This window comes from Saccopteryx leptura, chromosome 6 (genome assembly GCF_036850995.1).
Source record: "Saccopteryx leptura isolate mSacLep1 chromosome 6, mSacLep1_pri_phased_curated, whole genome shotgun sequence".
Lineage (NCBI taxonomy): Eukaryota > Metazoa > Chordata > Mammalia > Chiroptera > Emballonuridae > Saccopteryx > Saccopteryx leptura.
Genome location: NC_089508.1, coordinates 47,576,790 through 47,720,968, shown reverse-complemented (window position 1 = coordinate 47,720,968; position 144,179 = coordinate 47,576,790). Strand labels below are relative to the sequence as shown.

At 40.4% G+C, this 144,179-nt stretch overlaps 1 protein-coding gene across 1 annotated transcript; it reads left to right on the top strand.

Annotated features, from left to right (window-relative positions):
- The first annotated feature begins 26,045 nt into the window (after positions 1 to 26,045).
- On the top strand, positions 26,046 to 142,611 carry GNG2 (G protein subunit gamma 2). The gene is made up of 4 exons (XM_066342075.1): positions 26,046 to 26,223; positions 46,009 to 46,049; positions 123,370 to 123,485; positions 139,194 to 142,611. Exons 3-4 carry the CDS (start codon positions 123,399 to 123,401, stop codon positions 139,320 to 139,322), a joined length of 216 nt encoding a protein of 71 aa, XP_066198172.1. The 5' UTR covers positions 26,046 to 26,223; positions 46,009 to 46,049; positions 123,370 to 123,398; the 3' UTR covers positions 139,323 to 142,611.
- Positions 142,612 to 144,179: the final 1,568 nt, after the last annotated feature.

Sequence of the window (144,179 nt, the reverse complement as noted above, 5' to 3'; positions counted from 1 at the left end):
AATTTGTAGAATTATAGGCAGAGGGGATGAGAGGATGGTGTGATATTTGGGGTCATAAAAATGGCAATATTGATTTTTTTGTTGTTGTTGTTGTTTATTCATTTTAGAGAGGAGAGAGAGAAGAGGGAGGAGCAGGAAGCATCAACTCCCATACGTGCCTGGCCCAGGCAAGCCCAAGGTCCCAAACCGATGACCTCAGCATTCCAGGTTAATGCTTTATATACTGCACCACCACAGGTCAGGCAAACAATTATTGATTTTTAGAAAAACTACTTCCTAGTGACTTATTTTATAGAATATTATTCCCCTGTCACTGTACCGAGTTCATCACCCCATTCCTATGTGCCAACTGCTGGGATGATGAATGAATTACCATCACATCAGAAAGCCATCGCTTCTGCTGCCATTTTTTTTCTTTTATTTTTTCCCCCACTGGTCTTGGTAGCCCTACCGGTAATATGGGACGCACTGTGTTTTCATAGCTTACCATCACGGTCCTGAGATCCACTCAACAAGAGCATAAGAATGCCCTAAGTCACCTTCATTGTGCAATATATCTTGAATTAGAAACATCCTCTGCTCTCTGCACAATTATTGGAAGAGACAAAAAGAAGAGACAGACAAAAAGATTTGCAGAATGTTGAATTTGTTCAGAAAGTGCATTAAATAAAGAACATACTGAGGCTGGTGGAAGGCAGAGGGAGGTCATTTCGGGGCTGGCAGGAAAAAAAGACAGCAGAAATTACATCAGAAAATTCTTATTTTTCTGTTAACTAGAAGAATGTGTGTATACCTATTTTTCTCTATATTAAAAGACTCCCAAAGTGCACCAGCGCTGAGCATATGTGGAACCTACAGAGCAGTGTGCCCCACCAGTGCTGGCTGGTCTCCATTCCTGGGCGGGCAGGCTTCTGCTGGCCCTGGGCTCCCTGCTGACGTCAGAGCCACGTGGAAGCTAGGACTTCCCTGGTGAATGACAACAGAGCTTGTCAACCAGTGAGGAGAGGAGAGTCAAGCCCTGGGAAAGGTGGCGGATGAAAGGCTGACATAGTGCTAATGTTATTCCCTCCAGAGGGTAGAAAGTCAGAAGAAAGCTTTCCCTGCCCGGCGTGATAGGCTTTGTGCTCCTGAGCCCTGTGGATGCCACTGCCACTCAGTCCTACGTAAGGAGAAACACATGCCTCTGAACACTGAGGTGGTTAAAGCCACTTTACTTTCCTAGGAGTCTTCTTTCGTGAGGAGGGAGAAGAAAGCATAAGGGATGTCACCTCAGTGAATTCTGGGAACACAACTAGGGCTGTAATAAATGGGAAGTTATTGGATACATGGCCTAAAGTGCTCATTAATAGAATGCAAATGTTCTGGAAATAGATTTTCTTTTCCATTCCCTTTAGGGCATTCAATTTATTTCTGCTGCGTCCAGAGAGACCCATTTTCCTGTATGCTCTGAGTTAGAACTCTTTATTTTACACCTGGTTTAACAATACCCGAAATGCCTACCCAGTTACTGTATAAAAGAATCAGGATAATTTTTTTGGTAAAAAGAGCTAGAGACTCTGACAGTCAGAAGAACTTCACCGTAGTAGTGAAATGCAAATTAACGGCGGGTGATCTCTGCAGAATTAGGCTTTAGCCCCTGGAATTTTACCAAGGCTCATCTTTTTTTTTTTTTTGATGCTCTCTCTGAGGAACTAGCCACAGAGGAGGCACAAGAAAGCTTCCAGGCTAACCTGATGTTTATACATGGCCCCGGGCTCAGCTGAGAAGAAGCTGAAGCCGAGGTTCAGTAATTACCCTGTGAGGCAGGAAGAAACACTGACTTAATCATGTTGGATAAGAGACATAAAGCATCAAAATACGAAGTGAAGGGAAAGAGTAGGCATCCAGGTTTTTACATTGTTCCAACATCTAAACCTACCTTCTTACCCAATTTCTTTTATTCTGAGGAGAAAACATCCTTTTACCTTCAGACCTGTAGATCTTCAGCTCTCTTCACCTGTAGTGTTTCAGAGATCCAAGGCGAATAGGGTAACTGCTTTCAGATTATACTCTCTGTTCCCTCTGCCCTCCCCGCAGCTCCAGACTATCACCCACCACCAGGTTAGGATGTGCTGGTCCAGGCATACCCATGTCCCACCCACTGCTCCCCCCCAGGGGCCACGCCCCTCTGCAAACACTCACACAGATGACCCTAGAGGAGAACGTTTTAAGGCAAACTGGCAGGATCCTCCACGCCAGTACCTTACCTACAACTTCCCGATAAAGGAAAGGCTCACATTTATAAGGCTCCCAAGTTGTCTTCCTTTCAGAATTAATAGTAAATACAAACATTTAACAAAATAGAAAATCTTAGCTAACATGCTCTAGTTTTCTTTTTCCTACCACTTTGTAAATATTAGTCTTGCTGCTAATTGCCAGATCTTTTGCTGACAGGTGCTTAAAAGGAAGCATTAATGTGCAGCCTCGGAAATTTCAGGATGGGATGCTCTCAGCTCTGTCACTAATTCATTCATATGTGACCTTGCACTCTTCATACCTCTATTTCCTTTTATAAGAAATTGGAGAGGCCTGACCTGTGGTGGCACAGTGGATGGGGCGTCAACCTAGAACGCTGAGGTTGCCGGTTCAAAACCCTGGGCCTGCCTGATCAAGGCACATATGGGAGTTGATCCTTCCTGCTCCTCTCCTCTTCTCTCTCCCCCTTTCTTCTCTAAAATGAATAAATAAATAAAAATAATTTTTAAAAAGTTAAAAAAAAATAAACCGGAGAAAACATTTTATGGGGTTGGTTACTTTGAGAGTCAAATGAGATCATTTATATGAAGATGCTTTTAGAATTATAAAAAGTCATACCAATATGTGCTTTTATAGTTACCTCAACATATCACCTGTCTCCCTCCTCTCCCACAACTCTGGTAAGCACCCACTAGTCCCCTGCCTCACTTTGTGTAACCTGACCAAATTATATCAAGTCTAACTCACTTCTCCTTGTCTTAGTGCATGCTCCTCTACCACACTCTTCAATATACTGCTCACAAAAATTAGGGGATATTTTAAAATGAATATGAAGCAATAAAATATCCCCTAATTTTTGTGAGCAGTGTAGGTGCCCCTGGAAGAACATTATAAGCCAAAAGTATAGAATTTTCCATTCCTACCTCTTAAAATATAACTTCTCAATGAAGGCTCAGCGCCAACACAGAATGAAAAGTTTGTTTTTATAAAATGTAGCAAAATATTTCCAGTATTATGCTGTTAAACAATTTCACCATAACATTGATGAAATAAAACAAAATTTAATTGGAAAGCCTGTTATTAAGTATACCTCCTTTTATAGTGTTTGCCATGCTTAGATTTAGAAGAAAGGGAAAAAAGCTGGATGAGAACAAAAGCTATAAAAAGAAGGGGAAAGAGGGGGAGGGGACAAGAAAAAAAGAATAAAAGCTAAAATGTATTGAACACTTAGCTATGAGCAAAGCACTTTGCTAACTGTTGTCAGCTGTGGGGTTAAAAGCATGACTCATTCAAATATAAAGTGACCACATGTCAAAGGCTTTCTAACTAATGAGGGAACCAGCAAGGTGGTGTAAAAAGAATTCAAAAGAAGGAAGTTTGTTATAGAGGTTGAAAAACAAAGAGGAATACTTGAATTAAACTTATAATTTAGACACAAAACTGGTTCATATCCTAGAAGACAATAACAGTATATTCTTGAGGTTATCTTTTCAACCCAGAAAGTATTTTTATTTTTTCTGAACAAAATTAATTTGTATTGGTCTTTAGCAAGAATAATTTGCATTGCTAGCAATCTTCTACAAGTTAACTTTTACACTTACAGAATTGTAAAATATCCTAATCAATAATAGCAAATTCGAACTAGCAAATATTCTAATCAGTAAGTAGCAAGTCAAACAGAAGTATCTTCTACCTAGATAACTCCCAGACAGGTCTACGCACAACTCCCACTCAAGTTAACTGCTTAGTAAGTGAACTGAAAAGACTTACTAATTTCTTAACAGCACTTTTTGCAAATTATATAGAAAATTTTAATATTCATTATATGGGATTTATAGAGGTTATTATTAATCCAATTTACACAGATAAGGAAACCAAAAACCAAGGGGATAAAGAATTTTGTCCAAATTCAACATAATAAATGATTACGTAGATCTGTTTAATTATGAAATCCTAGCTTCTCTTGCTACCATACATATATTGACAAAAGAAAAATGTTTTAATTTTTTAAGTTGAGGTACAGCATACATACGGTAGAGTGTTAAATCTTAAGTATACAATTTAATGATTTGCATTTTCCTGATGGTTAATGATGTTGAGCATCTTTTCATGTGTCTATTGGGAACGAGGGACAAATTCACACACACGACAACATGCTTGGATCTCCAGTACATTATGCTGAGTAAATGAGGCCAGATGCAAGAGGCTACATAGTATATGATTCCATTTATTTGACATTCTGGGAAAGTCAACATCATTGGAATAAAAACAGATCAGTGGTTGCCAGGCACCAGAGGTCAGGGGAAGAATTAACTTCAAAGGGGAATGAAGGAATATGGGGGGTTGATGCAGCTGTTCTTTATCTTGATTGTGGTGGCACTTATATGACTGTATATATTTGTTAAAACTCACACAACTGTGCCTTGGCCAGGTGGCCCAGTTGGTTGGAGCATCATCCCAATGCACCAACGTTGCAGATTTAATCACCTATCTGGGCACATATAAGAATCAACCAATTAACCCTTTGAATAGTACGAATGTTCATGTATGTCCTCATGCCTCCTGATCATCTAGGCTTCCAGGTGTCCCCAAGCTACGGCCCACGGGCCACATGTGGCCCCCTGAGGCCATTTATCCTGCTCCCGCCGCACTTCTGGAAGGGGTACCTCTTTCATTGGTGGTCAGTGAGAGGAGCACTGTAGTGGCAGCCGTCCAACGGTCTGAGGGACAGTGAACTGGCCCCCTGTGTAAAAGGTTTGGGGACCCCTGATAGAGTATGATCATACATGTATGTCTTTAAACTTTGAGCAGGAGCAGTAAATGTATGTTCTTCTTGTTTCCATAAATTGGTTATTAAACAAACATGATTTTAAGTTAATAAAACTGTAACTGGAACTAATTTTGTTTTTTGAAAAAAATTCACTCCTGGGGGTCAGCGAGCATGAAAAAAAAAACCTCACTACTCAAAGGGTTAATGTATAAATAAGTGAAACAACAAATAAATGTTTCTCTCTCTCTCTCTCTCTCTCTCTCTCTCTCTATATATATATATATATATATATATATATATATATATATATAATATATATATATTCCTCTCGCTAAAATCAATAAAATTAATAAGAAAAGTTCAAAAAGTTATTTAAAACACTCACATAACTGTACTTTGAAAATGGTAAATTTTGCTGTATGCAAGTTATACCTTAATTTTTTAAATGCAGAGAAAAGCAAGATGTACAATAGTCTTTTACCAAGAAAACAAACAAACAAACAAAAACTTTGCTGTTAGACATTTGATTACACAGATGTGCAGAACCTAGGTCCTACTTCAGATATAAGCCAATGATTACAATTCTGGTAAATATCCAACAGTCCTGAAACTTTGGATGCTCTTCGAGAACTGGTCTTTGCTTAATTATCTTGCAGTAAACATTAGAAATGTACTGTGGTTGTTTTGCATCAATTACTTACTTTTGGCAACCAGGGAGCTTTGAAAGACTCAAGAAGGTACAGAAACACTTGTAAGAAGGGGCAAGATGCGCTTCCCAAGCCTGGTGAAATAGTTACTCCACCTGGGTGGCTTCATCAGTAGCTCTATATTACTGTCAGAGCCTGTGCCTCAGGCTGAGAGCATGCTGCCTTGTCTTCTGCTTTACCTCACTCCAGAGCTCTCTTTACCCCTTATTATTTTACCATTAAGAAACTTCAGCCTGACCTGTGGAGGCGCAGTGGATAAAGCTTCGACCTGGAAATGCTGAGGTTGCCGGTTCGAAACCCTGGGCTTGCCTGGTCAAGGCACATATGGGAGTTGATGCTTCCAGCTCCTCCCCCCTTCTCTCTCTCTGTTTCTCTCTCTCTCTCTCTCTCTCTCTCTCTCCTTTCTAAAAATGAATAAATAAAAATAACTGAACATCTACAAAAAAAAGAAAGAAATTTCATGTTTCTGTACTGTGTCTCTTGGTGTCTTTCCATCAGCTGTGTCCCCTAAGAATTCTTTGAAGTGTTCCTCACAAAACCCACCTTCACCAGAAAATCAGAAGTGGCTACTTGAGCCTGTTGGGTGCGCACTCCTCACTGGGAGTCTCGGTTCTCCGCTCTGGACAGAGCCTGCTGTTGCCCAGGTCCTGATTTCTTTTTTTTTTTTTTTTTTTTTCCATTTTTCTGAAGCTGGAAAGAGGGAGAGACAGTCAGACAGACTCCCGCATGCGCCCGACCGGGATCCACCCGGCACGCCCACCAGGGGGCGACGCTCTGCCCACCAGGGGGCGATGCTCTGCCCATCCTGGGCATCGCCATGTTGCGACCAGAGCCACTCTAGCGCCTGAGGCAGAGGCCATAGAGCCATCCCCAGCGCCCGGGCCATCTTTTTGCTCCATTGGAGCCTTGGCTGCGGGAGGGGAAGAGAGAGACAGAGAGGAAAGCGCAGCGGAGGGGTGGAGAAGCAAATGGGCGCTTCTCCTGTGTGCCCTGGCCAGGAATCGAACCCGGGTCCTCCGCACGCTAGGCCGATGCTCTACTGATGAGCCAACCAGCCAGGGCCAGGTCCTGATTTCTTGAGGAACCACCTCCCTTTGTAAATGCCCCTTCTTGGTCTTTCCTCTTCCACTGTCTCCTAATGTTCTAGAAGCTTCTGCATTTTTAGTTTTGCCCTTCAGCCTTGTGCCTGGGTTGTCATTCATTCCATCCTCTTAGAATTTTTCTTAAATAGAGCTGAAGAAGCCTCTGGACCCAGTGAGTAGATGAAGAGAAAAGAAGGCTTCCTTGCCCTTCTGCCCCCGGGTCAAACACCTGGGAAACTAGTCTGACTTCTCACACCACCATTAGTGATTGACTTTTACTCTGACTCCTATGCTTATAGCTAGAAGAAAGCCCTCCATTTTTTTTTCTATATAAATTACATTATATAAACAAATCCCGGAAAGTTCTATGTTGTGAGCCCTGAAGTTAGGGTTAGTTGCACACATGTACAATTGGCTAAAACATACTACCTCCCACCATAGCAAGCATACATTAATTGCAGCCCTCACCCCGCTGATAATTTTTCTCCCAGCCAAGCGCTCACAGACCCTGGGGAGTGAGCGCAAATGCATAATACAGAACCAGTTGAGTAAGTAAGAAGATGGGTAGCTCCACAGAGGACAAAAATCTACAAAATCTGAGAATTGCCATGGTTAGACAGCATATGATAGGGAAAGCTCATAAGAATAGGGGCCAAGATTTTAATTTTAAGTATGATTCTTAAATGCTACTATGTGAATTAGCTGCAATGGGCCCTTCTCCAGACAGGCTGAATCAGAGTCCATGGCAGTGGGCCCAGAAATCTGTTCTTTAAAATATCTCCCCAGCCTGACCAGGCGGTGGCGCACTGGATAGAGCATCAGACTGGGACGCAGAAGACCTAGGTTCAAAACCCCAAGGTGGCTGGCTTGAGCGTGGGTTCACCTGGTTCGATTGCGGGCTCACCAGCTTGAGCACGGGCTCACCAGCTTGAGAGAGGACTCACTGGCTTGAGTGTTGGATCATAGATATGACCCCATGGTCGCTAGCTTGAGCCCAAAGGTCACTGGCTTGAAGCCCAAGATTGCTGACTTGAGCCCAAGGTAGCTGGCTTGAGCAAGGGGTCACTTGCTCTGCTGTAGCTCCCCCTGACCCCCCACCCCTGTCAAGGCACATATGAGAAAGCAATCAACACAACTAAGGAGACTAAGGAGCCACAACAAAGAATTGATGCTTCTCATCTCTATCTCTTCCTATCTGTCTGTCCCTATCTGACCCCGCCCACCCCCCACCCCCCCCCACCCCCCCACCCCCCCACCCTGCTGGTCACTAAATAAATAAATAAATATAGTATCTCCCCAGGTGATTCTGCCTTTTGTCCAGGTTTGGGCATCCTGTGTTTAGAGGTTCTAGCGGGAAAAGTGCCCCTTGCTATTCTGTATTAATTCATATAATTTTCACTATGGTCCAGTAAGGGAATTACTATTATTGAGCTCATTTTAGAGATGTGAACACTAAAGCACTGAGAGGGCGCATAGCTAGTAGTAGGTGATGGAGCCTGGATTTGAAACCAGGTAATCTGGCTTCAGAGTTCAAGATAATATTTTAACAAGTCTATTATAAAGGAAATAAAATGAGTAAGAAAAATATTAGGGCACATGGAAGAAAAAGAATGGGAGGAAATGAGAGGCGAATGAGAATATCATTCTGTAGGAAGTAGGAAATTATTGTGAAAAACAGATGTGACTTCCAGCCTGCGGAGCTAGGCAGAGATTCAATGAAATACCTTCCTTCAGGGCTCTGGTATGGCCGTAATGACAGCCCCCAGACGGTGCACACTTGGTCATGAAAAAGGAATACCTTATGGTCAGTAGACTGTACATGAAATATAATCTAATGTATTTGAGAAAGATGTTTAACATAAGTTAACTCTTCACCCAGAATGTTCCATGAGGGAAACATGCCGATTTCTGGATATTCTGCTTAAGGAAGTTTTTATTCCACTGTATGTTATTTTCCTATTGTCTAAAAGGCTTCCTTTCTTGTCTAACCTAGATGGACACCATGATGTCATGCTGATTTGCCCTCTCCTGACCTACTCAGTAATGGAACTGAGGTCCTCGCAAACCCTCCTATTCAGAGCCAGAACTCTGTAACAGCTTATTCAGATGTGAGACAATTGTCCTGATAACATCTAGTCTAGACAAAGGGACTCGTGAAAGAAGGTGCAATTAGAATCATTCAGTCTGGCATTGATGTTTTGAAAGTTTTCTAAAAATCTGATTTTAATATGTGTTATTTTTGGAAGAAAAGTGAGAGAACAAACATCTCTCCCAGTTCTTCACCAGAGCGGTGCACTGTGTACCTTCTTTCCGTGTCTTTGAGAGCTGTCAACATCAATAATTGAACCTGTGATTGGCAGGCAGACATTCTTTTGCAGCAGCTACAGGGCTCTGTGCACCTAAACAAAAGTGCTGGGAAGCTGGCCACTCACTCTCCCAGAACAGGAATGGCGTTGCGGGGTCCAGCAGTAATTTAACGAGTTGGCAGTTTGACCTATGTTGTCAGAGCAGGGGTCCATGTCTGACTCTTTTTTCATAAAGCAGAGTTATTTGCCAGAAATAAAGACAGAAATAAAAACCCTCTTCCTCTGGAGAACTCTGCTGCCAATCTTCCTGCCATGAAGGAAGCAAACTGAAATGTTGCAGCAAAAGACCCTCTCCCGCAAAGCAGGAGAGACCAACCACTCAATCAAATTAGAATTACCTGTACTGTTTTAGGTGCTTATCATCAACACAATTCTCATGTTAAATTATAGGGAGGTTCTTTGGGGCAAAGAGAGAAAAGAGATATCGCTTTTATACTCATGCCAATGAATAATGGTTGAATGGATATGTGAAGGCATACCATCTACTCTGGTTGTTTCACTCTTGAGAGTAACCTTCATGTCTTCTTTCTTGCTCTTCTCCTCCCAGACATTCCCAGACACTTGACTGTTTAGTGCTATGGAATACACTCAAATATTTTGTGTATACTCTGCTCTCACCTTCTGCCCCACTCCTTTCAAAGCCTACCCACCTCATCATGAAATGGTTTCTACAAAATGCAAACCTGGTCGTATTAGCCCTCGGACTAACGTCTTCGATGATTCCTCATTTTTCCACATTGGTTGAAATGTTATGGAAAGTACTTCCCAAACTTGCCCAGGCTGCCTCTTCAATCCATGGTGTATCCCATCAACACACCCTGGGCATTTGCTCCGACTATGCCAAACCATGCATGGTTTATAGAATGAGCCACACTCTGTCCCACCCTCATGCCTCTGAACAGGCAGTGACTTCAGCCTACAAAGTTCTCTTTCTCTTTTTGGCCCTAGGCTACCATCTCAATTGCCACCTCTGTCCTAGAGACTCTCCTGGTAACCCAGGCAAAATCTATCCATCTCTCTCTGCTTCCTCTTCTCAGTGGCCCCCAGCTGTGCTCCTCCAATTGTTGACCTGGCTGACACAGGTACTTAATTAGTTTGATTACAGATACCCAATCTGTTGAGGTAAAAACATGGTCCTATTTTATCTTTCGAATGGTCAAGTTGTCTCTCCTTCTCCTCTGGTCTGCAAGCTACCTGAACAATATTTCATTCCATACCATAACTCTTCAGACACTTCTGTTTGTTAAAACAATCTGGTCCCATTAATTATTTCCTGTTTGGCTCAACCCTCTCTTCATCTCCTCTGGGCAGAGTAGACTAGGCTGGGTAGGGGCGCATCTGCTGTCTTACATGGTTCCCTGACATGGTTCTTACTTAAAGCAGCAGAGTGAGGTGGAGCAGAGGAGCTGCTTTTCCCAATGGCTTCAGCAGAGGGGAGGTTGCTGTCAACTCTGTTTTTCTCAGCTGAGTAGGAGCTTGTCATATAAAGAGAGTCAGTGTGGTCAAATTGAAGCCCCAATATCTCCACTTGAGACTTAGTCCCAAAAAGGTACTTTAAGCATTTGTGGTTCATTCCCATGAGAATGGTATGCAGCCAATCACTTTTTAAATTTTTGTAATTTTAAATCATTAGTAAAAGTCCACATATTTTTAAATTAAATCTGGCTCAGCATTTCTCAAAGTCAGCTCAGAAGAACTAAGAGCTGTTCTATCAAGACATTGTTCCGTGGTCAGAAACACGGGAAATGCCATATTCTCTCACCTTCTAGAGTCACCACAAAATCAAAAGCTCTGAGAAATTCTGCAGTAAATAAAACTGTCTCGCATTCTTAAACCCAAGATTTTGTAAAGTTATTTAAGCTCTGAATTTCCTGCCCCAACTTTTTACCCTGTGTGACATTTATTGACCCAGTTTGGAACATGCTAGCTTCTGTGATGAGGCAGTGTTGAATGCCAGAAATAATATTAAGAGGTGGCAGTTACGCTGCCTGGATCCATCTGCTTTGACCCTGAACTACCCAGGTGTAGAGTTTTATCTCTCGGGGTCATTCCTGAGCACCTGGAAAACATGGGATGCTCCACCTCTTCGCAGCTTCTACCTCCCACAAGGTAGGTGTTCAGAAATGACCTCGTGACTTAAGCTTCCGAAAATCAACAGTACACTTTATCATAAAAAATAATAGTGTGAGTTTTTCAGCAAAACTATGAAAATTCTTTCTGATTAGGTTTTTTAAACTCTTCATATAAAATATTTGTGGCCCTGGCCGGTTGGCTCAGTGGTAGAGCGTCGGCCTGGCGTGCGGGGGACCTGGGTTCGATTCCGGCCAGGGCACATAGGAGAAGCGCCCATTTGCTTCTCCACCCCCCCCCCTTCCTCTCTGTCTCTCTCTTCCCCTCCCGCAGCCAAGGCTCCATTGGAGCAAAGATGGTCCGGGCACTGGGGATGGCTCCTTGGCCTCTGCCCCAGGCGCTAGAGTGGTTCTGGTCGCAGCAGAGCAACGCCCCGGAGGGGCAGAGCATCGCCCCCTGGTGGGCAGAGCATGGCCCCTGGTGGGCCTGCTGGGTGGATCCCGGTCCGGCGCATGCGGGAGTCTGTCTGACTGTCTCTCCCCGTTTCCAGCTTCAGAAAAATACAAAAAATATATATATATATTTGTCAAAAGGTAGAAAGATTTTTGGGGGAGGAACAATACATTAATTTTAAACCATTTGATTCTAAGATTTGATGAAAAGTCTGGAAGGTGAGTTATCAATAAGCTTAGTTTTTCTATACAGAGAGGATAATACAAAATATATTTTACATTTTCCTTTACATGCCAGTGTTCTTTATAGATATTGCTAAGCATAGGTAATGACTAGGCTATCGAAACCACAGACATCTGGATTAATCAAATTTTGGCATGTGGTTTTAACAGGGTGTTACAAATCATTTTAAAAAAACAGAAAAACAACTGCATTTTGTTATCTTTTGCAAAATTGTTGGATAGAAATGATTCATCATCAAGCAAAATTGAATTAGAGCATTGGAAGCTTAACTCTAAAATTACTAAACTGTAGAAATAAAAGGAATTCTAAAAAATGTCCACGAAATCTGCTTTTTTGTTTTGTTTTCAATAGAACTTAATTCTCCCACTCCAGTTAAATATTTCAGATTTCTTCTCAGTGGGACTCTGACTGATTGCTAAAGGGTTCTAGCCACCTGAGGCCGGCATCTGTCTTCCTGTCACCATGCCAACTCCTCCTGCAGCAAATGAGGGATTTCCCCTTCTTTTCCAGTCTTCCTTCCAATGAAGGAGAGACACACTCACTCCTACCTTGGGAAGAGCACTATTTCTACTTACGATTGTTTCCTTTCCTCCACTTTTGTGTAAGAAAAAACCTTGAGATGAAATTCTTTGTCTTTTTTAAATAGGAGTTTTGTTTTCTCACCATTCTTCCTGACGTCTTTGTGTGGTGCAGTGGATGGGATCCCACTGCATTTACATGGCAACCAGGAAATCAGTCATTCAGAGTTGCCATGGTAACCAGAAGGGGGAAGGGAGGAGAAGTCCATTTTATCACAGTCAGTGGGCTATGTCCTTTCCTGGAAGCCTACAGAATTTTTAGACAGAGGTTATTATGAACACAACAACAGAAATGCCTGTGGGCATCAAGACAACTGTGTACTGGCATCACAAAGCATGCTGGAGAGGGAGGAGGGTGTGAGGGAGGGGTGACAACTGTTACAACAGGTGAAGGCCAAAGGCGTTTCCTTCTCCCCCAGAGCGCAGAGGGTGCTGCTTGGTCTCCTAGCAAGGCTGTAGCCGGAAGTGTGTAAGCAGAGGCTCCCCATTGCATTGCCTTAAAGCCTCAGGTCCGCAGAGGAAAAGCAGGTAACCGATGTTGTGTAAGGAGCATGAGTGTCTCGATTTGGGTGAGGGCACAGCTCTACTTTTACGGTAAGAAGGAGCCTGAACGGCGGAAGTGGGGCAAAGGGTGCTGTCCCAAGAAAAACGGAAGTGTCTGTTAAGTCTTGTTTCCTGCCACATCTGCTTCTGGAGCTGAAGGTTGTCATACTTCAATTTTTTTTTTTTTTTAAAAGAAAGTCATGTGAGGTTAGCCGGGGAGATTATCTTTTACAGGCATGATAATTAGAACTCTCACTTGATAAGGCAGATTATGTTTTGTAACAGACAATAGGAGCCGTGGAACCCCTGGAACAGATTTGACTCCTGGATTTATTTAGTCTGACTTTTGGGGAGCCAGAACTGATCCATAACTGATCACATTTATAAATAAAGTTGACAATACACTGCTTGATTTTAAGTCTTCTAATGACACTCTCTTCATAGGCCAGAGATAGAAATATTATTCTGTGGTATAGATCTTTTTCTTTGTAAAGTGAGAAAAATCCTCCCATTCTCCTTTAAAAAAAATAAAGCACGTTACTCTTTTTCTCTTTGAAGATGAAATAAACCAACTCTTGATTTCCACCCCCTTTTCCTCCAAACTGCCCCCCTCCATTCCCTCTTGTTCGTGTCAGTAACTGGCTCTAGCATTCACCCTTCACTCTAGGGTCTGCCTTACTCTTCCCTCATGGTCAATTTAGCAGCAATTCTTACAGGACTGGTTTCAAAATATATGCTGAATTCAGTCTCTTCTCTCTACCTTTATTACCCATCATAGTCAAGCCAGCATCATCTTTCTAAGTTCTAAAGGAGCCTCCTTACTGGTCTGCCAAGTTCCATTAGGTCTATCTGTATCCTGCTCTCACCCTGCTAGTTAGATCATGCCATGCCCTGTTCAGACCACTTGCCACCCATCTCCTGGCTGTACATGACACTCAGAATATAACCATGGCCCTCAAAACCCTATATGATATGGCTCCTGATGACCTCTCCATCCTCACCTTCCCGACACTTTCTTATTTGTGCATTCCACTCTGCCCACACCGACCACCTTGCTATTCTTTGAAGACACCAAGCATTCCTTCATCTTGAGATCTTTGCATTGGCTGGAATACTCTTCCCTGCATATTAGGAGTCCTCCTTCCCTCATTTCCTTCAAGTCTCCAAATACCCTCTCCTACAGAAGGCCTTTCGTATCAGCCTGGGTCTTGGCACAAAATAGAAGCCACACTAGTTTTAGACTACAAGGACTAGTTACAGAGGTATTTGCAGCGTTAAGGAAACCAACTGCAAGGTCTAATTGCACTTCTAGGCTTGAAAGGGCAAAGGGAAGAAATAATGACATAGAATCACAGAGAAAGCTGCAGGCCTGGAGACTTGTTGGGCTGCTGTGAGTGAGAAAGGGAACCATGGCCAGAGCAAAATAAACACACAGAGGAATAAACACACTGACCTCACTCTCTGCACATTGGCCATGCGCAGCTAGAAACCAGAGTCCAGGGCAGTCAGGGCAATGTAGTAGCGGGTACTATACAAGTTCTGTATTGTTGCGTAACAAATTACCCCAAAACACAGTGGCTTCAAACAATAAACATTTATTATCTCTTACAGTTTCTGTGAGTCAGGATTTTGGAAGCAGCTTATCTTGCTTGATGTTTTCAGTGCCGGGTCTCATAAGATGGCAGCCCAGTGGTCACTTATTTGAAGGCTTGTGTAGGGTGTAGGGTCCAATTCCAAGGTGGCTCATTTACACGCCTGGCAAGCTGTTGGTGGTTGTTGGCAGAAGACCAAAAAGCCTCCCCATCTGGGCCTCTCCACAGGGCTGCTTGAGTGTCCTTGCAATGTGGCACCTGGCTTCCCTCAGAGTGTGGATCCAAGAGGCCCACAGGGAAATGATCTTGCCTGTTATGACACAGCCTTGAAAATCACACACTGTCACCTCAGCCTCATTGTATTAGTCATACAGATTAGTTCTGAGTTCAAATCGGCGAGGAGAACACACAAGGGTGTGAACAGCGGGATCCAAGACTAATTGGGGCTCTTTTGGAGATGCCATGGGGTACAGAGCAAAGCAAAGGAAGGTGGAGAATGAATTGAAATGGGTGACGGCGGGGTGGAGATCAGAGAACAACCAGCACCCTTCCATGACCATCCTACTTAAAATATTGCATACATTCCCACCACTGTTTCTCTTTGGTCTGACTTCCCTTCACAGGACTTAATGGTACCTGAGATATCATATAATTATGCACTATTTTATTTTTTATTTTCTTACTATCATATGAACTTCATGAGATAAAAGACAGCTTATTTTGTTTCCAGCTGGCACCTACTCAGCTTCCAACAAATACTTGTATATTTGGATGTATAAATTATACCCAATTTCAGGTAAAAAGTAAATGCTTTTAAATGACCAATTCCAAAGCCCTGGCCAGTTGGCTTAGTGGTAGAGCATTGGCCTGGCGTGTGGAAGTCCCATGTTTGATTCTCAGCCAGGGCACACAGGAGAAGCACCCATCTGCTTCTCCACCCTTCTCCCTCTACTTTCTCTCTGTCTCTCTCTTCCCCTCCCACAGCCAAGGCTCCATGGGAGCAAAGTTGGCCCAGGTGCTGAGGACAGCTCCATGGCCTCCACCTCAGGCACTGGAATGGCTCCGGTTGCAAAGGGGCAATGCCCTAGATAGGCAGAGCATCGCCACCTAGTGGGCTTACCGGGTGGATCCCAGTTGGGCACATGAGGGAGTCTGATTGTCTGCCTGCCTCCCCACTTCTCACTGCAGAAAAATACAAATAATAATAATATAATAAAATTAAACAAAATAAATTAAATTAAATAAATGACCAATTCCAGTAGCATCCCCATTCTTTGTAAATTGGAAGGTTATAAAAAAATTTGCAAGCAACGCAATTTTTTTTGTCTCTTGGTCCTTTCTCTTTTTTCATCTTTTATTCCCTGTTGTCATTCCTTTGAGTTGTTGGTATTTTTTCCCCTTAATTTCAGAACTAAACTTTTCTATTCTGTCCTTGTAAAAGTAAATTAAGTCATATTTTGTTTGAGGCTCTCAGTTGAGTTCTCTTTTCAGAGGTTTTATTTTGAAAATGGCTCTCATGAGAAAAACCCCTTCCACCCAATCTGCCTCCTTATGTTCCCTTTTCTGTTCATTCTTGAAACCTGCCAAGGGCACCTGTGGAAACTTCTCCTCCTCTGTGGCACCTATGAGGCTAAATGGATTGCAACCTCTGGCCACTGATGGTTGGAGAGAGCAGATCACAGCAGAAAACATTTCTCCTGGGCATCCAGGTACTCCATGGAGCCCATGGTCATGATGTTTTATCTCATTTGACCAGAAGAAAGCAACCTCAGGAACATTGGCATCCAATCTAGAGAGGGTAGAACAATGGTTTTTCTCTTCCATCAGCCCTAGAGTGTGCATTACAAATGAACACTTTTCCAGATACAAAGCTGGAGAAATGAATCCCTTTGTGTTATGAAGCGGGTTCCGTTAGAGTGGAGGAGACAAGCTGATGATCAGTATGGGTGAAAAGATGTGACGTAATACCACACGTGCAGACGTATTGCTCCTCACAAAATCCATGCAGCAGTCTTCATTGTAACTCCTTTTGGTAATGAGGTACTCCTAGTTTCACCATGTGTACCCAGACTAGCAGCTTTTATCTCATAAATACTAAACCTCACTGTTTACACATACTATAAATGTGAATGGTGGGTTTCTGCTGTTATTATAAATAAGGTTCAGTCATTCATTTAACAAAGATTTAGTGGGTGCTTACTATGTACCAGACACTATCAAGATGCTGGCTAAACAAGGTAAGCACATGGTTCTCTTCCTAAAAATTTAGAGGTAGAAATTCTCCCATATGAGGATTGTCATAAATAGTGGGTCTTTGAAGAATTTCCTTAGACATTTACAGAATAAACTCTTACTAATAATTAAGCAAATTCATTCATCGTGAACACTTTAACTTTATCCTTGAAATATTTTTTTTTCCTAGTGGTATCTCCTCAGCTATGACATGAACACCTTTTTTACCTCTTGACTCTATTATTGTGATTATTGCTGTCACCTTCAGACATAAAGTCATTGGTGTGTGTAATCCTTAAGTAAAGATGCAGCTAATGTAGCTTTCCATTCTAATGCCAGCGTGCCAAGTGTGATTATAGTGTATTGGTGGTTTTTAAACCATTTTTGCTGTCAGTTTTCAGTTAGTATAACTACTTTATAGATGCAAATATTTGGGGTGGAGAGTTGGTTGGAATGTACATAAATATTTTAATAGCAAGCAAATGACTTGCTGTGGTCTGGGTGAATTCCAGTATTTGAGTGGGGAAGGAAGGTCTCAATGACAATAACAGATCTTAAGCAAGTAACCTACTTTTTTCATTTGAAAACACAACCATACATGACAATGTATAAATAGTGACAAACTTGCTTACTAACAGACTATATATAGGACTTAATGATTTTTTAAATTATAAATAAACCTACATATTTTTTTATTTTAATCTTTCTCCTAGAATTAGTCTCTATGCCTCACCTGAAATGCTTTTGCTTCTGTCATATATGCAACAAGTGTTTATTGCATACCTACTATGGGCTATTCACTGAGCATGGTGGGAGGTATGAGAGATATAGCCCTGAGTAATACATTATCTGTGTATTCTAGAATTCCACACGTGATGGAGGATGGAGAAAAGGAAACACACAATGATAATACAGTGTGATAAGAGCTATAACCAGGACCAGCAAGAGATGGTTTGTGGAGGAGGGGGATACCTAACTCAGCCATTTTCTTTTAGAAAATCATACAAGTAAACGTAGCAATTTGCTGGCCCTGGCCGGTTGGCTCAGCGGTAGAGCGTCGGCCTGGCGTGCGGGGGACCCAGGTTCGATTCCCAGCCAGGGCACATAGGAGAAGCGCCCATTTGCTTCTCCACCCCCAACCCCTCCTTCCTCTCTTCCCCTCCCGCAGCCAAGGCTCCATTGGAGCAAAGATGGCCCGGGCGCTGGGGATGGCTCCTTGGCCTCTGCCCCAGGCGCTAGAGTGGCTCTGGTCGCAGCAGAGCGACGCCCCGGAGGGGCAGAGCATCGCCCCCTGGTGGGCAGTGCTTCACCCCTGGTGGGCGTTCCGGGTGGACCCCGGTTGGGCGCATGCGGGAGTCTGTCTGACTGTCTCTCCTGGTTTCCAGCTTCAGAATAAAAAAAAAAAAAGTAGCAATTTGCTAAAGAATCTTATTTATTATTTTTGCCAAGACAGTAATTGGAGATTTCTTGTATACCACAAAATTCTTCTCTGTTGAAATTTTCCTGTGTAACCATACAAGTAACATTTAAAGAGTGTTGAATAATTTCTTAATACAGCGACTGAAATCATTGTTGTAACATTTTGTAGGAACTTATATCAAATGTTTTGCATTACCGAAAATTTACCTTCCAAGTTTACAGATTTGCAAGAAAAACAATCAATTGACAAAGCTTTATATAGTGGGACTTTATTATAACCTAAGTAAATAACAGATTTCCTCCTGGTTTAATAGTATTTCTTCAGAGTCTTTCCTTTTTCAACATCAATATTACATTTTCTTCCTTACCACATCCTCTTCTCATTTTCTGATTTCCAAGGACATTTTTGGTAATATTTTAAAGCGCTTTAGTGGTTTGTTTGCTCATTCTCTTAGAATTTTATAAAATGTATGTTCTTATATTTTCAGAGTGGCCAGTAGTACTCATAACTTTCTTCCCAGGGGCCTAATTGTTTAGATTCACTTCAAGTTAACAGATGTGTACTGAGCACACACATCATGCCAAGCACTGGGCAAGGTGCTGACTACACAGAAGGGAAATCTCCTTGTCCTCAGGGAGCATGCAGTCTAGTTATTAGACTCAAGGGGACTCTGGCAGAAGACACAGAGTCACCACCCAACACCATCACAATTCTCTCCTCAGCTCCTGTGGTTCTGTTTCTAAAAGTCTGTTACAGGAAAAGTCAAAATGAAAACCACAAACTTAGGAGAAAAATACAGCTGGGGTGATCATAAACAAACCTGTGAATATTCTTTACAGTATGGAAATCAGCAGAGACAGAATGCCTCCAAACACCTTTCATTCTCCAGACTTTCACCTACCTATTTATGATCAAAATAGATCACCCTGTCTGGTCGACATATTTGGCACAGAAAAATCAGGTCTTTCTGCCTTGCATACAAACTATTGGAGCTATTATTCAATAGCTTTCTTCCCAAGACACTTCAAAATGATATACTCCTGTGATATTACTCTCACTGATTTTATCCTTTAATTCTGACATTCCTTTCAAAAGATTGCTTTTCCAAAGCTTTGCATGTGCACAATGTTCCCTAACCTTTGTCATACTTTGTTGCTGACTCCGTTCTTGATCTCATTGCTCGTTTCCTGTTGTCCCTGTTTTTTTTTTTTCTGTATTAGAGGGGACATGTATTTTACAAAATTTCTTTCTGTTTTTATGGTAATAATGCATTTGATTTAAATTCTTCTATTGCCCTAGTTGACAATCCAGCTCCACCTTCTGCTGGTGCAGTGTTTGGAACACTTGCTTATGAGAAGACCGGAACTTCAGACATGTACCAGACAGTTTCTACTCAAGGAGTATCTAGCCTTTGTTTTCACGTAAGCTGGCCAAACTCCCCCTGGTCACAGCTCTTTGGAGCCACATCCATACCTCTAACAGTTCTTTCTTACCTACTTCCAGCTCTGCCTCTGCCTCCCTCCCCATTTCCTGCCTTCTTCCTTCTGTGTCCTTCCATACTCAGTGTCATTCATCATTGGAAGGGCCTACACAGTTAACCCTCCTCCTCCAGCCTTCCAGCTCCTGCCTACCCTTGGCCCCCCCAGCCTGTCCTCTTCTACTTCCCATTAACACTTGTATTGGTTTTTTCCATGAGGTGTTAGAAGAGCAAAATTTTAGAACTAATTCATCACTGACAGCCTCCCAGGACCGTATGTATGTAACATATACATATATATATACATTTGGGTTACAAACCCAAAAGAGTCCACTTTTGGTAACATTTCAGGCAATGTCAGAGAAGAATTTGGGGGCTTCACACCATTCCACTTAATCCCTAGTTAGCCCAGCCCAGGGCAAAGGGAAAGGAGAACTCTTGCATCTAACATTTTCCTCTCTCTGGAGGAAGAGTTGGCCATCATTCTGTAACCCCCTTGACCTGCTAGCTTTTATGCTGGGCTATGAGACAGAGACTGACAGTTTTCATTTATGAGGGTCAGTGCCTCTCTCTTAAGAAAGATTCATTCTGTTCACCCTACCCTTTGACTCTCTTTAGACCAAATAAGATTCAGTCTCCTTGGCTCCTAACAGCTGGGGGTTGGCTTAGATGTCTGGAGGGAGGGAATGATTCTGGGACAACACACAGATCAGATCGTGATTCTGCCTCTTTGTGAAGAAGTCTTCAGAGAGATTTCTAGTCCCTTGAATTGATCCAAGAAATGCTTGGAATTTTGTTTTTTATTTTTCTGTGATAAAATAATAACTCAATGATTCATTATTTATTCTTAATTACTATTTGGTTCAACTAAGCAAGCCATTAAATGTATCATCAATGTATATAAGTGGACAAGATTTATTTATGAATTCAACCTTATTCCCATTTCACTCTTACCTCTTCATCACAGCCCACGCATACACTCAAGGAGTGGCCCTGCTGCTGCAGTCTGTGGCTCCTTTCTGATAAATAAACTAAGAAAGGACAGAGAGAGACTGCGACTGACACGTGCAAGGAGAGTAGAGAGGTCTTGGCCAGAAAAGGCAAGTCAATCAAAATAGTAAAGAAGTAGCTGGGCATTGCAAGGGGGACGAGGGGGAGAGAAATAATAGTGTAAAGAGATTAGAGGGAGAGTTGGAGGATTTGACATATGAGAGGCTCTAGGACGGCTGTGAGGTGGCAAAACTGGAGAGTGCAGGAGGGAATGTGAAAAGTGTTTCTGGATTATAAATTCATCTTTTTAAAGTTCATCCAGAAATGCAAGTGAAGAATCACTTTTTTTCCTTTTTTTTTTCTATTTCTTTTTAAATTTTCTTTTTAAAAAATTACTTTTTATTGCCAGAGTGTCCTTTCTAAGCATTTTGCTGCAGAATGGAATCAGAATTTGCCCCAGGATTCTTTAGCATTACCTATGTAACAAATATACTGCTCACAAAAATTAGGGGATATTTCAAAGTGAATATGAAGCAATAAATTATCTCCTAATTTGGCCCTGGCTGGTTGGCTCAGCAGTGGAGCGTCAGCCTGGTGTGCAGGGGACCCGGGTTTGATTCCCGGCCAGGGCGCATAGGAGAGGCGCCTATTTGCTTCTCCACCACCCCCCCTCCTTCCTCTCTGTCTCTCTCTTCCCCTCCCGCAGCCGAGGTTCCGTTGGAGCGGGGATGGCCCAGGTGCTGGGGATGGCTCCTTGGCTCCTGCCCCAGGCGCTAGAGTGGCTCTGGTCGCGGCAGGGCGAAGCCCTGGAGGGGCAGAGCATCGCCCTCTGGTGGGCAGAGCATCGCCCCTGGTGGGCGTGCCAGGTGGATCCCGGTCGGGCGCATGCGGGAGTCTGACTGTCTCTCCCCGTTTCCAGCTTCAGAAAGAAAAAAAAAATTATCCCCTAATTTTTGTGAGCAGTGTAATTAGAATCTGGTATGCATGTACCATGTTTTTTTGCAAACAATTTGCAAAAAAAAAAAAAAAAATAGAGAGAAACTAATTGTTTCTTATCTCGTGACCAACTTCTCAAATCAGAAACTTCCTTTTTGCTTCCTCCTTAGGCACCAAAAGGAATAAAAAAGCAGTTTTGGAAGTTCTGCCAGTGATGTCTTTCCATTATACAAACATCTGTTAACTACCTCATATGTGACGAGCAGGGATGAATTGAATATGGCCCTAGCCTTACGGGGCTCAAATACGAATAGCGAGGTGGACATATAACAGCTCATTGAAACTGTGCAGTTACTGCAGAAATGGAGGTAGAGGTAAGAGACCATGCACTTCCAGAGCAAGACGCCCCTGGCTCTGCTTGTGTGGTCAGGGAAGGCTTCTGAGAGAAGCTGAACCTGCTGGGATAAGGAGGGGTTGCCAGCAGGAAGGAATAAGGGCTTTGTTGCCAAAAGCAAGAGTGGGTAGCAGGATAGAGAGGAGAAAAGAGCATGGCTCCATGAGAAACCTGCAGAGGTGGAGGTGGGATGGGTAGATGTGGGGTTGCAACGGGTTAGATAATGGGGTTAGAGTATAGTGGGGTAACATTTCCGAATGCCTTGTATGCATAACGTGCAAAAGAATTTGTATCCTGAAAGCGATGGGGAGGGTGGGTACTGAAAAATTTTAGCCAGGCAGAGTGACAGGCTCAACTCTTCATTTCAGATATGTACTTCTAGTGGTTCTGGTTAAGTAGAGAGACTGGAGGTAGGAAGCAGAATTGGAGTCACATAGGGAAAGTTGAGGAATTTATATAATAAGATGCTAGCAGGGTAATGGGGGGGGAGTTGCTCAAAGAAATAGCTTGGTGGTAGGAATGAAAGGGTGAGGAACTTTAAATCACATGTGAAGCAACAAAGATAAATGGTTCTGATATTATTTTTATATTCTGCTGTTGGCAGCTGGTTTGTATTCCTCATTAAATGGAATAGCAATATAGAAAGGGGAACAAGCTTTGAATGAAGCAATATATGTAATTTGGGGAATGTTCATATTAAGGAACTCCAAGAAACATCTAGCTAGAATGCTCAATAATGCAAGAGAAATACCAGGCCAAAATGCGGTTCTCTTTATTACCACCTACCTCTTCTACCAGATAGATGTAAGAAATACAAGCCATCAATGCCTACAAATAGGGCATTAATGAATGGTTTTTGTTTCATGCATTGATAAAACGTATCCAGGATAGCTTCATATTTAGTTACTGATGGCGTGGACTGTTAATGGTGAGATGTAATTCTATCTCCTAAGAAGTGAACACTCTACAGACTTAGTATGCATACTTAACCACACTTGTGTTAAGAGCTCTGAACTGGATTAATCTTCCCTCTTAGCCAACCTACACCCCCACATTTTTCTTTTCTCTCCAGAAAAAAAGAGGCTATTGGGACCTTTTGAAAGCAATGAGGTTAATGACAGGAAGAAAATGATCTTAAAAGTCTAGTTTTTACTTCCCAGCAATGGCCAGACTCATCTACTGAGAGTTTTATAAGGGCCAAAGATGAAGAGCCCAGCTGAAGGCAGCTGGATTGCTGGAGATGTTATTGTCTGAGAGGATTTTTTCGATATAGACAAGAAGATAAGTACCAGCCACTCTCTGATGGTTGAGAGGGGTGTGAGAAGGGAAGAGAAAGAGAAAGGATTAAAACAAAATGAAAAAGATCTATTTGAATCCAGACTTAGATTAGTGGAATCCAGAATCCACTATTCTGAAATTAACCAAAGATTTGTTGCTCTAATCTTTACAACCATTAATAATTGTGCTTCTCATTTTTCTTAGACTCGGTATCATATACAGTGTGTTTGTAAAGTCATGGTGCACTTTTGACCCGTCACAGGAAAGCAACAAAAGATGATAGAAATGTGAAATCTGCACCAAAAAAAGGAAAACTCTCCCAGTTTCATACCTATTCAGTGCAGTTCGATGTGGGCTCACGCACAGATTTTTTAGGGCTCCTTAAGTAGCTATCCCCGTATAGCCTCTACAGATTCATCACCGACTGATGGCCTACCAGAACGGGGTTTCTCTACCAAACTGCCGGTTTCCTTCAACTGCTTATCCCACTGAGTAATGTTATTCCTATGTGGTGGCACTTCGTTATAAATGCGCCAATATTCACATTGCACTTTGGTCACGGATTCGAATTTAGTGAGCCACAGAACACACTGAACTTTCCTCTGTACCGTTCACATCTCGACTGGCATGGCCGTGGGCTGCTCCACTGTATACACAGTGTTACATCATCTTCTGCGCATGCGCACATGCTGCCACATCATCCTACAGAAACTGGGAGGGTTTTCCTTTTATTTGGTGCAGATTTCACATTTCTATCATCTTTTGTTGCTTTCCTGTGACCGGTCAAAAGTGCCACATGACTTTACGGACACACTGTATATTTAAATTTTTGTAAAAGCTTCTGATAACCCTTGGCACCAAGATTCCTGATCTGTAAGTAATTCATGTCTGATTTTCACTGAGTTGCAGGAGGCTGTGGGAATCTATATCCAATTTTCTCCCACTACAACAATTCTGTTTGCTGGTGGTTCAAAAAAGTAGTTTCTCATTTTTTATCTTAAAACAGTCTATTTGTAATTTTCTAATGTTAGTGAGTTGACATCAGGGTCCTTTTTGATAAAAAAGATTTCTAGGGAGAAATAACTCTGCTCATGAGATATCAAATGAAAACAAAGAGCGTTCTAGGACTATCTCAGAATATTTCATAAAAATTGAATTCTGGACTAATGTGAGGTTGTCCCTAAGGTGGTCTAGGAAGACTTACCTGGTAACTTACCCAGTCATCCAGGTATCCTGCATCAGCCCTAGTTTTCCAACATGTGTTAATTGGCTTGCTGGAATAGTTAAGGCAAGAGTGGATTTAACAGAGGGTTAAGGTGAACTTTCCAGGCACTGATTCCGGAGCAGAGGTTTCTTACAGCACTGGAAGGATTCCCCTGCCCCCAGCCTGTGTTTAATCTGTAGCTTCTGCAAAGCACTTTGTCTTGGTACTGGGGGAGAATGACTTGCAAGCTGAATAAATTCCCACCAGGAGCTTCAGCAATTTGTCATGAACATACTAACTGTGGGCAATTCCGAAACAAGTTCTGGTCCAGGTTTGGCTGCCGACTGCCGAAGTCACTTCTCTTCTGAGCCTCACCTTCCTCTAATAATAATAACAGCTCATAATGTGTATTGAACGCTTCCTATATTTCAGGAATTAGTACATCCTTATTGTGTACCATCTCATTTAACCCTCAGGTTTCTGCTGTGGGGTGTGACTATAATCATTTCCGTTTTGCAGGTGAGGAAATTGAGGGTAGAAACGAAATAATTTTCCCAAGTTTATACAGTCAGTCATGGCAGTTTGGATTCAAATCCCGGTGGATGAGCAGACTTCCTGCAGTCTCTGCTCTTATCCGTAATGCTGCACCACCTCCTAAAATGACAGGCGAGGACCAGGTGGGTCCTTTCAGTTCTACCAGTATGGGGAGTGTGTGTGGAAGAGGGTTCTATTTCGGGGTTCTATAGCATTTAGGGTCACCTCCTTTCCTTGCCACCATCAAGAATCTTGGGAATATGTCTTCATTGTTAGAGGCTACAGGTAGCATTGCAGGACTTGGTTTAGTTCCTGTGCCCCACAAGAATACTTATCGGGGCCATTCTTTTCTGAGTATTTGGGTTAAGCAAGATTTCACTGGTATTGGGACCTTGGAGAAATGAGCCATCCGGAATATTGGCCACAGAGAAAGATGCTGCAGCAAGATGCTGCTAGCTTCCAGCTAACTCGTTTGAAAGGGACTAGAGTGAATCAGAAGAAGCCATTGAGGCTGGTGCTGGATCTCAGGACCAGAACCTGGGCAGGGGTATTGACTCCCCCAACCCCCAAAGAACAGCCTCAGCAACAGCAACCCCAACAATGAAAACGAGCCAAGTTCAAGATGAGAGCGGACTGTCTGCGGCAAGGGGGACGCTGGTGAAGCAGGTGCTGAAGGTGGTTGTGGAGGTGAGGGTGAGGGAAATGGGCAGGGGGAGGAAGGCACAGACGGCACCAAAGGGACTTGGAACAAATAAGTAAAGAAGATTCTTCTAGTCAAATAGTGTCAGTAACCCAGGAAAAGGCGATAGGGCTAGTGAGCCCTGAAATGGAATGAGAGGGAAAAAGGAAAGCAGCTCACAGCTACGAAGAAGAGGAGGAAGTGGGAGATGTGCTGCTTCCTGTAGAAAGAACGATGACTGAAGACAAAGCTGGGTGGGGACTAGTCCCTGGACTGCAGGCGCCGCTGCTACACACACACACAACGGCCGCCGCTCCGTGGGCAGCTCCTACTACTGCTGGGCTGGGCTGGGCTGGGCGGGCTGCGCCGGAGCTCGCCTGCACAGATCAGCTCGCAGAGGAGAGAAAAGCCTCTCTTCTCTGGCCAGCCTCACAGCCAAGGTAAAAGAAACGCTTTTCATGTCGCTTTTTTTTTTTTTAAATGACCATTGCCTGTGGTTTTAAGCGCAGATTATAAGGGAAGATAGGGACATTGTTTCAGGATTGGGGGAAATGATTAGGATGGGTTCTTTTAGAAGGGCTTTCCTGAATGACCACATTTGCTTTAAACAAAACAAAACAAAACAAAAAGATCTTTATTTCTTAGCTTTGGTGACTGGTCAAGAAAACACACTAAATGTAAGACACTGTTTGCATAGTTCTCTTGGAAGAAAAGCAGGGGTGAGTTGAAATCAACTGGGGCTGGGAGCTGTGTGCTGGTCCTCTGAGCGTTGCAGTCCTGTTTAAGGGATGTAAGTGGTGTGAAACGTTAATTGCATTATCTTTCCTACACATGGCACTAGGTAGCAGCACAATGACTGTGATTTGGCTTTTTGGGGGGAGGACTAAATCCTTTTGTACTTAGAATTTGCCAACAAAGGCTGTGGAATTGCATATGTGAGGGGCAGTGTTTACCATTAAAACAACAGTGTCTTCTTCCTTCTGCTCTGTGCAGCTGCGTTCAGGATAACCTCAGAAACAGCTAGCGATTGCCAGTGGGTCTTATCCTAAAGTTGCATCCTCTCTCAGAGGAGTGTGGCAGGTTTAACTTGTCCAGGACGAGATACCAGTGTATACATGGATTTTGCGTTTATATAGATTTTATTCATTTCTTGGTCGAGACGCATATTAACCTCAGCAAGGGACAAAATGTAAAAGTGTTGCTGGGTTGTTTCCGTACCTGTGCACACCACAGAGAGACTGGAACAGTAAAACCAGAATGCAATTTTTTTGTTCTTTGATTTTCTTGAGCAGTGAATGTTCTTAGTGAGAGTCTGTGAACATGACTTGTTCATATTTATGAATGATATGTAAAAGTGCACCAACTAGGTCTAATGGATAAGAAATGAGATTGTGGATTCTTTTGGCATGATGTGTAGGAGAAAGAGTTTAAATCCCTAGTGTAGCTGGTTTTAAAAATTAAGCAATAAATGGTCACTAATAAAAGGTTTTTTTCTTCAGTTATTAGAATAAAAGGAGATAGGGTTTCAAAAGAGAGAAAGAACTGCTTATAGTGGAGTAAAAATAATAAAAAGGTCATATTTAGACAGTAATAAATTCTTAAAATATGGGTTTTTAAACGCTAAACAAGCCGTTGAGCATGTATATGCCTCTGATTATTACCATTCTCAACTGTGAAGAGCTATAGGGTTTTTAAAATGCCGTTTTATGAAATTGATTTGGCTTCTCACAATTTATGGTGTAGCAGCACATTTTGAGAGATAAGAGCATTTTGGTACCAAAGGATAAAATGTCTACTTTTCTGAGGTTACTTATTAAATTAAACCTGTGCTATGTCTAAGAGGCAAAATATTGCTGGTGTTGAAACCATGAAACTCCCTGATTTACTGCATTTAATCAAATCTGTGGGCAAAACAAGTCATGCCATGTATTCTCCAGTTCCACTTCCCTTTTGCCTCCTATAGTAACATATGTAAAGATATCTACCCAGCGAGGGAATCTAGGCTAGATCTGGGATCCAGAATGCCCCTAACTGGAGTTCTCTGATCAAGCGCCTATCATCAAATGAAGTTGAAAGTTGGGAATCTGGGCTGTATGAATGAATATGGGGCTCACCCTCTGGTACTTACTCATCTGCAGGCTGTATTCACTAGATAATGCCAATACTCGGCTTTGTTTGGAGTGTGTAGACAATCTGTCTTCCTCTTCTCTGTGTGTTTCACACAAGAGTAAGAAAATAAAACCTTGGCTCATAGGCACTGGAGAGTCAAGAGAGCCCCCTGCTCTCTTTCAGAAAACAACTAAGGTGCCTATTTCCTGCACAGCACAGAACATTTTCTTAATTGTTAAATTTCAGCCTGAAGCACATTAGTGGGTTACTGCAGATCAGTAACTATAGTGGTAGAAGGTTTAGAAAAAAGGTGAACATGCTCCTATGCTGTAAAGTGAGACTTTTTCCACTTATTCTGGCCATATGGAATATTGAAAGACATGATGCTTTTGCCCAGGGTACTCAGTGGCTTTTGAGGGAGTCGACCAACACTGAAATTTTAATTGAATGTTTTTTTTCTGCCATATGGCCAATGGCTGAGAGGAAACTCGACTCCATTATCCCATAGCCAGCCCTGGGCCTCATATGGTAGGCATGTAGGAAATGTATTTGGTTGACTGACTTTTTAACCTATTCCTGAAGGCAGGCCCAACTCTTTAAGTATAAAAGCTCTCTAGTCAAAGCAGAAAGACAATTGTGGGTGGAAGAAAATAACATCAGGTACTGAAAGGAATGCAGGTAGAGAGTCAGGCATGTCTGCCTGTCCACTGGTTCTTACTACTTGACCTGGTCTGTTAATTTGGGAGACTTAGTTTCTTCATTGTCAAGAGGGGTTGATAGTTGATAATACTTAATCAGGGGGGTGTTTTTCTTTTTTGTTTGGTTTCATTGATTTGGATTTTGTTTTTGCTTTTGTTGTGGATATGTCAGTAGCTGGAACATAGTAGTTACTCAGATGTCATTTCTTCTTCCTGGGTGATAAGGAAAAATTTGTATTTACTTGATTGATCTTTGCTACTACCACTAAGGTTCTAGGAGACTTCTTATTGTAGTCAATATCTATATTATAAAATTTCCTATTTTAACTATTTTTAAGTATACCATTCTATGGCATTAAGAATATTAATATTGTTGGACAATCATCACCATCTATCTCTAGATGTTTTATCTTCTCAAACTAAAATTGCTCTCATTAAAACATAACTCCCCATTTCTTTCTTCCGCCAGCCCCTGGCAACCACTGTTCTGCTTTCTGTCTATTAATTTGATATTCTAGATACCTCATATAAGTATTTGTCTTTTTGTGACTGGCTTAATTCACTTAGCACTGGTCTTCAAGGTCCATCCATGTTGTAGCATGTGTCAGAATTTCCATTTTTTTTAGGTCAGATAATGTTCCATTGTACGTATGTACTACATTTTGTTTATTCATTCAGTGGACACAGGATTTCTTCCATGTTTTAGCTATTGTGAATAATGCTGCTAAGAACAAAATGAGTGGGGTGGAATATCTGTTTGAGTCCCTGCTTTCACTTCTTTTTGGGTACCCAGAGGTGGAATCAATGGATCACGTGTTAATTTTGTGTTTAACTTTTTTGATGAACTACAATACAGTTTTCCACAGTGTCTGCCTGCACCATTTTACATTCCCACTACAGGGTTCTCTTTTCTCTACATCATTGCCAACATTTGTTATTTTCTGGAGGGTTTGTTTGTTGTTTGCTTTTGATAATAGCCATCCTAATGTGTGTGAATTTATATCTCTTTGTGGGGTTTTTTTTTTTGTTGTGTTTGTTTGTTTTGCATTTTTCTGAAGCTGGAAACAGGGAGAGACAGTCAGGCAGACTCCCACATGCGCCCGACCGGGATCCACCCGACACGCCCACCAGGGGGCAATGCTCTGCCCATCCTGGGCGTCGCCATGTTGCAACCAGAGCCACTCTAGCGCCTGAGGCAGAGGCCACAGAGCCATCCCCAGCGCCCAGGCCATCTTTGCTCCAATGGAGCCTTGGCTGCGGGAGGGGAAGAGAGAGACAGAGAGGAAGGTGCGGCGGAAGGGTGGAGAAGCAAATGGGCGCTTCTCCTGTGTGCCCTGGCCGGGAATCGAACCCTGGTCCTCCGCACGCTAGGCCGATGCTCTACCGCTGAGCCAACCGGCCAGGGCTCTTTGTGGTTTTTGTCGGCATTTCCTCAAGAATTAGTAATTTTGAGTTTCTTTTTATGTGCTTATTGGCAATTTGTATATATTCTTTGAAGAAATGTTTATTCAAGTCCTTTGCCTGTATTTTTTTGTTTGTTTGTTTGTTTTTTAACTTGGGTTGTTTTGGAAGAGACATTTTTAAATGGTGGGATCTCTCAACATAGTATGTCATAAAATTCATGATTATAACATTTGTATTTAATCTTCTACATATATTAGTATTATTCCTGCCCAAGTAAATACTTCTCTCAGAAGTAACTTTTGAAATAGAAAAGAGACCATATGACAATCTGCACAGCTCCTGGTAATTGGTGGTATCAAGAACCTGACAGTGAAATTTAAACCCTTATGTAGGCACTCACACCAGAGACCCTGCTGGTCAAGTGTGGACCAGGCTACTATTTAAGTGTCTTTCCAGTTTCCCCTCAGCTGGATGAGAAAAAAGTACCCAGTAGGCAGCAGTGTCATAAAAAGGGAGGAGATACTAAAGCACTAAATACTCCCAAACCCTTTATAATGAGGATCATTATAGTAGGGATATAGTAGTTAAACAACAATAATAGATTTCTAGGACAGCAGGTTTCTGCTAATGAAATGTGATTCTAATCTAAATTTCACATTCAAATATAATCTTTTTATATTTCATTTTCCACTTTATATTTTACTCCCAATTCCCAAACTGGTGAAGTGGGGTATAAATGGGGCTGAAGAGACTTCAGCAAGGTTAGGGAAGCCTCTATTGAACAGGGACAGTATCTGAGCTTTATGCTGTGGTCACATTCATTTGACCTTGAATGGTTTGAAGAGTTCCTGAATGATTTCATGTTAACTTTTTGTAATGCCCTGTGGATGTGTGTTGGGGAGGGGGGATGGGGGCAGGCTGATCATGGCCCCTGACTTTGTTTACTTTCCAAATCTGTTTGTTTCACAAGTTTGGGTAGGACTCATGCCTGGTTCTATGGCTACACAAGGAAGAGGGTAATTACAGAGCTGTATTAGGGCTTAGTCCCTGGCCTAAGACATCAGGAACGGTAGAGCTGAAGATGGCTTGGGAACCAAGCTAGCCTGTATCAACCCCTCTATGACTGATAATGAAATAGACCCAGAATTTAAGTTATATATTCAAAGTTGCACTGTTGATTAATACCTCCCCTCTCAATTGAATCACCACTTCACGCCTGACATGTGATGCAGTGGATAGAGTGTTGACCTGGACTACTGAAGTCTCCAGTTTGAAACCTGGGGCTTGCCCAGTCAGGCTCATACAAGAATCAACTATGAGTTGATGCTTCCACTGCCTCCCTTCTCTCTCTCTCTTTCTCTCTCTCCTCTTTCTAAAATCGATAAATAAAATCTTTAAAAATAAATCACCATTTCATTTTCTTCCATGATAAGGGAAAATGAGTAGAGAAAGTCTTTATACTTTGTCACTTTTTAAATTGTTTACAAAAAGACTAAATTATTTTGTTTAAAGAGAAGAGGGTAATGTTTACATATAACACATTATGTAAACATGGAGTTTCTTTGTTCAAATTTGTTCAGATGTAAAGATGCCATTATAGAAATGAGATTCAGATTTCCAGGCAAGAGTATTAGAGATATAAATAGTTCTCCAAAGTTTTATGTTAAATTAAACAAGTTATATATAATGGGAGTCAATGTTCAGACAATGTCTAGAAGACTTAATTAAACATTAAAAAGTGGGAGGTCTCAATTATCAAACTTTAGTGACAACATGTTTCTTTGAAGTGGTCCCGCTGTATACCAAGGTTCAAGATAAGACAGAATCAACCCTTTTTATCTCTTGGCAAATATGTGTGAACAGTCAAGCTCTTAATGGAAAACCAGTGACTTGACCCCTGTTCTTTTGGCTGTCCCTTGCTGCCCTGCCAGCCTGATTGTCAGGGTCAGCCACAGTCCTTGCTCCCATGTCAGTGGTGGGATTCAAATAATTTAACAACCAGATCTCTGCTCTAATGATTGTTTTAACTATATAAAAAAAGATATACTAAAAGGTAGTTCATTATTTCATGCATTTAATACTTAAATAAGAACAATAAAAGAGGTGCACAAAACTAGATTGTTATAAGAGTTTTAAATAGTAATGAAAAAATATTAAATAATTCCTGACAAGAACAATAAAACTGTTATTTAAGATATTTTCATATTGCTTCTTTTTTTTTTTTTTTTTTTAACAGAGAGAGAGAGAGAGAGTCAGAAAAAGGGATAGATAGGACAGACAGACAGGAACAAAGAGAGATGAGAAGCATCAATCATTAGTTTTTTTGTTGCGACACCTTAGCTGTTCAGTGATTGCTTTCTCATATGTGCCTTGACCACAGGCCTTCAGCAGACCGAGTAACCCCTTGATCGAGCCAGGGACCTTGGGTCCAAGCTGGTGAGCTTTGCTCAAACCAGATAAGCTTGTGCTCAAGCTGGCGACCTCGGGGGTCTCGAACCTGGGTCCTCTGTATCCCAGTCCGACACTCTATCCACTGCGCCACTGCCTGGTCAGGCCTGTATTGCTTCTTAATTGGCGTCCTCACTTGCAATTTTTTCACCTATGAACAGAATGAACATTACTTCGGATGCTTAGAATATGCTGTTGTGCAGATGAATGTTAAAAAAAAAAACAGTAAGAAATGTAAATTTGTGATTTCCACATTGGGCAGCTGCCCAGGTGCCCATCTTAAAGAGAACCCTGATTACAAGTGCCATTCAACAACCGGTTTGGTTTGCTGAACTTAACAAAAAGTTAAGTATTGGTTCTGCTAAACTGGTGCGAACCAGCTGAATCCCACCACTGTCCCAGATGGCTGGCACTAGAGCTAATGGATCAGGTCTGGTAACTGGGATGATGGGTCCTACTCTAGATTTATTTCAACATCAGTGGTGCCATTGCTTTTATTTGAAAATCCTTTTCTTCTTTTTATATTTCACTTTTTACTATCCTCTGTGCATTTTCAATAAAAACCATTAAACCCAAGTCCCCACTCCCTTTATTCATTACAGATGACTCACCTTCTGTTTTTCTGAGAAGGCATATATTACAGTTTCCCTTAACCTTATGTCTTACCACCTCAAGATTTCTATGTCTTCGTTCTCTTCTTCCTCTGCAGGCAAATTAACATAGCCTTTTCTTTCAGGTCATTAGTAATCTACTTGGACTCTCCATTCTATTTCCTTTTATTTTCTAGGGGTCTAGGTTCTGACAATGATTCTATCTCCTTCCTCCATATTTGTTTTTTTTTTCTCTTTATTGGCCTTTTACTCTTTGCCTGCAAACATGCTTAGTTTACACACAGAAATTAATTAAAAATTAAACAACCCTGCTGCCAACAAAGCTTCCCCTGGACTTTTTAAATCTTTACTAATCTTGTTCTCCTCCTACCTGTAGGGAAGAAAAATAGTTTTCCTTCGACCCTTCTCAGTTCTCAGCTGGAAACCCTGTAACAAAAGACAGATAAGTAAGAGAAAAGCAGATGCTTATTAACATGCACAACTTATAAATACAAGGGAGATACCCAGGGGAAAACAGAGTAACTCTCAGAGTTGGTAAAGAATTCAGGTTTAAATACCATCTTCAGCTAAATGACAAAAGCAAGAAGGAGAAGTGGAAGAGGCCAGTTCTGGGGAAATAATTAGAAAAAGCATGGTAAATAAGAGTGAGATTGTTGTGCAGATTGAAGTTGGTGTCTCTCCATAGACAAGAATGTCCAGTTATTTAGTTATCCTTCTCTTCCTGGTACAGAGAGGGAGGCACCTTTACAAAGGGAAATTTCCTTCATAAATGTAAAAGAAGTTACTTCTAGTCCATTTTCAGAATTTCTCCTGTGTATGCTGTTTCCCAAAATAATCTGTTCAAAATAATCCTTATGCCAAAGAGGCAAATTTTGAGGTGGCATATTCTTAAAATGACCAATCATACTCCTTTAGGGAGGACAGTCCTTCTTTTGTAAGTTCTGTCCTTCCTCGAAAAGTGTCCTCCTACATGTCCTCCTTTTTGATATTGGAAGACTAATCTGTAAATGTCCATATTCGATTGATACAAAGTCGATCCATTGCATGTGATATGGCATATTTGCATCTAAATGAGTACTTTTTTCTTACAATTATTATTAAAAATTAATAGGCATGTAAGCATGATTACAATATAAAATATATACTCTTGTTTCTCTTCATATCGTATAAATCTTTCGCCTTTTACAATATAAAATATTACAAATGTTTTTATTATGCATTTATCATATTATAGTGTATTATTGTTGCAATGAATAAAATGTTTCTTTTAATTATGATATTGTTTTGTTCAATTTATTTTTGTCCTCCTTTTAATTGTAAAAAAGTTGGTCACCTTAATATTTTGTCACCATTCCTCCCAACTTCTCTACTAACTCTGTTTCCTCTAAATATGAGTGTTCTCAAGATTGAATTTCTTTTACCATTTAATTTCTCTCACCCTTAATCAAATCCTTTCCTATGATTTCAGTCATTGTTGCTGTGTGGGTCAGTCCTCAAAACTGATTCTCCATCCTGATCTCTCTCCTACTCTCTAAATTTATATGTCAAGCTCCTGGCAAACTTCCCAGGTCATCCAACCCACTGACACTGAAACTCACATGTTTAAAACAGCTCTAGTCATCACCTTCCTCCATTCCTCAAAACTAGCTCCTTTCCCGATTCCATGACTATTAATGACACCCGTTCCCTCAGTCTTTTGATAATAAAAGCTCAATTTCACCATTTTCCTCACCAGCAGAGGTCCCCAAACTTTTTACACAGGGGGCCAGTTCACTGTCCCTCAGACCGTTGGAGGGCCACCACATACAGTGTTCCTCTCACTAACCACCAATGAAAGAGGTGCCCCTTCCCGAAGTGCGGCAGGGGGCCGGATAAATGGCCTCAGGGGGCTGCATGCGGCCCGCGGGGCCGTAGTTTGGGGACGCCTGCACCAGCAACCCAAGTTGTAGTCAGTTTGCATAGCCCTTTGCACTGTCATTAAAAAGCTATCTTGACACTGTCTACTCTTTTCCATGTAGATAGCCATGTTTTGGTTCAAGGCCCTCCTAACCCCCAGCTGGGTTGGTTTGCTGTTTGTGTTCTTGCCTCTCCCTACAATAACTTTCCTGCTCTCTCTCCCACATGTCACCCCCAGAGTCTTTCTTCTCTGAGTAGCCAAATTCTACCTGCCCTGTAAGGTTCAGTTCAAATGCTACCTCTCCCATGAAGCCTTCCCTGGTTTCTTCCTTGCCCTCCCCCACAAAAAGCAGTCATTACCTCCCCAGAAATCTTTTGTTCTTTCAACACAGCAATGAGCACATTCTAGTGTGATTAACAGCAATCAGAATTTTTTTTTTCTTTCGCAAGATCTCTCAGGAGAGTGGCCACACCCAGTTTCATTTCTATCTTCCTTATAGCACACAAAAACAGTTTAGGTTTTCTTTTGTTTGTTTTTAACTTCAGCTTTATTGAGGTACAGTTGACAAAATTATAACATGTTTAAAGTGTACATCATGGTGATTTGATGTACATATGCACTGTTGAAAGATTACTCCTATCTAGTTAATTAACACATCCATCATCCATTACCTTATGTGTTTATTTTTATTTGGTGAGAACATTTAAATCCACAAATACATTCTGTTTATCATTCATTTATTTAATGAACTTTCTGGTTGGTTTTTTTTTTGTATTTTTCTGAAGCTGGAAACGGGGAGAGACAGTCAGACAGACTCCTGCATGCGCCCGACGGGATCCACCCAGCACGCCCACCAGGGGGCGACACTCTGCCCACCAGGGGGCGATGCTCTGCCCCTCCAGGGCGTTGCTCTGCCGACCAGAGCCACTCTAGCACCTGGGGCAGAGGCCAAGGAGCCATCCCCAGCGCCAGGGCCATCTTTGCTCCAATGGAGCCTCGCTGCGGGAGGGGAAGAGAGAGACAGAGAGGAAGGAGAGGGGGAGGGGTGGAGAAGCAGATGGGCGCCTCTCCTGTGTGCCCTGGCCAGGAATTGAACCCGGGACCTCTGCACACCAGGCCGACGCTCTACCACTGAGCCAACCGGCCAGGGCCATGAACTTTCTTAAGTCACTTATTTTTTGATGCAGAATGGCCTGGATACTCTAGGAACCCATTTATAAACTACTGGGGAAACAGACAACTACTGATGTAATTACAATACAGGTAGCCAGGCTGTCCACACATCTTAACTGAATGTCTGCAATGTGCCATGTGTCCTTTAATGCAGTGGTCCCCAACCTTTTTTGGGCCACGGACCGGTTTAATGTCAGAAAATATTTTCACAGACCGGCCTTTAGGGTGGGACGGATAAATGTATCACATGACCGAGACAAGCGTCAAGAGTGAGTCTTAGACTGATGTAACAGAGGGAATCTGGTCATTTTAAAAAAATAAAACATTGTTCAGACTTAAATATAAATAAAATGGAAATAATGTAAGTTATTTATTCTTTCTCTATGGAGCGGTACCAAATGGCCCACGGACCGGCACCGGTCGCAGCCCGGGGGTTGGGGACCACTGCTTTAATGAAAGAGGGAAAGTTGGATGAACAAAACAGGCTAGTTCTTTGTTTTCTTGGAATTTATATTCTAATGTTGGGGGAGACCCAGTGAACACATAAACCAGTGGTTTTTAGATCTGGCTGCACATTGGAAATCAGTGAGGGGTACTTTAAAAAAAAATACCTATGTTCCAGCCTTAACCCAGACTCATTAGATCAGAATCAACCAGATTGGGCCCCAGTGACAGGAATAAATTATAATACAAGAAAATATCAGGTAGTGATGAGTGTTGAGATGGATTAAAGTAAAAACTGGCTGAATGATAGAAATTGTGTGTATGATGATAATAATATTGAGGATATTGAGGACTTGACTTTTGTTGGGTAATCCCTGAAGGCCTCTCTGAGGAGGTGGCATTTTAATTGAGACCTGTATTATTGTCAGGAGTCAGCCATATGAAGAGTTGGGGTGAGAGGGTTCCCAAGTAGAAGGTGCTGGATTCTGAAATAAAGGTGAGGTGAAATTCCAGAGGAAATGTGGCCTTTCATATATATGTACGAGAATCTATAAAATACGTCTTTTTATCTACAAAATATTTTCAATTAAACTAGGTCAATTCCATTTGCAGAAGAACATTTGGCTGTTCTGTTGAATACTTGGTCTGGGTTGAATTTATTTAGATCCACTGAGTTACACAATCAGGAAGATAACTCTATTGAATTATGTTTTTCTACACTGAACTACAGGGCTTTCTGTCTGGATGAAACGTCAATCTCATTGTTTAAAATAAACTTACATACTTGGTATTATCTCTTAAATGACCAAATAGAAAAGGCAGTGACTTGTATCTTTAATGCTGTTTAGGGGAAGCAGGGAAAACTCAGAGAAGAGTCATTCAAACCAGTTCTCACTCATGTTTGAATGAGTGAAGATCAATGCCTTTCAAGAATCAAATTGAAAACTAGCATTTGTCATGCATTTCCTTTGTGCTGCTGTGTGCTGGATACCTTATATACATTAGTGTTTTCCACTAGTTTTCAAAATAAACCTATGAGATGAGAACAGTGGTTTTCTATCAGGATACTTTTGGCTCTTGTAAAAGAACACCCAGCCGAAATGGCTACAATGGAACACTTATCTCAAAACCCCGTGAAAGGAGGAAGGTCCAGAGTTAGCTGTTCATAGATGAACAATGCTCTTTGCAGCCTCAGTTCTTTCCTTCCTGCCACTCTTACGTCCTCAGCAGGCTGGTTTAGCCCGTGAGGCCCGCCCTGTCACTGTGCTGAGGTGGCTACTACAAGTTCAGAATTACAGGCAGGTTAAAATGTCCAGAGGCACAGTGAAGTGGCTTGTTTCTTCACATATACCATTTTTTTAAGGTTATGGGTAAAGCGATCTCTAGCAGAATTCCCTTCACAGCTCACATGCTTATCTCTTAGTGGTCCTGAGGCCTTGGAGCCGCCTGCCTCTCTGAAGAACAGAGTCACCAAACCCCAGAAACAAGAATTGGTTCTATTATCAAGGAAGAAGGGGTTAATGGTTATCAGGTACACAATCAACAGAGTCTGCCACTATTATTCCCGTTTTATAAGTGAAGGTCTCAAGGCTCAACAAAGTTAAATCACTTCTCAAGATTATACAATTTTGAGTGGGATAGTATTTTCATGCATTTCTCTTACACACACACACACACACACACACACACACACACACACACACACACACACCAAAAGCTAGCTTGTTTGGTTGATGGAGATGATCAAGGTAGATTGGAAAAAGAAGAATCCTGGAAGAAAATACAAAATGGCTGATGCAGGACTAAGTAAAGAAGGACCTTCTGAACAAATTACTCCAGAAGGAAATACATCTGGTTCTATAAAGCAATAAAAACGTCATTTAATCTAGACAACCAGCCTTGCATGTCTGCATTGTAAAAATACATGATTCAATTGGTCTCCCTGACTGGTCATTTAAATCAATGCGATGGAAATAAAATTCACCCTGAGCCAAGAAATGAGCTAGAGAGGCCAAGGTTCTGTGCATGGTGGTCTGTCTGACTTAAATGAAAACCCTGCTTTTCTGTTTGTTTTTGTTTTTAGAGAGGGATGTATTTTGTTGGTTACAGCACCTGTAAGAAGAAAATGAGTAATCTCTAGAATGTTTGATTATGAGTTATTTTGAAAATAGGTTTTCACTTTCCAACGCCGGAGGCAACATGCAGTTTCATTATTGTTGTATTTTCTCCACGGTTCCTACCTTCCACTTGGGTGTTGTATTTCAGAGGCTACGTTCGTGAGGCAGCAATAGTGAAAGGGGGAATTTCAGTGGAATTGTCATCATTACAGTGTTTTGACTCTTCATCTCTGGGTGTCTTTCTGTGCGTTCTCATCATAACAGACTCAGTATTAATGCTAGGAGTACCTTTTCTGTAATAAATGATTGAGTGCTTCCCACTCATATTTGCGTTTTTAAACAGGGAAGTCAAGTTAATTTTTAGGCTTTGCCAACAGAGCTCTGTTTAAGAAGGGTATTTATCTGATCTGTGCAGAACCATATAAAAATTATGAAAAATTTAAACAGGAAAAATTATTTTTCATTTTAGAAACTTTCCTTGGAAAACAATTCCTTCTTTGCTATTTTTTTTAAACCTCATGAATGATGGTTGTACTTAGGGATCTTTGCTGTGTATAGGCACTAAAGACATTTTACTAAGAGTTTTATTTTCTTTTCCCTTTTGGGGGAAAAAACTTGATATACAACAGGTTTCTTTTTTTTTAATTTTCTTTTAATTAAAATAATAAAAAAAATTAACTATGCAAAGGTGAAAAGTCCTAGGCAAAAAAATTGGGCCTTGTATTTTATTATGTCTTAAAATAATTCTCAAATACTATGGTGTAGAAAAATTATATCCTAAGGCTTCCTACACAAGAGAACATGGTAGTTAAAGAACAGTCAAATCAGTATTTCTGAGCAAGTTCCTGAAACTTTGTATGCCTGTTTCCTCCTTTATAAAATGGGAAATTATAATGACAATACCCACTCCATAATATTATCAGGAAAAAAAATACATAATATATATAGACTATTTATTTAGCATAGTGCCTGACATATAGTAATTATTCAGAAGTATAGCTGTTATTAGGACAATTGTTATTGTTACCACAAGCTGGAATAGGGTATCTTTTATTCTATTCATGGGATTCTTATCAAATCCTAGCAGAAATGATGATGGCCCAACATCAGTCATAGGTGCTCAGAAGTTGAGGTAAAGAATCACCTAAGGAAGCCCATTTGCATGGGATAGTCAGTCACATGTGGCTGTTCTGATTTAGTTAAGTGTCAGTCTCAGGCATGTGCTATTATTTGTTCAGTAATCCATGTGCTTAGTCATAAATATTTCCAGTTTTCCTTCTCAAGTCACGGTAGGATTATGCTTCTCTGTATACTTAGGTATAGCCATGTAGCTTAATTAGGCCAGTGAAATATGAACAAAAATGACATTTATTCCTTCCAGGAAGAAGTTTTTAAGAACCAGCGTATAAGCACGTTCCTTGGTAACTGGCAGTGGTAGAAGCCCAGAAAGGGTGGCTGCTTTCCTAAGCCTGAGCCTAAGACTGTAACACAGAGCTGGTCTCTCTACTGACCCGTCCTTGGGAAAGAAGCTTCAGGGTCTTGAGCCACTGCGATTTGGGGGGTTATTTGTTACCGCAGTATAACCTAGCCTCGCCTGATGGATACACTCAGGAGATCCCTTTAAACTCTAGAGAAAAAAAAAATATATTATTGGTAACAGTACATAAAATGTGTAGCTGTTTGAAGATAGTAATTTTTAATGACTGCTTTTTCTGTGTGCGTGCATGCATATTGTATATGTGTTACACGTAAATATCAGGAGACTTAGACTCCTACATTAAACAGATTGATATAAAAATTTCTAGTTCAATTTTTTTGTAAAATAAGATTTATTTCCACTTTATGCAGAAGAAATCAACAGACCAAAGTTACCAGCATATTTTTTTTGGAGAGAGTCAACCTCAATGCCAGAGTCAGGACTCAGATCCGTAGGTCTGATATGACCATAAGGTCATGGTCTCTCTCAGGGAGAGCTTGTTCCGGATGGTGTCTAGTGCAGCAAAGGGTCTTTCTGAGAGGAGACGGTGCACCGAGTTATCCCATGGCTTCTGTCTCTGGTAATAAAATAGTCTTCCCTAAACCCACTGTAACATTCCAGCTATAAACAATAGTGCTTAATATATAGAAGGTTTAAAAAAATTTTTTAATTGATTTTTGATAGAAAGGAAAGGAGAGAGAGAGAGACAAAAATATTGATCTGTTCCTGTCTGTGCTCTAACCGCAGATTGAACCCACAATCTTTGCCTATCAGGACAATGCTCTATCCAGTCGAGCTATCTGGGCAGGGCTTTTTTATTTTTATTTATTAAATTTATTGATTGATTGTAGAGAAGGGAGAGAAAGAGAGAAAGAGAGAGAGAGAGAGAGAGAGAGAGAGAAAGAGACAGACAGAAACATTGATCTGTTTCTATATGTGCCCTGACTGGGGATTGAACCAGCAACCTTTGCAACATCAGGATGACGCTCTAACCAAATGAGCTATCTGGCTAGGGCATAGGTCTTAAATAATATGCGTTGAATAAATAAGTGTAAGTAGTCCACAGTTCTTCCAAATGTCTAGATCCTTTCATGTCTGCATTTTAAAAAGAAATGTCTTGATTTTGGACATTCGTTTAAAAACATCTTTGTATAAGACATTTATTCTTTTGTAACACTTTACATGCGATTGACCATGTACCCACAGGTTTAGGCTATTTTGATCATTTTTACTCCTGGTTTTATTTCATCTGATTATTTCATTTGGGTCTCTAAAACTACATTATGAAATACCTTAATTATTTAAATTAGGAATAGATTAATTATCTCCAGTGTACAAACTCAAATTAATTTCATTATTAACTTGAGTTTTAAATTGATTAATCTTGGAGTGTTTAAGGAACCAAGTGAATTTTTTTTTTCATCCTTAAGGAGAAGGGCATATTTGATTTGATGAATCTCTATCACATCAAATTATGTTAATAGGAATAAGAAATTTGGAAGAAAACTTTGGACGGATTTTATAAACCAGCCAGAAACCTGTGTGTCTGGGGCTTCTGGGGGAACAATCTGTGAGTCATTTTAAAAAACAAACACACTCATCATCAGAGTGCATGTTGTTGCCATGGTAATTAGGCCTGTCGGGTTGGCTTGCTTATTATGTTCCTGTAAAGGAAAGAAGGGGAGAGAAACTGAGAATTCAGAGCTTTGACTATCAGCTTCAGTTATTGCAAGAGAGAATGTAGGGAGTTCTTGAGAACATATTGGCACAGTCATCCTCAGAGGGAAGTAAAAAAGCTCTGGCATCCTGCCTTTGTTATTGAATATAAGTTAGCCATATTAGTGTTGGGTGTGTGATTCACAGGTGAGAAAAGCACCATTTGGCATTCTCTCGGGAAGGAGGAGGAAAGCTAGGGTTTTTATTTGATACATAATTATGTATAAATCTCTAAGGACTATCTGGTGAACTGTCTTGTATGCAGGTGCACACAGGGCTTTAATGATCCTCTAAAAGGCACAAAATGCCACTAGCATAACATTATTGCAGTTCATTATTCTAATAAGGTTGGCGTGAGGCTGTTGTTTCAAATCTGATTCCCAAGTAGACTAGGTATCTTTCCTTTATTTTGTGGAGTAAATGTGACCCCTTTATTGTGAACAGTCATCTTATAATGCAGGCCCCTAGGTCACAGAGGAGACCAGGAAGCTTATATGAGCTCTGCCAAATCTGTCACCCCTCCAGGAATAAGTAAAATCAGAAATTCTATTGATGGACAGACAGTCATCAGAGTTACTGAGCCAGTGGAATTGCTGTAAGAATAACTCATTATGATTCTATATGGAGAACAAACAAAAACCCTTAAAGTGAGGGTATAAGTAAGTGCACATACAAAACTGTTTTTAAGAATGTTTCTAAGTTCACTTTAAGAAGTCTATGTATCCTCGTAAATGGATAAATATATAGTACTTCCCCATATCTGTGTGAGATACATTTTAAGACCCCCAGTGGATGCCTGAACCACGGATAAGATGTATTATATTTTTTTCCTATATTTACATGCCTTTTCACTTAAAGGAAGCATTTTATATGTTCTCTTTGGCATATCCAAATTGCTAGCATTGCTATTCTTGGCGCTTTGGGGCCATTATTAAGTAAAATAAGAGTTACTTGAATACAAGCACTGGGATACCATGGCATTCAAACTGATAACTGAGAAGGCTTTTAAGCAAATAATGGGTAGGTAGCATATACAGAGATGATTTTCAAGCCAGGCAGGATGGAATGAGATGATGGGAGAGTTTATCAGGCTACTTGGAATGGTATATAATTTAAAACTTATGAGATGTTTGCTTCTGGAATTTTCCATTTAATATTGTTGAACCATGGTTTAGCATGAAAAGTGAAATCATGGATAAGGGGGAGCTACTATAATACATACATTGACTAGAGTTTTATATTTTTGAACACTCCTCAATCCACTTTTAAAGCAAATTTTATTTAGAATTAAACAACTTTCTCTGTTAAGACTATTTTTCAAAAGATTTCAAATAAAGTGCCACGGGGCATGACTGAGGGTCACACGACCTTAGGAAGCTTGTGTTTAATGCGCGCACTGGCACATGATGGAATCACCACTTCTCAGAACTATATACAGTTGATTTTTTTCTCATATGTGGGAAGAGGCACATTTTACCCAAACCTCATTCTGTGCTATCTTAATTTTCTTAACATTATTAAACAAAACTTAACTGTTTTCTCTGATGATCAAAGTAATTCATGGTAGTTATTGAGAATTTGGAAAATGCTTAAATTGTAAAGAAAAAATTAGAATGACCCTTTCCAATAATTAGGTTGTTGGTTGAATTGCATGTTAGAGACCTTTTTTCACAGTAGCTGACAAATGCTAGGGGTTCTTTCTCTTTCATATGACAACCCAGAGGTGGGTAGTCCAGGGCTGGTAGGATAGCTTTGCTGTACAAGATCATCAAGGAACCCAGGATCATCAAGGATGCCACATTGTTCTATCATTCATAGTATGTTTCTCTTGCTTTTTGGTCTAACATGGCTTGCTATAACCAGCAAGAAGAGAGAAAGTTGGAAGGGGAAAGCATGACCCAGAAGGTGCATGTATCACTTTTGCAGCTATCCCTTTGAACTTTGACTCAGGGCCACACACCTAGTAGCAAGGGAGACTGAGAAAAGGAGTTATTTTTTATATGTACGTGGTATATGATAGCTTAGAATTTAATTATAAGCATGGAATAAGAAAGGAGCAGATATTGGGGCAAATCTAGCAATTTCTGCTACTGCCAGTATTCTATACAAAAAGAGTTAATACACTGTTTACATTTTGATGTATGTCTTTCTAATCTTTTTTTCCATAAAACTATATATCAGAAATATTGTATGTAATATTTACTAGAAAATATTATATGTAATATATTAAAAGAATATTACATATGAAAAATATAGATAATGTATTAGAAAATATAAGGCATTTATAAATATGTATATTAGAAAATTAGTTGAGATCATACCATATATAAAATTTTATATTCTTTTCACTTAACTTCATATCATGTGCATTTTTCATCATTTCAATATTTTGTATGCATTGTTTGAAAGTTCCATCATGTGGAGTTTCTCTGCTTCTTGGGGTTTTTTTTTGTATTTTTCTGAAGTTGGAAACAGGAGGCAGTCAGACAGACTCCCGCATGCGCCCGACTGGGATCCACCCGGCACGCCCACTGGGGGGCGATGCTCTGCCTATCTGGGGCATCGCTCTGTTGCAACCAGAGCCATTCCAGCACCTGAGGCAGAGGCCATGGAGCCATCCTCAGTGCCCGGGCCCACTTTGCTCCAATAGAGCCTTGGCTGTGGGAGGGGAAGAGAGAGACAGAGAGGAAGGAGAGGGAGAGGGGTGGAGAAGCAGATGGGTGCTTCTCCTGTGTGCCCTGGCCGGGAATCGAACCCGGGACACCTGCACGCCAGGCTGACGCTCTACCACTGAGCCAACTGGCCAGGGCTGAGTTTCTCTGTTTTTTAATACGTTGTGTTTGATAGTTAGGCTATTTTTAACACATGGTAATAATTCTTTGTCTCCATTTTGGATTTTATTTATTTGTTTTTGAATAAAGTCAAGGAGTGGCATCACTAAGACAATGATTGAGAATATATTTGAGGATCTTGATGAATGTGCCAAACTGCTTTCCAGAGAGGCTGTGCTGATTTATGCCATTGCCAAGCGTGTATGAGGGTGACGGAGCAGCCTTGAACAGGCTTATTTTGCAAGTCCTACTAATCATGGTTATCCCTAGGGTTCATTCTCTGTAAACAGGTTGTTTTTGCCCTTGGCTTTTTTGCTTTTTGTTTTTCCTTTGCTGTCATTAATCATGATAATAGTTTTCTGATAACTTTGGCTCATTTGAAAACATATGATCTCTTAAAGTTGTTCGGAAATATAATTGGTTGGGTTGAGATTGTAGCACATGTGCCAGCCTTAGGGAATGTAAGATCTATAGAGACACTGATGTTCATTTGGTCCTAGGACCCAATGGGAATTGGATTTTCACCCTTAGTACTTTCGATGTGAGGAATCTCTTTGTTCTGAGACACAACAAAATAGGAACGGCAAAGCACTCCCTGAGGCAGAGGCAATTCCCTTGGAGCTGGTGCTGGATAGCTTTTAGGGAGTAGAGAAACATCTGAACATAGGAACGTTCTTAGATACAAACCATACTTGGGCAGTAGGCAGAATTAAGCCAACTCTGCTCAACATCCTTAGAGGTCATTAGTGCCTTAAGGTGCAGGTGTCTCTACTTTTAAACAGCCTGCAGAAGCTTTGGATACTAAAGATGCTTTTGTAACCACTAACTTGTTCATGTAACTCTCTTAAAGTTCTAGATACAAATGAAATGCCAACTCTGCCCCTAACACCCAGAGAAAGAGCGTGCTCTGTCTCTGCCACTTTGGTCTTGCTGGGAGCAAACCGGGTTAGGTCAGGAGGAAAGCTTGTTTTTCTTCATCTCACTGGTATACAGCCCTGTCACTAAGAACTCTGCTTCCCCTGGGATCCCAAAACAACTCAGTTTTCATGTTTTCTTGAAGGCTAGGGATGTTCACAAGGAAAGGAACTCCTGTTTTCACAAATATATTTCTTAAAAGAAAAAAAGCGAACAAAATGTCTGCTTCTTGGTTCAGAAATATAAACTTGTTAGATATTCCTGCTCTTAGAGAGATTTGGCCATTACCACCAAATGCTATCCACAGAAGCATTTATTTGCTTGGTCTGCTCTTATGGATTATGTTATTGTTCCTTATTCTAATTTTCCTCTTTTTTATTGACAGCCCGAACTGCCAGGGAGCCACAGGCTTCAGGGACTAAAAAGGTAAGTGTTCTAAAATATTTTCTTCTAGGATCTTCTTGAATCTAACCAGAACTTCAAGAGGAAAATAAGTATCTTAAGTAATGCTATACATAAAAGCATTTAACATGTGATATTTATGAAACATTCATAAAGTCCTTAGCAATATGGACGTGATTTTAGGAATTAAAGGAAAAAAATTACTCTCCTTCATAGTTAAAATCAGATTTCTCCTCCAGACTTTCCCGTTTTCTTCTAAACATTCAGGTTGAAGAGCCTTTGAAGTTGCTACCTTAACAAACTGTATTCCTATGGCACTAAACATGACTCACTGGTTGTAGCCATTGAGGTAAACATTAGGTAAATCAGAGATTTACCAGAGAAGGGCAAACCCTATTTTAACAGATTGGCTGTAGACATTATAAGGGCTCTTCCAGCAGCAACAACAATAACTGCAAGAAAGGTCAATTTAATGCTGATGGGGGTTCGTGTTGAAGAAACTGACTTGGCTTTTGAAACTAGCCAAAGCCTTTTAATATGGTTGTAGCTTTGAAAGGTTACCATATTGCTGAGACAGTTGATAATGTGTGGACTCTCCCCAATCAGGATACACAGTGGCTGGGACTGTCATCCTCTCTTTTATAAATTAACTTTATTAAGAAAAAATGGCAAGCATATACCAAAATAGAATAATATAATGAACTTTCATGTCCTTATTCATTTAATTTTAATAATTATCAACTTATGGCCAGGATAGTTTTACTTATACCCCCTCCCACTTCTCCTCTTTCCCCACTGGATTATATGACAGGGCTTGACTTTGGCTGTTGAATCTTTAATTATTTATTTCCATATTACTTAATGGCTACAGCAAAATACTAATAAGAAAGAATACCTACTTACAACCTGACTTAGTTTACTGGAGCTAGTCATTCATCCATTTTGGCTTGCAGTAAATATTTAGGGTTTACTAGTGTCAGAACCTTCTTAGAATAAGAGGGCCAATTTCCCCACTTCACATTTATGAAGTCCTCAAATTTGATCTTCTGATATCGCCAAGTGAGGTTATCTGTCAGAGATGCACTTACAAAATGAAAAGATAACATAACATTCATTACCATATTTTTCGCTCCATAAGATGCACTTTCTCCCCCCAAAAGTGGAGGGGAAAATGCCCATGCATCTTTTTTTTTTTTAAGGACTTTATTTATTCAATTTTTAGAGAGAGGAGGTGGGGGGGAGGAGCAGAAAGCAACAACTCCCATATGTGCCATGACCAGGCAAGCCCAGGGTTTCGAACTGGCGACCTCAGTGTTCCAGGTCAATGCTTTATCCCACTGTGCCACCACAGGTCAGTGACCTATGCGTCTTATGGAGCAAAAAATATGGTATTTTATTAAATATTTTAACATCCCATTTGGTTCAGAATATTTTTTTTCTTACTTTCCTCCTTAAAACCCTAGGTGCGTCTTATGGAACGAGAAATACCATACTTAACTTTTGTTGTTAAATGTCAACATTTAAAATGTACCACAATTTTTAAAACCTGTTTTGACATTTTTTTTTTTTACTTCTTAGTATACTTATAAACACAAAACATTTTCCCCAACCCTCTCATGTATCTTCTTATATTATCATAAATGTTTGTCTGGTTATCTGTCTCCCTTTCAAAATTATAAGCTCCTAGAAAGCATTTTGCCTCTACTCTCTAGCAAGGTGTCTGGCACTTGTTATATATTTCTAGTTTGGGTGGAAAGACAGAGAAAGGCACATAATTCTTTTTAAGGATAATTCCTTAGGCTGAAGAGTAAAGTATAAAGATGAGAAGAGAGACTAATGGAAGGGAGACCAGTAGAGGCCTTGGGTTTAGAAATGACGGGCCTGATATGGGAGAACTGCTGGAATTGCTGATTAAGAATGAGAGGTAAAGGAAACTAAAGACATCTGGAATAGGTGCCAGCTTTCTCTTATGGGAGATGATATGGGTCATGATAACTGGGCTACCAACACCGGAAGAGAGTATTCAACTGTGTGGAGTGGCCACGCCCAGGGAGATATGTATAGTAGGCTGCTCATAAATGGGTCCTGAGCTGTGGTTCTCAGTCCAGACTGCACATCACAGTCTCCAAGGAAGAGTTTAAAAACACTCATATGCAGGCGCTACCCAGACCAGTTGAACTGGAACCCCTGGCAAGGGGCTTGGATGTCTGCAGTTTTTAAAAGCTTCCCAGATATTTTAATGTGCAGCCATGGTTGAGAATCTCTGGTCTAGAGTTTATTCAATGAAAGGCCTATGCGTGTGTCTACTTTTAAGACCATGTATAGCTTTTACTACTCCATAGTGAGGTTCTTTTGGAGTTCAGTACTTATTATCTTACAGGTGAGGGTTGAGCCACCCCTATATTCCACCGAATAGTGCTAATAATGAAGGCTGCTTTATAAGTGTTTGATATTCTTTGTCAGATATTTGGGGTAATCTCTTTCATGCTAATAAATGTTCTTAAATAGTTTAAATCAATCCAAGCAGAGTTTCTCAATGTGGCTGCAGACATGTTGAATGGGACCGTTCTTCACTGTGCTCTTTGTTACCCTGTCCTCAGCTCACATAAGGCCTGGAGCATCTTCCAGTCGTTATGACATTTAGAGACATTGGGAACTACTGTGTCCTAGCATACAACTTTAAAGAGGTTATTTGGCATTTTCTACTCTCACCTGAAAACATTTTTGCTTTAAACAAAATTATTGGTTTCAGTTATGCTTAGTGGTTCTTTATCCCTTTGAGTAGTGAGTTTTTTTCATGCTCACTGACCCCCAGGAGGGAAGTGTTTTTTTAAAATGAAATTAGTTCCAGTTACAATTTTATTAACTTAAAATCATGTTTGTTTGATAACCAATTTATGGAAACAAGAAGAACATACATTTTCCTTTTTTTAATGTTGCCTTACACATTTTTAAAATAAATTGATCGTACTCTGGATGGTCAGGAGGCACAAGGACGTATATGAACGTTTGTACTACACAAAGGGTTAACTAAGTGGTGTCTGTGATAGCAAACTAAAGAAAGAAACTAAATAAAGTAGACATGTAAAAGTAAGTATTGTTTTGTACTGTTGTAGGGATTTGAGGCATATTTGCTCTAGTGTTAAATCTTGTTAAAGTCTATACAAAGGAACAAATTAAACACTAGTCAAGCAGTAGTCAAATATGGACGTTAAAGCAAAATACCACTAAGGCATGCAAATTGAACAGCATAATGATGAAGAATGTATATATTTATTTCCTATTGATGTTGTAACAAATTTTCATAAAGAGTGATATAAAATAAGACAAATTTATTATCTTACAGTTCTACAGGTTAGGTTCTGTAGGGATGTCACTGGGCTAAAAGCAAGTATCAACAGAGGCATTTCTTTCTGGAGGCTCTAGGGGACAATTCATTTCTTTGACTTCCATGGCTTCTAGAGTCTGCTTTCTGGCATCTCTGTGTCTTTCTACCATAATTACATCTAATTCTGAACTCATCCAGAAAAGGTTCTTTGATTTTAAGAACAAGATTTGGAACACCTGGATCATCTAGGCTAATCTCACCTTCTCAAGATTCTGAATTTAATCACATCTTCAAAGTCCCTTTATCCATGTAAGGTTACATATATTTATATATATATTAACAGGCTTTAGGGATTAAAACATGGACCTATTTGGGGGCTATTATCCTGCCTATTTCAAAGTAATTCATTGTTTTAATCTCTTTGAAAGGTAGAAATGCCTAGGTCGCAGAGATAGGATTATCTAACTTTTTATTGTTTGGGTTGAGAAGCTTTAGGCTTCCTAAATTGATGAAGCAAGTTCTTTTTTTTTTTTTTTTTTTTTGTATTTTTCTGAAGCTGGAAACGGGGAGAGACAGTCAGACAGACTCCCGCATGCGCCCGACCGGGATCCACCCGGCACGCCCACCAGGGGCTATGCTCTGCCCACCAGGGGGCGATGCTCTGCCCCTCCAGGGCGTTGCTCTGTTGCGACCAGAGCCATTCTAGCGCCTGGGGCAGAGGCCAAGGAGCCATACCCAGCGCCGGGCCATCTTTGCTCCAATGGAGCCTTGGCTGCGGGAGGGGAAGGGAGAGACAGAGAGGAAGGAGGGGGGGGTGGAGAAGCAAATGGGCACTTCTCCTATGTGCCCTGGCTGGGAATCGAATCCGGGTCCCCCGCATGCCAGGCCGACGCTCTACCGCTGAGCCAACCGGCCAGGGCCGCAAGTTCTTGTCTTTATTGCAAATCCTGTTTTCTAGATACAAGCACTGAAGGCTTTTGGTTTTCTTAGAGTATTTGGAGTTGGGTCAAGTGGACAGGTTGAAGTCCACGGGCTCCTTCCTTGGCCGGACTTTCTGGTACTGTGGGTGTGGCCCCTGGACAGTGTGCTGCTTTGGCACTTTTCCAACTCTGAAAAGTTTACCTACAGTGTGCAGGCTCCAAGGTGTTTGAATAGCATCTAAGAAATGTGAGATTTTTATTTTATGCTGTTATGTCTGCCTGTCATATTATACTTTATTTATTAGGCTCTAAAATGTGGAAATTGAAGGGAAAAATAAACTAATATTTTAGAACCTCACTGTAGTAGTATTTACTATCCTTAATTTCTAGCTATGGTTTGAGTTCTCCATACAGTAGGTAGGCCATCCCCCACAAAGTAAAAAAGCATTTCTCGCCTACGGAATAAAATGGATCACTGGGTTAATTTTTGAAATTCATCTCTGGTATAGAATGTAGTCAGAGTTTTTGATGAACATTTAAAAATTTTTAGTTATTTTTCAAGCAAGTCCCCTTTTTATCCACTCTAGTTACTTCAGCAATGCAGACCTGAAGCTCAAACCTAGGACTAGCAGTTGAGTAACAAATCATCTGTATTTGTCCAACACTAAGGTGTCCCCTGAACACAGGACCTTTAATGCTGAAACTAAGAGTTGCAGGACAAATTGGGACAGTTGGTCAACCCCAGATGTCTAACAAATGGATCTACTGGAAAGTGATTGTCATGTTGATGAATTAAAATACAAATTTTGATTGAATTAAACAATGATAAACAACAATTCTCATGGTTTGGGTTGAAGGTAGGGGTGAATCTAACTTGGAAAGTCTGTATCCACATATGCATGTTTATCCAAATCAAGTTTTAAAAATAAAACAAAGATTCAGAACTACCCTGTTTCCCCGAAAATAAGACATCCCCCCAAAATAAGACCTACTGCAACTTTTTTCAAGCTTAGAAATATAAGGCCTCCCCTGAAAATAAGACGTAGCGCATCTTTAGGAGCCAAAATTAATATAAGACACTGTCTTATTTTCGGGGAAACAGGGTAGAATGTTTTACATGGAAATAGAGTCACAAGAAATTCTTGATGGAATTCAGTTTGGCTGGTTATGCTCTTTGTGATGACATGACTACAGTATATTAATAAATGTTGATTTTTTGTTCAACAATAAATGTGAATTCTTGTTCATGGAAAAATAAGACATCCCCTGAAAATAAGACCTAGCACATCTTTAGGAGCAAAAATTAATATAAGACACTGTCTTATTTTGGGGGAAACATAGTAGGACCCAGCAACATTTATGCAATAATGTATTTCATAGCCTGCCCTTGCAGTTCTCCAGTGCTTCCAGCACGCTCCTGCATGATGCTTCTGATGATCATATCTTTTTTTTTTCCTTTTTTTTTTTTTTGTGGCAGAGACAGAGAGAGTCAGAGAGAGGGACAGAGGGACAGATAGGGACAGACAGGAAGGGAGAGAGGGACAGATAGGGACAGACAGGAAGGGAGAGAGATGAGAAACATCAATTCTTTGTTGCGGCTCCTTAGTTGTTCATTGATTGATTTCTCATATGTGCCTTGACCAGGGGGTCTATAGCAGACCGACTAACCCCTTGCTCGAGCAAGCGACCTTGGGTCCAAGCTGGTGAGCCTTGCTCAAACCAAATGAGCCCGTGCTCAAGCTGGCGACCTCGAGGTCTCGAACCTGGGTCCTCCACATCCCAAGTCTGACACTCTGTCCACTGTGCCACCGCCTGGTCAGACTGATGATCACATCTTTAATGACTTTATTACTGAGGTGACTGACCACAGGACCTCATTGAATCTTGGTCAGCATGTCAGCACGTGTGGAAGTTATAAAACCCAAATTTGCCAAAGTAGCAGGAAGCTCTCTTAGCTTGAACCCTGCCTTTTGTAGAACAGAATTGAACTCCACCACCACCACCACCCTCCAACAGATAGCATAGATAATTCATTCAGGAATAGTTAAGTATTAGGAAGTCTTAGGGCCTAAGGGAAGTGATTGGAGTGGATAATGTCTTGAGTCTTATCCAGCTCTAAGAACTTGGTGCTTCCTGATCTCCCAGTCGCAGAACATGAACTGCTTAACGTTGTAAGTGGCTACATGTGGATAAAGACTTGCTTTCCTTCCTGCTTCCCCAGGACTCTAACTGTTTATCCACAGCAAAGCCAGGCTGAGAAAACAGCAATACTGAAAGTCCTAGGCCCGCATCCCTTACATTTCTGTGGCCTTCATTTGGGGATTTTTGCTCTCTAAGCCACTGGGACTAAGCAAAGGACTATCGGTGTGCTTGGAAGAGCAATGAAATTAGCTTTCCCCAGAATAGATGGTTGATTTTTAGGAGCTGCTTGCTATTTACTTATTTATTTATTTATTTAAATGCATTTAAGTTTTTCCTATCTCCAAACTGTCCTAGTTAATAGGTACAAAGATTTTTTTCTTTGAATTTTCTCTCTCTCTCTCTTTTTTCCACAAAGAGATTGAACACTACTAGCCATAGAGGTAAGAACTGGGTTTCTGATGAGGGTAGGCCTTGGATAGGATTGTGAATTATTTTGATGTTCTCCTCAATCCCTTTTTTGGGTTGCTTTCCTGGACGAAATAGGGGCTAAGTGCTGAATCTGACAAGCTCAGGGGAGACTTGTATGTTGTCTTTGCAAAAACTCAGACCTAAAGTAACCACATAGGATGGTCTGATATTAAAACTTTCTTAACTAAAAGCAGCTCATGGTAGATAGTCATGTCCTAGGGCAGTATTTTTCTCTAACAAGGGTCAGTGCTTACCTTAATGAGCCTGTCTGTTGTCTTTTGCATCTACAAAACAGACCTAATAACTAGAGGTGGAGTAAGATTGGTTGAGGCCCTAGGCGCGGAAGAAAATATTGGGCCTGTTACGTTAGAAAAAAGTATAAAGTTGGGGTTTTGCTGGGCCCTTCAGAAGTCGGGGCCCAGGGTGCGCGCCTGGTTCTCTCACTGTTAAATCAGCCTCTGCTAATAACATAGCTTTGAAATGTAAGAGTAATCTTTCCCTGACCCCTTAGGGTACCCGCCACCCAACCAGAGCAGAAAGCTACAAACCCCCTCATTGTTGTTATTATCGTGTTAATTGTAACTGCTAACTATCTTATGCCTACCTATGTAAAAGAAGTTTGAATCTACACATTTTTACTTTTTGTCCAATCCCAAAGACTTCCCTGCTCTGCTTTCTCTGCCTCCCAAATCTGTCACCAATGGATTTCACGTAAACCCCCTTACGTCTTCCCCTTTGATTCTAATGCATAAAATAAGTGGTAAAATGGCCATTTTCTGGGGCATTTTCTCAATCCATTGAGATTTTGCTTCCCAGCAATTGTTGACAGTTTAGCTCAAATAAACTCATAAAAATTCTCACAGGTTTGGACATTTCTTATGTTGACACTTTCTTGTAGGACTCCCAATCTTGGTTTCATTTTAAGATCAGTATCATTTCAGCTTTGAACCTCCGCTGTTGTTTTTGTGAATCAAAGAATTTCCAGAAGAAATGAAAGCAGGTCAAATCAAAATGCTGTCATTTAAACCAATTCTTTTATTCTTTTCCAAAGAGAAATTAGAGAGTAAAATAAATAAGAGATCCAAATGGCTACTCTGGGTACAGGATTTCTTTGGGGACAATAGAAAGGTCTGGGAACTAGATGGAGGTGATGATTGCACAACATCGTGAATGTATGAAATGCCTTTGAATTGTACACGATAGAATAGCAATTAGTTAATTTTATATTATGTGAACTTTTTCTCAAAAAAAATTATATCAATTGAACTTCAAGAGATTTTTTTTTAAAAGACTGCTTCTCTTTATCTTAAACTCTAGAAGAAGTCTGCATCCATTTTAACACCCTCATCCTCATGTTAAATTTCTAGACCAAAATTGTTGTTCTAGCCTGTCCTGTTACTGGGTATTTGGACTTAAAAGTGTCCGCAAGGCAGAGCTGATGAGAAACATCTCTAGGAGTTAAGACATCTCTCAGAGTTAAGACTCTCATTGTTTATTATTAAGATGGATAGTTTTTGCTACTGGAATATAGATTGGGCAATACTTTGCAAAGCTTATCACATTAAAAGTTTGTTTTCTAAATGTAACAATTTAAAACAGAGGACTTCCTCCCACCTCTCATGAGATGGAAGTTGTGTCCATGAAGCTGGAGAGTTTTTAATATCCTATTGTAGCAGAACGCAGTTGGATGTGATAAAATGGAAAGATGTGGTAACTTTAATGAAATGTGAGCATGGGAACAAATTTCACATGTAGAAAGGTCTTTTATTAAAAAATCTCCTTAGACAGCCTCAAGGGCTGTCACCTGATCAAAGCTGGATGGCAACACCTTTAAGGGATAACTCCATAGGGCAGGGATCCCCAAACTACAGCCTGCAGGCCACATGCGGCCCCCTGAGGCCATTTATCCGGCCCCCCGCTGCACTTCCGGAAGGGGCACCTCTTTCATTGGTGGTCAGTGAGAGGAGCATAGTTCCCATTGAAATACTGGTCAGTTTGTTGATTTCAATTTACTTGTTCTTTATTTTAAATATTGTATTCGTTCCCTTTTTGTTTTTTTACTTTAAAATAAGATATGTGCAGTGTGCATAGGGATTTGTTCATAGTTTTTTTTATAGTCTGGCCCTCCAATGGTCTGAAGGACAGTGAACTGGCCCCCTGTCTAAAAAGTTTGGGGACCCCTGCCATAGGGTTTCTATACACAATGTTTGATTCAATGATGAGACTTTACTGTTTTTAATCCCTTCTAGATGTACAGATAAGTATTTTGACCTTTCTACAGAGATGTAACTAGGCAACCAGTATAGCATGAAGCCAGTGCATAGCATTCAAACTTCATAGCTATTGCATCATTTTAAAAAGTGCTATTTAAATCTTCCTTTTAGCTTTGGCATATGCTGCCATGTACCCTTTAATTTCTTAGAAAATATCATGCCAACCCCCAGCTATGGTTCCTAGAAGCCCAGCATCCTCTGATATTTGTAAGAAAGTGTGCTTACAAGAACTGTGATAATAGAGTTGAGAGGCAGCTGCATGCACTGTACTTAAAATTGGGAATTAAGGAAGTAGGTTTCATTTTTGGTGTGTGAAGGTGTAAGAGCTTAAAACCATTTCCTCAGCAGGTGGTAATAAGCATGCCTTACAAAAAGATTAATGGAAATCATACGTTCACAGAGATAAAAGCTGGCTCTTACTCTAGTAAAGTTGATTTTGCTTTGCTGGATAGGTTGTAACTAGAAATACCCTAATATGATAAAAAAAAAAAACAAGAATGTATTGAAAGCTTTTTAATATGTCAAACACTAAACTGGGTATATACTGTATTTCTTTTCTGTGATACTCATGCTTTTAATTTATTAAATTGTTTTTTATTATGAAGAGAACTTATGTGTAAGATTTAAAAATTCTAAGTAGGAAATATGGGAATAAATAAGAACTAGAGGTTCCTTTCCAAATACCAACTTCTAGCCCCACTTCCTAGAGGTAACCAACATTAATACAGTTTCTTATGCATTCCCAGAATTTTTTTTTATCTCCTGATTAATTTGTATTAGAAAAGTGACTCTGGTAAGTGCCATTAAACCATCTGTTCAAAGCTTATCTTCTGGGCTATGTCTTTTAATTTTGAGACACTACTGGGCACTTCTTTTTAACATGTCCCTTTTTAAACTGAAAAAGTAAAAATGCCGGACCAAAGTGATGTTATTAGAGGGATGGTGATAGAGAGAACTATAAATGAAAAATGTCAATGTGTAATTTTAGCGTCCGAAGAATTTTCATATGAAACTTAAAGAATAAAACTCACTTCATTTTTAAAGTCATCTGGAGTATATTATCTCCCTTTAGCCTTTTGATGACCCCATGACGCAGGAATTGTTTACTCTGTTTTACAAAGGAGGAAGCTGTGGTTCACAGGGGTTAAGTAACTTGCCCACGAACACAGCTGAAGACTGACAGGATCACGACTAGAACACAAGCCTTTTCCAGTCTTTACTCTTGAACGAGACCACACTTGTAACTCTGGGGAAGAGTGAGGCACAGGAACACCTTTGTGGCTCAGCAGTGACAAGCTACAAAGTAACAGGGAAGGGTACAATGAAGATGGGGTATGATGTTGTTCTGATTCTGTCCCTGTGACTGATTCTTTAATGAAGTATGCACAAATTAGGGTGGTGGCTCTCTGCTCACAGTTTCCTCACCGGCTATGACTATTGCTGTTGTGTTTGTTTGGGTAAATCTAACCACAGGAGTGGGAACTTGACCCAAGCAGGAGAAGCCATAGTATCTCAAACCAGGAAGGACCACAGGAGTTGGTTCAAAGGATGGACGTGCAATGCATCAGGGCCAATAGGTTCTTCTGCTGGAATTTTCCATCTCAAGTTGAGGGAAGAGAGGTCCCAAGGCAATAAGAATCATGTAGGGCCATGTTTCAGTCTGTTGAGAGAATGAAGTTCAATGCACAGGAGAGAAGCAAAACAGAGAGAGACAGAGACAGATAGATAAAGGCAAAGGAGAGAGCATAGTAACAATTGGAGTCCAATGTTTCCTTTTTTTTTTTTTTTTGCTTAAGCTAATATAAATTGCTGCCAAGAGCCCTGACTGATATGTCCAGGCCTTTGTTTCCTCATCTATAAAATGGGGTCGAAATATTTGCCCTGACTATATTTGAACTATCATAGTCCCCACTATCCATCGGGGTTATGTTCCAAGACCCCCAGTGGATGCCTAAAACCTCAGATAGTACCAAACCTTATTATACAGTTTTTTTTTTCTGTACAGGTGATAAAATGTAATTTATAAATTAGGTACAATAAGAGATGAACAATAACAATTAAAATAAAATAGAACAATTATAAAACAATAATAAGTTATGCGCATGTGGTCTCCCACTCTCTCTCAAAGTATCTTTATGTGATGCACTCATCTCTCTTCTTGCAATGATACCAGATGATAATATGCCTGTGTGATGAGATGGAGTGAGGTGACTGATACAGGCACTGGGACATAGTGCTAGGCTACTCTAAGGGTTCCTTGAACACAAATATTGTGAGGCTATGATAGTCTGATCTAATCCACGAGACAGCTCCTCAGTGACTAAGGGGAGGGGTAGTGTATACAGAGAGGATACTCTGGACAACGGGATGATTCATGTCCCGGGTGGGATGGAGCTGGATGGCATGAGATTTCATCGTGTTACTCAGAACAGTATGCAATTTAAAATTTATGAATTGTTTATTTCTGCAATTTTCAATTTAATATTTTCAGACTGCATTTGACTGAGGGGAACTAAAACTGGGGAAAGCAAAACCATGGCTAAGGGGGAGCTGTACTATAAAGATCAGTTGAGATAATGAATAGGAAAACACTTTGTAAATTGTAAAATGCTATATAAATACAAGATGGCATTATTCATTGATACGGTGCATTGAGTTAGGAAAACTCAGAAGAATGAAATTAACACTCATTTGGAAAATAAAGAGAGCTTTGTAAGAGCCATCTGGTGTTATGCAAATTAAGTAGAAGCTGCCAGAATTCCCCAGATTTTTTTTTTTATTTCAAATACTCTTAAGTACTTACTAATAACTTATAATGAATACAAGGATAGCTCTCACCTTGCTGACACTCAGGTTAAGTCAATGAATTTCTCTTTTCTATCTGTGGCCCTAATCTATGGCATACACACACATATACGAACAAAAATAAAGCATCATATTCATATTTCAATATTATAGCTTTTTCACTTAAAAGAGCTTTACAGACAGATTCATGCTGACATTTTGGCTTCCTCAAATCATCAAAGAAAATCAACCTTAAAGTAGCTATTCTGGTTATACTTCCTTTGGGAATGGTATAGTTGGGGTGATTCTGGGAGTGGGAGGTTAGTTGTTTTGGGCTTAGATGGGATCAAGATCCAGTTTTTTTCCTTAAGGGAATACATCTTTGCTGTAAACTCTAAGTAATCAGAATCTACTGGAGGTTTTAGTACAGGGGTCGGGAATCTATGGCTCACGGGCCAGATGTGGCTCTTTTGATGGCTGCATCTGGCTCGCAGACAAATCTTTAATATAAAAAAAATAATAACGTTAAAAATATAAAACATTTTCATGTATTACAATCCATTCATTTCCTACCACTCATGTTCATGGTTGCAGGTGGCTGGAGCCAATCACAGCTGTCCTCCGGGACAACACCAAATTTTTATTGGATAATGCATAACGTACACGGGTCGTTGTATGGCTCTCACGAAATTACATTTTAAAATATGTGGCGTTCATGGCTCTCTCAGCCAAAAAAGTTCCCGACCCCGTTCTAGTGTGTGTGACACAGGAGGTATCACCTCACTTTCATGGCATTTTTGACTACATATGAAATACGTTTCAGTGAGGGAAAACAGATGGTGCCTCTGAAGTCTGTTCTCTCTCTTAGATTTGCCATTTAGGCAGTTTTGGTTGTAGCCATTCATATTTGATAATTAGAACCCCCAAAGTGGTTTAAAGTCCTAATCTAAATAGACCAGCATATGTAAACAGCTCGAACATACCATGGAAATAAGATGTGTCGATGTGAAGAAGCATAATACAGCAACCTGAAAATGTTTTACTTTTCTTACATTTTAAAATCTGAGAGATGTATTTACTATGTTTACTGTTCCTGTCCATCTGTGTGCTCACGTGTTTGCCTTGCACAGCGACCAGCGCGGGAAGGTTGAGTCAGTGCTGTCTGACCACACTCCACCTGACCCATACTTTGCCTGGGTGTGACATCAAACCCGTGAGTGTCAGTGTTCTCATATCAGCTGAGGACTTGAAATTAGTTCATTTTCCAAATAGACCTCCGAAAATGTCAGCTGTGTCGGAAACAACTGACAACCTCAAATTGATTGATGTTTGCAGAGCTTAATAAAGAGAACGTTTACAAGCCCATGGGGAGGGTGTAGGGAAAGTGCAAGGGAGAGTGCTGATCTTCTGGCTTTTTTACCCGCTGTTGCCTGAAGGGGTGAGGACTGGGAGGACCTCTGGAGGGGAGATGTGGCCTCCAGGAAAGGGGGACAGCCAGGTCATGATGACACTGCAGGCAGGGATCCCAGGAAACAGATGCCCAGAAATGATTTCTCCTCTCTCTCTCTGATCTGCTTGCGTTCCCCACTGACCAAACCCAACGGGAAGACAAAGAACAAGATGGCCAGCCACTGAGGTCATCCAGTTCCGTCTTCTAGGGCGTAGAGCTGGGTAGAGCAGAATGGAGGATGAATCGGGAAGGGCAGGTGAAACATACACTATCCAGCACAGTTAAGCTTCATTATGAAAGTCTTTTGTGAAAAATAAAAATGCCACCCTTTCCTTCCCCAAACCTAGCTATCTTTTAAGAAGAAATTATTTTAACCAACTTCTACTTTTTAATTAATTTTACTTAATCCAAGTCATAGCTCACATTCAGATGGGCCTCGTCCAATGGCAGCATTCGGGTGGCGTTCAGTTCTTTGTGCACTGAAAGATGATCTGGAGGGAAACCACTCTCGTGTTTGTCCTATTCAGAGATGAGCTGACAGTCTCAAAGTTCAAGTTTGGTGAAAGGGACAGCAAAAAGTAGGTAGCAATTCTGAAGAACCCACATTCTTGGATCTCCCGTAATCAAAGGAGTGGCCATTGTCCCAAAGGTCTGGTGGGTGGAATGACCAGTTTTTTGTTTTGTCCAGTTTGCTTTTCATGTCAGATGAACTATTTTCAGTCCTTTAACCCAAGGACAGTGTTACTTGCTTTGATCTAATCCAGATTAACACTCTGATCCACTGAGAATGAATAAATCAACAGACTCAAATAAATCCCCATAATTAGAGAGATATTTGTGGCAGCATCTGATGCTAGGCGAAAGAAAACAACTTTGTAATACCACACCCTAAAGTATAAACCTCCTCCTTCTATGGACCAAAAAATGTCCTGACTGGCAATTCTGAGACCCAGGAATTTCAGAAAAAAAGAGTTGGGTCTGTAATAGGAACAGTGAAAGGTTGTGTGGTATAGTGAAAAGAACGTGGATTTTGGTTGCTAAGAATAAGAAATCTGAGCTTAACACTGACTGCAGCCACCTTGGCAAATTACTGAACTCTCTCCATCTCAGGTTTCCTCCTGTGCAAACTGACAATAATTTGACTTATTTTAAACTTAATTGAAACCTTATATGCAAAACAAAGGCTGTTTTTCCACATATCAGTCATTCAAATACTTTTTCAGGTGTATGCTCACTTTTTAAATCATACTATTTCTTAACTTGACTGAGGTATAATCATTTACATGAGGTAAGTAGCACATATTTTTTTAAGTTGATGTATTTTTGACTGCATAAACCCATAAAACTATTGCCACAATCAAGATAATGAACGTACCCTTCAAAGTTTCCTCCTGGCCATTGGTGGAATTCAGCCGGTTTGCACTGGTTTGGCAGAACCGATACCTAATTTTTTGTTGAGCTTGGTTGTTAAAATGGCACTTGTAATCAGGGTTCTCTCTAAGGTCAGCACCTAGGCAGCCACCCATTGTGGAAATCACAAATTTACATTCCTTACTCTTTTTTAATATTCATTTGCGCAACAGCATATTCTAAGCACCTGTAGTAATGTTCATTCCGTCCATAGGTGAAAAAAGTTGCAAGTAAGGATGCCAATCAAGAAGCAATATGGAAATATCTTAAATAACCATTTTATTGTGGGGGGTTTTTTGGCCAGGTACTATTTAATATCTTTTCATTACTATTTTAAAACTTTTCTTATAATCTAGTTTTGTGTACCTCTTTTGTTGTTCTTATTTAAGTATCAAATACATGAAATAATAAACGACCTTTCAGTATATCTTTTTTAAAAATTTTATTTTTCTGAAGTGAGAAGCCGGGGGTGGGGAGGCAGACAGACAGACTCCCTCCCGCATGCACCCGACTGGAATCCACCCGGCATGCCCACCAGGGGGTGATGCTCAGCCCATCTGGGGCGTTGCTGTGCTTCAACTGGAGACATTCTAGTGCCTGAGGCCGAGGCCACAGAGCCATCCTCAGTTCCTGGGCCAATTTTGCTCCAATGGAGCCTTGGCTGCGGGAGGGGAAGCGAGGAGACAGAGAGAAAGGAGGTGGAGGGGTAGAGAAGCAGATGGGCGCTTCTCCTATGTGCCCTGGCCGGGAATCGAACCCTGGACTTCCACAGACTGGGCTGATGCTCCACTGCTGAGCTAACCAGCCAGGGATTAGTATATCTTTTTTATACTTAAAACAGTCATTAGGGCAGAGAACCAGTTGTTAGATTATTTGAATCCCACCACTGTTCCTGCCCAATGACAGTATCTCCTCCCCAACCTCATCTTCAAGCAAATGCTGATCTGCTTTGTCACTCTAAAATGGTTTGCATTTTCTAGAATTTTGTATAAATGCAGTCATATATTGTGTTATAAATTTTTGGAAGAAAATGGATTCCTTAATGCTCAGCATAATTGCATGGAGCTATGTCCATATTGTACGTATTAATAGTTTATTTCTTTTGTTACTGAGTAGTGGTCTACTGGATTGTTATATCACAATTTATTTGCTCACCTATTAGAGGAAACTACTCAAATATGTTTTAATTCTTTTCCCTTTCTTCTTTTCTCATTAATAGTATGAGAAAAAATTTTCAGATATTTCATGTTACCACAACTGACATTTACGTTAACACCCCCAGGAGTAGCACAATTTACAAGAACTGGGTATAAATGCAGATGTAACAATAATTGTGTTTATTAATCTCTGGTTTAGGTTGAGTTCTGAACTGAAGTTCTGCTTCCTAGGCTTTCTTTCGTTCTTTACCATGAACAAGCAAGCTGGAGGAAACCACTCAAATGCCCATCAACTGATGAACAAATGAAATGATGGTAGATCTCTACAATAAAATATTATTTGACATAAACAGGGGTGAAATACTGCTTTATGCTTGCAACATGAACAAACCTTGAAAAGATTATACTGAATGAAAGAAACCTCATGCAACAGGGCACATGCTTTCTGGTTTGATTTCTTGAAATGTTCAAAGTATGGGCAAATCTATAGAGACAGAAAGTGGATTAGTGGTTGCAGAGGCTGGAGGAGGGGGTGGGGTGAAGTGACTGCTAACTGCTCATGGGTAGGAGCCTACTCTTTGGGGTGAGGAAAATGTTCTGGAATTTGATAGTGGTGATAGATACACAATGCTAAATATTCTGAAAATTACTAAATTGTATACTTTAAAAGTGAATTTTATAGTATATGTAGAGTATATTTCAATAAGGCATTTACTTTTAAAAAGCAATCTGTGAAACTGTGCTTGGATAAAAAACATTCAAGAGCAGCAATTAATTTAATTTCTCTTTTTTTGTTGGCTAAAGGGAAAACTCATAGCTGTTTATCTCACTCACTGATCTGCCCCCGCCTTCCATGTCTTGACACAAAGTGGAACTTGCTAGCATTGGGAAGTAAAAATACCACATCTGCAATAAGTCATATTTGGGGAGGTAGTTCAGTATCATGTTGTTTTGGTTTGCCTGAGATGATAAAGGGTCTGTAGCTACCTGGCCTTTTTTTGTTTCTTCCTTTCCTTTTAAAAAGAACACATTCAGATCCTCTCATCACTCCTTCCTCTCACCTTAGTTAGTTAAACTAGATACAGGATATCCTGTCAGTCAAGACTCAGCTAAATCAGATTATTTACCAAACTGCTAGCAGCCATAGATAGAATAAAGTAAGATAGAAGTCCAAATACTCAAAATAATCCTTGGAAAGGAAAAGAAGCCAGTAGCTCAGAGTTAGTAGTGGTTTCAAGCGGGTCTGGGGGATGGAAATGTGGACAAACTTCCTCCCTCTCTATCTTTCTTCACCTGCTGAAACATCGCCTTATTCAGAAGGCTTCAAGTTGCTCAACTTCTGTGAATCAGGACCAACACTGTCATGTGCGGAAAAAGAGCTCCACCTGGCCTGTTCCCAAGAAATCGTGTTTCCCGGGACTCACGTTTTGTCATTGAGAAAAGGCTTTTTCCCCCCTGCTTTTGAAAATATTACTAGCCAAAGTTTGAGTTTCGGTGACATTTAGTTTGAATCATAAAGTGAGTGAAAGGTATTAATCAAGGATGAAAGCAAAACCCATGTAATGCTACTCAGAAATGTTACCTTTGATTTTTGGTGTAACTTAGCAAATAAAGCTTTCCCAAAGTGACTTGAAAGATGTTATGTTGGTATTGTGTTTACCTTGGGTTTTCTGTTATATTCTCTCCAGCTCCTGGTACACTACAAAAAAATAAATAAATAAAATAAAATAAAATAAAGCATAAGAGAACTATCTGTTTCATCCTGGCTCTGGAAGAGCATGACTCCCAGGGATGCTCCTTTGAGTATTACTCAAGAAATAGATCTATTCATTTATGTGTTAAGCATCTACAATGCAAAGCATACCTAAAAGATGGTTAAGTAGCTTCTCCAGAAATAGAATGGGCTTTGTAGGCACAAGCCGACATGACCTAGAACTTTCTGTGTGTGTGCCTGTGATTATGTAAAACGTACTATACATTAAAAGCATACATGCATGTATACACATACACGCACACTTAAAGACTATTAATTAAACACACATATATTCCTGTCTTTGGCCCCCAGCTTTATTGATTAGTATCACTGTTTTTAATAAATTTTTCTTCTTTAAGTATAGTTGTATACAATCTTATATTGGTTATATTAGTTTCAGGTGTATAATACTATAGTGATTTGACATTTTTATACCTTACAATGTGATTGCCCCACTGACTCTAGTAATCATGTCACCATGTAAACTTATTACAATATTATTGACTATATCTCTCTTCCTTTTTCACCCATCAATTCATGAATGGATAAAAAAGAAATGTGTGTATATACACAATGGAATGTTATACAGCAATACAAAAGCGAAATCTTGGCATTTGTGACAACATGGACAGATCTGGAGGGTATCATGCTTAGTGAAATAAGTCAGACAGCGAAAGGTAAATACTGTATGGTTTCACTTATATGTGGAATCTAAAAACAAAGCAAGCAGACACAACAAAAACAGACTCATAGAAACAATGAGCAGTATCACTTTTAAAGACTCCTGTTTGCCTCCCCCTTCTTCCTTTCTTCCCCTTCTGAGAAAGGGGGCCTTTTATTTGTCATCATCCTGCTTTTTCTGATGTTGTTTATAATGACCTGTTTTTGAAATAGAATGATGATTTTTCTCTGATTTTGACTTTTTACCCAACATTATGTTTTGAGATGTCATACAGGTGGGTGTGTGTAGTTATAGGTCCGTCGTTCTCACCGTTACCTAGTGTTTAATCACTACATCAGTATTGTTCTTCCGCTGTCTGAAATACACCACCCTTGACCCATTCTATCCACTCGTGGTAGTCAGGTTGCTTTCAGCTTTTCGATCTCATGAAATTGCTGCTCAGATAGTGGTGTACATGCCTCTTATTCCTCATCCAGGAGTTTTTCTGAGACATATACTTTGGTGTTCAGTTGGAAGTTCCTTGAAAATGCATTGTTCAACTTTATTTAGTAACTCTCAATTATTTTAAAGTGGTTACATCAATTGCCTCTTCATTAGCTGTGTAAAAGTGTTCCTATTATTCCACTGGTCAATAATGTTCTTTGAATTCTTATTTTTACTTGTCAGTAATGTACTCTGAATTTCAGTGTTGTTGCAGCTGTGTTATGAAATTACTTTTATAAATAACAAAAATTGGTTTGATTTTTATTTTGAACTCTCTTGATAAAAAAGACTAGGAAAAAATTTGATTTTTGTTTATTACATTTGATAAAGTTAAATGGAGTTTCTGTCCCTAGATATATGGGGGGTTTTTTGGTGGGTTTTTTTTTGTTTGTTTTTTGTTGTTGTTTTTTTCTTGTGTGTGGAATAATAAAAGGCTTTATTGAGTACAGAGCGTGCATCCTACCCAAGGAAGTTCCCTGGCCCCGAGGAAATATGGAGACCAAGGAAGTCGCCCCTAGATATGTTTTTAATAATAACCACACTGAAAGTCTAATTTCTATTCTGAAAATTTTTAATTTACTAAATATTTTTAATTTGCAAATTTTTAAACAAGTAAAACAGTACAAAGGTATAAAGAAATTTATTTCCCCATTTCTTCCTTATCTCTCCTCTCCCTTAGGTAACCAATATTAATGCCCTGGGGTATATCATTCAACATTTTTTCATGCTCATAAATGTGTAATAAACTTATATTAGGTTGAGACTTATGAGATTTTATTAGCTCCAAAGCAGTTGAATATTAGCAATTTTGTATAGTTCAGGCACAGACAGATTAGCAGTTTTATATAGTTCAATGACAAATGTATGCATATCAAGTCTGAAGATTTTTTCAAATATAAACATTACTATGCAGATATGTTTTTATATGCAAATATCACACACATTTATCCAGCTCATACTTTTCGTTCTAACTCACTCATGTTCATGATTGCATGGTGTTCACTCCACTGACCCCTGTGGAGAGAAATTAATGTGGTTTTCCTTGGTTGTGGCTGTGTTTCATCTAATTAACATGTCCTCCTATGTGCTTCAGTCTGGTTGAATCCCAAAAGGTGTGTGTGGTGGGGTGTTGAATCAAAGGCACATGTGTCTTAAGTTTTAAAATATGTTGACATTTCTTTCCAAAAAATGTTGTACCAGTTCAGGCTTTCATTAGCAAGTATAAGACTATTTGTTTTCTATATTCTAGTCATTCTAGTATTACTGCTCTGCTGGGTGAAGAATAATGTGCTATTTTAAATTACATTCCCTTGAATTTTAGTGAGATGGAGTATATTTTAGTATTGCTCTTTTATATTTCTTTTTCGGTGAATTGTCATTTTTTATCCTTTGCTTGTTTTTCTAATAGTGTTATTTGGCTCTTTACTCAATTTGTAGGGAGCTCTTAGTTTATTAGTGATAGTAATGTTTTCTCTGACCTTCATGATGCAGTTATTAATTCCTAGTCTATCATTTGTCTTTGATTTTGTTTACACTATCTTTTTCCATACAAAAAAATTTCTATTTAGTCAGATGTAGCTATCTTTTCCTTTATGGCTTCTTATTTTGCTTAGGAAGGTTTTCTCATCCAAGGTAATATAAACATCCTCCTGACTCTTCTTCTAATCTTTTTTCTTGATTTAATTTTATATGCATGCATTAAATCTATCTTGAATATATTTGTACATGATGTAAGATATGAATATAACTTTAAGTTCTTTCAAATGTAGAGACACTACTTGCTTTAAAAACCATCATTTAGCTACTAGATTAAAGTGTGACCTTAGTCATATATGATTTCACATTACTTTTATCAGTTTCTGAACTTTGTGTTACATTTCCTTGATTTATTTTCTCTTCCTGTGTCAATATGATACCATCTTGGTTATAATAGTTTTATTTTAGTTTTTAATGTACAAGGTGGGCAAAAGTAGGTTTACAGTTGTTTGTATGAAAAATAATACAATAATTAATAAATAAGAATATAAGAATAATCTCTGTGTTTCATGTACTCTAACATATATATATATATTTATATATATTCTTTTGCTTAATCCCTTCTCCTTTTTTAAATTCATTTTGTTATAGTCTATAAAGGGGGAAACAACCATTGGAGATACTGATTAAATTGAAAAATTTATTAAATGGCTGGTCATAAGATAAATATAAAAATAAATAGCTTTTCTTCTCTTAGTGATAAAACCTGTTCTCAGACTAAACTACGGAGTCCCCAGTTCAGGTCCTGAGGGATGGATGTGTTAGGCTGGACTTTAATGGTAAGGATGAGCTTTGTGCTACTTGATCTCAGTTCAGCTTTGGTACTGTGGAGCAGTGTTATTCTAGACCAGGGATAGTCAACCTTTTTATACCTACTGCCCACTTTTGTATCTCTGTTAGTAGTAAAGTTTTCTAATCACTCACCGGTTCCACAGTAATGGTGATTTATAAAGTAGGGAAGTAACTTTACTTTATAAAATTTATAAAGCAGAGTGACAGCAAGTTAAAGCATATAATAATAATTACTTACCAAGTACTTTGTGTCAGATTTTCGCTAAGTTTGGCAGAATAAATCTTTATAAAACAACTCACTATAGTTAAATCTATCTTTCTATTTATACTTTGGTTGCTCCGCTACTGCCCACCATGAAAGCTGGAACGCCCACTAGTGGGCAGTAGGGACCAGGTTGACTACCACTGTTCTAGATAAAGTCAACACTCTGAGCTTTGTGTGACTAGGCATGCCATTTCTTCTTTCAATTCTTGATTAGCCAAGACTTTGATAAGAGTGGCATCTTATTAAAGGAAGATAATTTTTAGATTTACATTTCAGTTTCCTTTGAAGCATAATTTTATATGTTGAACAGAGGCTTATTTGAATATAAACCTCAAGATATAAGATAGATGAGGAATATCATTGATTGGAAAAATTTTATTATCAGTTGGAAAAAATATAGTACTCCTGTGTGTACTTTTAAAGACTAGAATGTACAAATAGAAACATTTTCATCTTTGGAAATTAATGGTCTAAGTAGTATAGATAGCCTTCTTCATATTAAAACTCATTAAATTGCAAATGAAAATGCCTCAAGCAAAAATCTTTACTAACAAAACCTCAATATCTCCCCCCCCCAAAAATTCAAAGAATAATTATTAAAATAGCCCAAATAATTTTTAAATGTTTATAAAAGAATAATAAACTTTGAAATTGTCTGATGTGGAACAACCAAAAAGTCTCAAGCAGAATTTTAAGATGACTTAAATATACTCTAAATGATAAGAAACAAGATACAAGGCCACAGAACAAAGTCCATGCAGTGAAAATTGCAATTTCATAATTAAGGACATTTCTAGGAGTAGTAAAGAGTTTACAAGGACAACTGCTAAATAATTTATTCAGGATGCATACTTATTAACTAAAGAATCAAAGCCAAAATTAGATGGCTTAAGTAGAAAGTGTGTAAATAATGGTAGGCCTAAATGACTCATTTCTAGAATTGAGCACAGTGTTTTAAGTGAGAAATGATATGAGTATGTGATCTGATATAAATTTTACAGAATCAGCAGTTTAAGGTATAAAGTGTTTCCAGCATTGACTAAAGTCTTAGCCTATAAGTGGAAACTAACATCTAGAGAAAGCTATCAACACATTACTTATAACATTTTCAAATTTCAGTAAGGAAGAAATCTTAAAACATCTGGATTGAAAAGCCAGATAACATTTAAAATACTGATTTCAGATGTAGCCACAAATGAGACCATAAACTCCCAAAGGAAATGAAACATCTGCAGTTCTTTTTATGGAAAAAATTTTCTAGGCAAGATGTCATTCATTTGGGAAAGCTAAAGAAAGATTTTCACATATCCCACCCACCCTAAAGAGTCACTGACCTTACACTTTGGGTACAAAACAGGAATTTCTTTATATTGTGGCTGACTTATCAACTCTGAAGATTAAAGAACTAGAATAAAATTAAATTCTTTTATTCTAGAATAAAAACATTAAGTTTAAAAATGTTTTTAAATTAAAAACACTATATAATTGTTATAAATTGTTTAGATAATAGTTCTAGGAAAAGATTAGTAGGAAGGATCAATACTTCTGATCACAGTCCTATGGCAGAACCAATTTGTGATCTAAAACTTGAAAGGAAGAGAGGAAGGGGACCAATATGTAGGGAGCATCTACTATGTATTTTTTTATAAAACCTTATTTTAGTTAACCTTCAAACACCCTGCTGGTGTGATCCCCTTGTTTCAGATGGGAAAACAGTCTCAGAGAGGTTAAGTAACTTGGGTTGTGAAATGGTAGAGTCAGAATGGGTTTCTGACATGCAAGAAAAGTAGACATTTCAGAATAGCAGTCCAAACACTGACCATGAGATACGAAGGAGAAGGGCTGGAGGCCATACCTCATGTCCTCTTTTACTCATGGAAAGAAGCCTTAGAATTTTGGCTTATTATGACTATAAGTAGAAATCAACAGAAAAATATATTTTGCTGATAGTCACAATTGTGTATATGTGTGTGTGTTGGTATGTAGATTTTGTTAAAGTAGAAATAGGTTTACTAAAAGTTTTTTTCCAAACATACCTCAAAAGAAAGAAGAAGGGAGTGTATATACAATGTTTAGTTAATACCAATGGTATGTAGTAAGGAAAAGTAAGAAATAGAAAAAAAATAGGGGGAAATAAAGAATGATAGGTGATGATTCAAATGTAATAATCCTAAGAGATATAAACTTAATTATGCCACAAAACAGATGCACCTAAAACAAAAGGTTGTATATTATAATACAAGGCAGGACTATGATATATTAATTAGACCTCATAAGGGAACTTAGAACAATAATATCTGAGAATTAACAGCACAACACAATGGGTAAGGTGTGAAATTTAGAAACAAAAGGAACAGGCAAATAATGTTAAAATACGTAAGTGGTGATATTAAAGGTGGAGTCTGTGCTTGGGGCATCGTTCTAAGAGTGAAGGTTGAATTATTGTGTGGTATATTCCAAGAGCCCTCAAGGCCAGGGAAGAGCTTTGATCTTTTAAATTTAAAAGTACATGTTGTAGGCTCCTGGCTTACTAACCCCGAGTAGAGTTGGACAGTCAGGTTTTATCTGGACTGAGATGTAGTAGAATCAAACTATTCGTTCTCTTATAGTTAAGAAGTGTATGAGGTTTTTTTTGGCTTGATCATCTTGCGGAGGAAAGAGGCTTCTGAAGGCCAGGCAGATATAAAAGTGATGGCTCCTATAGCTAATGAGAATGGAAATAAATGTAGGAGGCAGGGTTACTTCATTGCACAATTTTAGAGGGAGTTGTGGGAATAAACCTGTGGTGTAAAAAGGGTGTTAGAATTAAGCTGTTAGATGAGCAGTTTATAAAAATGGAACCAAAGATCCAGTTGAATCAGAACCCTAGTGATAACTTCAAGGAGATATAAACCTAGGAAACTCCTTTGGTGAAAGGCCAGATGGGGCTGAAAGTGACCAAGTAGACAGAGAATGCTATTGGCCTTGCCATGGTTGAGGCCATGGTCCCATAAGGTTATAACAGCTGCATGTCCCACAATGTGTAAATTGTCTTAAAGGAAGGCCGTGGAAACAGCTGCATGATAGTCCCATTCTTTTCAAGCCCTGCCTTGAAATGAGGTTGTTGGAAGGTAGGCCAGTGTAAACATAGAGAGACCTTTGGACTATGCATTTAATATACTCTGGCTTTTTTCTAGAAGATTCTTGCTCTCTGGGTATTGTTTTTAATTTATATATTTTCCATGTATGGCCTGGGCTTCTCAGGTGAATTGTCTCTGGCCTATGGTTACATATGTTAGAGACCACAGATTCCAGTTTACAGATCTCATAATCTGAAAATTTTGGAGTGTTTTTATTCCAACCACTTCCCCAAGATGTCTGGTATGCTGACAGTATTGCTTAGAAATGACTATGAAATATTTAAATTATGCAGGAAAGAACATCAACTTTCTTTTTTTTCTTAGTGGTTCTTTTGAATGATTTTGTTGATGAATTATTTTTTGTTTAAGTTTTTATTTATTGATTTTAATATATATATATATATATATATATATATATATATATATATATATATATATATATATATATATAGAGAGAGAGAGAGAGAGAGAGAGAGAGAGAGAAATATCAGCCTGTTTCTGTAGGTGCCCTGACCTGGGATAGAACCTGCAACCTCTATGCTTCAGCACAATGCTCTAACCAACTAAGCCATCTGGCCAGGGCTGCTTGATGAATTCTAAGGATAGGAATAGCCCCTGCATTTAGATTTTTCTGGGTCCAACATAGATATGTGCTGAATAGGAGGTAGTGAGGAACATCACAGACCTGGCCAGGAGAACAGATTGCTCTCCTAGTTCTTTGTCTCCTCATCCCTGTTTAATAAAAATAAAAAATACATGAAAAGTAACATGAAAGAAAGCTAAAAAGATCACTCATTAAAAAAAGAAAGAGAAAATTGTTAAAATAATAGCTCCAGCAAAAGACCAGTGGAACAAACAAAACAGCCACAAAGGACTGGGGAAGGCTCTTTGTCTGAATTAAAAATAACTAAAACCAGTAGGATGTGCGTTGACTACAAATGTGTGTTTCATTGCAGAGCCCTCTGGCTCTGTTACTTTGCAGCTTCTGAGATAGGGGTGCCTCTGCCACCATAGGAAAGAGCTTCCCTCGCAACCACTGCTAGGATCAAGTCACTGTCCTCTGACTTCTTTGACAGTCCACTACAGCACCTGGACATACAGGTTCCTGCCGCAATACCAGGAGGGCTTGGTGCAAATAAAATAAGTAGAGTGACCCAGACCACTCATTAATAAAGCCCGTAAATTCTGACATACCTCCCCTTCCACAGCAGTGAGGAGAGATGGGAAAGAAGAGGGAGGAAGGTTAGCTGTGATAACAATCCCCATCCCCAATATGCCTTGTCAGCTTTCTGGAAACCTGCCTCTACTCTGGATTGACCTTCAAGGATTTATGACCCTGCCTGTTGATGAGAACTTTCCCTATCTCTGTAGCATGGGTCCTGACACCTTGCTGACAATTAAGAGTTTGCTTCTGGGCTCTTTGGGGGAGCCCAGTGTTTTTCCCTGTCCCGGCCTGTTTGCCCATCAGTTCTTGCTTGGCCTCGATCTGCCAAAGTCCAGCCATTCCCTGCCAGCCCCCGGACTCTGACCCAGCCCCTTCTCTCTGGCTGGGGCCCTCGCTAGCCCAGGCCTTAGCTGGAACTGAAGCAAGAATGGTACCAACAGTAAGGCGGAATTATGATTTATATCACAATTAAGGGTAGGAAAAAGAGAAACATCTTTTTTGTTGTTGGTGGTGGGTTTTTTTTAGGTTTCTTGTTTTGAAATTGTGGTAAAATACACATAACAAAATTTACCATTCTCACCATTTTTAAGTATACAGCTCAGTAGTATTAATCAGCAAAGTGTCACTATTATGCAACCATCCCCACCATCCATCTCCAGAACTCTTCATCTTGCACACCAACTCTGTACCCATTAAACAATAATGCCTCATTTCTCACAGCCCCCACCCAACCCCTGAAAACCATTCTACTTTCTATTTGTATGAATTTGACTACTCTAGGTGCCTCATATAAACATTTATATAGAGTATATTTATTATATAAATTATTTGTCATTTTGTGTCTGGCTTATTTCTCTTAGCATAATGTCTTCAAAGTCCATCCATGTTGTGGCATGTGTCAGAATTTCCTTTCTGTTGAGTTATTTTGAATAATATTCCATTATATGTATATACCATATTTTATTTACCCATTCATCTATTGATAGACATAGGTTTTCTTTGACCTCATGGCTATTGTAAATAAACTGCTATGAACATGGATGTACAAAGATTCTGCTTTCAATTCTTTTGATTCCAAAAGTGGAATTGCTGAATCATAGGGTAGTTCAATTTTTTGAGGAACTACCGTACTGTTTTCCATAGTGGCTGTACCAATTTACATTTCTATCAACAGAGCACAAAGTTTCCCTTTTCTCCACATCCTAAGCAACACTTTTCTCTTTTTGGTAATAGTCATTCTTACAGGTGCAGAGGGGTATTTTGTGGTTTTGATTTGCATTTCCCTGATGTTACTGACATTGAGCATCTTACTGACCATTTTGTATACCTTCTCTGGAGAAAAGGATATTCAAGACCTTTGCCCATTTCTTAATCAGATTGTTTGATTTTTATTATTGAGTTGTTTTATTATTGAATTGTTTTATTATTGAGTTCTTTGTATATTCTGGATATTAACCCCTTATGTGATTTGCAAATATTCTCTCCCATTCCATGGGTTGTCTTTTTTGTTTATTGTGTCCTTTTAAGCAGAAAAGGTTTTTATTTTGATGTAGTCTAATTTAGGTATTTTTTTCTTTGTTGCCTGTGGAAAATATCTTTCTCTCAGAGACATAAGAAGTTATAAAAATGTATTCTGTACTTGAACACATGGAAGTTTTTTTATTGATTGATTGATTTTAGTGAGAGAGGAATGGAGAGAGAGAGATAGACAGGAACATCAATCTGCTCCTGTATGTGCCCCGACTGGGGATTGAACCAGCAACCTCTGCGCTTTGGGATGACACTCTAACCAACCAAACTATCCAGCCAGGGCCATATGAAAGTTTTCAGTAAGAACTAAGAAATCAGAAATTATATCACCATGCCACATTTTTTTACCATAGTACAACTTGCCCAAAAATAGCTATAATAAAAATAACTGTATGTAAAATATTTGGTTATAGACAAGCAGTATAAAGGAAGACGTGTATATCTTTCAATATGGCTCTTTCTTCATTTCCTTCTTCCCAGGAACAGAGAAAACTGTTAATTGGGTAGAGAAGAGAAGGGATCTGCAACGTTTGAGAATAAAGAAGGAAACAGGCAGTAATATTTTGGAGTGCCTGCCAACTGACAAGTGATTTGCATATGTTATTTATTAATTTCTTGGCAGGCCTGCTATGGGCACATTATTGCTGCCAGGCCACAAGCTGAGACTCAGTATCTTGCCCAAAGCCACAGCCTTTCTCAGCAGCAGAGATAGGATGAGAACCCAAAGCCTGTTTTTGTCTTACCCATCACCAAGTGAGCTAACAGTTAATCAATAATGAACACTTTCAATAGACATATTGACAGGATACTTTATGGACTACAACAAAATTATTCTAAAACTAATTGGTAAGGATTAACTGTAAAGCTCTCAAAGAGAAATAAATAATAAAGGATGATTAAAATGCATTATGTCTCACAATGCAAAATGGCATGATAGAGAATTAAGAAGGGAAACAAATTATTGTGACAGAATAAAGACTTCAGGAATAGCCTTCATACACTTAGGATTTAATATATAATATTCTGAGCTTACACAATTGTAAGGGAAAAGCAATTCATTATTTTATCAAGGCTGAGATTACTATTAATTCATATTTAGAAAGAGTCATAGACCAAAGGGTCTCATACTAGCCAGAGACGTGTTGGACCAGAGGCGGTGTGCGCGCACGCGCATGTGTGTATTTGAATGTTTCTGTGTGGGACATACAGGATACAATTTGCCAGGGAATCTACCCTACCTTATAATCCTCATCTTGTCAAAACTGCATCTCTATACCGAGCCCCTTTGCCATTTAAGCGTGTGACTTCTGAGGTATACTCGTTTTACGTGAGTGATTCTCAGAGAATTGAGTGGCATCAGAAGCACCTGGGGGTCTTATTAAACACAGACTATTGGACCCCGCCCTCCAAGTTTCTGATTCAGTAGCTCGGGGTCTGATTCAGTGCCCAAGAATCTGCATGTGTAACAAGTTCCCAGATAAAATGTAGTCCTCCCTCAGACCTGACATAAGTACATAAATTGAGAGTAAGCATTGAGAGACAATTATACTTTTAAAAGAAACTTCTAGATTACAGAGTACTTTGGATATTTGAATTCCATTGAATCTAATTATAAAAAGGGGTTTGCATTATTTAATTACCTTTTAAAAATTTCATTTTTCTAGTAATATATTTTTATTAAATTTTACAAAGTATCGGTCCACAGGGATTTGAAATAAAAAACAAACAAATGAGGAGGGGGCGGGAACAAAACATGTCCACAACCACAGGTTGTTTGAGGAGCACTGTCACCAAAGTGCTGACCAGCTGGCATTTCTCTTGGTGGAATCCCGTGACCTGAGGCAGGCCACGGCCTTGGGGGCCTAGGAACTTGATCTGGTAGAAGAACCAGAGTCACTGTGCCAGACACGCTGTCAGGCTCCACAAAGAACTGAAATGTAAAACCACATGCCAGTAACAATTTATTTAGTTGGCAAGGTGAAATGAAACTGCCACTGGGTGGATTACTCTTGTTGGCCTGACCAGCGAATCACGTCTCTGCCTGGGAACCCAACTTATAAGGTTGCTCAGTGAACATAGACATGGAAAGAAGGAAGCTAGATATTTGTTTTGTATGCTGGTGACAACAGGCTTATAACCCATAAAGACAGGAATACACCTGCCGTGTAGACCCCATATCACCCTGGTGAGTGCTTAGATGGGTGGACAGCTACTAATGAAGAGGCCATTGCTGACCCACCAATCTCCCCTTCCTAACTGACAGGTGATGAAATTAATTCAGTCAGATCACTGCCATCAATTTTAGTCAGCCCTGTCTGGTAGTAAATCTGTCTTTCATGATGTCTTGGCAAATCTCCACTGTAAACCATTAAGTTATGATTTTAAAGTCAATTTTGAAAAATTTAAGGACATGAATCTCATACAAATACATGGCAAGCACATCAAAGAATTAACTCAAAGGAAACAGTGAATGAAAAACCTACTTTAAAGAACACAAGAAATATATATATAGTCAATGAAAGAAAGGATGCTGAATATTTCCAAGTTACACACAAAACTGGTTAATGCCCCATAGGGCAATAAAGGCATAACCTTTCGGGTTAGTTTTTCAATCAAATAATTTGCATTGCAACCAGAAAAAAAATCAGCTGTAATTGATCAATCTTCTACAAGTGAACATCTAGCTTTGCAGAGTCCACGCTCTCTAATCAATAGTAAATCAAGAACTCTGACTCTACAGTGGCCGAGGAAGCTGGTCAGGCTGGGTGGACAGTGCTCCTAGTATGACACCAGAAGGGCACACTCACCCCTCTGCCTTATTTCTGAGTTTTGGAGGATTTTTCTTAACAAAATGTATAGTTTTACTCTGAGAGCAGTCCTGCTTCCTTGTTCCGATGTTCTGGGGAGATGGGTCTGGGGAAGAGCAGGGAGAGACTACTCAGTCACTTCACTCTCACCTTTCTAATCTCTTCCCGGCCAGAGGCACTTGGCCTTAAAGGTATTTGGAGCTATTGGTTGTCTCTGCCAGAAAGCATAGCTCAGTATTCACAATTGAATAAAAGCAATGGTGTAAATGTGCCTAACAGCCTTTAAATGCTCTTATTAGTTGACCTTGGGTTTTGTTTATGTAGTTTAGATATTCAGCCAGTGTGCGAAGTTCAACTGTGGAGCATTTAAGGGTGATTCCAATGTGTTCTCGCATCCTGCCGAGTTGACCATCTAAAATATCTGGTAATGTATAGGATCTGTTGTCTAAGCGGTATCAAATCTGCAGGAATTATATTTCTGAATAGTTATTTCATATAAAGCATTTATTATGTATTAAAATACTAAAATGCTTTCATATCAGTTGGTAAAAAAAATTCCTATCATTAGGATTATAAGCTATTTAATGATGTCACCCATCAGTGGCCAGAGAAGTGGACCTGGGAGGAGGGCCAGCACTGATGCTGGTGGCTGCAGCAGTCACGGAGTGGTTGGCAGGCCACAGCAGAGGTGTGTGCAGCCCTCACTCTGCCCTCGGGCTGTCTGGCGTTGGCAGGGCAGCAAAGCAGGTGCAGGCCCCTGGGAAGCCCTGGGAGTCTGACATCTACCTGTTGTGAAAGCCTGCAGTATGCCCGGCGGCCCTAAGGACACTGGAGATTCGATGACTGTCAATATATGGGGAAGTTATTGGTGTGATTCTTAGGGGGCATCACTTAGCTAAGTAACGGACGGCTACATCAACTAAGATCACAACACTTTGTAAAAATCTACAGATGATTTGGAAACTTCTAGAATATTTTGATGGATCATTTTCTCCATAATATATCACTTATGAGTATATTAGGATATAGTTAATTCAGAAAATAAAAGGAATATTAAATATATTTATATTTTGGTTTATTGCACTACATATTAATATTTTAGCTTGTCAATTGTTAAATATTTTGAATAGGCTTCATTTCTGACTATATAAAAATCAAAATTATTCAATTAAACCATTAAAATTAAGAAAAAAATAAACTGGCAATATAATGGGTAAAGATTTATTGTTTAAATATACATAAATAAAGTGTTTACTCAAAGCTAAAAAGGACCTGTTTGAGAATCCCTGGCAGGGACTTGCTGACTTTCTTACTAAGCCCCCCCCCCCCCCGGAGGCACAGGCATGACATCTCCCAGACTCGAAGCAGGCTGGCAGCCACTGCCAAGCCTCCTCGGACCAAGGTGGCAGGTCAGGGACGGTGCCGCAGGAGAGATGGTTCCCCGGGGGCGTGCAGGCCTTGCTTCCCTGACCTCTCGGTGATTTTTCAGGTGATGGTTCCTATACACATTTTGCTCAGTTATACAAAATGTGCAGTACAGGTGCAAGCCATTTAAAAACAGAACATAAAAGCCATTCCTAGAACTATTTGAACAGATGCTTATGGCTGGATGAAAAACCATTGAAAATAGGCATCCCAGGAGGAAGGAAACCAGCAATAACAGCAGGAAAGATGTACGACCATGGAAGCTCATTTCCCTCTCCCGGCATTAAGCAAAATTAAACCTGCATACGAGAGGAGTCCATTTCTTCTTCCATCAAAGACCCCTCTTAGCAATACTGGATGGCTTTTTCAACCGTTCTGTCCTTTTGCCTTTGATATGGGTGTTCTCTTGTGACATTGAATAGGAACCACTGCCTGAATCAATAATGATTTGATTGGGTCAGATTAAAAAAAAAATAGCTGAGATCTTTGTAAAAGCACAGAATTTTAATTTGAAAGTTTGAGGCTCAATCAGTTCCAGGACCTCAATTCAGTCCCTATCTCCTCCTCATTAACAGTGCCCTCCTGAGGACAGAACACGAGGCCCTGTAGTTGGTTTAGGTGCTGGTCTTTGCCAGTTTGAGGTGGGTGCACAGCAGGAACCAACATGAGGCTGAGTTTAGAGCAGAAAGAAGGTAACTTTAAAAGGTTACATGTGCAGATTGGGAAAGAGGCATTAAAAATGATTCAGTGGATCTTAGTCCTATATGAGTTATCTACAGCTACATCAAAAATTAACCCTAACAGTGTCATCTCACAACAGACATTTCTCATCTAACAGGTTCTGTGGGTCAGGAATCCAGCAGTGGCTTCGCTGAGTGGCTCTGGCTCAGGTGTTCAGGAAAGCGGCAGTGCGGGTACCCACCCACACGGAGCCCCGGTCATCTGAGGCTTGATTGGTCTGAAGTGTCTGCTTTCAGGCTCATTCACGTAAGCTGCTGGCAGGAGGCCTCAGTCCCTCACCACAGGGGCCTCGGTACAACCGCTGGGGACATGGCTTCCCCCAGAGCAAATGATGTAGGAGCAAGAGAGCTCAAGATAGAAGCTGTAGACTTTTACAGCCTAATTTTAGAAGTAACAAACCATCGTTTCTACAACGTTCTATTATTGGTCACACATGGTTGTGGATACTAGGGGGAAGGAGTTGTTGTAGGTCATCTTGGAGTCTGGCTACTGCAGATCCAACTGGCCAGCTTTTCTAGAGACCATGAAAATGGGCTGTGTTCTCTGCAAGTCTGGTGCTAGTATATCTGATGACAGCCTGTTGCTCAAGTGAATACGAATGACTCACATTTTAAAAACAAATTTTATGTTTTGGCTTAAAAACATACACTTGAATATTATCATATTTAAATAAAATTTAGTTACAAAGCCTATAAATAATAGATAATAGTATACAGTATGGAAATTTAAATTTTCATCTAAACTTATAACCATAGTTAATACATATCTAGATATTACTGTAAAATATATTTAATGAACATTATGCACTATTCAGAATCTTTTTCCTTAACTGTATATTGTTGATATCTTTCAATGTCAGTATCTAAATTTATTTTTTTCCTTAGCTGCATAATCTCCTATTGAATGACAGTAGCAAATATCAATAGAATAACTGTCCAGAATTTTCTAGCCAGTTCCTACTCTTGGACAGTTTTTTCCTCCCATTTTTTAGACAAAACGAAAATCATGTTTGTACCTATATCTGCTCTGTGAGAGTTCTTCAGGGTAAATGTTCAAAGTGAATTACTGAGTGAAGAGTATGGGCATTAAATATTTACAAGATACTGCTGAGTTGTCTCCAAAAAATATTGTACTTACACTCTTTCTAGTGGTGACAAAAGTGCCCCAAACACCTGGCTTCTAATGATACATCTTGCTGCAATTTTGAGGAAGGCATTGTCTCTGGCAAAGAAACCCAAGACAAAAAGAAGAGGAAAAGGCTTGCGATGAAGTCAGAACAACCAACAGGGAGAGTGCTAAGGACCCTGTGAGTGGTTGATTCTAGGTAGCTGCACCCCACCCTGCCCACAGAGTTCTGCACATAGCTCCAGAGCCCAAATGTGGCTTCTGTACCTTGAGAATGAGCATTGAGATGTCCATCTAGCTCACCTCTTAATGAAATAACTGATGTCTTCAATTGTTGGTACATCAGTGAAGGCAGGAATAGCCTAGATGTGAAGCTAAGTGGATTGCAGCAAGTCAGCTTTGCCAGTTCTTTCTAACAGCCTGCATTATTCCTTCCTGAAGATCTCACAGTTGTTAGCTTGACACCTTGAATTCAAGATTGTGTGGGGGATTTTTTGTTTTTGTTTTATTATTATTTTGTGTGTGTGTGTGTATGTGTGTGTGTGTGTGTGTGAGAGAGAGAGAGAGAGAGAGAGAGAGAGAGAGGAGAGAGAGACAGGAAGGGAAAGAGATGAGAAGCATCAACTCATAGTTGCGGCACTTTAATGTTCATTGATTGCTTTCTCACACATGCCTTGACAGAGGGGCTAAAGCTAAGCCAGGTACCCCTTGCTGAAGCCAGCAATCTTGGGCTTCAAGGCAGCGACCATGGGATCATGTCGATGATCCCACACTCAAGCCAGCGACCCTGGACTCAAGCAGGGAAGCCTGCGCTCAAACCAGATGAGCTCAGGCTCAAGCCACTGATCTCAGGGTTTCAAACCTGGAAACTTAGCATCCCAGGTTGATGCTCTATCCACTGTACCATCACTAGTTAGGCATCAAGATTGTTTAAATAGCACACATATTGTCTGAGAAAAGTAGTGCATTTATATCAGCCACTAGTGTGTAAACAAAGTTATTATTTCACATTATTTGAAGAGATCATTCATTCATTCATTCATTCATGGATTCATTCAACATATAATAACTATTGAGTACCCACTGTAGCTAGAAGCTGTCACAGGCCCTGTGTATATAGTCATGAGCCCAAACAGGCACCAATATGGAGCTGCCAGTCTTTTGGAGGAGACAGACAATAATCAAATAATCACAGAGGTACATTTATAAACTACCGTATTTTTCGCTCCATAAGACGCACCTGACCATAAGACACACCTAGGGTTTTAAGGAGGAAAATAAGAAAAAAAAATATTTTGAACCAAATGGTGTGTTAAAATATTTAATAAAATATCATATTTTTTGCTCTATAAGATGCACGGGCATTTTCTTATGGAGCAAAAAATACGGTAATTATGTCTACAAATGAGCAGTATTATAGGGAACCAGGAAAATGGAAAGCTAAAAAATGAGTTGGGGTCACTAGGAGAGATGCTGGGAGACTCAGGCCAGGCAGAAAAGAAAGTAACAAATGGCATGCTTGCAAAGGTTTGAGGCAGGAGGAGCTGGGCTGTTGGAAACATTGAAAAAAGCCAGTGTGACCAGAGGAGGTCATAGCGCGAGATGAGGCTGGAAAAGGGGCTGGGAGCCAGACCATGCAGGGCCTACGTATTTTGCTGAAGCAGTTTGTAAAAAAGGAATTCCGGCTATCGAAATAGTCACAAAAGCAGGTTTGAAGGGTAGGGGCAAGGTGATGGACGTTGGGCTGGAAGGATGAGATGTCAACTTCATTAGCCAAGTACCCCTTTCCCCTCGTTACCCACCTGGACCTCGCAGACAGAATGGTCTTGCGCTGGGACCCACTGTTGCCCTGGCCCATGCTCCGGGAGCTGAGCAGCCTTGCCAAGGCCTACCTTCCTACCCTCATGGACTTAATAGTCTGTGCCGCACTTTGCCTTTCAGCCACCTGGGAGAGTTCTAACAAAAGTCCGGGGCGATCCTATTAATTGAATTACAGAGGAAAGGCCCTAGTGCATTCAGCAAACCTTAACCCATCTCCACATTACCTAACAATGTTGAATGTTTTCAAAAGCTCACAGCGGCATGCCTCTGTAGCGGCACTTAATTGACATAATATGGGTCACCTGTCTACACGGAATTAGCTGGTAGAGCTTCCAGAACAACCTATTTTCCCTCCCTTTTGCCTTTAGTTTTTGAACTTCTGAAATGCATCGCTGCTGCTCAAGTCAGTTGTGAGCCATTATTTAACAAAGAGCTGTACAGTTGAGAGCTGTGCTCCTAGCTTCAGAATCTGCTAGCTGTAGCACCGGAGAAGTAAGCAGAGAATGTGGTCAGAGCCCTGGGAACTGGGTCAGGGACTGGTCAGTGATGCAAAGCAAGATAGTCAGCTTCAGATTTTGCAGTCATGTAAAATAAAATATATAGCATAGCTTGGTGTCATGCTTTAATGTTGTCATGCTTCTAAGGTCAGGCTTTATAAAAATTGTGTGTGTGTGTGTATGTGTGTGCATGTGTGTTTGGGATGGGGAGATGCATGAGTAAATCTGTTATGGAGCAAAGAAAGGAATGTTCATCTATCCCTGTGTGAAAGAAATAGCCCCTAACCATGAAGTTGGTGTTCCTGTATCCCCACTTGGGAAGCCATAGAGCCGAGTGGCCATGTATGTGGCCTTGGAGACAGACCTACTACCTGTGCTCAAAACCTGGTAACACCACTTACTACTACCTGGGAAATCTTAGAGATTTAATGAACTTAATTGAACTTTGTTTTCTTCACTGTGAAATGGGAATAAAGATAGCCTTCTCTCATGGTTTTTTGTTTTTGTCTTGTTTTGTTTTGTTTCTTTTTGTCAGGATTAAAAGAATTGAGGCAGGTAAAGGCCTTTGTATAACATAATTATTTAGTAGATTTAAAGTACAGCTAATGGGGCCAGACACTATTCTAAGTGCCTTAAACATATTAACTTATTTAATCTTCACAGGATCCCAGTAGGTACTGCATATGTGATTATTCTTATCATCCCCATTTTCCAGATGAGGACAGGGAGGCGCAGAACTTAAGTAACTTGCTGACCATCATCTAGTTGGTGGCTGCCAGAACTCAGACTCCAACTTGGACAGTTGGGCTCATAGTTCAAGCTTTTAACCACTTTGTTACACTGCCTCTCAGCCACATATAAGTGTTAGCTTTTCTTATTAAATGGGAGTGGGAGGGAGGGTGGAGAATGGGGGACATATGGTAGGAATAGCCAGAAAAGAAAGAAGAAAGCAGCAAGATTCCCTTGTATCTTGGGCAAGACTGGGATTCTCTCTGACCTCCACTCTCCACCCTAACCCCCTTGCTGCCTCTATCCCCCCAAACTCCTTAATTCCAGCCAGTCAGTCTACATATTGAGCGTGTCCTGAGTGTTATACCCTTACTGAAGTATCCTGACCTCAGTGAGGGAGACACTGGCACTTCCTGCTGTTTCTATGGCTATGCTGATTAATCAAGGCTGCCAGGGGTCTTTGCAGGGGTACCTGCCACCATTGCAAGGCAGAATCCCTCTGGTGGGTTGAGTCCTGTCCACTTCCATTACTACTGGCTTCTTCAGACATGCCAGAAGTCCTCAGGGGTGAAATTCTCATAACAGAATTACGTGATTGACCATATCTGTCATTCTAGAGGAGAGTTATTCCCTGCAGGGTTATCAGCCTAGATTCTTCTAATATGTCAATGATTCTATTGTAATATGAGGCCAAAATCACTATGCAGGGAAGGACATCATGTGAGCAGTCTTTTACAAAAGCCTTACCCCAGGCATTATGCTGCAGTGTGTGTCTCTGATACCTGGCTTGGTTTTGTTTTGTTTCATTGAGGTGGGAGATCGCCTAGGAAAAGCTAAAATAAGTATTTAGGTAAAACCGCCAACTATCTGGAAATTTCTTTAAGCTGTAATGTTAGCATTCTGCTTTTAAAAGAATGCTACTACTAAAATGTTCAGAATGGAGTCAAATGATATCAATAGCTGCTACCTAGTTTCAGGTGGTCGGGAGAGACTGAGGGGCAGAGAGAGCAGAAGTGACAACTGTTATATCTACTTGGATGGTATGGATATCCGTGTTTATTGTTTGAGTCTTTCAACTTCTCTGAATGTTTTTTAAAAATAATAAGTTGGGGAAAATAAAAGCATTAAAAAAATAAGATTAAGGGGAAGAATTAAAAAAAAAAAAATACAGGCCCTGGCCGGTTGGCTCAGCGGTAGAGCGTCGGCCTGGCGTGCGGGGGACCCGGGTTCGATTCCCGGCCAGGGCACATAGGAGAAGCGCCCATTTGCTTCTCCACCGCCCCTCCTTCCTCTCTGTCTCTCTCTTCCCCTCCCGCAGCCAAGGTTCCATGGGCCCGGGCACTGGGGATGGCTCCTTGGCCTCTGCCCCAGGCGCTAGAGTGGCTCTGGTCGTGGCAGAGCTACGGCCCGGGAGGGGCAGAGCGTCGCCCCCGGTGGGCGTGCCGGGTGGATCCTGGTCGGGCGCATGCGGGAGTCTGTCAGATTGTCTCTCCCCGTTTCCAGCTTCAGAAAAATACAAAAAAAAAAAAAAAAAAAAAAATACAGCTGGGACCTGTACAACGGGAGGGCAGTACAGGATTAGCGGTCCTTTTCTCCAGGTCATAGGCCCTAGCGGTGGGAGGAGCAGCAAAGACCCGGAGAGGAGAGGTTGTGGGAGGGGCAACATAAAAGAAGGTGGGAATAGGGCGCTGTAGATAAAGCAATAAGCAGCACAGCTGCAGAAATTGGAGGTAAAGGTTACAACCTTTAAGTTACATGTATAAATCTAATATTAGTATTGAGGTGCTCCCTATATTCCTTTGAAACTGATCCAACAGTAACAACAAAAATGTTGCATAGTTATGTGAAATATTTTTTCACGTTTCATTTCATCTGTATATAAAAAAAATAATGGCAAGAACATTTCTAACATTTTCTGTAAATAGATTACAAATGACTTTTATGTTTTTCATATTACCTCTCTGGGTTTTCCAGATTCTTTTCAAATGACATATTTTAAAATCAGGAAAGAGGCAGTATTTTATGAAATAAGTGTTATGTGCATAGTATCTCTACATAACTTATTTTCTATATTTACTTCACTAACAATTGCATCAAATGGAATTTACTCCCTTTATCCAGAAATTAACATTAGACATTTCCAGGGAGTATGTCTTCACAGGAGTTAATGAATAACCTTCAATGGCTTTATTCATACTTCTGAGTTTATGAATTTTGACCACCATAATAATTTGCCTAATTCTGAAGTTTTTCACGTGTACTGATTTTAAAAGTGCTCTGGCCAATAGCTTCACAATTTTAGTCTTACTTTCTTTAAAACTCAAGTAGAACTAGCCCAGTCTGGTAACTCATCTGGGTGCCATTAGTCCATTGAAGAATGTGGTGTACATTTACCATGCCTCAATGTATTTGACCAGACATTTCTCTTTCCCAAGATTATTTTCAGATGGGAGTCTTTCCAATGGCTTCCTGAATAAAGACCAATGCCACGAATTCATTTTGTTTCTTGACAAACATGTTTTCATCCCAAGGCCCATATCATGGCCACAAGTAACCAAATGATTTTATTTTTTTTAATTTGCATGAATGAGTTCTATAAAGGGCACACAAAACTCTTTCTGCTCTAATTTTAAATTTTTATTCAATTTGCCATATTTATTAGGCCTATTTGGGTAGAAATTTTCATATATAAGGTTAATGCTTAATACTGGGAGTCACTGTATTAAGTTTAAAATTCAAGTTTTCTTTTTGTTTGTTGGCTTTTTAATATACTTTTGCAGAAGGTACTTAAGTTGCAAGGATCTTCTGTTTCTTGGGAATGTAGTGGTTCCATTTTTGCTCTCGTGTATGTCTTTCACCACTTTTATTCCAGCTAGAGGCTTCCAGACACAGCAGGGCCATTGCATAAGGCTCATCAGGCCACATAAAACAGACACCGGGTCCAGGTACGTGGAGGAAGACTGCCATCTTGGGCAGCTTTGCTAGGAAGACCGCCATCTTGGGCAGCTTTGCTAGGCCTAAAGGAATGCTGATGAAGAAACACTGACCTCAGTAACCCTGGCTTCTGCTTTAACCCTTTCTTCCTGCATCTTCTTGAAGGACCCTACCTGCTAAGGGCTTCCTGAGTGCAGGAAGGATTAGAATAAATGCAAACTGTTCTGGCAAGAGGTTTGGTAAATCATCTTGGGTGCTAAGCCCCGTGTAATGTTTTCTGATAGTAATGTCAGCAGATTTTTTACCTATTTAAGGCTTTAAATAGATAACATGAGTAATGTGCTTCATCACTAATTAATTAATTAGTGCTTATCACTAATTAATTAATTCATAATGTAAGTGAAATACTAATTAAAGCAGTCTAAGGAAGCTCCTTTGCAGCCCTGATCTGATAGGTTCAGTAACAGAGAGAGATCTTGGCTGATGAAACTTGTTGGACATATCCCCATGGAGCTAGTTAGCTTGATCAGATTTTATTTGAAGAGCATTTTTTTTAGAAAGTGTAATACAGGTTTAAACTGGTACTTATTATTGACCGGAATCACTTCCATAGTCATAGCTTTGGAAGAAACCTGAAGATTATATGATTGGGATATCTCTCAATAAAACAGGAAATGGACAGCAGATACGCGTGATTGGTGTCATGCCATACGGCCGTGCTCACAGCCGTCAGGAAGGGCCAGACAGCCTGTTGCTTCAAGAATTCTCCTTTGGGTTTAACTTCAGGGGTGTTTTTTTCTACTTATGAAAAAAAATTGAATTTACCTTCTCAGAAAATGATATAACCCTAAGTAGTCACTGTTTTTGCCTCAGCTATTAAGAAATTTTGGCTCAAATATATTAATCAGTTCAGTGACCTGTTCCCTATTCTCTTTCATCTTTTTTCTTCCTAGAATAAGGACATCATCTTTAAAGAAAAAAAAAGAGTCTTATAAAGGCAGTTACTTGGCTTGTGGATTAAAATGGCAATTTCTGGTTGAGAAATTTGTATTTTATGATATTGAGCCTCTGCTGTGTTTGAGGGAAAAGGGTGCATTCGAGCGTAAGAATTATGACTGACTCATAATGTGTTTTGTTCTTGTAAATTATTACAGCATCAAATAAAATAAATAGAAAAAAGAATATAATTGTATTCACCAAAGATACCTAATCTGCTGTAAGATAGAGGAGGGATTTAGAAAGGCAGCAAATAACTTGAACTTGGAATAAATGGAAAATTAGGGGGAAAACGGGTCAACATAATACATTAGAAGCCACCAGTTGTCTCCTGTAGATATATCAGTATGAGATCAGGCTCTCATACCACTTTTAGTTTCTTTTTAATCTTTTAAAAGACATTATTCATTTTAGAGAAAGAGAGAGAAGGGGGAGGAGCAGAAAGCATCCACCCCCATATGATGAGGTAATCCCAGGGTTTCAAACCAGCAACCTCAGAGTTCCAGGTCCATGCTTTATCCACTGTGCCACCACAGGCCAGGCCTACACCACTTTTTAAACGAACCCTAGTCCTTGCTGATACTGCCTTCCCCCAAAGTTAATGTATTGTATATTTTTATTTAAAAACAACCTTCCTTGATAAATTGTAAGCCCTTGAAAGAATTTCCCCACAAAAGAAAATTAATATTCTTCTAAAATGTTTTATAAGAAAATGCAATTTTGAAAAAAAAAAAAGTGGTATTGCTCTAAATTAGTTCTTTGTAAGGAGTGTGGCAGTAGGTGACAGGTGACAATATTTATGGTAAGGTAAACATGTAATTACTGTCATTTTCAAAGACAGAGGCATTAGGAATACAAAGGATACAGTGGAGCTATAAAATATATATTATAAAAGTCAACTTCAGAGATAAATTTTCTTTAGAACAGGATCTCTTCCTGTTTATTTCTTTGTCCCCAATTATACAGCATAATACACAGAGTAGGCACCAAATGAATAAAGAATGATTGATTCAATTAGTGAAATTATGCATCATTCTATCTACATAATCTACATAATCATTTTATTTCTATATGAAATTTTCTTGTGTTGACTGGTAGCTGATGGTGTCTAATGACGGACTAATTTTAGGTGGCAAGCTATATTTTAGATCTATGATTATTTTAGCCAGAAGAAAACACAAATTCAGTAGGTGCTGGAACATATCCATTATTTGCCCCCTGGAGATAAATGGAGTAGCTGAGAATTGTGCACCGTTGGCAGAACATGGTGGGAAAATTTACACATTGGCTTCCCACGAGGACCTATTTTGTGCTGTTATTTCATATTTCAGTCTCTTGGATGCCAATATTATAACATTTTAAAGTGCTAAAGTTTCACCGCCGAAATAATTCTGAAAAAGAAAATGGAAATTAATCAAATTACGCCCACTCTCCTGAGAGATGAGGATTTGTAGCTGGTGCATCTTCAGCTAGGGCCCATGAGAAGGCAGGAAGGCCGGAGCAGAAGAGGGGCACAGGCAGACCTCGCCGCTTCAGTGTGGTGGGCGTAGTACAGGGAGCCCTGGACCACACCCAGTTAGTGTAGGTATCCCTGGGCGCAGCGCAATGGACAGGGGGTGGCTGACAGCGAACAGTGTTAGGGCCCCAGGGCCATCTGTGAGTTTTGAGGCTGCCTCCTATCTGATAGCATTTAAGATTCAGAGAGGAAGGCCTGGCCACGGAAGGTTAAGGCCTGGCAGAAGGCCCAGCCAGATGGACAGAATGCAGGGGACATGACCTGGGTGCCAGGTGTTCCAGCTTTGTGCCTATATGGCTTAAGAAGCAAAATCTTTCATAACGCACTCATTGCTGGAGATCTGATTTTAAATACACTGCCAGGCTTGTTCGGGGATGGCTTGGGTACGAGCTGGACAAAGCCTGCTAAAAAGTAAGGCTGTTGCTGGGGAGAGCGATGTGGTGACTAGGAAAGGCAGGGCCTAATAGCCCTTCGGTAGCGCTCAGACATGTGAATGCATCTCTAGCCGATCCCTCGCCTTTTCAAAATAATAGCTCATTTCTGAAATTTCTTCCATCAAAGTGAAGACAGTCCCCAAATGCTCTGGAATCAAAATACCCAGTCCCCACACTTCCCAGTGAAACCCAGCCACTGCTGGGAAGATGAGTAAAGAAGGAGCAGTTTTTCCATAAGGGCAAGAAGAAAGCATAAGAAAACTGCATCCCATTCATTTGTCAGATGGCCACGACAGGACCAGTTTCCTTCCTCCTGAATCTCCTAAAATCTTCCCGTGAGATCCTCTCGGGATTAGCGCCAGAACCGTAGCCGGGTGCCAAGTTTATTATAACTATGTCTTTTTTATTACTTAACATCTAGCAAATGCTATATTTTTAAATCAGAATTTCCTCTGAGAAAAGGTATTCAGAATTAATGAAAGGAGGTTTTTTTGTTCCCTGAAATGAAAAAATCAGACATATATATATATATATATATATATATGGCATACCATTAAGCTATTTAGCCATGATTATTTTAATTATAAAAACAAATCAGAATTTTTAATCATTTTCTTATCAACCATCAGACACAATATATAATTTTAAATAGTACCAAGCAATGCCCACCTGTTTTCTTCAAAAAAAGGAAGAAGACTAAAGGTCCAGGGTAATATGCCAGAGTGGGATTCAGTAGGATAGATGTGCTCCCCAAAGCATTTCTGACAGCGTCAAAGAGACCTGCTGAGGTTGGGATCTAATAAGATTGGGCTGTGGCTCCAAGATGTAGGCAAGCCTATGAGGGAAGAGCTACCCTGTCCCGCACTGCAAAGAGCAGCTTCGGGCTAATCCTGCTTCTTAGTTGCCCTTATGTAAACATAAGTCCCAGCAGAGAGCATTTTTTTCAAATATAAAGTTGACTTGTATCTCTTTCATTTGGAAAAGGACAGATTTGTGGTTTGGTTTTTATACTGTGAGTGTAAGTGTTGATTCCAAATTTCAAAAAATATCTATCCAGTCCAACTTACGTAAAGGTATTTTCTACAAATAAAAAGTAGTTGTTTAGGTGGTGGGTGGGGTTGGGTGAGAGAGGTGGAAGGATTCAGCCCCCCCAAAAAAAGACAGAAAAACAACTTATGAACAGGAACAACAGTGTGGTGATTACAGGAGGAGGGAGTGGGCGAGTGGGGGAGGTGGGAGGGAGGGATAAATGGTGATGGACAAAGATGTGGCTTGGGGGGGGTGAGCACACAGTGCCGTGTGCAGGGATGTGTTGTGGAGTTGGTTAACCTGTATGATTAACTAGCGTCACCCTAATACGTTCAATGAAAAGGAAAAAAAGCTGTTGTTCATCTCTGGTGTGGTCCCCATGAGTGCGTGCTTTCCCTGTGTTTTGCAGGCTCTTTTTAATCATTCATGCTTCTCAAAATAAGTAAATGACTAACACAAAAATAGGACAGATTTTACTTGGATCCAGCTATAAAATAGAAACTAAAGCAGATGGGTCACTTAGGCAGGAAGTTAATGTGATTGACTTGAATCTGTTTTCTTCATTGAGAATTAAAAAGTGTTCTTGGTGGTGGGTTGTTGTTTTTTTGTAGGAATTCTTATACATAACCATCAAGGAAATAGAATTTAGAAAACTGTTTACAATTCAGCTAGTGCAAAAACTTTGTTAATTTAAATTCCATTAATTCATATTGTTTTGTTTCAGGTAGTGACTATATTGACATTCATTTTACACAACAGATTTCTTTTTGCTCTGTGGATAACAATGCAGGTGATTATAATACACTAATGTATAAACAAGATTGTGAGAGTAGTGTTTAAAATGTTAAAAGAATAATTTCTTTTGAACATCCTGAAGGTCTTTTGAAATAGCTTTTTACATATAAATATGCATGCCGAATATGAACGTGCCAAACACAAGTGATCTTTTCTAACCTTTCAAGCAGGTCCCCTTACAACAAACAAACTCTGTTGACCTACTTTGAGTTACCTTCAACTTAAAACTAATACATTCCCTCCTAATATATTCCATAATTTAGATGTTTTCGACTGGTCTTCTACTTTTGGTTTAACATTATAACCAGTCCCATCCTGGCTTTTCTGACCCTGAATGAAAGGTAGATTTATAAGCCCACTAGACTTCTGTCGATGGAGACTTGATCTGTTTGAGCATGTTCTGCTCTAGTAATGGATGTGGTCCATGTAATGAGCACTGAAAAACAGACGTTTATTAGGCCTAGATCATCTTTTAACACTGTGCTTGCTGAGTCTTTGGTGTAAGTTCATTGAGCACCTACTGTATACCAGGCTGTAGGCAAATAGAACAGATTTAGCTCCTGTCCTCATGGGGCTTACAGTCTAGCTGTATCACACATACATATATACACACACCTACCTGCATATACAATTACAAATTGTGATATAGAAGTACTCTGAAGGATAGAAACAGGTACCATGAGGTACAATAGGGAAGATTTACTTGGGATAGAGCTTGCAAGTGGAAAGGTCCAGGAGAGCATCAGGGATTTTGAACTCCTGGAATCGGTGTTCCTTCAGTGCTTGTTAGTCCCTCCTTACCTTTCATCCTTTATAACCAACCAGCATGCCCCAATCAGGAATTTTGCCTTTGTTACTGCCAATATTGATCTTCCTTCGCCAAAAACTCATAAATTTACATAGGCCTGACAAATTGCAATTGTTGGGGCCATGATAATGTGGGAGGAAATGTTGCCTAATGAAAAGGATACTGGGCTCCTTAGGAGCACTTGACTTCTGACTTCTGGGGGGAGGGGACGAGAGAAGAGGACAGTACTGATACATTTCATTAGCGTTCCAGTGATCTTGGTTCTGCTCTCAACTTTTAAGAACTAGCTCTATGTTTCAAGAAGTCACCTAATTTCCATTGACGCTCATTCTTTTTCCTATAAAATAAGATGATGATATAATTTCTGAGGTCCTTTTAGATCCAAAGTCCTGAAAGGCTATATGGTATAGTGACAAAAAGTACAGACTCTGGAACCAGATTGTGAGGGTTTAAATGCCAGCTCTGCCACATATCAACTGTGTGACCTTGCGTAAGTTCTTAACCTGTCTGGGCATCCATTTCCAAAAATGTGAAACGGAGGATAGTATTAGTACCCACCACATAGTGTTGTGAGAATTCAATGAATTAATTTAAGTAAAGTACTTAGAACAATGCTTGCCTCATGGTAAGTACTTAGGAAGTGTTACTATTATTAACAGCCTCTGAAAGGAGGTCACCTCCTTGAAGGAAGGGACTCCAATAGACGCAGAATGCTCAAGGCATTGGAGCAAACATACAAACAAACTAGTGTGATGGGAAACAAGATTTATAATTTCACATTTCCTACCAAACTCCTTCCCTTTTTTTTTTAACAGGGCAGCTTTTTATTGCTGGTAGAAGGGCCATAGCCCAATTTCTTATTTGATGCCCACGGGCACTCTCTTCTTCCTTGGGACACAGGCAAATAAGAAAGTCCCTGGATAGGGGTGTGTACAGGATATTAACGTAGCGCTTACTTCAGAATGCTGTTTGCCTGAGACCAGGGCAACACCGTGGTGGAGATCAGTGCCATCACCAGAGGCAACGAGATGCAAGGTTCTCTTAGGCACTGAGTTTTTGTCCTTTTTCAGCAACAAACACAGTGAGACCTTTCAAATTAAACTTGGAGGGGATTTTTCAAATCATGAAAAGTTCTTTGAAAATTAAAAGAATGAATTGCAGCTGACTCCTGCCTACTGTAGAGAATTTGTTTAATAAAGCTCATACAGAACTGGGATAAGCAGCAGCATTTTTCTCTTCATTGTTTAATGAATCCAACTGCCTGAAACCCTGTCATTTTTAATTTGCACTGTTTTCCTTGGCGTTTTCTTCAGGAGTGGTAGCCATTGTGTGGGTTCAGCGAGATTATGATAAATTTGTATTAACTGTTTAATGAATGATAGATAAATTGAGACTACTATATGTCTTTTTTTTTTTTCAGTGTGTCTGTGTGTGTGCATGCACATGTGTGTTTAATGTTATAGCCAAATATGTCAAATTCTAGCCATTTCCTTTATACTCATTCAGATTCTGGGATATCTAAAATAGTTTAGGAGGTTTTGCTTCTTTAGGAAAAGAGAAACAAACTAGAATAGCATGATGAGAAGAAAAATTGTTTGTTAATCCTGTAAAATATAAAATGTAGCTTTTTAGAAAGAAAAAAAAGGAGAAGAAAAATACCAGAAAGTTTGGAGAATACTTAGTTCCCTGACGTTTTTCTAGGGACTAAGCACTACAATTTCTCCTCATTATTTTTACGTAATGGATCCCTTTCTGGGGGGAAAGACCCCAAGTAGTTGACAAGCCAATTTTTTTTGACAGAGACAGAGGGACAGATAGGGACAGACAGACAGGAAGTGAGAGAGTTGAGAAGCATCAATTCTTTGTTACGCTCCTTAGTTGTTCATTGACTGCTTTCTCATATGTGCCTTGTCCTGGGGGGCTACAGCAGAGCGAGTGACCCCTTGCTCAAGCCAGCAACCTTGGGCTCAAACTAGCAACCTTAGGCTTCAAGCCAGCGACCTGTGGGCTCAAGCCAGCAGCCACGGAGTCATGTCTATGATCCCACGCTCAAGCCAGAGACCCCGTGCTCAAGCTGGTACGCCCCATGCTCAAGCCAGATGAGCCCTCACTCCCTCACTCAAGCTGGTGACCTCAGGGTCTGGAACCTGCGTACTCCATGTCCTAGTATAATGATCTATCCACTGTGCCACTGCCTGGTCAAGCTAGCCAGCCACTCTTAACCTTGACAACACCTTGCTCCAGTCCCTATCAGCCACCAAACACTGGAGCTTTGACCTCAAAAAGTCTCTCTCACACTCTGCACTGCCCCTCCTTTGTCCCGAGCTGAGCAGTGTCCCCCAGTGAGCCTCTTTACCATCTTCAGTTTTCTACTCCCTCTGCAAAGACTGTTCAGAAGGAGCTCAGTTTTTCCTAAAGAGTATGAAACAAAAAAGTCTTTATGTGGGAGTCTGTTTAAGAAATAACCGACTCCTGTTTATAAAGGCTTCTTTCACTCTGTTTGCTGGTATGTGCTTCCTGAGCAGCCGCGGGTGGGATGCTCAATGGAGCCCAGTCAAGATTGCAACTGCTCGTTCCCAAGGCCAGTGGGGGTGGGGCAGGGGCGTGTGCATGCGCCTTGGGCTTACCCCAGTGACTCAGAGCAGCCCCAGGAGCTCGCCTTACACAGGCCAACATGCATTTTGTTAGCAGTGCAGTTCTTTATGCCAAGTAACTTTCTTTGTGGCTTTCCACACAGGAGATTTTATTTTTCACAAAAATAACCCATATTTAAATTTAACAACTGAACAGAGAAAATAATAGGCATTAGGTCGGAAATGATTAGAACCTATCTAAGGTTATTTTCTGTGGCAGCCACAGGGAGCCAGAGAGTGGGTCGCATTTCCTGTTGAAGCCATCAAGGGGGTGCCCAGAGCGAGGCAGAGCTATTTGCAGAGTTCCCTCTTGGTCTTGGGCCTTAAGGTAGAATTACATGAAAGTCACCAGGCTTCCAGAGTATTTGAATTCTAGAAGTAAAGAGAGGGTTGATTTAGCAAGTAACAACTTTTTTTGAAGCTTTGAAAGCAAGTGGTTAGTTTCATTCCCCCCCCCCCCATATACACGCTATATTATATAGATGATACGTTTTATATGCACGCAATTTAGATTTAAATGAACCGACATTTATTTTGAGGATTTTTTTTTTTTTTTTGTATTTTTCTGAAGCTAGAAACGGGGAGAGACAGTCAGACAGACTCCCGCATGCACCTGACCGGGATCCACCCGGCACGCCCACCAGGGGGCAATGCTCTGCCCATCAGGGGGCGATGCTCTGCCCCTCCGGGGCATCGCTCTGTTGCGACCAGAGCCACTCTAGCGCCTGGGGCAAAGGCCAAGGAGCCATCCCCAGCACCCGAGCCATCTTTGCTCCAATGGAGCCTCGGCTGCGGGAGGAGAAGAGAGAGACAGAGAGGAAGGAGAGGGGGAGGGGTGGAGAAGCAGATGGCCGCTTCTCCTGTGTGCCCTGGCCGGGAATCGAACCCGGGGCTTCTGCACGCCAGGCCGATGCTCTACCACTGAGCCAACCGGCCAGGGCCTATTTTTAGGATTTTTAATGGACTTCACAGCACCTTCTCTTAAACTGGGATAATGCTTCCATATATCAGGATTAATATGATAAAAAGTTTCACTGTATTTTGTTTTTTAAAAATAGAATGCAAAATGTACATGAATTTAAGATAAAAATGGAACAGAACCCTTGCTTGTGACAGGAAAAGTCCACAGGGTCCCTAGGGGCATAGGTTTACTCTCCTCTTAGCCTTGGCGGACACCTGGGACTCCTCAGCTTAGGGCTGGCCATGCAGGTCAGCAGGTTTGGGCAGCCAAAGTCAAAAAGTTTCTCTAGCCCTGGCCAGTTGGCTCAGCGGTAGAGCGTCAGCCTGGTGTGCGGGGGACCCGGGTTCGATTCCCGGCCAGGGCACATAGGAGAAGCGCCCATTTGCTTCTCCACCCCCGCCCCCCCCCTTCCTCTCTGTCTCTCTCTTCCCCTCCCGCAGCGAGGCTCCATTGGAGCAAAGATGGCTCGGGCGCTGGGGATGGCTCCTTGGCCTCTGCCCCAGGCGCTAGAGTGGCTCTGGTCGCAACAGAGCGACGCCCCGGAGGGGCAGAGCATCGCCCCCTGGTGGGCAGAGCGTCGCCCCTGGTGGGCGTGCTGGGTGGATCCCGGTCGGGCGCATGCGGGAGTCTGTCTGACTGTTTCTCCCCGTTTCCAGCTTCAGAAAAATACAAAAAAAAAAAAAAAAAAAAAAAAGATTCTCTGCTCAAATATACCTACAGCCCCAATCCCCACCTTTATTCTGTAGCTATAAATTCATTAGCCTTTTCAGGCTTCTCTTCTTTAAAGCATATATCTCTTGGTAGATTTGAGCAGTTGGTCATCCACATCTTAGTATAAATTACTTTAAACAACCAGCTTTCTGTTCCAGTTGGCTTTACAGACCAAATCAGAAGCTGTGAGTTCCAAATGTGAAGTCAGTTCTAAGTTTTGTGGACTAGAACTAGAAAAACCATTCATCTGAGGCTCAGTCTCCTAATCTGAAAATAGGAATGATAGCACCTGTTTTTGCTATCATAGAGCAGTTCTGAAGTCAACAGGACATACACTGTGCATGAAAGACCTCTATGACATTATGGAGAACTATTTAAATATCAGTTATCACTATTCATGATTTTAGTTGAGACTATTTAATAGATGAGGAAGAACGACCTGAGAAGAGGTCATGTTGGAATATAAAACACTTAGGAATATCAGACCTACATCATTACCTCAGCAAGGGACTTTGGTATTTAAAAGTATTAAATCAGGGGAAAGGAGAAAGAAAAAAGGAGAAACAAGTGAGTAAATACCAGAACAAAATAAATCCCTAATCCCTTTATTGCCCAAGTTGCTATAAAGGAAAAAAAAGTCCACAAGTGAGATTTATCTTAAAGTATAAGACAACCCCCGGGACACAGACTATGGAGTTCTGAATAAAATATTTCTCAAAGCAAAAGTATAAATAATTGAAGGTAAACACTGGCTCCACTTACCTTTCAAAATATGCAGTGCTCTTTCCTATTTCTCATGCTGCTGCCTGTCATCTCTTCCCTGGTGGTCATCATCCTAGTGATAGCAGCAGTTGTCAAGCAAGTGCTATGTACAGGGTGCTATTCTCACACTGTACAGCAACCCTAAGAACCAGCTACTTAATACTCCCATTTCTGAGTATTTAAGTAACTTGATCAGTTAGTATACTGCAAAAGGTTCAATTGAAACCAGGTATCGTGACTATAGAACTGAATAGAGTCTGTGTCACCTGTTGTATTCCTTCCCAGCCCACGGCATAGCCATTGTAGGTACAAATAATTGCAACGTGCAGAAGACAGGAAGCACTCAGAGTCTATTCCTCTGACAATCAGAGGACACTTTATTCTTTGGGGCCAGCACTCAAATTCTCTTATGCAGGACTTGACATTGAAGCCTCCAATGTACTTGGAGAGGTGAGGCTTGAGCAGGATCAAAAAGGAAAAGACCCTGAGGAAATGATAGTTGGGTGTTTGTTTTGTTTTTTAACTGAGTAAGGGTTTGAGAAGAGCAGAGGTGTAGGGACATTGAGAACATAAAGTGTCCATTTTTAAAAAGTGATCTGTAGTATTTAGTGAGCTCTCAGATCTGTTGTTGGCCATGATGAGATACATTGAGTTGTTTTGCTGTCTTCCAAATCTCCCTGAAATCAACAGTTTGACATTGTGTTTGCTCCTAACACCAGGCTTTACCAAGTTGCATTTAAGTTTATATAAAGAACGTCATGAAGAGTAAAGCCAAATAGATTTTAGATCTTAACTTTTTAAAATGTCCTATCTTTTCCCTTCTAAATAAGACATAAAAAAATTATAGGCAAAACTAGATTCATATGTAAGAGAAAAGGCAGAAAGTTTATATCTATCTGATGCTTGAATGAGCTTTGGACTAATTTTTCAGGATGTTGGGGGGGGTGCAGTGGGTAGACCGAGGGTTAATGTTCCCACATGCTCTGACCCACCCCAAACCACCATGGACTCAGGGGAATGGAGGCTCCAGCACTGTTCCCTGTCTGAGATTTCTAATACAGTGAATGATTAGTTTTGCTAATTTTTACCAACTCTTATTTTTAAAAAGTCAATAAAACAAACTAATATTTATAATTGTCTAGGTATTAAAATCACCATCAGACAATCCTTTTAAAAAATACTTGGCTATAGGTATCAGATATCTGCATTTCTCTATTTTCAGGCTCATTCACGTACAATGATTTTTGCTGTGTCCTGATCAATAATAACTCCACGTCTAGGCACCTTTCTTAAGCTCTCAGTGTTCAGACAGAGGAGGCCCTTGGAAGCAAATGCAGCTGACTTGAGGCAAGTTGCCAAACACTCTTTTCTTGGGCTATTAATTAGAAGTAGAGTCTTCCCTCCTTCCTGGGCTGCGCTGACATCCTCATTTTCTGTCCTTGACCATGAGCAGCCCCATTTGGTCAGATAATTCCTTTTGAGTGCATAGTCAATCCAGCAACATGGTAAATAACTTTGTCTGGGATCAAATGTCTATTGCTTATCTGGAGCTGATATCATTTTGAATTACAGTCACCATACGTCTTTTCTCTGATCCCTATTCCCGATGTAATAGCGTTAAAATTCTCGAAATTCAGGTTTTCTATTGTAAATCAGGGTCTCTTCAGAACCACCTACCACTGTATGAGTAACAGTAAATAATGTTAAACTTCCAAAATCAGTCATGTCTGATTCTTTATGTCACTGGCTCAAATTATGATTCCGCATCATTTAAGTCTTCTTGAACATGTAACCAGGGATCAAGTAGGAATTCATGTCCAAAGCTGGGAAAAACTGTTGGTATCTTTGTTTTCAGCTGTTGTTGTCATCTTTTGTCACTTATTTCATTTCTTTGCCTTTTTCACTATCACTTAAAACATATTGTTTACCTTTAAGTCTGTGCCTTGAACAAATCATATATTGTGTATTGAACACTCAGTGTTTTGCATTTATAAGCTAGAGGTAAATTGTTATTTTTATACTTCACTGGCTTTTTTTGTATTCAGGACTATGCCACAATGTCCCTTACACAGGTATTACAAAGCAAGTTTATAGTTGTGCTTATTTTGTTTCTTAGAGGACTCTTTTTTTTCTTTCTTCTTCTTTTTTTTTTTTTTTGTATTTTTCTGAAGCTGGAAACGGGGAGGCAGTCAGACAGGCTCCCGCATGCGCCCAACCGGTATCCACCCGGCATGCCCACCAGGGGCCGATGCTCTGCCCCTCCGGGGCATCGCTCTGTCACGACCAGAGCCACTCTAGCGCCTGGGGCAGAGGCCAAGGAGCCATCCTCAGCGCCTGGGGCATCTTTTGCTCCAATGGAGCCTTGGCTGCGGGAGGGGAAGGGAGAGACAGAGAGGAAGGAGAGAGGGAGGGGTGGAGAAGCAGATGGGCGCCTCTCCTGTGTGCCCTGGCCGGGAATCAAACCCGGGACTTCCGCACGCCAGGCCGACGCTCTACCACTGAGCCAACCGGCCAGGGCCTCTTAGAGGACTCTTTATGCACTACATTCTTCTTTTTTTCTTTAGCTTTGTTAAAATATAATTAGCATATAACACTGTAAGTTTAAGGTATACAATGTATTTAAAACATATCACAAAACAATTACTGTAATAAAATTAGTAAACACATCTATCACCTCCCATAATTACCATTGACTCGTGTGTGTGTGTGTGTGTGTGTGCGTGTGTGTGTTGAAAATGTTTAAGATCTACCCTCTTAGCAATTTCCAAGTATATAGTACAGTGTTGCTAACTGTAGTCACCGTGCTGTACATTCTCAGGACTTTTTCATCTTATAACTGGATGTTTGTACCCTTTGACTGATACCTCCCTATTTCCCTTACCCCCAGCCTCTGGCAGACACGGTTCTACTTGGAAATTCTTATTTAACCTAACAGATCACTATATTTTATATTAGTACTATAAACTCTTTTTTTATTTCTTCCTCTCTCTGAAAAAAGAAATGGGTTAGATGTCCCTCTTAGGCGCTTCCAATTCTACCTAGGTTTTCTCTTATTTTAGAACACAAGACACCATATTGAAATTGCCTATTTATGGGTCCGTCTTTACCTTTAGAATGTAAGTTCCTTGAAGACTGGGTTGTGTCCAGTTCCCTGTTCCATCCTGGGCTCCCAGCACCACCTGGCACATTGAGTAGGCAAGCCCCAAATCTCTTGATTACACTGACATTTGAAAGGAAAGTAGCCACAGAGGGTGGCGAGATTTCTGTTTAATTGCCAAGATTATGTAAAGCCAGCCAGGTGTTTAGGAAGAATGATCTGTTATATAAGAAAGACTGAAAGCTTTTAAAACTAAGTCTTTGGGGGTTCTTTGAAAACAATGGAAAGAAGAGAGGATTGATCTTCTGTGTAATTAAAATTTGTTGTGACACCAAAACACTGCATGAAGATACCTAGTGAAGTGCCTCTTGGGTGTCTGCCTTTTGCCAGTCTCTGAACCATCACAGTACCTGGTGTGAACTGAGCCCTTCTCTCAAATAAACGATGGACTCTCTTTGTTTGCACTCAACCATAACTTTAGTAATTTAAAAAAGATTTTCACTAAAGATTTTGTTCTGTCATTTGTGTTTATGTGGAACACTTAGGAATAAAAAAAAAATATTTCACAAGCAAGTGGGACTACTGACATGAGGGTTTTAAGACTAAATTCTAGGAATTTCCAATGACTTTGCAATGTCAGGGTATTAATTAGACCTGTGTAAAAAATGAATTGGACTCATATGCTTAATCAGGAGTCACCTGGATGACTGTCCCAGTGAGTAGATAGCTTCCATGTTGGGGCCACTGGCTGTTTTAACTTACCTGGTCCAATCTACCCCGCATGATGGATGCGGTTCATAACTGCACAACCCAGCTAACATTTGTGAAAGAAGGGAAAAGGTATGTGGGGTCTGAAAACTCAGAGTCACTAAGCCATCTTTCAAACAACAGTTGCTTAATTTCTTTTTTTTTTAGTATATATGTACTGATTTCAGAGCGGGGGAGAGAGAGAAACAACACACAATACAATATACAGATGATGTATGATAGGATTGTGCACCTGAAACCCATATAATTTTATCAATCAACATCACCCCAATATAGTCAGTTAAAAATATATATAAAATGGTCAGATTCTTTTTATTTATTCATTTTTTTAGAGAGGAGAGAGAGAGGGAGAGAGAGAGACAGTGAGAGAGAAGGGGGGAGGAGCTGGAAGCATCAACTCCCATATGTGCCTTGACCAGGCAAGCCTAGGGTTTCGAACCGGCAACCTCAGCATTTCCAGGTTGATGCTTTATCCACTGCACCACCACAGGTCAGGTCTGGTCAGATTTTTTTTTAAAGTACCCACACACACAAGGTTTCTGAAAATGAGTATCTATAAGCCACAGAATTCTCTAGCAACTTCAGCAGAATTTGCTTCTCCAAGCAAAACAAAAGGTAAAGAAAGAATCCCAGGCGTTAGTCATAACTATAAGCCTTCTGTGCCTGGAGCCAAAAGTAATTGAGTGTGGGCGAGGTAAACGAGTATCTTAAGTGTTGAAACTAAACGTATGTCTACCTCTCTTACTCAGTTTTGGTTTGATTTTCGTGGAAATGTTCTTTAGGATGAAAGAAGACTGAGCCCACTCGCTGCAGGGACTCGCTGGATCCTTGTATGCTTGGCTGGGTGCAAAATGCAAGAGGATGTGAGGCTGGCATTGAGAGGACCGGTTGGCAGTTTGACAAATAAATGAATATTTTTATAGAAGATTCAGTGCCTCTGGAAAACTATTTGCTAGGATGATAATCCCTGTTCCCACCCGCCAGAAGAAAATGTATCATCCTAATTTTAAACTCACCAGTAATGAAAGCATCTATCTCTAGGGCATCCAGAATATGTTTCAATACAGACTATTCATCACCACCCCTGTCTGAGAAGTGGCCGATTCATCTTAGCCTCAACCTGTATGACACGGTAAATTACCCAGAGCCAAAGCGAATAATGCTCTAACCAGGCGTGAATAGCTCTTCTGACTCTTTCATGTGTACTTCCTTTGGTGTATTTGATTAGCACACCATACAAATATGGTTTTCAACATTCTAATTCCTCTTCATCAGAGTCAGCTTTGCTTTATTCCAGGGCCACAAAATACTCATTCAGCCCTGTCCTGCCATGTTTCTTGGTGATGGGGACCAACTAACCTATCACCACCATAAAAAAATGTTTCCGAATGTGAGCTTCAGAAACGTGGCCCTACTTAATGGAGGACATTAATCATTTTCACAGAAAAGACCTAGTAAGAAAAAAGATTTTATTTTCTAGGGTTTTCTAGTGAAAGTACTAGTTCTCAGAGATGTAAGAATTGGCTTGTATTCACCATCTGTGACCTTGGTCAGATCATCACCTGCTCTCTCCATTGTTTCTTCATCTGAAAATCTGTTTCTGGTTTGCCTCTGAGATGTTTCCCCCAAACAGTGGAAAATACAGTATGAGTTCCTAACTGTAACCTTCCAGATTTATACTTACCATTCTATACTGATGACCTAAAATGAAACGGGACAAACAAGCGTCAGGAGTATCACTTAGAATTTAGCATCAAATCCGGTAACCTATATAGGTAAGAACAATTTTCAGAGGGTCCAACAGAAAACCTATTTTGATTCTTCCTGTAAGTTCTTTTTGAAAGTTCCAAAGTGCCAAAGCTCTCAAGACCCATATACAAATAATCAACAGAAGCAAACCCCATTCTGGGAAATGACTCTTGACAAAAGCATTATAGGTACCTCATTCATTCATTCATTCATTCATTCATTCATTCATTCTGCAAACAGTTATAGAAAGGCAGGCACTGCTATGGGAACCAGTGATTCAACAATGATCAAAACAGACTAATTTTGGCACTGACCAGTAGGCTCAGTGGTAGAGCATCAGCCCGGCATGTAGATGTCCCGGATTCGATTCCTGGACAGGGCACACAAGAGAAGTGCCCATCTGTTCCACTCTTCCCCTCTCTTTTCTCTCCATCTCTCTCCTCCCCTCCAGCAGCCAAGGCTCCATTGGAGCAAAAGTTGGCCCAGGTGCTGAGGATGGCTCCATGGCCTCCAACTCAGGTGCTAGAATGGCTCTGGTTGCAACAGAACAACATCCCAGATGGGCAGAGCATCGCCCCCTAGTGGGCATGCCGGGTGAATCCCAGTTGGGGTGCATGAGGGAGTCTGTCTGTCTGCCTTCCCACTTCTCACTTCAGAAAAATACAGAAAAAAAAACCAGACTAATATTCTGTGCTCGTGAAGCTTATTTTTTAGTAGACAATGTAGATAGTGCAGAAAGAAAGAAAGAAAGAAAGAAAGAAAGAAAGAAAGAAAGAAAGAAAGAAAGAAAGAAAGAAAGAAAAGAAAGAATGAAAGAAAGAAAGAAAGAAAGCTAAAATATGTCAGATCATGTTAAGTGCCAAGAAAGAACATAAAGCAGGGGAAGGGGTTGCGAAGTACACAAAGAAGGAGTGCTTTTTTAGACAAGAAAGCCAGGGCCCTGCCTGGTGGCTCAGTGGATAGTGTCAGCCTGGCCTTTGGATGTCTGAGTGTGATTCCTGTCTGGGTACATGGGAGAAGCAAACATCTGCTTCTCTACCCCACTCTCTCCCTTTCCTCTCCCTATTCCCCTTCTGCAGCCAGTGGCTGAGTTGGTTCAAGCTTCAGCCCCAGGTGCAGAGGATAGCTTGATTGGTCTGAGCACATCAGCCTCAGGTGTTAAAAAATAGTTCAGTATTCAACCGTCGGCCCCAGATGTGGATGCTGGGTGGATCCTGGTCCAGGTGAATGTGGGAGTCTGTCACTATCTCCCCTCCTCTCACTTAAAAAAAATCTAGGGAAAGCCTCTGATAAGTTGCTCTTTAAGCAGATACTGGAATAAAATGAGGAGGTGAACTACGAGAATAGCATTCCAAACAATGGGATCAGTAAGTACAAAGACCCTGGGACAGGAGTATGCTTTCCACATTCAAGAAACAGCAAGGAGACACTATAGCTGTATTAGGGTGAAGAAGAAGAGACTGATGGAAGATGAAATCAGAGAGATGCCCATGAGCTTATTATTCAGCTCCTATAGACCATGTACAGGACTGAGCTTTTACTTGGAGTGAGGGTGGAGCCAGTGGAGTTATGAGCAGAGGGCTGACATCATTATGACATATATTTTATTAATGAACACTCTGGTTGCTATTTGAAAAGTGGACTAAAAGGGATAAGAGTACAATTGGAGAAGATAGGATGATCTTGAAGTGTTCAAGAGATAAAGGTGGGGAGGTTAGTATGGTAGTAGTAGAAGAGAAGGATGAGGTTGGGTTCCAGAGATATTTTAAAGGAAGAGTCCAGGAATTTGCTAGTAGATTATACGATAGGTGAGATGTGAAACGAAGAACAAGAAGCAAGACTCTCTTCAATGTTTTTAATCTGCGCAACCAGAGGAATGGAGCTGCCATTGATCTTCATGAAGAAGACTGTGGGAGGAACAGGTTTGGGGGAGATAATCAAGAACTTGGTTTGGGACATGTGAAGCCTGGGGTTCCCATTCATGTGGAGAGGCTGAGTAGGTAGTTGGATATATGGGTCTAGAGTTCAGGGAAAGACTAGTAATTGAGATATAAATTTGAGAGACATAAGCAAATAGATGGTATTTACAGTCCTGGATCTGAATGAGATTGTAGAAGGCAGGGTAAGGGGTGAGCATAAACATAGAAGATAGAAGTGTGAACACAGTGAGACCTGGGGATCAAGGAGATTAATGAAAGCAAGAAGGGAGAATGAGAGGGAACTGACAATAAAGTAAGACAAGAATCAAGAAATGCAGAAAATAAGAAGAGTTGGCAGGGAGATGGAGAAATTGAAACCCTTGTGCAATGCACTGTTGGTGGGAATGTCAAATGGTACATCTGCTGTGGAAACCAGTATGGAGGTTCCTTGGAAAATTTAAAAATAGAACTACCATATGATCCAGCAATCCAACTTCTGGGTATATATTCAAAAGAATTGAAAGAAGGATCTTAAAGAGATATTTGTACATTCATGTTCATAGCAGCATTATTCACAATAGCCAAGAGGTGGATGCAATCCAAATGTCCACTGATGAATGAATGAATAAACAATATGTAATTTTATACACACGCGCGCACATGCACACAAACACACAGTGGAATATTAGCCTTAAAAAAAGAAGGAAATCCTGTCAGATGCTACAATGTGGATAAACCTTGAGGACACTATGCTAAATGAAATAAATTGGTCAGAAGGACAACAAATACTGTATGATTCTGTTTACATGAGGTATCTAAAGTAGTCAAACTCATAGAAACAGAAAGTAGAAATGTGGTAACCAGGGACTGGGGAGAAGGGGAAATGTTGTTCAATGGGCATAGTTTCAGGTTTGAAAGATGAAAACGTTCTAGAGATTTATTACCCAACAATGTGAACATAGTTAATACCACTGAACTATATTCTGAAAGATGGTTAAGATGGTAAATTTGATGTTGCATCTTTTACCACAATTACAGATGAGTGAATGGATCAATCAATCGATTAAGAACGAGCAGCATCCCTGAAGCCAAGTGAAGAAAGTGTTTTAAGGAGAAGGGAGTAACCTTCTGTATCACATGCTACAAGAAGGTTATAAATTGGAATCTGTAAATGTTACTTTATAAGGGTATAACATCTTTGCACATGTGATTAAGTTAATGTTCTTGACATGGAATCATTATCTTAGATTATCCTGGTAGGCCCTAAATCCAATAATTAGGATCCTTATAAGAGAGAGGCAGAGGGAAATGACACATAGAAGGAGCAGTGTGACCACAGAGGCAGAGTGGAGTGATGTGGCCCCAAGTCAAGGAAAGCTGGTAGCCACCCAAAGCTGAAAGAGCAAGTAATGGATTCTTCCCTAAAGAGTTTAGGGGAAGGATAGCCCTGATGACAACCTGATTTCCACTCAGTGGGACTAATTTTGAACTTCTGGCTTCCAGAATTGTGAGAGAATAAATTTCTGTTGTTATAAGCCCTCAAGTGTGTGATAATTCGTTACAGCAGCCGTAGAAAACTAAGACATAGGTCAAGTAAAATGAGGATTGAGACGCAACCATCATGTTTGGCAAACTAGCAGTTGGACCAGCTGGTGATCGAGACATATGTAGTTTCTGCACAGCAGTGGGGAGAAACTATTTGGAGTGAGTACAAGAAAGACTTGGAGGAAGAGAAGTGGATACAGTGAGGCTAGCCAAGTCTTCTCTGTCATCTGTAAGAGAAAGCAGAAAAATGGGATTCTTGCAGAGGAGGACATGCAGAGTCAAGGGACAGGTTTTGTTGTTGTTGTTTTTATTTAGATGGGAGATGTTTTAGCATGTTTATATGCTGATGAGATTGTTCGAATGAAGAGAGAAAAATTGAGAGAAAACTAGAAATAAAAAGGACAAAAGTCAAGTCCTTTAGTAGTAGATATGAGAAGATGGGGCAGTGCTGAGCAAGGGGGCTCTTCACCAAGATAAAACAAAAACAGGGTATGAACAGTTTATCAGCACAAGAAAAGAGAAGGCAGAGTTTATGAACGTGCAGCGCTGGTAGATTGGTGGGGTTGATCATGGGAGAACATGGGCGTTCTCTTTGGGCGGCTGAGACTTTTTCAGTGAAATAAGAACCGACTAAAGATGAGAATGTGGAGAGAGGAGGTATTAGAGGTTGGCAGAGAGAGAAGAAGCTATGGCGAAGTCATTGGAAATTGACTAAGGAAATGTGGAAGAAATGCTGGGCAGCACTAAGGACTCACTTGAAGTTGATATCTGTGAAATTGTGGTTGTGTGTCTATTCAATACTCTTTAGTTGCCCAAAGACAGATTGGGGATTGGAGTCAACCAAGGTTGGGGATTTTACCAGTTCATATGATTGAGGGAGAAAGAGACAGAATTGATGTGAGTTGAAAGCAAGGGACCACATGATAGACCGTGGAATCTCTACACCTGGTAAAGTGGCACATGAGGACATGAGGGTTTTGAGGGACAGTGAAGAAGCAGCAGGCTCAATAGATTGCTGTCCTGAATTCTTAGAACTGGGGTACAGTGGGAGTGATCTGAACACAGGAAATGGACACGAGGGAATGCAAAGCTTCAAATTATCCTTTCAACCAGCTGGGGTTCTCTGGGTCTTAGAATTTTTCTTCATATTTACCCACTTTCCTTGGACATTTGATCTTGGAATTTTGGGTAAAAATTAACTATGTTGGGAGAGCCCCAAAGCTGTGGGATTTCATGATACAGTAGCAGGAATGTAACTATGTGAATATCTCTCATTTTTCAGAAGGGAGATTAAGGCCAACGGGGGTGAAATGACTCGTTTATGATTATACAGCAAAGTTGAAACTCAAATTCAGACCTCCAGCCTTGGAATTCAGCACTTGGTATTACCCCATGCTGATTCTGACATTTTCTTCCTGAACAGTGATTGGTTCAGTACCTTGGGATGCTGTGACTGTGAGCTCATTCAGCATCCCCATGGCTCTGCTACTTTCATACCCCTCTTTCCCTTCACATTTCCATCCAGAGACACATTTATTAAAAAAAAAAAAAAAAAAAAAAAAGATGTCCTCTAAAAAATTCCTCGGGGATCTACATAATTATCTGTCTCTTCCATACAACATTGAAACTATTTTATTAAATTGCAGGGATCTGCTTTAGCAAATACTGTTCACTTACTAATCAGGTAAACTTTGTAGTCAAATTTGCTGGCTATTTACATTCTTTGAAAAAAATAGTACCAAAAAAAATAACTAAGGTGGGAAAATCAAGCCCAGTTCCTCTCAGCTAAATATATCGGAATGTCTCATTGTTGAGTAGTGATCACCATACAGTGGTGAAGGTCAGCAGAGAGAGTAGGCTATTATTTTGACTTTATTGGCTCCCTTCTCTTCTCCCCCATTTTCCTAATAGGTTTTTCCTAGTAGTGACTGCACACGTGGAGCAGGGGAGGGGAAGTCAACTGAGCAAGAAACCTGAACCTTAAATTATGCTTCCAGTCTGAGTATGAACATGTTAAAAATACTCAAATAACAATGAGAAGTGCCTCTGACTTTTTAAACAGGGTTTAAGTCCTTGATTCTGACACTGGGTTAGAGCTGTTTATTTAAGGCAATGCATTCATCACTCTGGTCCTTATGTCTTTTTAATCTGTAAAATAAGGGTCTTGATTCAGTTGATTCCCACTGTCTTATATTTGGCCTCTCTTTAAGCGTTAGTGACATAAATATTTAGAGGAGACATTTGCTAACTTATTCCTAGAAAATTCCTGGACTCTTAGCCTGGAGAGGCCTCCCTTCATGAACTCCTATGGGGCAGCCCAAACTGGACCAAATGTTAAATAAAACACAGTGCCACTCTGGGCTCCATACATGGAAAACTATTTTCTAAACCTGTGTCACAAGTGATTAAAGGATATTAAATCAGCCATTATAGAAAAAGATTTCTGTTTTGGATAGATAGTTCTGCAAGATAACTTCTGGGTCCTGCTAAACTCTGAGATTTAATAACTCCTTGAATTGCAGAGTATATTAGTTAAGGCGAGTCCAGTTCACAGCCTTTGCTTTCTCAGTACTGCTCTAGGCACCTGGGAACTGGTCTCAGTGGTGCTCAGAGGGCAGGCTAGAACAGGGAGGACAAGAGCAGCCAAGCGGTTAAACAGCTCCTGAAAATCGTACCTGCAATGGAGCTGCTTTCGGGACTATGTATGCACAATGATCAAACCCTTTCATCGGCACACCAAACTAGTGAAGTTTACTGTGTGTATACAAGTTATACCTTGATGAAACTGACTTTACAAGTAGTATCTGTAAGATAACTCCTGGTTCCCTGGTGAACATTTTAGATAAGTTCCTTTCACCTTTGGAGATGGCAAATGAACAGTTGTCCTGTGTCCTGATTCTCCTGTCCTGCAGTCCAGGGTGCTTCTGACTCAGGGTGGGCAATAGTCATCTCTGTACTTACTTAGTGACAAAGTGTAAAAAAAAAAAAAAAAAAAAAAAGGTTATTTGTCTCTTCATCTTTAATTTCTTACATGTTTCCTGTATTTACTCCTTATTATCAGAGGGATATTGGCATGGCACCTAGAGCAGTTGTTTTAAAAACAATATTGTTTAAAAGAATAAAAACAATATGTATGTTTTTATCCTCTCTATGACATATCAGAGATACATAATAGCCTTTAAAAATGTGATGTAAAATTTGACACTTGAGTAATAGGAAAACATTGAAATGACTTCTCATGGATATCAGACAGAGGAGGAACAGATCTTGCAGTGTGGGTGATGAGAAAACATCCCGGAAGGTCAACATTTATGCAGGGTTCAGAAAACGATTATGTCTATTAGCTTATATTATCTTCCCAGCATGATATTACACAGCAAAAAACCCCACAAAACAACATGTACTCCAAGTCGGGAAAAGGCCCTTGAAAAGTGACTGTGAAGGTTAACTTGGTTTTCTAGTGGTAGAATTATAGAAGATTTTTGTTTTCTGAACCTCCATGTGTTTTAGTTTTCCAATAATGGTTCTGTATTTGTTTTATACAAAAAAATAGTCTAGCCTGACCAGCCAGTGGCACAGTGATAGAGCAACGGACTGGGATGTGGAGAACCCAGGTTCAAAACCCCAAGGTTGCCAGCTTAAGCACGGGCTCATCCACTTGAGCATAGGCTCACCAGCTTGAGCGTGGGATCGCTGGCTTGAGCATGGGATCAGAGACATGACCCCATGGTCACTGGCTTGAGCCCAAAGGTTGCTGGCTAGAACAAGGGGTCACTCGCTGTGCTATAGCTCCCCCCCCCCCGTTAAGGCACATATGAGAAAGCAATGAACAACTAACATACTGTAACAAAGAATCAATGCTTCTCCTCTCTCTCCCTTCCTGTCTGTCTGTCCCTATCTGTCCCTCTCTCTGTCTCTGTCTCTCTGTCACACACACACAAAAAAATTCTAAAAAGTATATTGGGGAAACTGGGCCTCCTGCTTTCCCTGACATTAAACTAATAAAAAGGAGAGGAGGCCTTCTACACCATGTTTCAAGGCTGTAGCCACACACTGGGAGTCTGTCTGAGATGAGTGGTCATAGACTGGTGGAGGGGGCAGTGAGGCCAATGTTACAGAGGAGCTTTCAGCATCAGACTAATGTTTACGCTCTCAAACAGAGCGTTTGTGTAACTTTGCAACTGGGAAAAGTTATTGATGCTCTTTATGTTGCCAGAAACAACCCAGAATGCATCTGGCTACTTGAGGATCTGTCCCTTTTTTTGGCAGAAGCCAGGAAATGGTGAGAAGGACAAAGGTACTAGTCACAAGCTTATCTTTCATCACTAGAACGTGGGGATACTTGAAGATCAGATGAGATATAGACTCTGGCAGGTGCCCTTCTGGGGAATATGCTTCATAAGCCCATTTGCTACCAAACAAATGCCATTGTTAGCAACCTGTATCCAGAAGCACCTGTTTGGTGGGGCTGCAGAGAGGGTCGTGGCTGATGCTGTATGCCGGGTATCCTCAGAAGTAGCAAGCACTTACTGATGCATCTATGTGTGTATGTAAGACTGGCTGCTGGGGGTGCTCTGGAAGACTTCTATTCATTTAATAAATATTTATTGTGTGCACTTTCTATAAATACAACAGACAGGGTCTTTGCTCTTAGTTTACATTTGGAGGATAAAAGAGACCAATGATATATAAATTAAGTTAATAACTTCAGAGTATTGTAGTGCATTGAAGAAAATAGATAGGGTGATAATGTATTGAAGAGTGGCAGGGGCCGGATGGGACACTTCAAAGACTGTGATCAGGCGGAGGCTTGGCAATTGAACACAGGTCCAAAGGAGACAGCTGCTGCTGTGGGTGGCCCCACCCAGGGGCGGTGCAGCATCCAGGAAACAGCAGGTGCAAGAGCCCTCAGGCAAAACCTGGCTTGACCTGGTTCACCAGTGAAGACAAACAAACTTAGGGCAATTTGGGGGATAGAAGGACAAATTTAATAAATGTTTAGGAGAGGGAGGCTGGACAAAATACTAATAATTGATAATACCACTCAGCATGCAATTTTTAAAATAAGCAAAAAAAAAAAAAAAATGGCTTTGTTTATACCAGCACTGGCTCCTGGGCTGGGATGGGCTTGAGGGACTAAGAAGGTTGCTGTAGTCACTGAGGAAGGTTGCTCAGAGGAGGAGGCTTGAGCTGGGCTGTTGGATACAGATGTGCATGAGGGATGAGAGAGACGGCAAAATCACAGCCACCACAGGCATGAGCTGTGTCAGAATGTCAGAACAGAGAACAAGGCAGGTTTGGTGGAAGACAGGGCTGGTGATGTGGGGCAGAAGCAGGCAGTGGCGATTTCTATGGAAATGCTTGCTGTATGTGCACAGATCTCTGCTGGCCTTTACCTACAGGAGATAGACCTAAGGAGGGGCGGGAGCCAATTAGCCTCAAGTGCTAGGCTTGCAAGTTTATTCTGCAGCCACTAAAAACCTTGACAAACTCTGTACGTGGATGTGAGCCTTTCCCTCCAGAAGATACCAATGAAAGAAAGTACCTTCCTAGAATTACCGAGGTGGTACATCTGCTTGGTGGTTGGTTTCCTCAGAAACACCGCGTGTAACCTGGACATGTGCTTCTAACTCAAACACATGACGCACTCAATAAACCCATGTTTACTAATTCTAAATCACAACAGATTTTCAAATAATTTCCATCTCTTCCATAGGTTGTCAATGCAAATTAGAAAGTTCAAAATTGAATGTAAAGGTTTACTCATCCTCCTCTCAATAAAATATTTCCTTCTCCTTGGATTGTTTGTTGAGTTCTTGTTTATTACTAAATCACTTAACAGAGTCATAGTTGGTCATCATCATAGATTTGTCTTTTTGCCTCTCTTAGTCCCTGATGTCTTTTCCATATTTCTTGTTTTGAGGATTGGAGATTATGTATGTAACGTTCTTAGGTCACAGTGCTTAGTAGTTGCTCAATAAATAATGGTAGTCATTCTCTATCCATGCCTGCTTCTTGTATAGCACTCCATAAATTATAACATGCTGTCACAAACATTAAGCACACTTGTGCAAGCCTGTCTACAGCTGAGCCCCAGAAAACTTGAATGATTTTTCCCCACTGTGAAACAGCTGGGAGTGTCAGAATACACTAGAAGTCAGGCCTTCTGTCTCCTAGAGCCTGTTTTCCCACTCTTGACCACCTATCAGTTGCATCACAGGGAACATCCCCAGACAACACTGTGATAAAAAAAAAAAAAAAAACCTGAATGGAGGACGTCCAGTTCTCATTGGGAGTGGGGGGGTGCTGTATTGAGGAGCTCAGTCACAGGACTTCTGGTGTTTCCATTTGTAAGACTGAGGGGCCTTTGGAACATTGGCAAGGGAGCTGGGATAGACAAGGCTCCCTGAATTCCAGCGGTCGCCTAAGGCTTGAGATCCACTGAAAATTTAGAATTGAAGCAGTGGTGTTAATTTTATTTATTTATTTTTTAAAGACTTTATTCAATTTTTAGAGAGGAGAGAGAGAGAGAGAGAGAGAGAGAGAGAGAGGAGGAGGAGCAGGAAGCATCAACTCCCATATGTGCCTTGACCAGACAAGCCCAGGTTTTTGAACCAGCGACCTCAGCGTTCCAGGTCAATGCTTTATCCCACTGCGCCACCACAAGTCAAGCTATTTTTTAAGAAATTAATTAACTAATAGATAATTTTCTATAAGGAAGTAGAAGGCCGCTACCTGTCAGCTCACCCTTGCCTGCTGTTGTGGAGTATTAAACATTTGTGGGTTAACAGAACCATTTCTTTGGATACAAGCTTATTTTTCTTTTGTTGGAATCTTACTGGTTCCTGGTTTGGGCTCCCATATTAGAATGAAAGAATGAAAGAAGGAAAGGAGGAAAGAAAAAAGGAAAGAAGGAAGGAAGGAAGGAAGGAAGGAAGGAAGGAAGGAAGGAAGGAAGGAAGGAAGGAAGGAAGGAAGGAAGGAAGGGAGGGAGGGAGGGAGGGAGGGAGGGAGGGAAGAAGGAAAAGAAAGAAAATCCAGCATAGACCATAGAAAATACTAATCTTTTTTCCTTAGAGTGAACAAAGCCCATTCAACATCTAAGAATGCCAGCCCCATTAGTGAATAACAAGCTGTTTCCTTATCCAAGGCTCAGATAAAAACTAAAAGCTTATGTGTCATTTTTAAGTTGCAACATGACCTATTCATTCTTGTTTTGTTTTTATAAAAATCTGTGAAATCCATGACTTTGAGTCAACATTTTTAAGGGCCGTGTTTTTGTCAAGGTCGTCAAAAGCAGCTAATCAATGATGCTCTTTCCAAGAGGAAGGCTGCATCTTGCCGAGATGTTGTTTCAAAAGCAACAGTTTACTGGAAAGCAGAGAACTGTCATTTCAAATAATGGTTTCTGGCACCCCAGTGCGACAGAGAAGCTGTGTTGTGTCTTACTCTCCACCTACACAGCATAGATGGCTCCCACGCCGGTTTGAGGGAAATCAGACTGGATCTTGTCTTTCTCCCTTCGGGTAAGCGGCAGCATCTTCGCAAACCCGCATGGAAATAGTACAAAGGGGATTTTAAATTGATGCCGCTCCCTTGGTTCCTTTTCTTCCCTAGGGACCCCCTAGCTTTTGCTTGATAAAGCTTCCACACTAGCCCTCCTCTGCATTTGCTCTCCCTGGAGCTACAAAGACTGTAAAAATTGCTATTATATGTGTGAAATGGCCAATCTTATACCATAATCCCCAGATTAGATCAGTCTGCTGCCTCTAAGGATGTGAATTGAGCGGGGCCGGGGGGGGGGGGGTATCTGCTGCTGGGGAGCCTGCTTTGCAACACCCTTCTCCTTCACGTTCTGACTTCATCTGGACTGCAGTTTCCTCCAACTAGGGAAGCAGTGGTTACTTACTTCCCTGGAATTGTTGTGAGGATTAAATAAAATAATGCTTTGAGGCCCTTGGCACACTTCCTGGCACATGGCAAGCCCTTGGTTTATGAGCTAATATTTGTTTTTAGTATGAATTCCTGGCCCTCTTGTGAAAGAACGGTGCTTTGGGCCTACAAAATCGAATTCCCGGAAATGAGAAGCATTAAAAGATGGGGGGGGGGGGGAGGAGGAAGAGGCGCTTAGAAGGCCTCTGTTTTGTTTACAGATTCATCTTTCACCTTAGCCAGCACTGTGTCTCGGCTCCCTGCCTTCCCTCTCCCTGTAGCTCCTGGAGGCTCCCAGGGAAGATACCGTCCTCTGCCTCCTTGTCTCCCTGAATCCTATCCCCTCCCCTCCCCTCCCCTCCCCTCCCTTCCCCTCCCCTCTACTCCCCTCCTCTCCCCTCCCCTCCCCTCCGTGGTTCCCCTCTCCTCTTCAGATCAACCAGTGCCCAGTGGAGTTCAGTATTATTTCATACCCTTTATCCCAAGCTCTTCCATGCCCAAGTCTGTGTGGGTGTGCCCTACCCTGCACCCGCACTGTCTCCCTCCCCACTTGCCCTCCTCTCATCTCTGTTTTCATTCTCTGCTTCCAGCCTCCTCACTGCTGCTCAAATGAGCAAAGGCAGGTGAGGAAAGCAGAACATTGTGACACCCAAACGGTAGCTTGGTGACATCTCCAACTGCTGAAACATGATTGGGAACGAGTGAGTGTCCAAGATGGATTCCAGCCCTGATACTCTGGGACTTGCAAGTGTTGAGGGAAAAGCAACGATCTTCACAAATAAAATCCCTTATTGATTTAAAGTATCCCTAGTGGCCAGAGAACCAAACAGAAATTAGTGTGTGTTGATTAGTACAGGAAATCTATACTATTCTGGTTAAAGTCAAAGTGGCTAACTGGTAACAGAAAGAGATGCCCGACAAAAAGCTATGCTGACGCTTGGCTGGCAGTTGTACAGTTATTATTTAATTCACACCGCAGCTGCTGATGCATAAATTTACTAGTGTTCTGACTGTTAAAACCCTTCACAGGAATGGATATTAACTGTACTCTCTGTGTGTTATAATCTAATCAAGTTCATGGTGGTGTACTTATTAGCTACAGAATAAATTGGAGTAGGGATAAAAAACAAACAAACAAAAAAAAAAAACGAGTGGCAAAATGACCAAGCTAAACTTGGGTTGTGGTATGAACAGTTAACAGAGATATTTCTCTAGGTGACTAACAGTAGAAACTCTGAAATATTTTAAATTGGAATAGTTTGAAATTAGTGCAAGTAACAACCACTCACCAGTAACTGATATGGCTAACTGACAGACAAAAATAATAAAAGTATCAGGTGACTGGGAGCCTATAAACCTCTAATTTGATTTCTAGACCTAAAATTGTTGTCTTGTTGCCAATGTAATCCGAACCTGTAAATGTACAAAACAAATAAATCAAACCCCCTTAGCACCTACTGCAAATATCATAACACAGTTCTGAGAAACAGCCAGTTGTAATTAAAGTGAAAGGCCATAGGGAAGCCTGGGGATGCCAGGCTTAAAAAACAAACAAAAAAACCCCACAACAACACAGCATTATTAGAGTATAAAAGGAATGGAATTCTACACAATTAACCTACACTCTCTAAGGCAAAGATCCCATTATCAAAACATTTATTTATCTTTAAGCCACAAAAATAAGAGGTTGTCTGTTTACTTCTAAGCCTAAATTGATAAGAAAATGTGTGGTTTCTTAACAGAAAAGTTCCTCTTGAAAGAAATTAAAATGCCGGATGTATTTTTGAAAAAGAATACCCATCGAATGGTTATTATTCCATGACAGGCCTGTCTCTCATATAGCTGCCGTGGGGGTGGGAGAATGTGCCTCCCGTCAGCTAAAAAGAGTAAAATGCCTTCTGTATTATTCTCGGATTTGGAATTCAGGTGGGATAATGAGGACATTCTTGCAGAGTCCTGCCAATCCGTCGTACACAAGCTTTATCGTTGTTCTCGGGGTTTCTGTTGTTTGTGCTCCCTTGGCTCACTGGCAGATAAAACCCATCCTCATGTCATTCCACCGGCACATTGCAAGAAAGAGACTGTGTTCTCTTTTAAATAAGCAGGAATCAAATAGCCATCAAGCACAATGTTAGTGAGAATTATGAGCAGTTAACGCTTACTCATCGCTGGAAAGGTAATAGGGAATCAGAAGACACTGGTATAAAAGCCCAGTTCGCTGAAACTTTCCTCGTGGAATACTTTCTTTGAGCAGATTTTTCATGCGTGGCTCTCTGACTACTTGTCAGTGTCCTTTCCCATTGAGAGTACTGTGGGCCTTTTGAGCAGCACAAGTCATTGTTGCATGGCACTGTGCAGGGGACAAGAGTGTCTGCCTCTGCTCACTAAATGCTAGGAGCACCCTGAGTTATTTTCATAACCCAGTCCACCCTGCACACTTCCAAATGCCCCCTAAGGGTTTGTACCTCCCCCTAACTTGGAACCACGGCAGTGAATTTAGTGTGGGGCTTGGAGAATAGATTGAATCCCATTAGGAATTTTCAGAGGGTAAATTATTAGAATTTTAAAAAAGAGTTTCTGGTTATAGAATTCTGAAAGAATTCGTGTACAGTATTATTGTCCTCTAATTTAAATGTACAGATGTGTAACCACCCATATTTTATGCCATAATTTGGTTGCCAGACAACCCAGCACTTGACAGAGGCTACCAACTGCTGGGTTAAGAACAGCTTGCTAGACCAAAGTGTGTCCCTCTAGCACTACCCAATCTTTGATCGTCTCCCCAGCTGACTCCCAGAGACGATCTGAGATTCCACACATGACCTCAGGAATCCAGAGTTTCCCCAAGAGAACCAGACTCAGACTCAGTTTGCCTCTGTGCCACCAATGTTTGGAAGAGATAGAGTCCACAGCTGGGAGGACTTCAGAGTGGCCCTCTGAGGGCTCCAGGGCCAGACCGGGACCCTGCAGAGGTGAGCTCCGGGGCATCACAAGGCAGTCCAACACCTGGGCTGATGGGGTGAGGGAGGAGCAGTTCCCAGAGATGAATTACCCTCTATCTTTAACTCAAAGGTTTTACTTGTTTTTAAAAGGTGTAATGTTTTTAAAGCTTTATTTGCATGACCTTTTCAGCAGAATTTTACTTTTCTTTTAGCTATTTCAGTTAGTGTATTCAAACAATTTCCTTCCCTCTTATAGAAAAAATCATTTCTGCCCAATTTGGGTCACATGTAAAATGAAACAGGAACACTAGCCAAGACTCTCTGATGTGCGTGTGTGCTTCCCTGTTGAAACTGCCTAAGCATCTAACTGGACTGTCAACACCTTTTCTTTGCCTCATTATGTTCACACGGCGCAAGAGCCTTCCCTCGACAGCACTGCTCACAGCACGCAGTTCCTCTCAGCTCAGGTAGGGCTGGAAGGCCAAAGACTTCCTCTTCCCCATAAAGAATCAGTAATATAACATTTCTTTCTTTCTTTCTTTCTTTCTTTCTTTCTTTCTTTCTTTCTTTCTTTCTTTCTTTCTTTCTTTCTTTCTTTCTTTCTTTTTTTAGGTGAGAGGAAGAGAAATAGTGAGGCAGACTCCCATATGCACCTTGACCAGGATCCACCAGGCAACCCCCATCTGGGGCTAATGCTCCAGTACCGAGCTAATGTAGAATTTCTATACACTAACAATGAGCAATCTGAAAAGGGTCTTATTAATTTAAAATTTCCACTTACAATAGTGTCAAGAAGAATAAAATACTTAGAAATTAACTTAGAATAGAATTAATTTAGGAATAGAATAGGGAACCCAGAAATAAAACCTCACATATAAGGTCAGATTATTTTTAACAAGGATGACAAGCCCATTTAATAGGAAAAGACAATTTTTTCAACAGATGGTGCTGGGAAAACTAAATAGCCACATGCAAAAGAATGGCTTTGGACTCTTGTGTAACCCCATATATAAAAATTAACTCAAAATGTATCAAAGACCTAAATGTAAGAGCTAAAACTATAAAACACTAAAAAAAGAAAGAAAGAAAGAAAAAAAAGCAATCTCTAACAATGGATTTGGCAATGATTTATTGGATATGACAACAAAGGTACAAGCAACAGAAGAAAAAATAAATAAATAGATAAATTGGACTTAATAAAATTAAAAACTCGTGTACTAAAGCACACTATTAGCAAAGTGAAAAGACAATTCATGGAATGGCAAAATATATTTACAAATCATATATCTGTTAAGACAGTAATATCCAGAATATATAGAAAACTCTTATAACTCAACAGTAAAAGCACTGATTTAAAAATGGGCAAAGGGCCTGACCAGGTGGTGGCGCAGAGGGTAGAGCATCGGACTGGGACATGGAGGACCCAGGTTTAAATCCCTGAGGTCGCTAGCTTGAACGTGTGCTCATCCAGCTTGAGCAGGGGCTCACCAGCTTGAGCACGGGGTCGCTGGCTTGAGCATGGGGTTGTTGACATGACACCATGGTTGCTGGCTTGAGCCTAAGGTCACTGGCTTTAGCCTAAGGTTACTGGCTTGAAGCCCAAGGTTGCTAGCTAGAGCCCAAAGTTGCTGGCTTGAGCAAGGGATCGATCACTTGCTCTGCTCTAATCCCTCAGTCAAGGAATATATGAGAAAGCAGTCAATGAACAACTAAGGTGTCACAACAAAGAATTGATGTTTTTAATCTTTCTCCCTTCCTGCCTGTCTGTCCCTATCTCTCTCTCTGTCTCTGCCACGCAAAATAAATAAATAAATAAATAAAATAAAAATGGGCAAAGGATTTGAATAGACATTTCTCCAAAGAAGATATACAAATGGCTAATAAGTACAGGAAAAGATGTTCAGTATCACTAATCATTAGGGAATGAAAATCAAAATCACAGTGAGAAATCACCTCTCAATTATTAGGATGACTGCTATGTAAAAAAAATGTTGTGAGGAGAAGAAAAAATCAGAACTCTTGTGTACTTTTGATGAGATTATGTAAAATGGTGCAGCTGCCATAGGAAACTATGGCATTGTGTATGGCCATTCTGGAAAAGATTAAAAATAGATTTACAATATGATCCAGCAATTACATTTCTAGGAATATATATAAAAAAAAACCCAGAAAGTAGGGTCTTGTTCATAGAAATGTTATTCACAATAGCTAAAACATGGAAGTGACCCAAGTGCCCATCAACAAATGAATGGATAAGCAAAATGTGGTATAGACATAAAATGAAATATTATTCAACCTTAAAAATGGAAATTCTGATACATGTTACAACATGGATGAAACATTCTACTAAGTGAATTAAGTAAGTCATAAAAAGACAAATACTGTATGGCCTTACCTCTATGCAATACATAGAGTAGCCAAAATCATAGAAACAGAAAGTAGAATGGTTGTTTCCAGAGCTGAGAAGAGAAAAGAATGGGAGTTATTGTTTATTGGATATAGAGTTTCAGTTTCATATGATGAGGAGAGAGAGAGAGAAGAAAGTGTAAAATGCTTTGTCCAAGTGACTTAAGCGTAGAAGATAGACCAACTTTTCTTATTTACCACAGTCACTTTCTAGAAAACATATACGTCTTTGGAACACTGGTCTAGGACTGCACAGTTTTCAGTCTTCAGGAGGAGGATTTTCTCACTGATTTTATGGGAAAGCAGCTGGATGTAAAAAAGAGGAAAAGGCACAAAGTGATTCTAAAAGTGGTACTAGGCTCTCCTGGGTCATATGGTAAAACAAGAACATATAGGATGTATATCTTCCTAAAACTAGAAGCACAAATCAAAACCTATGTTTACTTTTTCTCTATTTATTTATTTTTGACAGAGACAGAGAGAGGGACAGATAGGGACAGACTGAAAGAGAAAGAGATAAAAACCATCAATTCTTCATTGTGGCATCTTAGTTTTTCATTAATTGCTTTCTCATATGTGCCTTGATGGGGGGGGGGGAGCTATAGCAGAATGAGTGACCCCTTGCTTAAGCCAGTGACCTTGGGCTCAAGCCAGCCACCTTGGGCTTCAAGCCAGTGACCTTTGGGCTTCAGGCCAGTGATCTTTGGGCTCAAGCTAGCGACCATTGGATCATGTCTATGATCCCACACTCAAACCAGCAACCCCGCACTCAAGCTGGTGAGCCTATGCTCAAGCTGGATGAGCCTGCACTCAAGCTGACAACCTTGGGGTTTTGAACCTGGACCCTCCATGTCCCAGTCCAACACTCTATTCACAGCGCCACCACCTGGTCAGGCTACTTTTTCTCTTAAGTCCACTTAGACTTCAAATGCGTTCTCTTCCCAGCATTTGCATCCTGCCCCATTCCTCTTCTTTTCCCATCTTAATCCCTACCTTCCCACTTTCCCTCTCTACCTGCACAGAGGTCTCCTTCTATGGTAGGAAGGATAAATGCCCCAAAGATGTCCATGCCCACATTCCTGGAACCTGTAACTATGTTGTTACATGGAAAAGAGAAATTAAGGTTGTAGATAGAAATAAGATTGTTAATCAGCTGATCTAAAAATAGGGAGATTGGCCCTGGCCGGTTGGCTCAGCGGTAGAGCGTCGGCCTGGCATGCGGGGGACCCGGGTTCGATTCCCAGCCAGGGCACATAGCAGAAGCGCCCATTTGCTTCTCCACTCCCCCTCCTTCCTCTCTGTCTCTCTCTTCCCCTCCCACAGCCAAGGCTCCATTGGAGCAAGGATGGCCCGGGTGCTGGGGATGGCTCCTTGGCCTCTGCCCCAGGCGCTAGAGTGGCTCTGGTCGCAGCAGAGCAACGCCCCGGATGGGCAGAGCATCGCCCCCTAGTGGGCATGCCAAATGGATCCCGGTCGGGCGCATGCGGGAGTCTGTCTGACTGTCTCTCCCCGTTTCCAGCTTCAGAAAAATACAAAAAAATAAAAATTAAAAATAAAAATAAAAATAGGGAGATTATTCTGGATTGTCAGGATGGTCCCAATGTACTTACAAGGGTCTTTATAAGTGAAAGGAGGGAGATGAAAATCAAAGGGAAATGTGACTAAAGAGATATGGACTCAATTCACATTTGCTGGCTTAGAAGATGAGGGAAGAGCCCCAGAGCCAAGGAATGCTGGCAGACCCTTGAAGGTAGAAAAAGGAAAAGAGACAGATGTTCCCTTAGAGGCTCCAGAAGGAAGGCAGCCCTATCAACAACTAGAATTTAGCCCAGTGAAACCTATTTCAGACTTCTGACCTCCAAAACTATAGGATAATAAATTTCTATTATTTAATCTCCGGAGTTTATAGTAATGTCTTACAACAGCAATAAACAATTCATATACTTTCTAGCTCGGTCTCCTCAGGACATCCACAGCTTTCCCAGGAACATGAACAGGCAGTAGGACAGACTTTCCTAGATACTCAAATGATAATAATGAGTTATTTATTCAGTTAATGGTAGATCTGTCAGCCAATAGCAGAGAAACAATAATGATGATAGAACAAAATAAATGCTTATTTTTCTTCACATAGATGGTGACCAGTTCATATCTGGCCTGGCAGCTCTATAGTGTCAATAAGGACCCAGATCCTTTCTGCTCACCCTGGAGTGTAGCCTAGAGGTTCAAGATGGAGCTCTATGGTCAACTCTATGACTACCCTCCAGGCCAGTAGCAGGAGGAAGGGGAGGCAGAGGGCCCACCCCTGCCTTTAAGGACATATCTGCTCATATCTCATTGGCCAAAACTTAGTCACTTTTTAACTAGACTGAACTTTAAGGGAATCTGGAAACTATATCTTTCAGCTAAATATGCTCAGCTAAAATCCAGGGATTTGGAGGTCTCTGTTAAAAAGAAAAATAAAATTATTATTAATGAAAAAGAGAAGGGGTATTTGGAGGCAAGCTGTGGTCTCTATGATCTGGTTTGTATTCAATAACAGAAGAATAGCTGGCCAGAAGCCCAAAGCTCCCTCAGGCCCAGTGAGGATTTGGTAATTCTATGGTAGTCTGTATTCTAGCATGATAAATTTTAGTTTGTAAGAAACATTAGCTTCACAGGACAGTGTCTAGGGGCTCGTAGATCACAGCTGCTTCCAACTTTGGATGAATGGAAGTTAGGCTACTCTAATGGATAAATCAATATTACATCTTGGTCCTATGAGGGTTTGCAAGGTGGTTAGATGTTTGTTTGATTTGGAGGCATTTAATTAGTTTCCCTGTGCTACGATGACCAGGTCCCTAACCACGCTGACGAAATCATAGTTGTCACAGCTTCTTTTTATTTGTATTTTTTTGTTTTGATGTGTTCCTTGATCTTCAAGTATATGAAACAGAGTCAGAGATCTTTGTGACTTTCAAATCCCTTGCTTCTTCCTTGCCATTTTGTTGTCTCCAAACCCTTTGAAAATAAATTGAGGCAACAGTTAATTCATCTTCCAGTTTATATTGTAAATGTCGTCAAGGTGGCTTATTTTGCAATGTTCTTTATAAAATAAAATTCTCTATGAAGGGACTTCTTTGTTTATAGAGAGTTATACATTTTTTTTTTAAGTCTGGGAGAACTAGATATGAAGAAATAAGCACCAAAGGAAATAATTTATAGTCTTTTGCTTTTTTGGTAATTAAAATTGTTTTTTGATCTTAGTAAAAAATCTATGTATTGAATTTATTATAGGTTATTCTTCCTTCCCTGGGTTTTCTATTTGTCCTCTTTCCTTTTTTAGATGGTAGCCTGATTCTACTTCACCCCTAGATCAAAATATTCCCCAAAGCTAACAGAAGTCACGGTTTTTAATATAATGTCTTCAGAACAAGATTCAACTAGCGTTGACTGAAGCCGTGTTTTCATGCTGCTCATTTCTTGAGCCATGCACTCTAGTTAAACTGCAGCTCTTAGATGTCACTTCATTGCTGGGTATCAGTGACCTCCAGGGGCACATTTACAGACAGCCCAGAAATAGCATGTGGCAGGCACTTTGGCATGAAGCGAGACCTGAGCAGAATCTGGGAGAAACGGGCACTGAAAACAAAATAGCACGCACTCCGAGATGAACAACAAGAATAGAGTGAGATAGTGGGTCAGAAAGAACTGGAAGAGACATGGAACGGGGATAGGAAGTGGAAAGGGGCGGGGCAACGATGGGAAGATTGTCTGGCAGAGCCAGTGACAAAGAAACCCTCTCACAATCTGTGTACGTACAGCGCTCCGCTCTTTGAACACTTACATTCCATCTCCACATTTCAAAAAGTAGTAAGTCTTTTGTGCATAATTTAGAATGCCACTCACGAACTCAGTGACAAAATTAGCAATTTAGACATGGCAATCCATCCCCCTGGACATTATAAATGTGTTTCTGAAGAATCGCGAGTAAAGTGACTAGTTGTGAATGAAGCCGTATTTCAGACAGAGGGAAGAGAAATGACTATTTAAAACAATGCTGGGGACCCTGGCCGGTTTGCTCACTGGTAGAGCATCGGCCTGGCGTGCAGAAGTCCGGAGTTCGATTCCCGACCAGGGCACACAGGAGAAGCGCCCATCTGCTTCTCCACCCCTCCCCCTCTCCTTCCTCTCTGTCTCTCTCTTCCCCTCCCGCAGCCGAGGCTCCATTGGAGCAAAGATGGCCCGGGCGCTGGGGATGGCTCCTTGGCCTCTCCCCCAGGTGCTGGAGTGGCTCTGGTTGCAACAGAGCAACGCCCAGGATGGGCAGAGCATCGCCCCCTGGTAGGCAGAGCGTCGCCCCCTGGTGGGCGTGCCGGGTGGATCCCGGTCGGGCGCATGCGGGAGTCTGTCTGTCTCTCCCCGTTTCCAGCTTCAGAAAAATACAAAAAAAAACAAAACAAAAAAAAACAACGCTGGGTAAGTGACACTGCGAAGCCATGCCTCCTATTGCAGTGTCTCTGCGGTTTAATAGGCATAGGTGGTTATAGTTACAGAAAGGTGGGTGTGAGCCTGTCAAGAGAACGTGGTAAACGCCACATCTCTCGTCCTGAAGGATTATACAATTTACCATTCCTCTCTCTGCCTGCCTTTCACTCTTCCTCCCAGGGCACTTACCACAGTCTCTGACAATAGTACTACCCAATAAATAACTAGAGTAATGATGTATATGGCCACCCTTATTATTTTTAATTTACTTCATAAACTATGATCATTTTAATAACTTGCTTTATTAATGTGGCAGCACATCGTTTCGTAACTGACTTGGTAACGTTCTTCAGTTTTTTCTCCCCACCGTCTGGTCTGCCTGACAACCCGAGGCAGTGCTGGACTGAAGGTGCAGAGGGCTGGATTAGCCAGGCCGAACTACAGCCACTCTTCTGAGACTCCTTGGTTCCGAGGTACCTGCACATTTGGCAATTCCTGAATTCTCTGATGCATTCTCCATCCTTGTTTTCTGTGTTAGTGCGTCTGAATAACTCACCGAGCACTCCAATGGCCAGCAACAACACTGCCAGCATAGCACAAGCCAGGAAGCTGGTGGAACAGCTGAAGATGGAAGCCAACATCGACAGGATAAAGGTGAGGACAACATAACCCGCACAGCTCATCTTGCCTTGATTATAAGGAGCATCATTTATAACTCTTTCAATAGAAAGTGATGAAACCAGTCTTGATGGAAGGGAAACTTAATGGTTAGGCAAAAGTTCATTATTTTTCTTCTTTTTTTTTCTTTCTCTAGCATAATATGATAGTATAAATTAAAACTGAATATTCATGTGGGACTAAAAATAACAACAAAATAAAACAGGAAAGAAAATACATAGGTTTATGACTGAATTCTACCCAAGGAAATTGGAGAACACATAAAATAGAGTCTACCAGTTGGCCTTCCATACCTTATAGGGCCCTCTTCTTATTTGGGTTTTAATTTTTTTCCTTCCTAATTTAAGTTCTAAGCTTAAGTGTCCATATTTTATGTCTAATCCTTCTAATTTACCACTGTAGGTTATTATTTTTTTTCTGTATATCTTATTGGATTTTTTTTTTAATCAAAACACAGGCCCTGGCCGGTTGGCTCAGCGGTAGAGCGTCGGCCTGGCGTGCCGGGGACCCGGGTTCGATTCCCGGCCAGGGCACATAGGAGAAGCGCCCATTTGCTTCTCCACCCCCACCCCCTCCTTCCTCTCTGTCTCTCTCTTCCCCTCCCACAGCCAAGGTTCCATTGGAGCAAAGATGGCCCGGGCGCTGGGGATGGCTCCTTGGCCTCTGCCCCAGGCACTAGAGTGGCTCTGGTCTCGGCAGAGCAACGCCCCGGAGGGGCAGAGCATCGCCCCCTGGTGGGCAGAGCTTCACCCCTGGTGGGCGTGCCGGGTGGATCCCGGTCGGGTGCATGCGGGAGTCTGTCTGACTGTCTCTCCCCGTTTCCAGCTTCAGAAAGAAAAAGAAAAAGAAAAAAAAAAAATTAAAACACAAAAATCACACAGGGTCTCCCTAAGAAGCCGACCAGCATAGAGGTTTAATAAAAGTTAATAGTCTATTTTTTCCCTTCTTTTTTTCACTCCCCAAATCTAACCTGACAGCTGTGCCTTAATTGGGCCTAACTCATATCAAACCAAGAGTTTAAATCTAAACTCTTTGTTGTCAGATTTTAAATGTAAAGTTGACCTACACAGTATCATTAACAGAGAGAGCTGCTGCAGGGTTGGTAAAGTGAATTTTTTCAACTACCGAAACTTCACTTCCTCAGAAGGCCCAAGCATTTTATGAAATGGAACTCAGAAATGTATGTTATTTTAATAAAATAAAACTAGAACATTCTTCCAAATGCCTTTTAATAAACTAGAATATTTTTCCCTATCTTCTCCATATCTGACTTAGCAACCTGGACAATTTAGCCCCCTTTGGAGTGTGCTTTCAGAGGAAGCGTTGATAAATTATGGCTCATGAGCCAGATTCAACCTACTGCCTGTTTTTATAAATAAAATTTTCTAAGAACACAGCTGCACCGATTCATTTACATATTGTCTATGGTTACTTTCACACTACAACAGCAGAGTTGAGAAGTTGCAACAGAGACCACATGGCCCACAAAGCATAATATATATACTCTCCAACCTTTTGCAGAAAACTTTGCTGACCGCTGGTCTAGAGCATTGGTTCTGAACCCATCTGTGCATTCAGATCACTGGAGGAATTCTATAAGAGGACCAATTCCAAGACCATATCTTAGACCAATTAAAATTAAATTAGAATCTCTTTGGGTATGATTCAAGCATAAGTATTTGTTTTTAGTTATTAATGTCAATATATAAGTGAGGTTGAGAAACTTGTGCCTAGGGGAAGGAGTTAGCTCCTTTTAAATCCCATCAGATATGTGCCAGAGAGTGAAGGGAGAGCTGGTCTTCCCTCATAATTAAGCTGAGCAAATATCCATGGTCATTATTTTATCTATCCTGTTTCTTTTTTGTAAAATCTGATCCCTGCTAATGGGCCATAAGATGTAAACAGCTTCTACTCTTCCTGTAACAACTGTCATTCATCTTCTTTATTCACAAATGAGATAAATAAAGTGTCTTCACCTCTGCCTTGCTCCTTTGCCACCTTCTTCTTCTCTTTTCCCTTCTTCTCTTTGTTTATACTTCCTTGCTGAAAAAGTAAAATGTGACAGGTGGGCACAGTAATTACTGAGAGAAGTGAGATGGCCCAAGGATCGTGGCATCAGAAAGAGTTTTTCAGCCCTTGTCTGCCTCTTCCTCCTCCTCCTTCTCTTCTTCTTCTTCTGCAAGTGGGTAGGGGTTTCTGCTCATAGACCTTCTGGAAAAATCCACTTTGCCTTTTGGGGTGGCCCACCTAAGTGGAAGTGTTTGTAAAGACTGTTATGTTCAGCATTTTCTGTTAGTACTCAGCATCCCAGACCTGGCTCCTGAAGGAGGCTTTGGCACTGTTGTTGGTGATGATAATCTGGCAGTGGGAGGAAGAAGATGGATACGGACCTTTTCAGCCATAGGTCAGACCATTATCATTCCTGCATGGGGCTGTTAGAAGATCTCTGAAATTCCATTTCAATTACCCTCCATGTTGCTACCAAAGAATAATTTCTATAAGGAATTTCATTATGTTCCTGTCCTTCAGAAAATATTTTTGTGATTGTTATCATTTGTAAAATAAAATTAAAACTCTTTAAAAAATTTTTTTAATTACAGTTGACATACAATATTATATTAGTTTCAGGTGTTCAACATGATGATTAGACATTTATACCCCTAAAATTCCACCTGGTATCATAGATAGTTATTACAGTAGTATTGACTCTATTCCCTATGTTGTACTTTACATCCCAATGACTATTTTTGAATCTTTTGATTTGTGCTTCTTAATAATCCCTTTCACCTTTTTTAATGTCTTGTAGTTTTTGAAGTATAGGTCTTTTACCTCATTGGTTAAATTTATTCCTAAGTATTTTATTCCTTTTGATGAAATTCTAAATAGAATTGTTTTCTTAATTTCTCTTTTCTGATTATTTGTTATTAGTATATAAAATGCAATCAATTTCTGAATATTAATTTTATATCTTGATACTTTACCAAAGTGATTTATTAGATCTAATAGTTCTGGGGTGGCATCTATAAGATTCTCTCTATATAGTGTCATGTTATCTGCCAAATAATGACAGTTTTATTTCTTCCTTCCCAATTCTGATGCTTTCTTTTTCTTGTCTGATTGCTATGATCAGGATTTCTGTTACTATGTTGAATAAAAGTGGTGAAAGTGGACACCCTTGTCTTATTCCTGATCTTAAAGAAAAAACTTTCCGTTTTTCACTGCTAAGTATGATATTAGCTGTGGGTTTGCTATATATGACCTTTGTTATGTTGAGGTATGTTCCCTCATCCCCACTTTGCTGAGAGATTTTATCATAAATAGATGTTGGGTTATATCAAATGTGCTTTCTGCATCTATAGATATGATCATATAAATTTTATTCTTCATTTGTTTATGTGGTGTATCACATTATAAAATTCTTTAGGCCCTGGCCAGTTGGCTCAGTGGTAGAGCATCAGCCTGGCGTGCAGGAGTCCTGGGTTCAATTTCCGGCCAGGGCACAGAGGAGAAGCACCCATCTGCTTCTCCACCTCTCCCCCTCTCCTTCCTCTCTGTCTCTCTCTTCCCCTCCTGCAGCCAAGGCTCTATTGGAGCAAAGTTGGCCCAGGCACTGAGGATGATTCTATGGCCTCTGCTTCAGGCGCTAGAATGACTCTGGTTGCAACAGAGCAACACCCCAGATGGGCAGAGCATCGCCCCCTGGTGGGCATGCTGGGTGGATCCCGGTTGGGCGCATGCAGGAGTCTGTCTGACTGCCTCCCCATTTCCAACTTCAGAAAAATACAAAAAAAAAAATCTTTAGCAGAGTATGCAAAGTCCTTCTGGACCCTGCTCATCTTTCAGCTTTATCTCCTTCTTTTTGCCCACATGTTAAACTGAACCACTTAATTCCCTTAATGAGAATTTCAAATGCGTGTAACATTCCATCTCCTCCTCTCTACTTCTCTGTTTCACCAGTAAACTCCATTGAAGTTACAGTTCCTTGAAGACTCAGACCAACCATTACATCCTTAAAGAAGCTTCCCCAGGCTCTTCTCTTAAAGTTGGATTTTTGCTCTTTCTTCACTTGTTCATTTATTCATTTATCTAATAAATACTTTACTGAGAGATTTTTAAATTGCCAGGCCTCATTCAGTACTAGAGATACAGATATGGGTAAAGATGGAGACATGATTCTTGTCCTCAAAAATCTTCTTGTCTAGTACGGGTTACACAAAGTATGAACAAGACCTATCAATAATGCCAATAAGATATCCAAGGATCATAATTACCAAATATCATCAAAAGAAGCCAACAGCACACCCTAATTCCCTTTGCATACTACTTCTAAAGAGACCAAATACATTACTATTAAAAGACAGACAAAACATCAACCTAATCAACTGAGCACCAATGAATTGCCTTCCTAGGTGATCTTCTCATCCGAATATCTGAATCCCTCTTGACGTCAACAGACCTTAAATTGTTGGAAATACTGCAACAGCCTGCATTTCAGTGTTTGTTCTGCACATCAGAGCCAGGCAGGGATGCTATGGTGAAGTGTCAGATTATTTTTAGCGTAGCTGTTGAATAAAACTATGGCTGTGTTGACACAGTCATCAGCTAGCTGGCATAGAACTTGGTTATCTGCCATTAGGGGTCCCTTCAGGGCTTCTGAGCATTGAAGCTTTTCTACCTGCTTTCCATTCACCATTCTGTCAGCAGGAAGGGGCTTCTCTCTGAAGACCCTAGCCTGGGTTTTTCTGGTTGAAAGGCAGAAACCGCAGGCTGAACAAAAAACATGAGGCTAGTGTGTTCCAAAAGGAAATTTTATTTTAAAAACACCTGGATGTAGGTGGGCTGAGACCAGCAAAGGGTGTCAGCCCTGAAGGAGGGATGGGGTGGACTTTATATGGATTCATCAAAGGGCTTTGGGCAAAGGCAGCTGCAAGATTGCTTCTTCTATTTGTGGTTGGGAGTGGCACCAGAGTTTCTCATAACTGTCTGCTCCCTAATTCAATCATCTCTTATCAGCATCCAGTTGCAAGGATGTCTGAGCCAGATTACTGAGTAAACAAGCCCTTCTTCCTCCTTCAGGCCTGCATTGTTCTTAAGAAAGATGGTGGCTGAGTAGCCATTTTACCTATCACTGGTTGGAATAATGATTTCCTTTTTTTTAAAATTTAATTTAATTTATTGTGCTTATATAGATTCTACTATCTCCCTGAATGCATTCCCCCCCCCACCCCCATATTCCCCTCAACATCTCCCTTGCAGAATAATGATTTCTTTAAGTCATCATTTCTGACAGCAGTGGTTTTAGGTACATCCAGCAGAGTTTATGTGGCTGAGGCCACAAGGAACAGGCGCTGGCCCTGTAGCTGCTGAGGGTCCCTTAAGCAGGGTGTGGCCTTATCTTTCATGTGACCACTAGAATAATTCAGGGCTGCATAGAGTAGGTGTAAAGCCAGTAGCCACGGCCACCATCACAGCTGCCTGGCCTGTGCAGGTTCACATTTGATTCAAATAGACGGTAATGAAACAACAGAGCCAAAAACTGGTGGGCCATTACCTTTAATCCTAGCTTGCACCCAGCGGGCAAGAAATACATACAGTGGAAAAACACTTTCCATTCCATTCAGGGCTCCCAAAGCCACTGAATCATCTGAGTTTCCTAGAATCAAAGGTTTCTACCTCACTAGTCTTATTTACCTCTGTTCCCCATTTCCTTCTCTCTGCACAAACTGGCCTCTCCTTCAGCACTCTACCATCTTGGCTGCTTCTCCTCTCCTCCACATGGCCTTTCTCTGCTCTCCTTTATAGTGTAGAAATTCAAACCTTTAATCCAAAATACAAATAAGGAAGCCTCTGATACAAAGTCACTTATCTGAAGCATAATGGGATTCCTCATGAGAGTGCACCCCCCCCCCCCACCATGCAACAGTCAAGGTTGTGGGGAAAAGCTTAGTTTTAAAACTAAGCCTTAGGCTCTAAGGATCCTGCCTGCTTCCAGCCTGTCCCCCAAACCCAATGCAAACTCTATATATAAGTGAGCAAACACATACATCATATTTGCAAACTTATTTGACACACATTCCACCCCTTTTGCTTGCTTACAATCTAAAACACAGTTATTCCTGCACAAGGAAATTAGGCACATTACACAAATTACAACAATATGACAAATTATACAATTTCAACAATTACAAAGATACACTTCACCAGTCCCTGAGCACTTTGCCAAAAGCGCAAAATGTCCTCGGACTTCTTTCTAGCCATGGGAAAAGCTTCCCGGGGCAGGGGGAGGGCCTCCAGCAAAGCTGACCCCCACCCCTATCAGGGTATTTCACATTGTTCAAAATCCATAAGTCCATCCAGCAAAGAAGCCAGTGCTCACTCTGGTCATAGTCCAGGAATCAGTCCACGCACATGGGGCCTCAGCCACCCCCTCATTCCTGCTGTCCTGGCAGGTCTTACACTGTCCCAAAGAAGAGCACATGGCAATGGCAGTCAGTATTCTCATCTTTGCTCCAGAGAGCATGATGGCATTCACCCCTATGTCCCAAAATCGCAGACCTACCAGGGACATAGTCAGTACTCCTTGCTGCTGGGCTCTCACCTTCTGGAGACTGTAGATCGCAACTCCAGCCCGATTCTCCTCATCCTCCAAATTGGAACTGAAAACATCAGCAGTGGAAAGATCCATTAGGCTGACCTGCAGCCAGCAGCAGTGAGGCATGGCTACGCGGGGATGCAGGCATCATGGGGACTTGCTGCTCTCCGTCCCCTGCATCAGTGAGCTTGCTCTCAGTATGTCGCACCTCCGGTGCTTTCAGTATCATTCTAAGACATAGCAAAGAATCCTGAGGTTTCTTCTGCATTTCCTAGTGTTTAAGCTAGATGTGCACAGTTTTCCTTTCTTGAATTACATGTTAATGATTCAAAGAAAACAAGCTTTGAAGTAGCCAGTGGCTTTTGACCTGAGTAAAATATCTTTCTAAACAAACATGAGACCAATCTCTCCTAGTTTGGAAATTCTGTGATCTCTTCTGAGAGATTTGGTGGTTTCTTTTGCCTTCAACTATATATATTGCCAGGCATGTGATAGACAATGTTTGATGTTCAGTATAACATCCCATTTTCAAGCCTCCATTCCATTGTAAACTTCGAAGTTCTTTCAAGCAACAAATTAAAGTTGTCAACCTGGATGGCTCCATTAACGCCAGCAGCTCAACTGAAGGAGTGATTGAATGACGATACTCTTAATGCACGAGCAGCCTCCCACATGCACAGGCAATGACAACCTGTCAGTGCTTACTTCTTTGCCTGATGGCTTGCAAGCATTTTGCAACAACAATTTTAAGAAGTGTCTCGAAAGGTAGACTTAAGTGGAATTACATAATTTGAGGTATCTTTTTTTAAAAAAAAAGACGTGTCTCAATTTCAGGATGTAATGAAGACAGCTCTATATTCTATAATAGCATGCTGTTCAAATTCTTAGGTCTAGTTTTTATCCTCACAGAAAATTGCTTCTTCTCCAAGCTGTCAGAGTGTCTGCCTATAATAGGTTCCTTTTTTTGAAGAGCCTAACATCACAGTCTGGTGGCCTTTATCAGGACTGTCTAGAGTAGCCCTCCTCTGCACTCCCTGTTTCTTAATCCCAGTCTGGTTTGATGAGGCTGCTGGATAGCAGACTTTAGGCAATTGTCAATCTGGGGAGATCTTTGCCATTATCACAAGTAATTCTTTCACTTGCCCGTGAGTTTCATCTCTTTATCAAATACATGCTCCAGCAGTTCACCCCCTACCACCTGCCTGTCCTAAGTCATTTTGGTTCTCTATTTCATCATTTCCATCAGCATACAAACATGATGGTATTTCTCCATCTTAAATACAATTTACAGGCCCTGGCCGGTTGGCTCAGTGGTAGAGCGTCGGCCTGGCGTGCGGGAGTCCCGGGTTCGATTCCCGGCCAGGGCACACAGGAGAAGCACCCATCTGCTTCTCCACCCCTCCCCCTCTCCTTCCTCTCTGTCTCTCTCTTCCCCTCCTGCAGCCAAGACTCCATTGGAGCAAAGTTTGCCCAGGCGCTGAGGATGGCTCTGATTGCGGAAGAGCGAAGCCCCAAGATGGGCAGAGCATCGCCCCCTGGTGGGCATGCTGGGTGGATCCCGGTCAGGCGCATGCGGGAGTCTGTCTGACTGCCTCCCTATTTCCAACTTCAGAAAAAAGTAAATAAATAAAATAAAATACAATTTACATTTTTCCTCTTGAATCTCCTACTTTCTCTCCCAGCAACTGCCTCATTTGTTGGCTTTGCTGTATAGCATAACTTCTTGAGGATGTTGTCTGTATTCACTGTCTCTAATTTCTCTTTTCCCTTTCTTTTGAAAACATATTTTTACTCTGGAAATAATGTCAAAGTTACAGAAGAGTTGCAAGTACAGTGGAAAGAATTTTGTTTTCCCCTGAACCCTTTGAGAATAAGTTGTCAACGGATGCTCTATTACCTCTGAATACTTAAGTGTGTGTTTTCTACAAGTAAAAACATTCTCTTCTAATCATAATACATTCATCAGAGTTAGGGAATTGCCATTGATACATTATAACCCACTAAACCTCAGACCCCACATAAGTATTGCAAATCACCCCAGTAATATTTCTTCTAACAAAAGGGCCCAGTTTGAATCACGTGTTGCATTATTAGTTCTTAGACTTCCTTGACTTGTATGACCTTGACCATTTTGAAGATTACAGGCCATTTATTTTGTGAATTGGAACTCAACTTGGGTTTGTCTAATTATTTTGTGATTAAATTCAGATTAAAAATGGTGGCATTAATATAGTAAAACTGGTAGAGCATTTGTCATTGCATAACATTACTAATAAGCAGCATTGTATATCTCAGTCATTAATAGATGTTTCAGTTTAAAGCTATCTAAAACTGTATTCTTGATCTTCCCTACAAAAACCTCTGCCTGCTGCCTTGTCTGATTGAAATGATACCAACTTCCTCTTTCTATTTACTCAGTCTGAACACTTAGAATTATTGTTCATTTTTCTTTTTTATTTACACTCTACCTCTAATCCATCAGAAAATTCTGGTGATTCTACATTGAAATGCTGTTTATTCATAATTATACAACTTCTTACCACCTCTGCTGCTGTTACTGTATTCTGAACCATTGTCCCCCCTCGCTTGGATTGGCAATAGTGCCCAAGGTCATCTGTGCTTCTACCCTTGACTTCCGTAGAGTTCTCCTCTCAACACAGCATTCAGTGTGCTCCCTTACCATATGTCAGTGGCTCCCCATTTCCTACTGAACACTTCATTCTGTATATTTTTACCTAAAGATTGGTTACCTTCTTAATTATGCCTAAGTATTGCAGCCTGCTCCTCACCATCATCCCCAAAGACACACACTCTAATTTCTCTTACCCTACTTTATTTTTTTATTTTCTTATAAAACTTAGTACCGTCTAACATTATCTACAGCAATTTACTGTGTTTTATTTTCTGTTCTCTATTTTCCCAATCAGGTACCATGTAAGCAATTTGATTATGCTGTGCTTTTGGAGTGGTTTGACTCATGTTTCTTCATTTGGGGTTTGTTAAGTCACTTGAGAATGTGGCTTTGCAGTTTTTGTGAAATTTGAAAATTTTCCCACCACTATATCTTCAAATATTTTTCCCTCCCCTCTACCCACTAACTCTGTCCTCTCCTTCAGAGACTTTAACTGTGCTTATATTGGGTCCTTGCTTAATGTGTGCTGTTTATTTCTTTTCAGTCTGTTTCCCTCTGCTTCATTTTGGAGAGTTCCTTGTTGCTGCTTTCAAGTTTACTAAGCTTTTCTTCTGCAATATTTACTCTGCTATTAATTTTATCTAGTGTATTTATTCATCTCCAGAGATTTTAATTTGTGCCTTTTTAATATTGTCTATATCTTTTTATGTTATTTCCATCTTTTTTATTACATGTACAATAATTACAATAGCTATTTTAATATTATCTTTATCTACTAATTTTACCACTGTGCCAATTCTGAGTCTTTTTCTTTGAATTAATTATTCTCTGCATTATGGGAGAGATTTTTTTTCCTACTTATTTCATGCCATTTTTTATTCTAGAAATTGTGAATTTTATCTTGAAGTATGCTAAAATTTTTTACATTCTTTTGAATGTAATATTTCTTTAAATATTTTATTTTTTTCTGGTGTGCAGCTAAGTTACTTGGATACATTTTGATTTAGTCAAGGCTTACTTTTAAACTTTGATAGGTGAGTTCACAACCATATGTAACCTAGGCCTATTTGGCAGCACTACTGAAGCAATACCCTTCTTAGTACTCTGCTCAATCCCCCATTTGTTGTGAGGCTTTCCTACTCTGACCAATGGAGACACAAATTATTTGGGCCTTGTGTGTTCATCAGGAATTGTTTATACTGAATCCTTTCTAAAACTCTTTGTACAGCTTCAAGCAATTTTCTCCCATAGGTGTGCTTATCAGTATTCTGCTAATGACTCAAAGGAATCCTCTGACAGCTTCCAGAGAGTGAATGCTCTCCGTACCCCTCACCCCCTCTACACACACACACACACTCACACCCAGATCTTTCTTTCTCTGTTACTTTCACTTCAAGTGAGGGACATTTCTGAACTCTGAGTACTCCCTACCTGTGCTGTGGCCTGGAAACCTTTTATGGCTGTAAGCTAGGACTCTTGTAGGGAGTATCTTGTCTCTATTCTTTCGGGGACTGTTGTCTTTTCTGCCTTTTATATAACATTTAAAAGCCATTTCTTCATATATTTTGTCAAAATTTTAAGTTAAAGAAAGAAGGTTTAACTGTCTTTGTGATCCATCAGGATCAGAATTGGAAGGCTACAATTCCATGTAAGTTCCACAAGGACAGAAATCTTTGTGAATTATGTTCCCCAATGCCAAGCGCCCAGAAGTGTGTCTGGCATGTTAGGTACTCAGTAAATATCAATTTATGAAACATTTGTTGAAGAAGATTATGCTTGAGAATTCTTTTTTTTATTATTAATTTTAATGGGGTGACATTGATAAGTTAGGGTACATATGTTCAGAGAGAACATCTCCAGGTTATTTTGACATTTGATTATGCTGCATTCCCATCACCCAAAGTTAAATTGTCTTCCGTCACCTTCTAACTGGTTGAGAATTCTTTCAGCAAGTATTTGAGTGTCTACTACATGCCAGGTGCCAATTATACAGTGGTGAATAAGGCAAACATGGTTCCTGCCTTCGTAGAGCATAGCGCTTAAAGGGAAAAGCAATGATCATAATTATATATTGTGATGTGTTTTTTTATGAATGAAAAGAATGGGGTACTCTGAGAGAGAATAATGCAGAAAGTCATTGTTGGATAAAGTGTTCAGTAATGACTCTTCACAGAGGCAATATTTCAGCTGACTCCTGAAGGAAGAGAAAGAGCGAGCCTATTGAGATGATGGAGAGAAGAATGTTTCAGGGAATTGAATATGTGAAAATCTGAAGCAGAAAAGAACTTGGAAATTTTGCAAAACTAGAGGAGACCTGTTTGTGGAGGAAAGAAAACCAGGACATAAAATTGGAGCAATGGGCAGGCCCAGGGTAGGCAGACCCCACTGGTTGTCCTATGGTGTTTTGGTTTTCCACAAAGTACAATGGGAAGCCACTGAAAGTTTAAAATAGTGATAGGAGCCAATTTATATTTTTAAGCTATCTTTCTAGCTACATATGGAGAATATTACTACTGGCACAGTTATAAAAGCAGAAAAGTCATTTAAAACCAAAATTCTTAAACATGTTCTGTGCTCTAAACCTGTTTAGCTGCTTGTTGAAGAATATGGTCCTCTTCTCAGACTAATTTTTTAAATTACAGAGGAAACTATATTGAAATAGAGTTCATCAAAATATTTTTTGGAAAAGTATTTTGTGATACAGTTATATGCATACTCCTTTACAGTTATATAAGATCCAGTGGTCAGTCTATACTTATAAAGTGGGAGAACAGAAATGAAATGTTGAGATGTTTGCAATGACCATAATATGAGGGAAATATCTGATTTCTATTGGTGACTAAGTCACAGAAAATGCTAATGCTATTGTAGTGTGTCGTCTGGATCTATAATGGAAAGAAATGCTAATTTTCCATTGAAGTTAGTGAAAATAAAGATGCAATTTTTTTAATCATTGGAGCTTATAGACCATCCCCTGAATTCTATTCATAGACACCCTATTAGTCCATCTGAGCTGCTATAATAGAATACCATAGACCATGTGGCTTACAAACAGTAGAAATTTACTTCTCATTGTTCAGGAAGCTAGAAGTCCCAGATAAAAGTGTTGGCAGATTTGGTGTTTGATGAGGGCCTGCTTCCTGGTTAGAGAAGGCTGTGTTCTCATTATAACTTTACATGGTGGAAGGGGCAACGGAGCTCTTTGGGGTCTCTTTTATAAGGGCACTAATCCTATTTATGGGGGCTCTGCCTTCCTGGCCTAATTACCTCCCAAATACTCCACCTCTGAATACTATCACATTGGTGATTAAGATTTTAACATACAATTTTGGGGATATATATTCTGCCTATAGCAGATCTCTTGGGAATTTTAACTTAAGGGGTTATTTTAGTAATCATGGATAAAAAGGTAGAGGCTTAAATTTGGATAGTAGTAATAGAGATGACAATAGAGGATAAAATTCAGATGTTTTTGGAAGAAGAATCAACAGGACAGAAAGGGAGTGATTAACTAGAGCTATGGAGGAAATCTTCATGGAAAAGCCAGGCCTAGGGATAGAAAATAAAAAAACATTAAAAAGCTGTGCACAGGCCCTGGCCGGTTGGCTCAGCGGTAGAGCATCGGTCTGGCGTGCGGGGGACCCGGGTTCGATTCCCGGCCAGGACACACAGGAGAAGCACCCATTTGCTTCTCCACCTCCCCTCCTTCCTCTCTGTCTCTCTCTTCCCCTCCTGCAGCCAAGGCTCCATTGGAGCAAAGATGGCCCGGGCACTGGGGATGGCTCCTTGGCCTCTGCCCCAGGCGCTAGAGTGGCTCTGGTTGCGACAGAGTGACGCCCCAGATGGGCAGAGCATCGCCCCCTGGTGGGCGTGCCGGGTGGATCCGGTGGGGCGCATGCGGGAGTCTGTCTGACTGTCTCTCCCCGTTTCCAGCTTCAGAAAAAAAAAAAAAAAAAAAAAGCTGTGCATAAATGTTAAAAGGAATAGTCAGAAAGCAAGATTTTCCAGGCAGACTATTGCTGTGACTCATTGTAAGGTAAAGAACAAAGGTGGCAGTTATGAGTTAAAAAGGAAGAGCTTTATAAAGATTAAGTCAGGAACATCAAGACCCATGACGTGGCCATTCATGAACTGTGAAAGCTACAGCAAACTTTAACTAAAGAAGCCTTAACTTCACATATTAAAGATGAGGATAATAATAGCTTGTAACCCATAATGTTGTTGTAGGATTGAGATACTGGATGTAAAGTGGTTAGCACAGTTCTGATACATAACAAAGGTAGATAAATATTATCAATTGCTCTAATTACTGCTAGGACTCTAAAATTGTTTTGGATTCTCACCCATAGTTGATTATAATCTAATTGAAGAAACAAGGTAAGACATGTAACATATTTTGAGAAGAAAATCATTCAGAATTCAGTGTTCAAATATAAGAGATGAGCAATTCTAAGCTATTAATTTTTCCCAGAATAGCACTTTATATTTCATGACAAGATTTGGAGAATTTCTTCCATATATTTGTATGTGAGCATTGCAAATGAGTAATAATGGATCTCTTCTTAGTAAGTGAGTTTTAAATATTACTGCTGTCCAGTCTCTGCTGCTTACAGCTAAGCTCCTGTTTGTTGTAATAATGACTTTGGCTCGAACAAGAAAAGGCATGAAGAAAAGTAATCAAGATTCTGAAAGTCAGTGCTATGCTTTCAGCTAGAGGAGCTAAGACAAGTACAGGATATTTTCTTTCATTCTGTCATAGTAGCATTTTGTAAAGATGCACAAAGAATTTAAATCAACCATTAGAACTAGCCTAGCATTTGAGTGGTTTGTATGTGGCTTAATGGCAGAACACAGAGTCCAAGTTCTTTTTCTGCTGTGTACTTTGCTATGTGACATTGAACAACTTAAGCAATATGCCGACCCTTAATTTTACATTTTTAAAAAGAAGATAACACTTTCTACCTCAGGATTATTGTGTAGATCAAAAGAGAAAACTTAAGTCAATGTCTGGAGCAAAATAGAAACACAAAAAAATATTTTCATAAGCAATATAACGCCTATTAAAGTGGAACACTATAACAAGAGACAAAAATGTCATTATAGAATGAAAAAGGGGTCAATTCATCAAAAAGATATAACAATCATAAATGTGTATGTACCTAATATTAGAGCATCTACATATATTAAGCAAATATTAACTGAAGGGAGAAAAAGACAGCAATACATAATAATTTGTGACTTCAGTATCCCACTTTTAACTATGGGTAGATCATCTAGATAGAAAATTAGAGGAAATGTTGGACTTGATCTTAACTATACTTTAGAATTAGAAAAAAATAAACCATACACACACACACACACACACACACACACACACACACACACATTATATTTATCCAACAGCAGCAGAATACACATTCTTCTCAAGTGCACACAGAACGTCCTCCAGGATAGGTTAAATAATAGGTCACAAAACAAAGTCTTAGCAAATTTAAGAAGACTGAAATAATACCAAGAATCTTTTCCAAACATGTTGGTATGAAACTAGAAATCAATAACAGGAGGAAAACTGGAAAATTCCCAGGTATGTGGAAATTAAACAACACACTCCTGAATAACCAGCCTGTGGATCAAGAAGAAATAATAAAGGAAAATCAAAAAAATATCTTGAAACAAACAAAAGAATGGAAACAACACACCAGAACTTATGGGATGCAGCAAAAGCAGTTTTAAGAGGAAAGTGTACAGTGATAAATGCCCTCATTAAGACATAAAAAGATTTAAAATATCCTAACTTTATACTTCAAGAAACTTTAAAAAACAAAAGAGTAAACACAAAATTAGCAAAAGAAAGGAAATAGCAAAGATCACAGAAGAAATAAATGAAATAGAACCCAAAGAAACAATAAAAATAGATCAACAAAACAAAGAGCTGGTTTTTTGAAAAGATGAACAAAGTTGACAAACCTTTAGCTAGACTAATAGAGAAAAACAATGACTCAAATAAGTAAAATCAGCAATGAAAGAAGAGGCATTACAACTGATACCACACAAATGCCACATAAAAAGGATCATAAGAGAATATTATAAACAGTCAAATGCCAATAAATTGGATAACCCACTCTCAGGGCTGTACGAATGCCAAGTTAATACTTGCGTGACCCTGACCATGATCATGAACTTCAATTTTGTGCCCTAAGCACCTTTTCCATCTCACCCTAGTCCTGGGCCTGCTTGCAATAATTCTGTGAGGTCAAGATCATCAACTCCCTTTTTTTGCAGATGAGGAAAAAGAGGCTTATGGAGGGTGAGTATCTTGCTTCATTTGCACTAGTAAGTGGTGGGGTTAGGATTTGAACCCAAATTCTTGAGGGAAGTTGAGCACTGAAGGCTGGGCCTTGACTGACTGCACCTACATCAATGCCTCAACTAAAGTTTTGATGGTTGTCTTCCTTTCCAGGTATCCAAGGCAGCTGCAGACTTGATGGCCTACTGTGAAGCTCACGCCAAGGAAGATCCCCTTCTGACTCCTGTTCCAGCTTCAGAGAACCCATTTAGGGAGAAGAAGTTTTTCTGTGCCATCCTTTAAGTCTCCACGAGGAACCTAAAGAGCCCTGAGGCTCCTGGGACACTGATGTAGAGTTTTTAGCAAAGTGGGCACCTTTCTCGTCCACAGCATTTAAATAGAGGGAGGAGAAACTATCCTGGAAACTCCAGGCTATGCATGTTTAAAGAACTGGTCCCCTTTATGACAATGAACGCCAACCCACACCCCGAGTTAAGAGCTCTGCTACCTGCAGAACTGCCTGGAGGAGGAGACTGTGTAAAGATAAAACTTGTGTCATTTCAGCTGTCCCTCCCCAAACCTTCTGTTTCTGCTTCATATTTAAAAAATAAATAAAAATTCAGACAGCTGTACTGAGCTAAGATATATATGACCTTCTTGGAATGACTATTGCCTTTAGACTACCCTTTGATCAGCTGAGTTGTCCAGTGTAACCGAGGTTCAGTTTAATGGCATTGATGTCTAGTCTTTGTGCCTTTTTGTTTATCTTTCTCCTTGACCCGCCCTCTAGCCCCTCCCCATTAGAGTAGTGCAGAGATAAGGCTGGACTCATCTGTGCACACCAAATTTCAAGGATGAGAGCCCACAATGCGTAGGGAGATATTCCCCATGGTTTATCTTCATGGTGATAACAAAAGCAATGCTAGCTGTCTGGATTCTCCTATCACTCTTCCTAACATTTGTACATGATAGCTTTGATTCTGCAAGTAAAAGTAAATCATGTGTTGTGACTGGTGCTTTCATATATTTGTGATGATTTTTGAATAATACTGCATGAAAATATCCCTGTGTTACATCCATTCAGAAGTTCTGTTGTTTTACTTCGAAGTTTGGAAAAGAAATGAGAGAGAAAAGAAGCTGGGAAGGAAAAAAACTCAGTTATCTTGGAGATTGGGATGACTTCAGCGCCTTAGCCACGCCTCAAATACCTCCTTAGTTATCAGTGGTGTAAACAGCTCTTCAACATGATTTTTAGAATCCAAAGTGCTTGGGTTTTATCTGGGACCCAGGGCATCACAGGTATCACCAACCAGGACAGGTCAGGATTCACCATGAGTTGGGAGGTGCTTTTGTCACAGAATGAGGGAAAATTCATTGTTTCCCTGAATCACAAAAATTCTAGACTAAAAGAACTCTTTCTGTGCTCTTAAAAAAAATGTGCTCCCCCCCTTTCCAAGTATCAGGAGAAATGAACCCATGGCACCAGAGAAAACCCATTCTCAGAATCCCAACTGTTTGCCCGCCAGGTAGAAGGGGGCAGGTGTGGCCCCCACATCTTCATTCACCAGAGCAGGTCTGGCTCTTTTTTCCAGTGAGGTGGCCTTTGGGTGGCACTCACCTATTTTTTTTTCCTCTAGAATCTTTTCTTTGTTTTTGTTCTCCATCTAATTTCTTAGAGTCTCTCAGTCTTTACTGACAACTACTCTGCAGCTAAAGCCCTCTCTTCCCAAGAGGTGACATTGGAAGTGATTGTTCACGGCAGCTCTACCCTCCATCGTTAATGGGAGGTTCCAGAGGCTTCTCCAGGCTAAAGAGAGATTCTCTTACATTTTCTCATTTGCTGCAAAATTCCAAAAGAGCATTTCCAAATAGTTTTATTCTCCTTTCTTTCTTTACCCCCATTTAAAAAGAAAAGAAAAAAAAAGAAAGAAAGGATAGAGAAGGAGGAAAAGAGAAGGTTAAAAAAAAAGAGAAGATAAAAAGATTTACTATGCCAAGGACAGATTTTGAAACAGACTTAGTTTCCTTTTATGGGCATGCTGGTAGAAGAATTAATACATCCAATTAAAGCCTACTCCTGACGTGGAGTGAAGAGAATACTGAAATATTTGTGAAAGGTATGAATGCCCTTCTATAGCCAGATACTTCTGTTCAAACTTTGGGATTTTGTCACAGTCTGTAGGACACAAATGAAGATTTAAAGGGGAAAACTCTGGCAGAGGATGTTTTAAACTACAGTGTTGTACCATTAGCTTAGTAATACTGTGTAATCAGCTGAAACCATATCCTTTTTTAAAATGAGCCAAAATAGGAATTGAATATGTGGTCACATAAAAACAAATAAGCATTCTCTGGTGGTGATGAAGGCATCATTATTAGACCCTGATGATTTTCATCATCTATACCATTTATTTTTCTCAGAAGGACTCTTTACATTTGTATGTAAATCTAGATGTTTTGAGCAATGAAAATGGAATCAAAACTTTAAGAAGTAATTAAAAGTGAAGGAAGTTCCAAATTTCATGTGAAGGTAGTAAATATACAACCCATCTGAAATTAAGTTTAAGGAAAAAGTTTTGGCTTTTTCATAATTTTATGTCCTACAGTGTAGAATTATAATACCAGAGTCTTTATATAAGTTTTTGGCTTATTGGTATTTTTACTAATTAAAGGAGGAGAAAAACTTTTTTTGATTACTTATGCCTCCAAAGAGCTTTAATTCTTTTAGAAATTTAACAATCATTTTCACCAGCATAATTTTATCTTAATGGGAAACTTAGTTTAATTATTAAAGGCCCTAATTTTTGTGTATAATGTATTGGATAGTAATGAAATCTGCCATAGAATTAGTTAAACATTAATAATAACTCATCTTTAGGTAAAAAATAATCTGGCATCATTTCCAATATTAACTCCAGTTTTATTTTTCTTTCATTTTTAAACTAAATGCTATTTTATTTAAATCAAAGGTTGTAAATAAGTACTTTGATCTGAGGCTAACTTGCTAATAATATTTGAAAGAGATTGTTTGAAAAGAAAAAGAGATATTTTCTTTTCAAAACAAAAAGAACACAGAAAGTGCTGGTTTCCATTCGTTGTTCATGATTTTAAAAGCATACTTGAGAAAGTCACTGCTTCAACCTTAGATTCAGCAGCTCCTTGGAGATACTCTTAGTCCAGAAAGGTTTCTGTATGTCCTTAAGGTTACATCAGTAATGTACCCTGGTAGGAAAGAAGGAAACATTGACTATCCTGGGACTTGTGCCGATAAAAAACCATTTCTTCAGAGGCTCATTCACAAATGGAATTTTGAGAAATCAAGCATGCTGTCTTAAATTTTTGTACTATCTCTCCTTATTTTTTAAATATTTGCTTCTAGCTGCTCCTGGCAATGGTGAATTGTTATATATACATTAATGTTTTCCCAGTCCAAAAGTTGTTCATGTTTTTCCTATAAAAGATCTATGGAGTACATCTTTCAACAAGAGGGAAATACTAGAAATGTTAAAGCAGGAAAACCTGAATGTGATGTGTACATTTTCATCCCACATGGACCATTCATTTGTTTTAATAAATGGAATTTCCAGACTCATTTCATATGCAATTTTATTGTGAAGGCCTGTGGACCACCTCGCCCATTGGTTAATTTCATGAGGATGATGACATGTGAGGTTGATGTGGTAACAGGAATCCATTGCTTTTCTTCAAGGTTTTGTAAATAGAATGGCTGCAGGAAGGAAAAACTCAAGGGAAGCTCTTTACAAGCCGTTCTCCCTGGTTTCTACACCTCAGAAACAGAGCACGGAGGCAGATGACGGGGAAGGATCCAGGGCTCTGGTAGGTAGGCCATGAAGACAGATGAGCTGAAGTCATACTCTAACATGCTATAGGTATGCCACATGAGGATATTTTCTTTTCAAAACAAAAAGAACACAGAAAGTGCTGCTTTCCATTCGTTGTTCATGATTTTAAAAGCATACTTGAGAAAATCACTGCTTCAACCTTAGATTCAGCAGCTCCTTGGAGAGACTCTTAGTCCAGAAAGGTTTCTGTATGTCCTTAAGGTTACATCAGTAATGTACCCTGGTAGGAAAGAAGGAAACATTGACTATCCTGGGACTTGTGCCGATAGCAGCAGTATCTTTAAACCTATGATGACATAGCGACTGGAGTTTGTGTTCTTGTCCATTTACATCCCTGTTTCCTTAGACTGTGGCCTCTGGACCACCTGCTTCAGAATCACCTGGGGTGTGTATTAAACAGACAGACACCAGGCCCCTCAGCAACTCAATTTCTGACAGTAATGCATAAGAATGTGCACTGGCTGGAGGCCATAGTCTGGGGACTACTAATTTCAGTACAGCTGACCCTTGAACAATGCAGGGCTTAGGAGTGCTGAGCCCCTGTACCAGGGGTCCCCAAACTACGGCCCGCGGCCCGCATTTGGCCCCCTGAGGCCATTTATCCGGCCCCCGCCGCACTTCCGGAAGGGGCACCTCTTTCAATGGTGGTCAGGGAGAGGAGCACATTGACCATCTCATTAGCCAAAAGCAGGCCCATAGTTCCCATTGAAATACTGGTCAGTTTGTTTATTTAAATTTACTTGTTCTTTATTTTAAATAAGAATAAATTTTTTTATTCTTTGTTTTTTTACTTTAAAATAAGATATGTGCAGTGTGCATAGGGATTTGTTCATAGTTTTTTTTTTATAGTCTGGCCGTCCAACAGTCTGAGGGACAGTGAACTGGCCCCCTGTGTAAAAAGTTTGGGGAGCCCTGCCCTATACAGTCAAAAATCTCTGTATAACTTTGCATTCCCCAAAAACTTTACAACTAATAGCCTACTGTTGACCAGAAGCCTTACAGATAACATAGTTGATTAACACAGTTTATATGTTAAATATATACTAAATACTTACAATAAAGTAAGCTGGAAAAAAAAATGTTATTAAGAAATCATAAGGAATAGAAAATACATTTACAGTACTGTACAAGTTTACTGGGGAGGGGAACATATGTACTAGTGTGCCTGCGCAGTTCAAACCTGTGTTATTCAAGCGTCAACTGGATTATGACAGGTAGCCTTTCATAATGCCTACAGAAAGACACAAACCAGTCATAAATTTGCTTGTTCTAATTCCGACAGTGAACATGTAACTCG

What these genes read in the sequence shown, in the direction of transcription:
- GNG2 (XM_066342075.1), top strand. Translation starts at nt 123,399, where the DNA reads ATGGCCAGCAACAACACTGCCAGCATAGCACAAGCCAGGAAGCTGGTG. An exon ending in CCAACATCGACAGGATAAAG is followed by an intron (nt 123,486 to 139,193) that starts GTGAGGACAACA and finishes CTTCCTTTCCAG; the next exon opens with GTATCCAAGGCAGCTGCAGA.